Source organism: Sorghum bicolor, chromosome 3, assembly GCF_000003195.3.
Source record: "Sorghum bicolor cultivar BTx623 chromosome 3, Sorghum_bicolor_NCBIv3, whole genome shotgun sequence".
In the NCBI taxonomy this organism is placed as follows: Eukaryota; Viridiplantae; Streptophyta; class Magnoliopsida; order Poales; family Poaceae; genus Sorghum; species Sorghum bicolor.
The window spans coordinates 59,189,666-59,329,267 of NC_012872.2; the positions used below are offsets into that span (position 1 = coordinate 59,189,666).

A 139,602-nucleotide genomic window follows, 5' to 3' on the forward strand; every position below is an offset into this window, starting at 1 on the left:
TACAGATTATCTCTCAACACAATCCAATACAACCAGACGCAGGACGTAGGTATTACGCCAACTCGGCGGCCGAACCTGGATAAAAAGCTTGTCCGTGTCTTGCGTCACCATCGAGTTCGTAGTTTGCGCACCGTCTACCGATAAACTACTACCGTGGGTATACCCCAAGGTAGACTGCCGACTAGCTTTCGTCGACATTTGCCAAGTTGCCCAAATTGCAAACTTCAAATACAAAACCGTTGGATACCTCTTTTGAAGCTTTTTAGCAAATTACTTAAATGCAAACCTCAAATGCAAAACCCTTGGAGATAGTTGTGCGTTTCGTACCTGCTGGCTGCTGCTGCTCATATGTCAATATGCCGGTCTCCGTCGCATTATCCACGTACTGTTTCTACGCAAAGCAGCATATAGTAGTCTATTAGGCCGGCAGCTTACGTGGGAACAGCGAACAGGATTACGCTGATGATCAGCTAGCTGTGCCTTTCTGGCGGAGCAAGTTAGCTTGACAAGTCGATTTCCTAGTTCACCAACCCAAAAAAGGGTTTACCAGCCAAGGTATTCCATAATGGACATGGACGTACGGTTTATCATCACACGAAATTAATGTCTTGTTTAGTTTACCCTAAAAACTAAAAACTTTTTAAAATTTCTCATCATATCAAATCTTGCGGCTCATGCATGAAGCATTAAATATAGATAAAAACAAAAAACTAATTGCACAGTTTACCTGTAAATCGCTAGACGAATCTTTTAAGTTTAGTTACTCTATAATTAGATTGTGAAATAAAAATGAAAATGTCACGGTGTCAAAATTCAAAAACTTTTTGAATGTGAACAAGGCCTAAGACCAGTCTCAATGCATAGTTTCATGTCACAGTTATCAAGATTATAAACTAGGTAACCGAGCCATAGGAGTTTCATGGCGATGAAACTCCTCTCTCATCTGATGAAACTCCTTCATTTAATGACCCTGCCAAGTCAGCAATTTTGCTTATGTGGCACCCTATTTAATGTGCATGACACTCTCATTAAACATGTATTGAGACTGGCCTAAGCAGCCTGCATCTGGCGGCCCGGAATTATATATTTTTGCGTCATTTTCAGAAGACGTGCTAGTCCATGGTTTGTTGGTGCTAAGATCTAGACCCTTCCATCTTCGTGTTATAGTCCTAGCTCCTAAGAAAGTCCACCTGGTGACAAAGCAATGTTTCAAGTAAGACTGTTTGAAGCCAATCATTCTAAACTCTAGCTGTGGTAATAAGTCACTTTTTATGTACCGAGTTTTAATGATTCAAAAGTATACGAGTAGATTTTGTCTTGAAAAATATAGGTTTATACTTTCTCCATCTACAAAGAAAACAGCTCTTTCGGTTTCCAAAGAAATTTTAGTTAGAAGAATAGGACGAGGCACTGCTGCGCCTTCTTTGCCTTTCCCTCCTCAGTTCTCACCACGCATGCAAGAGAGAAAAGCTCATGGAGTGGCTAGGCAAAGAGATAACACAAATAGTTGGAGTTGATTTTAGTGGATCCCACATTATAGTTGTCCTAGGTCACAGCTGCCATCACCATATCAATTGCATTCTTTCTTAGCTAGCAACCTCCGTACTCAACAATTCTTTTCTTTTGGGGACGGAGGGTACCTCTGTTAAGAGTACATTGTATATAGAATAAAAGAAACCGGTGGACAAAGTTTAGACAACTTCAAAGTATCACTTACTAGTGATTGGAGAGTTAATACAAAAAATGACCAAGAATTAATTGTTCTCATTGATATTCACAAGAGAATTTTTCGCGGTATCATAAATATAAGTTGCTTTAGTTTTATTCTAAGTTAAATTTCTCTAACTTTAATATAACCAAGTCTATTGAAATGCATGTGTATCTACAACATCAAGTTAGTTTTGTTAAATTTAATTTGTCATGAAATATATCTTGATGGTGCATTTATTTTTTATTTAGATGTTAATATGCTTTTTTATAAGCTCAACAAAGTTTGACTTAGAGAAAATCAAACAAAACTATGCTTTGGAACTAACAGGAGTAGATTCAACTAGCAGCCGCATGGTAAAATATTGGATTAGTGTGATGATTTCAGGGGCAGAGGTACAACTTATATCATCATTACGGTTAGTTAAATCTTGACAAATTTTGAGAATTTTGATAGAAACTCAGTGCATATAGTGCTAATTTTCTGATGGCTCCACTATTTTAGACAAGACCCCGATGATCATCTGAACCAGATCCACCCCTCGGTGTTGCGATATACTCCCTTCATTTACAAAAGGATGCAATTTCATTTTTCAAGGAGTCAAACGATTAAAGTTTATCTAAAATTATATAAAACATTCTAACATTTTATGATACAAAGTAAGTGTAACTGAATTAATTATAAAATGATATTTTTTGTAAAAATCAAGCTAGTATGACTTGTAAAAATCTCATAGTTTTTTTTAATGGAGGGAGTACTCCTACATTTGTTTTTGAAAGGAGTCCTACACACACTTGAACGAGCCAACAACGCGACAAACGACAAGTTTTCGCTTTTCATAAAATGGACTAGGTCTATGCATGATCTCGGCAAAAAGGGTGTCCCTTGCTGGCAAGGTAGACACGATCGATGTTGACTTGGAAGTTGAAATACTACTAGTATATTTAAACAAAATATTAACCACCATCCCATGCTTGTTTGACAATTCCATCAAAAAATGCTTGTTTGACAAGAAGGCTCACTCACTTGGGCCTTGTTTAGTTCATCCCGAAATCCAAAAACTTTTCAAGATTCCCCGTCACATCGAATCTTGGAGCATATGCATGAAGCATTAGATATAAATGAAAATAAAAATTAATTACACAGTTTATCTGTAAATCACGAGATAAATCTTTTGAGCCTAGTTAGTCTATGATTGGATAATATTTACCACAAACAAACGAAAGTGCTACAGTACCGAAATCCGAAATCTTTTCGAAACTAAACAAGGCCCAAGGCATCATTCCGGGGCTTTGTTTAGTTCACCAAAAATAAAAAAAATTCAAGATTTCTTGTCACATCAATTTTACGACACATACATAGAGCATTAAATAAAAATAAAAATAAAAATTAATTATACAGTTTGCGTGTAAATCGTGAGACGAATTTTTTAAGCCTAGTTACTTTATAATCAGACAATGTTTGTCAAATAAAAATAAAAATGCTACCGTATCAAAATCTAAAAAAATTAGATCTAAACAAAGCCTTAGTTTATTTACTGTATGAATCGCGACGGGACCCAAAGATATTTCACGTTACGTGCTGTGATGAGAGACAAGTTCCCAAGCATGGTTGCATTGATTGGACAAGACTGCGGGGGAGCTGATGCATGCACGGCGGAAAATCAGGCTCGACCTAACTTGGACCGGCGCATCAACTCGAGGACTGGATAGCTTATATTAGGCCTTGTTTAGTTCGCAAAATTTTTGGGTTTTGTCTACTGTAGCACTTTCGTTTTTATTTGAGAAACATTGTCCAATCATGGAGTATCTAGGCTCAAAAGATTTATCTCACAAATTACAGTTAAACTATGCAATTAGTTTTTATTTTTATTTATATTTAATACTCCGTACATATGACCAAAGATTCGATGTGATAGGGAATTTTGAAAATTTTTGCGAATTAAACCAGGCCTTACATTCCAGAATCCAGATAGAGCCATACGTACGTTCGTTGCCTCACATAGTTCGTTGCATCTGTTCATGTGCTTTCGATCGGCTGTAAGAACGTCCTGTTAGAATACACATTCTTTCTCACTGATTTTTGAAGATCTTCTTGCATTGGTCACCAAGAATTATTTTTTACTATAATATGGTAAGCTTTTGGAAGGTTAGTAGTAATAAGTACTAATAACCACAGTTTGTACGAGCTTCAGATGCCTAGCTAGTAGAAATAGCCCAAGATTTGTCCTCCTCCTCTCATCTCAGTTGGAAGAGAAATAAAAAAAAACAAAGAGGATTATCTTCTGGTCGCGCTCATAGGGATCGTCCGTATCTCCGCGGCAGAGCAAATCAAGTTGGTTGTGTCTTTCCGCTTTCCGCAGCTCAGCTCAGCTCAGCACGGACGGATGAGTCACTGACACACAACGGAACTACGGAAGTCGGGAGAGAGCGACAATGTCAACGCCTAGCTAATTAAAAGATACTGTAAGAACAGGTACAATAATGGGCTTATAGCCAAGCTAATGCTGATGTGGAGGAGAGAAGAGAGGAGAGAGATGATAGCTTGGTTCTTAGTTAAGCACCAAGCTGGGCACGGATGCATAGGTAGTAGTGGGCCCAAAAAGCAAATGTTGTGAGAAAAAAGAAGAAAGAGAATGTGTTTTAGAGACAAGTAGGAGACAACTTATTATATAACTTGGCTCTAATTATTTGGCTTATAGCCAAGCACTTGGCTCTATTATTGATTTTACTCTAAGTTGAGTACTCTGTGGCACATGTCGGCCTCCGAAGAGCCGGCAGTAGTAGTAGTACCAACCAGGCAACCAGATACTAATCATCCAGTACGCACTTTTCCGTGTTGCTTAGCGACTAAACAAGGGCGCTTTATTGCCCCTGCCGCTGCCGCCGATCGACGGATCGAGCTTTGAGTCCGCCACACACAAGAATCACTCGCCACATGCGTCCAATCCGTTTTATTCAAAAAATACGCTGCGACCATGCATGAAAGTCAACCGATTATGATAACGGGAAAAAAGAAAAGAAACCCATCCATCAAGGTCAACACGACGCAAGCAGGCTCCAGGCTGCCAGCCAAAAAGTGGCATCTGGTTCTGGGCGGCGACGGGAGGGAGCCGATCTCTGGCGGGGCGAAAAGCGAAACCCTGGTGCGGCCAAATCTCCGGGCCACATGCCCGGCACGCCTCTCAGCGTTTCCGCGTGATATATATTTTTTTTTCGGCCAGTCCGTGCCATGCCATGGTCCATGCTCCAGTCCAGCCTTCAGCCAGACCTTCCATAAAATTTAAAACAAAAAAAAAAGAGAAAGAAAGCTGGGAGAGAGAGCCCATATCCGTGCATGATCCATCCGACCACATGCCTTATTACTAGTAGCGGGCGGCCGCGGGTGGTCACGCAAAGAAGTCAGGCGCATGAAGCAAAGTGAGGGAGCGGGGAAGAAGCGATGACCGTCTCCACCTCCTCGCCCTCGACATCGACCTCTCCCCGTGTATAAAACCCGGCGCCGGCCGGCGCCCCCTACCCACCCACCGGGCCCCGCCTCCGCCTCCCGCTCCGTACCCGCATCCATGGCGAGCCACCTCCCGGACGCCGACGCCGCGGGGTTCAAGCTCTTCGGCAAGGTCATCCAGCCACCCGACGCGCACCACCGCGCCGCGGACGAGGGCGGCGCCCCTCCGCAGCTTCCGCCGCCGACGACGGCCCTTCCTCCTCCTCCCCCGCCTCCTCCGTCCCCGCCGCTCCCGCCGCAGCCGCCTCTGCCCCTGCAGCAGCAGGCGACCGGGGCCACGGGGGGCACCAGCGGCGGCGGCGGCGAGCCGCTGCCGTGCCCGCGGTGCGGGAGCCGGGAGACCAAGTTCTGCTACTTCAACAACTACAACGTGCGGCAGCCGCGCCACCTCTGCCGCGCCTGCCGCCGCTACTGGACGGCCGGCGGCGCGCTCCGCCGCGTCGCCTCCGCGTCCCCGGGCCGCCGCAGGCCGCGCCCGACCACCGCCCGATCGGTCGCCGCCGCCGCCGCCGCCGCCGCTGCCGCGTCGTCCGCCGCCGCCGCAGCCGCCGAGGAGGTGGGCGGGGAGCGTTGACTGACTCGGCGGTCCTACAGGGTGCAGCGCGGCACGGCGCGGGGGGTAGGGCTCCGGCTCCGCTTCGCCCGGCGCTGCGGGCTGCCTGCCTTCCCGCGTGATGCCGTGACGTGATGCCGCGCGGCGCGCCCTGGCGGGTCCCAGGCCTCAGTGACGGGCCGGCCGGCCGGCCCGCCGGCCGGCTTGCGGTGGGGACCCGCGCCTCGTCGCCCTTTTCACACCAACTAGTCCCCTCCTTTTGGTTTATTAGATTCTGTTTTTTCTATACCATTTTAGGATTCTTTTGGTGGCCAAAAAGGATGCTGCCGGGCCGGACTGCTGCGACCGCGAGAGAGTTCCAGTTTGGTTTGGTAGGCAGTCAAAAAGTGGAATTATTACGAATGTTTTACTACTAGCACTAGAATAGTAGTACTGCTGCTGCTGTAAAATTCGGCAACGGTGAATTGTTGGTGACTCAGGTCAGGTGGCAGATTCAGCCATGATGATGATGATTTGTTGGAATGGAAGGAAGGAAATCAATCATTCTCATCTGCGCTTGTTTAATGGTTGGTTCACGTGTTGTTACCCGGCGCGGCGCAGTCAGTTATTACGAGTGGTATGTGCAGGTGACATTCAATGAATTGGATGATGGATCATGTGAAATCTGTGACAACATTCAGCTTACGTAGATCTGCATGTTTGTCACAGATTTTGCGTGGTAGTACGCAGAGTATGTAACGTAGGTCTAGCAGGCATTTTCGATCAGATGATTTTGCGTGGAGGTTTTTTTTTTTCCATTGCAACTCCTGGGAAATGCCTTTTGTTCTTCGAAGCAAGCCTGGAGTTGTGGATAGTACTGTTATTCCAAAGAAAAGCCAAACCTTGTAGCCTTGATAAAAGAGTGGTACTACAGCCCAGAAGATGTCCGCCTGGCTGATAGCTTTGTTGTCATTGCCCTCGTCAACGTTAAGCATCGCCCTTACGTTTAGTACCACATCCTCTCAGATTTCCAAAACAATTATCAAAGTTTATGGTATCAATCATAAACAATTTTTGCTCTAGCGCAAGTATGTTATGTTTTACTATTGCACTACTTCTAAGAGAGGTACTCCTTCCACACAAAAAAAAAATAATTCTAGGTTTTGGATAAATCAAACGTTTCTACGTTTGACCAATTTTGGGAGAAAAAAAAAAACATCTCCAATGAAACAAGACCCCACATGTCACAGTTTCATAGGCCTACATACTAAAATGTTGCATGGTGTTGTTATGAAATGAGATGCTCCCAATGAAGTTTCAGTTAGGTTCCAACACGTGGAATTTAAACAAAATGCTCTCGATGTAGTGTCATTTAGTTTCCAATGCATTGAAAACGGTGTGCACTATTTGTTTCATCTAGATGAAAGTGGTCTCTCACAATTTCTGCGTGCTAATAGGACACCTCATTAAATGAGGATAAAACTACAACTAAAATTAGCAAGGCACCTAGGTAAAATAAGAGCAACTACAGTAGTTGTCTTATAGCCAGGCTTTCTTATAGCAACTAAAAAAATGCTGAAATCTTCACGAAAATGTCATTAGTTTCATGAAGATTTCAGCATTCGTAAGGTGTATACTTCTGACCGACTTTCTTTAAATGAGTGTACTTGCAGCCTGCATAATTTGCATTCAGTGCTAAATGTGAATTCAATCATACAATTGTGTTAATTAATCATTGTGGTAAAAGTTTGGAGCCGTAAATTTATACATTGATGATCTGCGTGCAATATGGAATGAACGTGGTAACATCACCTTGCACCACCTTTCGTCAGAACATTTGCGCAAAACATTATAGTTAAGCACTAAAGATTTTCAAATGGCATCCTCAACGAGCATCTCATCTACTTGGTGATGACACCAGATCAAGATTCTTCTATACAGACCTATAAAATAAAGCATTTGGATCAGGATTAACAGAAAAAAGGTTGTACTTCTTTTCCATTTCTCAAGGTGCAAGGATTAAAATAAATAAAAGATCTGCTGCCTGCAACAACGCTCATTCAGGGACCCTATATGCAGAATATTTTACAATTCTTCCATGGTCAGACTCACATGCATTAGCTGGGAGTGCACTCATTGCAATTTAAAACCAGTGTCGACATCAAAAAGTAGGGCATCTGAGATTCTGAATAGGTGTCTGCTCCTTCAAGTCTAGGGTCATAGTACACTTTCAAGGGCACCATGAGGTCAGGACACAATAACGAACATCCTTAATGGTCAGAAGCACATGCATTGGCTGCTGCAACTGCAAGCATACTGGAAACACTTTCTTTAAAAAAGAAAAAACTGTTTGGTGTTTCCCCGTAGGAGTGCGTCTTGGTGGTGTTTCCCTTTTCGCGGCTAATGTATTGTCTGTCTGAGTTTAACTTCTTTTCTTTTATATATGAATAATAGATAGACATCCTGCTTGCTGTTTTCTTAAAAAATCGTAAGACAATAAAGGGAAACTACTGTTGACATATATTGCTTTTTATGATTAAGAAAAGAAGATTGGTACCTTACTATCTGGGTGACCACTGACCAGGGATCAGGGCTATCACCTTTGTTTATATACAACAAGGACACTTTTCAACCTTCACGATTTCCAACTGCAGGTATAGAATCCTGGATTGCTTGAGCGAACGTAGCAATCTTATAGGTAAAAAACCCAACAAGCATTGGTATTAACTGCAGTTGCATGAAACCATAATCCGGAACTAATATCCTGAACCACAATAGAAAGGACATAGATTCTTGTAAGAAGAGGCACTTCTTCCAAATATTCTGAATCAATTGTAAAAGTTCACAGAGAATTTCATCTGCTTACCCATTCCATCTGTTATACATCATCACAAGTACCACCGGAATAAGCAACCTTGGTTGTGCAGCAGCACTCCTGTAAGTACGCAATAACAAATTGAAGGGTTCTCTTCATCACAAACAAGTTCTACAAGCTGCCTAGCAGCTATTTTAGATCTGTCAAATCCTCATGTAGAAAACAGAAGAGTGGACATTCTATGACAAATAAGTAACTATATTTTTTTAGATAATTATTTACTAAGGGGATTGACTGAACATTATATTTAGGACCTGTTTAGGCCTTGTTTAGTTCCGAAAAAATTTCGATTTCGCTACTGTAGCATTTTCGTTTTTATTTGACAAATATTGTTCAATCATGAACTAACTAGAATCAAAAGATTCATCTCGCGATTTACAGACAAACTGTGTAATTAGTTTTTGTTTTCCTCTATATTTAGTGTTTCATGCATATGCCGCAAGATTCGATTTGACGGGGAATCTTGAAAACTTTTTGGATTTCGGGGTGAACTAAACAAGGCCTTAGATTGGAGATGAAAATTTTTTGGGTGTCACATCGGATGTGTCGGAAGGATGTCGGGAGGGATTTTTAGAAACTAATAAAAAAACAAATTACATATCACATATGGAAACTGCAAGACAAATCTATTAAGCATAATTAATCTGTCATTAGCACATGTGGGTTACTGTAGCACTTAAGTCTAATCATGGACTAACTAGGCTTAAAAGATTCGTCTCGTGATTTTCAACCAAACTATGTAATTAGTTTATTTTTTTTATCTACATTTAATGTTTCATGCACGTGTCCAAAGATTCGATGGGATGGATGAAAAATTTTTGGGTGGGGAACTAAACAGGGCCTTAAATGAGAACCAACACATTTTTGTTCTTGGTTAAACTCTACAAAATGATAGATTACAAAAGTAAAATCATACTACTCTGTTTGGTCTGCATGAAAAATAAGATGCTAAAACCTTGTACATCAACCAAAAACAGGTCTGGAAGGACACATCAACAAAAGTGTGGTGTGCTGAGTCACAAGAAGGTAATATCTTACCTTGAAATTGAAGCACAACTCTACAAAAGATCTCATACGAAAAATAGGTTTAGTTTACTGTCAAAGGTTGTCAAACATTATTTTTATTAAATGGAGCTGAACATTTCAACTTTGAAAATAGAACTGACAGTCCTGTAGAATGAGATCAGATACTAAATTTAGCACAAACTGACTGTGCCAAACTGAAAGTCTAAGTACACTTTATTCGAGAACCTATCTGCAAATGCGATTTGTGAAATAAGTAAATAACTAACTGAAGGGAGCATACTTGACAGTTTCTCCAGTTCCACCTGCTAGGGAATCTACACTGGTTCCAAGCATGCGGAGATACACCAATGATCCAATCAACCCTGCACCAAAGCTGAAGAGTAACTGCTGTCAGTTGAACTAAGTCGATCCAAGAAGTGGTAACCAAAAAAGAGATTTTCCAACTTTATCTCTACATAAACAGAAAAAACTAAAAGTTATCTATGTCACATTAGAAGGTTGCAAGAAAATAAATAAACTCATACCTGGCAGCAACTTCAGGAGAGTATGAAATATAAGCAGAGATTACACCAACGCCACCGATGCCTAAAGTGAGCCACTGTAATCTTTGTTTCAGCTGCAAATGTGAAAGTTATCAAAGACCAATAGATAATCTATGCGTACTTCATATTCAATAGCACATAATACTGGGACACATAAATTGTGCAGCATGCAACTATCTAAAGAGGTTACATGCAGAAGAAAATGAGTACCTTTAAGTAGTCTTCTCTGGACCGAGCTGCCAATAACTTAGGGTCCCCTTGCTGCACTCTTGACTTTGACTCCCTTAGTATAACATCCTAAAATGGGACCAAAAGAACGAGACAAAGTTTATGAAAAATACTACAAAGAATACTGTACAAACTGTCATATGTAAGAGTACTTCATTGTGAACATAAGTTGTAAGATTGCTACATCAGGCAGGGTTAGAGCAACTAACAAGTCAGTTAAAGGACTGTAGTTACTTACAGTTCCACCAGTAGCTGCCTTGGCCGCTCTGTCCCACTTTGCCTGCTCCCTGCGAGTTGGGACTAGCCTCCATCTAGGAGTGTTGGCTCCATTCACAGCCTACATCGGTATTCGAATAACACAACTTGTGTCACCACTCACCATCTCCATGAGGCAAAGGAGGGCCATAATTATAATTAATAAAGAAAAGGGGATTGAAATTTGAACAAAGGAAAATCTCACCTCAGCGCCAATTGCCCGTCCTTTCCAGGCGGCCTCAACCTGGGTTTGCAAGATTGGCCTGGTGGGCGCCAGAAGCTCCTGGCTCAGATCAACGTCCACACTGTAATCCATTCAAAGATCACTCAACTTTGCAGTCGGAACAACAATTGGTGAGCAGAGAGTTTGCTTGATAACCAGGTGGATTGAGATAGTGACCTGTCAAGGCTCATTGCGCGGTTGATGCTCAGAAACCCGGACTCCTCCTCATCCACCTGCTCACACGAATTTTCGCTCAGAACCTAACTACTCCTAGACTCTAAGCTCGATGAAAGGTTTGAGACAACTACGACGGAGCATGCGAGTTCGTTCGCTAAATCGAACAGGTTCTGTGAGGGAACTCGAGATACATACCGGAGACAGGCGGGTGATGGTGGGCTCTGCATCGGCGCCGCCGTTGGCGATGACGCGCTCCATGTGGGGGAGGAAGTCCTTGTTCCAGATGAAGTCGTCGGTGTTCCCCACGGGGTCGCGGTCCTCCTTCCCCCACCAGTACTTGCGCGGCTTGATGGTGGCCGGCCCGCCGCCGTACTCGCCCGGCGCCATCCCCGTCGACCATTTCTGCGGCTTCTTCTTCGGCAGGATCACCTTCACCGGCCTCCGCCCTGCGGCCTCCGTCGTCGCAGCAGTTGCCGGCGCCGGCACCGCCTCGCCCGACGAGGCCGCCGAGGCGCACAGCGGCCGCACTGCCGCGGCGCGGGTGGAGGAGGCGACGGCGAGCAGCGACATGGCCAGGAGGAGGTGGCTCCGCTCTCAGAGTCTCGGGAAATATCTCGGCGGGGGAAGAGCGGAGAGGGGAAGCCGCAGACGCGGAGGGGAAGCGGACCAGTGGCAGCCGAGAGAGTGATCCGGAACTGGGACGGCTGAACCGGAGATTGGCGTCGACGCGTCGTGGCGGGCGCTCTGTATCCGTGTAGGTGTAGGTCGTGGGGTCTCAACTCTCAAAATCAAATCTTGTTCCTGTTTTTTTTTGTGTGGCTGTAAACGTACGTACTATCTGTCGAGCCTCGCGGCAGCATACTCCACATCTGTTTTATTTACTGATTTGTAGCTCCAGTTCATTAGTTCTCTAATAAAGCGATTTTGATACTCTTTACGTTCCTATCTTTTATTGTATATTTACATCTGTTTTATTTACTGATTTGTAGCTCCAGTTCATTAGTTCTATAATAAAGTGATTTTGATACTCTTTATGTTCCTATCTTTTATTGTATATTTATCGAAGCACATAGCAAATGCAACATATCTAAAAATAATAATCAAAACATCCTATAAACTGAAATAATGAGAGTAGAAGATATGTAACCGACTCTCTAATTTGCTCTAACTATATCACTAGCAGCAACAAGTGGCCACCGACCCTTCTCTCGGTTTGATCAGCTCTTCGTCTTCGCGTTTAAGGCCAACGTTTTCCTGACAGTGCTAATGTTTACGACATGATCGGCGTTGGCGTCAAGGTGGGCAGCCAAGTGAACGAACAACTTGAAAGCAGACGGTGAGGTGTACTGTATGATCATAGGGAAGTCCCTGGAGAGCTGCTGCTGGTGCTCAACCTCAAGGACCTCGACTTCGCAGGCTGGCAGCCTCATCGCTCGCTGTGAATATCGGCGCGAGAGCACAACAGCTGTTAGAGTTTATACAGTATAGTTCTCCTAAACCTAAATGTAATAACTCTAAATTTTTAGGGAAATGCAATAATTCAAATAAATATCAAAGTCCATTATCTGTGTTCTATAATGGACTTCAATGTTTAAGCCCGCTAATAAGGGTGAAAGTTATGACATCAATTAGCACCGTATTGCTAGTTGATATGAAAGCAGAGGTCTTTCTCCCCATATATATACAGAGTACTAACCTTTGTATCATCAAATAATATATACTATATACTATATATAATATATATATGGAGAGCCTCTAGACTTTAGATTTAGAATCTCTATATATAAGATATTTTTTTTATTGCTAACCTGTATTGCACAACTATCATAGTCGACATGCACCAAAATTTTAGAGAGCAACTCGCTCTTGTGATCCTGCACTGGGAATGTGACGAGGCTAAGGTAGCTCTAGCTCGGTCGTCATCGCCATATGGCCACGACGACATCATCGACCCAAGTAGCAACACCTTTGGCATCGGTCCCGCGCCCAATGGTACAATTTCTAAACCATTATCGTCAGTGGCGGAGCCAGGAATTATTTTTAGGTGTGGCGGGTTTGTAAAGGGCAATTGGTTAACTATGCATACACACCCTAAAACATTATGTATATATACATATAGAGCAAATATAATAGAAATCCAAAAGTAAAGCATTAATACTTAAAATACCTCACTAAATGAAGATTCTTTATATTCTACCTCTTGAATATCCACCGGAACGAGCTTAATGCCTGCAACCTCTACCTCTTCTTGTTGTCCAGCAACACCATCTACTGGCATAGCTGGGTTGGAGTCTGCTAATGGTAAATGCTTTGGAAAAAAGTGTCTTTAAATCTGTATAAAAATCACAAGACAAAAAAGAAAAACCATACATGATTGTTAAATAAAATAACACTTAAAGATAGACTTTTTAGAATTCTAATTTATGAAATATAAATTACCTTGCATCACATATCTATATTTGTTGCACATGCAGAGCAACAGATGCAAGTATCTAACATGCAATTGCAATTTGCAAGCGTTCTGCTCGGCGCTCGTGCACCGCGTCTCGACTGGTTGTGTCGTTGTCGGCAATGGCGAGGATGCCGAAGCCGTACGTGGCCGCCACCGTCTGCTGTCCGCGGCGTGCCGGCGTCTACCGTCTATGCCTAAATTCGCCTGATCTGATTTAGTAGATTGGAATAGGAAGAGTCGAACCAGCCAGACTTCTACGAACTGACGTCGATCCCTATTCCCCCACCGTTCTGGCCTTCTAGCTTGTTGGCAACTAGGCTTATGGCCCATCAAGTGTAGTTAACAGGCCAGCCAGCGAGATATAGATAGCTTAATTGGCAAAGCAGGCAGGGACGAATGAGTCATGTACTCATGTAACTACTCATTACATATTTGTGTATACACGTATATATATTCGTTTTTATGTGATTTAGGTATGGCGGCTGCCAGACCACGCCATATTGGTGGCTCCGCCACTGATTATCGTTATGATTTATTCTATTGTTTGGCACGCGATTTATGTCATCCATGAATAGACTCCCTACCCTAGCGGCGGGAAGCGCCGGTGTCCTGCCGCCGTGAAGCGGCAGGAAAAGCGATTTTGCGCCTTGGCTCTCGCGAGATCTGCTCCGCAACAGACACGAACCACGAAGACGATTTTGCAGGACGGGGGCGCCTTTGCGGGCTCACCCTCATCCCACCGTCACCGTATAATCAATTAATGATGGAAGAAAGAAAAAGGAAATCAATTTATGAAAGAAAACGAAAAGAAAAGAAAATCAACTTAGGCACGACTAGGAGACCAGAGGTGAAGAAAATTGACAAACATCAAAATGGATCAAAGACAATTGTAAATCTGCAATTGAAGGTTGGAACTGAGTCCGCGACCCGGTCTGGGCGCAAGTCCAACTAAGCCCTACATACCCCCCACCCCACATGGCACCGCCCAAAACTGACGCACTCTAGGTACTTACGCATGTCAGCCTAAGGAATAGCAGAACACTTTCGTTTGTATTTGACAAATATTATCCAAGTATAGACTAACTAGGCTCAAAAGATTCGTCTCGTCAATTCCGACCAAACTGTACAATTAGTTTTTATTTTTATTTATATTTAATACTTCATGCATACGTCTAAAGATTCGATGTGACGGAAAATCTGAAAAATTTTGCAAAATTTTTGGGAACTAAACAAGGCCAGGTTTTCCATGCCTTCTCGCACAACAGTAAATTTATCCACAGCCACAGAATTTAGATGCTCCCCCGAGCAGAAGAGAGCAAAGTCACACCACAATGTTCACATCACAGCTGTACCAGCAGTACCAATGTCTCCTATTAGTCAGCTATCTATCTTCGATGCTACTCCAAAAGTATAGGAGATGCTACTCCAAAAGTATAAGAGATGCCCACGGCCTACTGGGAGAATACATTTGACTTGCAAATCGGGCAACATGTCCTCATCCCAAGCCACCTGTCAATGCACTGCAGAAGACGAGTTGAATCCAATGAACACGTTAAACTGGAACATTAGGACAGAAAGAGTTCTGAATCATTCAACTGTTGGGTGTGTACCTTTTTGTGAAACTTGTGCAAGCATGGCAAATGCCGGATGGAATCACCAGCAGCAGGGCAATCCAAGCATATGTTACAGGGTTCATCCGAACAATTTCCGCCCTTGACAAATGAAAGGATTGGAGTCAAATTATAAGGGGATGCACGATCCATCTTCAGTAAGACTGAATTCATACCTCAACTAGTGATAGCGGCAGGCTGTTTATTTGATCATCAGAAGCACCTCTGTACTGGATCTCCACATCAAATGCTATGCTGTCCTCATAATCACTACAAGTGATAAAAAGTTGATTAGTCAGAATGGATGTAACCAAGAAGTATGTACAAGCAAGGAAAGAACACGTCAACAGGATCCCATTCAAAATGGGGGCATGGGACAAGCCATTTCAGGAACCTACTAGCTACTACAGAGAACACATGGTTACATCAGCTGTTTGGAGCCTTCACGCTTCTGTATACAACTTTGCAGAATGTGTTACAAGGTAAACACACAATCAACCGAACATGATACCAGGTATGAATTTATCAAAATAAGAGAACACATGGTTGCGGAAATATCCATCCACACATTGTGTTGGAAAAAAATGCTACAGAACAGTAAATGCTTACACATCAGAATCTGGAGAAAGTGTGTCCTCGCAGTTCCTAAATGCTTCAGAAAGCGAGTCCAGTACAGCCATTCTCTACACCAAAGAACTCAGCATGGTTAGTGTGATGTGGACATTCAAATGTTTGAGAAATATCCTCTTCACATCCAGTTTGGGATCTGAAAGAATTTCCCATACTTTCTCTGTTACTATCAAAATAAGGCAAGATGTGTGAATATTTTAGTATATGCAAGTAGTTTCTACATACATTTTAGTATCATACAAGATAAGACTCTAGTCCAAGGCCCTAAAAATCCCAACATAGCATGGTCTTCTCTAGCATATAGAGTAAGTTCTAACCATTTCTAGATCCATGTCTTCTCCGAAGCATCCCTTGGTTAACTGAGAGATAAGCATCTGACAATGAACAAATGTCAGTGCACGTGACAGAGGTGGAGTTCCAGGAAATAAATTTAAAGTTTCTTACATTGCGTTGCTCCGCTTGAGGGCAGTTGGAGTTCCTTTGCAAACCTCTAAAGCTTGGCATTGGAATTGGAGGAAGATTGGATGCCCAAGCAGCAAAACTTTGAACAGGTGAGTGACGTCCATAAGAATATAGATGTGCCATTGATCTGTCCCTCTGGCTCTGAGGAAAACAAGAGTACATTTAAAAAAGAAAGGATGCTATGGAAATTCAGAAAATAGTATGGAAAACAATGGCAAATAGGAGAGAATATGGAAATGAGTCAGGAATTCAGAATGCATGGAAATGAGTCAGGAATTCAGAATGCATATTCATAAGTGAGAATGGATTCTTTTTATAACAGAATGGGCAATAGATCTGGCTACGCATAAACATATCTACATTGATTTCGCAAGCGATAAACTACCCTCACACCACGTGACAACTTACAGAACTAGACTGGCCTTCTCTTGCAGCAAATCTGGCATGCTCAGCATCTTGCTCATGTAATGTCCAGGCTATTGTTGCATCAACCTACAAGATGTCAGCAAAGAAAAAGTTATTGGTTACATCCACATCAACTAAACAGAAATTCAGAAGCATACACATTACACACAAAAGGCAAAATAAACTAAGAAACAAAAAATAGTTGGAAAAGACACCAAAAGGAAACAGAAACATTAAGAGTTGAAGTAGTCCAGGGTAACAACCGCTTCAGAATGCTGAGAGCCTGGCTGTTCCTGATTGAGCTGCTCTTGAAGTCTGCGGGCAAACGCCTCATCATCCTCAATCTGCCTGGTTCTCAACTGATGCTCGTCAGGAAGTGGGAAGTGCAGCCCTTTGATCTTCGATAGCCATGACGAGCTACTATCTTCCATAAGAAAATCATCACAGTTAGAAATTTCACGAGCAGACGCAGACCTCTGGGAGAAGGTTTCATCCACATTATCTTCCATGTCAGTATCACAGGAGCTCCACAGTGAGTTGGCATGATCAGCAGGGCTTGCACCAAGAATACCCTTCCACTTGTCACTGGATGCTGCAGAATCACTGTGAAGCTGAGGCATCCCTCGCAGTGCATATGTCTCATGAAACCCCTTCCTCTCTGACCCTAGACGCGGCATGGGGGCCGAGTTAGCAAGCTGATCGCCCCAAGTACCCCAACACCCAGCTCCATGATTCCCACCGTCCCCAGCCTTGCACTTGCTCACCAGTGCGCTCCACGGATCACTCCCAGCTCCCAGGACGCGGCCACCCCGGTCACCCCAAGTACCCCAACACCCAGCTCCATTATTCCCACCGTCCCCAGCCTTGCACTTGCTCACCACTGCGCTCCACGGATCACTCCCAGCTCCCAGGACGCGGCCAGCAGCACCGAGCAATTCTCCACTGTGCTTTGGAGGCCTCGCGCTCTCCCCCTCCACGACCTTATCCTTCCCTTTCTTCAGCGCGTCACCCCACGCCGCGCCCGCAGCCGCTTGCTCGAAGAGGATGTCCATGGCGCTGGAACCAGTGTCGCCACCCCCGCGATTGGAGTCTGGAGCCGGCTGCCAAGAGGGGCGCTTGTGATCTGGCGAGTGCGCCGACACCTCGCCCTCGGAGTCGGAAGACAAATCCACCACCTGCACCACCGGCGGAGCCAAGGCCCGGCCACCCTGGGCAGCTGGCCGGGCTCCCATGGCACAGCAGAGGCGGGAGGGGAGAGGGAGAGGTGCGTACGCAGGGTCGCCGGCCGGTGCGCGGAGGACGGAGGCGAGGGCGCGAGGCGACTGGCGAGAGGCGGGAGGGGGAGCCGCCGCCGCCGCCGCCGACGACGAGCCTGGGACTGCCCCTCCGTCGCTGGACGCCGCCGAGGGGGAGCCGCCGATGCGCGGAAGATCCGATCCCTGGGACCGAGCCTGAGCGCGCGCGAGTGGGGGAAGGAGCAGAAGATCTGCGCTGAGGGACCGAGCCTGGGCGGAGCTGCGAGGAAGATGGAGGGGTACCCAAGATGGAGCGTCGGCGCTGCGCTGGCAAGGAACCGGCGGTGCGTGGGTTTGATGGGCAACGCCTTGGTCAGATGCAAAAAGATTTTGCATTTCGTAACTGTAGTGTAGTATTTCCGTTTATTTGTGGCAAATATTGTCCAATCATAAACTAACTAGGATTAAAAGATTCGTCTCACAATTTATATGTAAACTGTGCAGTTACTTTTTATTTAGTCTATATTTAATGCTTTATGCATATGTCAAAAGATTCGATGTGACGGAAAATCTTAAAAACTTTTTGGTTTTTGGGGTGAACTAAACAAGGCCTAAATAAAAGCCTATACAATTTTTTTTCTGTTTTTTTAGCAACTTCTATTTTTTTCTTTCTAACATCTTTTGACAAATTAGCACCTATATAATCAATATCTATATATTTAGAATAATATATGTTAGAAATTGTACTGTGTCATTAGGGTCCAATGATATAACACTGTGACATAATGATTTCTCTAAAAATATTTTTAAAATACAAACCCTGTTGAGGGAAATTATGAAAAATTTCTCTCACACCTTTCCTATAAAAAGAAAAGAGGGAGATAAAGAAGACTTATATATTCATTCTTTCTCAATTGCTCTCCACTATCTTCTCTATTTATTCGATTTAAGATAAAAATTGTAAGGAACGCTTAAGCATGCTTAACCTTAGACAGCGAGTCATTGCTCCCTTAGCACTTAACCCCTCTTATATTATTAAGTTATATTTATCTTGTTAGTATTAGTATGACATTAAGCACTTGACACACATAAAAAAAAGAAAAAAACAAAGAGAAAAATGCGATGAGGATTGAGGGTGAGCTCAACACGAAAAAAAGTTGGAAATAAACTCTACCAAGCACACAAAAAAGGTGGAAAAATTACAGAAAAGAGTGAATGAATCCATCTCGCAAACAGACATGGAATAAGAGTAATTGGGTAAAGAAGAACTGAAATGAACTCTTTACCAATGTAAGCAAGTCCGCATAGATCCATGTTGACGGTACTTGTCGAGGAGGGGAGGGGAGGAGGCCAATTTGAGGTGAGGTTGTTGGGTAAGAGGAGCGCGGTGAGGCTTGGAAGGTTTGGCTGATGATCGAGGGAGTTGGGGATAGGGTCGCGAGGACCCGGCCGTCGGTGAAGCGGAGAGCAGCGAGAGGTGAATTTTGTTTCTAGAACAACGAGGGTGCTCCGAGCTCACCGTCTCGAAAAGGTTGAGGAGCAAAGGAGTAACGACGAGACCATGTGAATTCTTTCTGTTTGGTTTGCTAGGGTCATCAGAAGCAAACAGACCCTTAACTTCTTGTAACGGGACCATCTGGTTTGAAAGGGTATATTTTTTCTTGAATAAGCTATACTCTCTCTATCTGACATTAAGTCAAAGCATCTTAAATTTAACTAAATTTATATAATAAAATAAAAATATTTATGATGTCAACTAAATATTATTAAATTTCTTGTTAATTATATTTTCATATGATAATCTTCATAATTTTTTTATAATTTTGATCAAACTTGAGATTCTTTGACTTTTCAAAATTCTTAAAATGTATTATAATTTGGAACGGAGAGAGTAGAGTTAAAAAAATGCTACTCTAGTAACCCTTAGCATTGTTGGGTATTTAACATCACTGGAATTGTAAACGAGAGTTTTTTTTCCCTATATATGCTCATCTGCATATAACCTGGGCCATAACATATTGGTTCATTATCCACTCTACGCCTCTTTCTTGAGTTTAGAAGAAATGAAGACTACCATGGCAGCAGCATGTGAAGCCCATGACTGATCTTTGCTGCTGCAAATCCATCCTCGTGCATGAATGAAAGTTTGGTCTTAGGTTCAGGCAAACCTCGCTGGCCTCCAGATGCACATCATTTCAATCATCAAAATGTACTGATGGATAAGGGCTCACCTCGACTGTTGTGTGTAGAGCACAACCATCTAGAGGCTCTCCCTCGACATCATCAATTAAGAAAAAGCAAGAACATACTTTTTTAGAACTAAGCGGATCCCAACCTCGACTAGGCCTTGTTTAGATGTGAAAATTTTTTGAATTTCGCTACTGTAGCATTTTCGTTTGTTTGTGGTAAATATTGTCCAATTATGTACTAACTAGGATCAAAAGATTCGTCTCGCGATTTACAGGTAAACTGTATAATTAGTTTTTATTTTTATCTATATTTAATGCTTTATGTATACGCCGAAAGATTCGATGTGACAGTGATTTAGCCTATGTGTAGCCATGGCGGCATAATCAGTTGGACCACAGAAACCACTCGTCCTAACTCGGAGTTAATCTCCATATTGGGCCTTGTTTAGTTCTCAAAATATTTTGTAAATTTTTTAAAATTTTCCATCACATCGAATCTTGTGAGACATACATGAAGCACTAAATATAGATAAAAGAAATAACTAATTACACAGTTTAGCTGTAATTTGCGAGACAAATTTTTTAAGCCTAGTTAATCTATGATTGGATAATATTTGTCAAATACAAATGAAAGTGGTACTATTTATATTTTGTAAAATCTTTTAGAAGTAAGAGCATCCCCAACCATTTTGCATAGTTGGTTTGGCAAATGAGGGAGTTTGCCAAGTTCCAAATAAATTTGACAATGGTAAAAAGAGACAATTTCTAATGGTTTGGCATTATTCACTTGGCCAAAAATAAAATTGTGGACTCACAAAAATGTTTTTTTGCCGATGTATTCTCTGGTGGTGCGTTGGGTGAATGTTCGCGGAAAATTTTTTGCGTGAGGCACCAGGTCGCGGCGTTTGTGCTCAAATCACGGCTCTAGCTATAGCAGCATTTGTTTAGTCCCTGCGGCTCCAATTTCCTGCCGGCAAAACCAGGTGTGCCTCGTAGCCGGCGTTTAGTCTCTGCCGGCACGGAGGCGATAGGTTCCAGATTACAGGAGACAACATCTAGCCGGCTGTCACAGCAAATCGCCAAGGTTTGTGCTTCCTAGACGAATATCGTTTTGTGATAGTTCATTTTCAGCAGCGCACATATTCTCAGATATGCAATTGTTTGCGTACGCGGCAGATGAGGGCTTCCAGATCACGTCTCCGAAGGCAATTCGATGATGATTCTTCAGACGACGATGATTACTTCATATTCACAGCTGCTCGGCTTCTGCGCACGTTTTCGATTAAAAAACGAAAACCTGGTGGTTCCGTTCCTGGCCATACTGTTATTTATCGCGATAGAGAAAGCGGCCACCAGAGGATGTTTCAAGATTATTTGGCGGATAAGCTGACGTATGATCCAGAAAGATTCCGTCGGAGGTTCCACTTCTTTCTCCTCATTTTGTTTCTTATTATTATTTTTATTTTTATATGAGTTGTTCAACTTTTGTATTTTTTTCAGATTCAGAATGAATAGAGATATTTTTCTACGCATCATGAATGTTGTTGAAGCACATGATGGTTACTTTGTGCAGAAAAGAGATGCGGTAAGTGTGCTTGGTCTGAGTTGCTTCCAAAAAGTAATTGCCGCTCTCCGTATGCTCACATATGGAGTTTCTGCTGATGCTATGGATGAGTATGTTCGCATTGGCGAAAGCACTGCAATAGAGAGCCTACGTAGGTTCGTTGCTGCGGTTGTACAAATATTTGAAGCGGACTACTTGAGACATCCCAATGAGGCTGACATAGCACGATTACTTGCAGTCAATGAGAAAAGAGATTTTCCTGGAATGTTAGGATCTATCGATTGTATGCACTGGGCGTGGAAGAATTGTCCAGTTCAATCACAAGGTCAGTATAAGGGACATGTGAACAATGCTTGGTTTCGGCTGGTCACCTAGTTCAATCCTCCTTGACTTCTACTTGTCTTCATCCTTCAACACGTGCCAACAATGCATAAGAGTAAACGACTTATGGTCGTCGTCTACTCTCGTGTACGTCTCCAATGCTTGATTGATCTGCGCAAGTTAATTATTTAAAACCAAATATGAAAACAACTAAATATAGCAGAAGTAATAAAAGAACAAACTATGAAAACAAACCATGTCTTGGATAGTTGCTCCACTAGCATTTCTACGCTCAATTTTCTCGTAGCATGAACATAACTTGTTAACTTTCTTCTGAATAGTGAGCCACCTATGCATAATTGAATTCTCTGACAACATCAGTTTTCTTATGTTCATCAAAGTAGGAACGAATTCTACCCCAAAACGATAAAAGCTTTTGACTGGCCCCGTTAATAGGATCTTTGCTAACATTCAACCAAGCAGAGCATATAGTTTTATCTTCCTCTTTATCAAATTTTTTTGTCATATGTGACGCGCCCTTCCAGCACTACGGCGAGCAGCAACTTCGGCTGCCTGCACTTCGACAACATCATCTTGAGATTCATGAGGAACATCATTAGTATTTGGCTGGGTCCGGGGAGTCACTGGAAAGGTCATTTTGTCTAAGCCAAGAATATGATCAGAATTTGCCGTCAGTATGCCCGTATAGAATCTCATTCCATCCATTTGAATGAATCTACAAAATAATATGTCAAATGTTAAAAAAAATATATGAGATGAACAGCGGCAGCAGAATGTATCGAACAGCAACAGCATCTATCCAACATCAACAGCAGCAACTCGGCCTTCGTAGATACGCCCACATGGCGCCGACGGACATCAACAACAGCAGGTCGACCTTGGCATATACGCTCGCACGACGCCGTCAACGAATATCAACAATAGCCATCAATTGATTGGAAGGAGACAATACGCAATCAATTGGATGGAGACACCAACGCCCGCTAGTCCCATCCCCATACATGGCCAAAACCCTAGGCAAGATAGAGACAATACGCAACCAATTGGAAGAGTATCTATGAAGTACCTGGCCTTGAGATGAAGTTCGATGGACAGTCCTGCGACAATCTGGCGGCGGAACGTCGAAGAACACCCGCGACCACGACCGGAAGGCATGCAACCACAACCATGGACTACGCGCGATACGCGCGACTTCCCCGATGCCAACCGAGGACGGACCTGGCATATATACCAATACTTCCCCTCTTTTTGCCAAGTTAATAAAATTACAAAGCCCATATGCCAAACCATTGGATAGGTAATTTTTAGACTTTTTTTGCAAATACAAAAATGCAAAGCCCATATACAAAAACGGTTGGGGATGCTCTAAACAAGGCCTTGGTCTGTGTGCCAAAACCAAATGCGATATCTAATAAAAAAGGTAGCAATCACAGATGATCCCACCATACCTTATAGGATGCATCAAAGAACTGCCTCGAGGCACCCCAAAATCCAAGCACCACAGCGAAACATAACACGGAAACCAGCGAATCGGGCCACGTGGCTAAAAAATGCCAAGGTTTTACATTGCTTGGAGGATGGAGAGGAAGCAATGAAGAAGAAGTGTAGAGCTTGGTGAGGAGGAAGCAAATCAGGTGAGGAAGATTACCCGAGCTTGTCGACCAGCATTCACCACAAACCCATGTCCAAGCAACACAAACACGCCAAACACCAACAAACACGTCATACACCACCGTGTGTCTCCTCATCTGAAGGCCGAATGAAGACGACGACGAAGAAGCGCATGCACACACGTCACCCGGCGAGACGAAAGAGGGAGTAGCCACCTCGAGCCACGCAAGGACTGCCTACGACCCCGCTATCACCGCGCATCGCCGGAGGAAGAAGGGAGATGCATTTGCATACTGAGGAGGTGGAGAGCGAGGTGGAGTGAAGATCGGAGAACACGAGAAGATAAAGTGGTGGCGGGGGATAAAAGGGGTAGAGAAACCCTAGAAGAGATTTTGGATGCTAGTGTCTCCTATGCAATAGAGGCTGCGCCCAGGAGAAGGCTAAGGCCTTGTTTAGATGCGGAAACTTTTTAGATTTTGCTACTGTAGCACTTTCGTTTGTTTGTGGCAAACATTATCCAATCATGGACTAACTAGAGTCAAAAGATTCGTCTCATAATTTACAGATAAAATGTGTAATTAGTTTTTATTTTCGTCTATATTTAATACTTAATGTATGTGCCGTAAGATTCGATGTGATGAGAAATCTTGAAAACTTTTGGGTTTTTAGGGTGAACTAAAAATATTAAATATTAAATATGAAATATATTTTTTATAGTAAACTCATTTAGAGTCATGAATATATTAATACTATTTCTTATAAACTTAAATCTAGAATTTTATTCTTTTTATAGAGAGGTCATGGGATATATATATTTAACTGAACCATTTGAAATTTAGTTACAGAGTTAAATGAAAATTGCAAAACAAATTAACAGACAAAGGCCTTTGGGCATTGTTTACATGACTATTTCAGGAACGCGAAAACTATATGACTGTTTCAGGAACGCGAAAACTATAAAAGGTTGGGTTCTCCCATCTTTCGTCGACCATGGCACATGGGGATTGATTGGGCGACTGGCGAGAACAGGCATCGCGCATCAGCAATAGACTACTTCAGTTTCCCACTACCAACTCAGGCTGTCTATACCGAAGTGCTACTACCAGTCTGGCAGTCTACCACCGAGCCCAGATCCATCTTCATCTGAGAGCGACATCACCACGTTAGCTCCTAACAATCTGGAACATCAGATGAACAGAATCAGAGACCAATAAATATATCAGTACACAATAGTACTGCTGTGAACAAGTGGTAGAATTTTCTGAAGTTACAAATCTGATGATTAAAGTGTACAAACAATAAATCCGATGATGAAGCCCAAAACTAATGATGATCAGAAATACACAAGCATGCTGCAATGAAGTAAAAAATCAACAGTAGTCTTTAAATAACGCTTGCAAGATTGTTTCTTCTTGAACATTGCAGGAGAGCTGCATATCATCATCATCATCATTATATTAAAGCAGAAGAGAATGCAACACTGGGGTAAAACCATTAGATAATAATAGAAAGTTGGATAAAGATTGTTAACTAAAAAATTTAGATCGGTATCAGTTGAAATATGACAATGCTTAAGAGTATTTGAAATTGAAGGGGATCTAAACCCATCGATGCTATGATTTGGGGAGAAACTGTTCGCCATATCAAAACAATGTCAGTTTTGCAAATCAGAAGGTGGAGTCACTTTTGGCTACGAGGGGTATCCTGGTTGCTCCTTTCAGAAAAAGGAGTTGTGCTTGTGCCGTCTTGTCTGGGGGAGCTTAATGCCACATTATTGCAGGGGCGGATCCACAGTAGCCATTGTTGTCACATGACATCAGTGACCTTGTAGAAGTACCACTACAATATCAGTGTATTACAACACAAGATCCTGCCATTATTGTATATAAACTTTTTTCTTCTTACATGAAAGGCAGAGCCTCCTGCCATTGCGCTCCTTTTTTTTCTTTTTTTCTTTTGCAAATCAGGACAGATAGAAGCCAATTCAATAAAAAAAAAGCAAACAAGCACCAAACTTGAAATAGGAGTAAAATCTTGCATGCTACTTCTAAATATTTGCTTGGGGCATGGGCACAATGGTAAGTTGAGCACAATTTAACTCTACGGTAGAGGGTGGCTAATGAGCGTTGCAGTTCACAGATGCTCTGCTCTTGGTCTCCCCAGCACAATTGGATACCATATAAGGTATTGGCTTACAACAGAACTCAAATGCCAGGTACACACCATTAGGTGTTCTAATGAAGCACCCAGAATTATCATGCAGAGGAGCTTGCGACTCCCATAATGTGAGCACAGCAAGATCCGGATAATGTAAACTACTTCTGATGACAAATTCTACCATGGAAACAGTACGGTGCAATTAACAGGCACATAAAAATGCAGTATCACATCCCAAGCAAATTGGCATAAGCAGAGGCAATTATAACATGCATTACAATGAATCTATAAAAAAAAAACACATTCTGATTATTAGCATTGTGCACATCAATTTCATTTATATAAGGATGGCATGAGCTATTTTTTCAGAAAAGATTTGTGAGAATCCCAAATTAAGATATTTCAGGCACAAGCATAAACACATTGGGTACATTAGAAGCATACTATTCTACAACGGAAAACTATTCATCACCAGTTCAGTCAACTAAGATTTAGTTCAGAAGCAGATCTTCAAATGCCCCTCCCAGGCTCCCAGCAAGGCAGAACCCCCTCAAAACTGAAGAATCCTCAAATTCCTAAAACAGAGACTCCAAATGAAACCCAATACATCATCCACTAATGAACATGTCTTTAAGCAGTGATGGAGCCAGTAGGGGACTAGCAGGGGCCATGGACCCCTCATGACCCAATTTTTCTACTAAAGCCCATGAGGTTGAGAAGAACTTTAACATGTTAGTAATTTATTATCTTTGAATTAACTTATGCAACCCCCCCCCCCCTAATCCTAGCTCCAATCAGTTTCTAAAGATCGTAGTGCATCTCAAAAGAAAAGCTAAAACCAGAAACTAAAAATCTAACAAACACATAGTTGACGTAGCAGATGCTCACAAACACTATCCAAAAAAAAGAGAGAGAAATATTTGACTTCCCGTCCCCAGCTACTAGAAAGGTAAATAAATTACCCTATGTATCATCTAGGACAACCAAGCATCTCAAATGAGAGAAAATGGGAACACAGAATTTGATGTTGCATTATAGCAAAGGGTCACATACACTAAAAAACTGCTAGTTCCCTTCCCCAACTAGAAAGGCCGGTGACAATGAAGTAACATAACATAGTCATAAAATATTGCGGTATCATAAATAAAGCATATACTTCTCATAATGCAAAGTTGCAAACCAAATAATGTATGAACAGAATTTGCCAACACAGAACAAAGGTAGCTGACATTAAATTCGTAATACATTGACAGTTACATGTCATAAACCAATAAACTCCATCTCATCTAAGAAAAACTTGAGCACAATGCATTGCAAGGTACATTCAAATTTTAAAGACCTGCAATACCTCTGTGGTTCGTATGAAACAACGACAGTGTCTTAGCAAGCACATAAACAATCAACTAACAAGTCTATCACAGCAACCAACTGACTGTATCCTAATTTAAGGCCGAAATATTCGTTTACCTAACTCTTCCAATTTAGAGGTAAGCAGGACTGCTGAGGAATGGCAGTGCAGCGAGAGACATGAGCATCTCTGAGGAAGCATCACCCTTCCTGGCATGTTTTGCCCTCGCAAGCTGCAGCTGCATGTCCACAAAAGCCTGCATCCGCTTCAGTTCCAGATCCTTGAGGAACTTGATTCGCTGCCTCTCCATCTCCTCCGCGTGCCGCTGCTTAGCAGCTTCCATGCGCTCGTACATATCCGCGAAAGTCTCAATTGCCCTCGCTAGCTCCCCGAATCCACCGCTCCCGCTGATCATCTTCCTCTTGCTGCCAACAGCCGGAGCAGCAGCAGCAGCAGCACCGGAGCCAGAAGATACAGAACGCGACGGCGACTGCTGAGAGCCTTCGTCATCGTCGTAGTCGTTGTTATTGTAGCCATCTTCCGAGTCGGACTCGGCGGCAGCAGCGGCGGCGGCCGCAGCCGCCTTATGGATGAGGTTTGCGGAGGGGAGGTCGGAGCCACGGCGGTAATTGTGCAGCGGGAGCGCCATGGGGAGCGGCGGCGGCGATTGCGGCGACGGGGAGCGCGGCGGCGTCTGGCGCCTCCGGAAGACGGGCAGCGCGGCGCGCGGCGGGGACGGCTTCTTGCTGCCGGTGAGCGTGGGCCCGACGAGGAGGTCGAGCTGGCCGTAGAAGGCCCAGGGCGACGGCCCGCCGCGCGCGCGCTCGGCCTTGTACTTCTTCTTGAGCGTGTCGACGCGGTTCTTGCACTGGATGTCGGTGCGCGGCGGGCGGCGGCGCGCCGAGGCCCCCGGGCGGGAGTTGACGGCGTCGGCGACCTCCCGCCACTGCGGCTGGCGGAGGCTCCCGCGGTTGAGATCGAGGTAGCGCGAGCCCCAGGCGTCGACGAGCGCGGCCGTCTCGCCCTCGCTCCAGCAATCCTCCCGGTACGGCAGGTTCGGGTTCGGCGGCGGCAACTTCCCGTCCATGGCTCCTCCCAGATCTCTCTTCGCCTCACGAGTCACGACGACGACGACGACCTAGCCTTCTCTCTCTCTCGTTTGCGCGTGGAGACGGACGAACGGACGGACGGACGGGTGGATAGATGTGGGGGCGGCGGTGGAGGAGACGAGGCGGGGGTGGGGAATAAAAGAAGGGAGGGAGGAGGGCGGGCGGCGAGGGGGAGGGAGGAGCGCCGGCCCGTGGGCCGTGACGACCGCGACGCGGCACGTGGAGGAGCGGCGCAGATGCATGGGGCTGTCGTGTGGGCGAGCGGCCGCCGTTGGATCGGCCCGTCGGTCGGGGGCGCGGACGGGTTTGACCGGGACACCGAGCCGGCGAGGGATTAGCTGTTGGCGCTGGGGACGGAGTCGGAGAGAGAGAGAGAGAGAGAGAGAGAGAGAGAGAGAGAGAGAGAGAGAGAGAGCGGCCTCGGCGTGGTTCGGTTGGCCGGCCGGCCGGCACGGCGCGGGATCGGTGGGTGGAACGGACGTGCGGGTGCGGGCCGGGCGGGTCACGCCGTGCCGAGGCAGGACTCGTGGAAACCGATCGCGATTTCGCGGCGACGGTAGAGACGGCTCGCGCGACTGGCCGCCGTTGGGTCGGCGTGCGTTTCGTTGGTTCGTTCGGGGCAGGCGCCCCGCGCCGAAAGAGATGGATGGGTGCGGCTGCTGGGCCTGGGCGTGGGAGGACTCCGGCTGGCAGTTGGCGGAGCTATTTTTTCGGCGGTTCCTTTTTGGCACGCCGAGTTTCGCGGGGTGCCAGTGACCATTGAGTGAGGCCTCGTTCAGTTCGGAAAAAACATTGGCTAGGTAGTATTTTCGTTTTTATTTGACAAACATTATCCAATCACGGAATAACTAGGCTCAAAAGATCCATCTCACAAATTACAGGTAAATTGTGCAATTAATTTTTATTTTCATCTATATTTAATATTTTATGCATACGACCAAAGATTTGATGTGATGGTGAATCTTGAAAATTTTTACGAACTAGCCTGAGGCTATCATTGACCACAGTTGTGGGTGCTTCTCGCCGTAGCGCCGACGACCCATTGTATAATTTTTCTTTTTTTCTAAAAAGATTTTGAGGTGACTTGAGTATGAATAGAGATAGATTTGACTAGTAGTTAAGGGGGTGTTTAGTTCCTTAGAGCATCTCCAACAATTTGGTAAAATTCACTTGTCAAATCTTAAGTTATAGCAAGTTGCTAATTTGTTTAGCAAAAGAAAAAAGGATGTGTCTCCAATAAGTTGCTATTCTCACTTGGTAAAAATAGAGGATGACAGATGGGACCCGCTCACTTGGTAAAAGAATATGTGTCTCTAACAAGTTGCGCTCGGGATAGCAATTTGGGATAGCAACTTGACAAATCTCAGCAGTAGAAACCTCTGGATAGCAACTTGGGAAATTTAGCAAGTTGAGATAAGGAGTTGTTGGAGGAGGATTTTTATGCTTCTAGCAAATTTAGTAGGATAGCATGTTGAAATACCAAGTTGTTGGAGATGCTCTAAAATCCAAAATGCTAACTACTTTGGAATGATGAAATGCAAAATGCCAAATTTTTCAGGATTTTCATCCAAAATGCAGAATTTATTGTCCTTATGAAGCCTCTTGAGGCTTATTTTCGGTTTTTTGGCCTCTTGAGGCCAAAATCCAAAATGGATAATAACTACCTTTTTGCCAAAAAATTTGCATGGTGTTTAGTTTCATTTTGTAAAATGATGGACCAAAACCCAAATTTTTTTTGAGAAAAAATAGAAACTAAACACCCCCTAAATATATTGATGTGGCACAATTTCGAAATTTTTTAGATTTTAGATACTATAGCACTTTAATTATTGTCCAATCATAGACTAACTAAGCTTCGTGATTTACAGGTAAATTGTGCAATTAGTTTTTATTTTCGTCTATATTTAATGCTTTATACAAAATTCAATGTGATTGAAAATCTTAAAAACTCTTTGGTTTTGGGGTAAACTAAACAAGACCTGATAAAAGTGAGAGATGATGAAAGTTAGGCCACAAAAATCCACAGAATAGTCTAAAGACTTTCTATTTACGTCAATCAAGCAAACGACATCCCCAATGATTACTACATTTCTTTCATTTTATTTTCTCTCTCGCTCTTTTTAGTTTAAATATATGTAAAAAGTATTGTGATTACAAATATTTATTCTAGTCTTATTATAAATCTAGAAAAAGTATAAATAAATCACTAGTATCCTAAAAGAGTCATTAAAAGTTCATCTAACCATATACAATGCCATTAAATACAAATTATTGTTTTATTCTCTCTTATTAGTGTAGGCATAGGCTTCCAACCATACCAAACAGAGTATGACCCAAGTTGCCTGACCAGTGACCATACAACTTTCATGCATCATTTTTCAACAGGCAAATTGTTCAGGTCTCCAACCAAACATGCTATAAAGTGCGCATCTCGCACGCGAGGAGTCAACAAATCTTAAGTTTGATTAATCTATAAAAAACAGTATTAACATTTGAATCTCTAAATATATTTAGTGTGAAAATATATTATGTGATTAATCTGATGATATCTATTTTGGTATCATAAGCATTACTATTTTTATATCTATCTGTAACATTGCTTAGCTCTTCAAAGTGCGAGATATACACTTGTTTGGGATAGGAGTGGCAAAAAAAAACTAATTAGCTCGCCAAGGACTTATCTGAATAATATCTTAGGAATATTACACTTTCTATTCCTGAGTAATATGGTTCTCTTTCCCTAGTAGAAAGTTAATGCATGGAATATTTAATTCAAGTCTAAAAGATAAAAATAATTGTGCAACTCATAGAATATTTTATTTGTAAAAATAAGATAATAAAGCTCATATTTTTTTTTAATGATGCATATGTCTATGCTTACATGTATTTCTATAATGATATGTTGGATTATTCTATTTTTATATTATTTTTAAGTTCATGAACTACTACATCCATTCTGAATTATAGATATTTTTGCTTTTTAGATGCATTACTTTTACTATATATTTAGACATATATATCTAATTGTTGTTACTATATATTAGACATAGTACATAACAAACGATATGTATGTTGTAGAATCAAAATATCTTATATAATTTAAAACAGAACAAGCCATAATATTTTTAGAAAGAAGTTCAAATTACTCCCTTCAAGTTTGTTATATGTCCAGATTATCTTTTAAACTTATAATTGGTTCAATTTACTCCCTCCAACTATTTCAATTGGTCTAATTTACCCCTTAGCATGATTTGTTATTTCAGTTTTTCCACGTATTAGTTGAGTTTTAATATCAACTTTGTGATACAATAGAGAACATCATAAGTTATGTTAGAAAAAATATATGTTAACTTTTTACCCACATTTTGGTAGCTTAGGAAATTTAATAATAATTTAACAGTAGGGATACAAAATCATATAAAGTATAATGATGAAAAATTCATAATCTATTTTTCTAACACAAAATACAATGTCCTCTATTACCTCGCAAAATACGAAACTAAAATTTAATTTGTACATAGAAAAACAAAAAAGAAAAATATCTTTAAAGTGTTGAACCAACTTAAATAGTTAGAGGGAGTAAATTGAACCAAATGTTAGTTTAGAGAGCTATTTAGACATAGGCTAAATTTAGAGGGAGTAATATAGACTTTTTCCATATTTTTATTTATCGTTGAAGGTGCCCTGATCCAACCGGTCCCGAACTCCCGATATCTCGCCCCTGCTTGCTGCTCGGGCGTGGGGGACTCCGTCAACCGTCAACTGTCCCTTGCCCGCGTGCAGTGCAGAAAATGAACTCCGCACTTCTCTTTAAATTTTTTTTTATGTCGTCTGAAGTCCATGCAAATCTTTTCAGGATTTATACAAGTTAAAATCATAATGATGTCATTTGCATCGGTGACGCTAGAATTGCCTAGCGACTGAGGACAAAGAGCTTGAACCGCAGAATTGAGCTTAAGCGCTTGAAATTATCTGCTAAATCTGCCAGTCAGCTGTGTTTTTTTCTCATAACAAATCATCAAATAGTGCCATGGCTTAACAGCAAGCAAACAACAAATCAATGTTGCTTTAAAGCTAATTTCCTAAACAATGATCGAGTCAATAGATCTCAAATTTGATAAAATATATAAAAAAATTCTAAAATTTATGATATGCTGTAAATATCATTAGATAAATAATAAAATATATTTTTATAATAAACCTAATTAGAGATATAAATTTTGATAATATTTTATTCAATCAAAATCTAGGATGGCATGGCATTAGTTTTGGGCGAGAGGGAGCAGTTCGCACCATGCACTTCCTTACCATATTCCCCAGAGTACCGGCAACATTCTTCGGAACAATCACTTGTTGATTCGAGGGCATGCTACTTATCTAGAATAAGGTACAACAACCAGCTTGCCCTGCGATGCAAGGCACGTTTCTCGAACCAGACATGTTCTTCTATAACCGGGAAGAATTTTTTACATTTTTGGGAGAAAGGGTCGTCGTTGCAAAAAAAAACACAGGGCTTCAATATGTGACCTCGAGTCCGCAGAATCGGCAGCCTTTTTTTTACAGGTTTTATACAAGAAATGTTTTCACCTGTGCAGGAATTGGGTGGCTGAGCAAGCAGCTTCCATTCAGCTGACAGTGTATTCGCAGTCCAGCAAACGGGTTAGGATCTCCTGGCAGCTCGGCCGATTCTCAGGCTCTGCCCAGCAATCTGCACCAATGGAAAAACAGTAGTCGCTCAGCTGCAACAGAAGCAGGATATAAACTAACCAACTCAAAGTGAGTTGACGTTTCTAATTAATCTGATCTCCACTTAGTTAAATCACACAACAAAACTCAAAGATCTCTAATATTTACCTGCAATTAATCTGCCGAGAGGTCCTTCAGGAATCTCAAGCCGTGACCCTTCATTAGCAACTGCGTACACCACCTGTAATTGCCCAGACCATCTGTCAGCTAACAGCTTTCCCAGCCACAAGAACATTGAGGAACATGAATGCATCAGAGAGGCACTTTAAAAGTGGTCTCAGGCTCTGAGCCAGAAGAACAGCGTATTTGGGCAAAGACATAAAAATGCACCACATGCTTCAGTCAACAAACACCTTTAGGAAATGCATGCATGCTGCAACTATATCGATAAAATAGTGGATGAATAATTACTTGAACTGGGGAGATGCCTTCCCATGGGCGACTCAATGTGCACAGCTCCCACATGATAACACCAAGGCTGAATATATCACATTTCTCTGTAAAAGGTTCATTCCGTATAAGCTCAGGGGCCATCCATTCTGGGGTGCCAGCAGAGGAATTATCAGTCATAGGACTATCAATCATCACTCGAGATAGACCAAAGTCACAGATCTTGACAGTCCAATGCTTGTTCACCAGGCAGTTTGCACTTTTGAGATCCCTGTGAACTATCTTCATGCGGTGTATGCACATCAATCCCCTTTTAAGTGAACAAGATAATCTTTCAGACAATTCATAATAAAAGGCATGTGAACAGGACTAAAGTCTAAGTGACGAAAATAACTGTATCAACTTCAATTGTCTTAAAAAGGCTGATATCATAGGTCAAATTGCTCAGTAAAACTAGAGCTGTGCAAATTGGAAAATAGCATCCATCATGTCATTAACATGGCATCTTCATATTGGATGCTACTTTCCCCTTCACACATGCAGCAGTGCTACAACAGCAACATAGCCTTTTAGTCCCAAGCAAGTTGGGTAGGCTCAACAACAAAGAAAAAATATTTTTTAAAAATATTTGCTAGAAGAAAAATATAGAGCAATAGTTATTCTGCAATGGAAAAGATCATACCTGCATATATCGCGAATAATTTTCAACCTCCTACGCCAACTTAGTTTCTTTTTCTGACCACTCATATGGATGAGATAGTATAGTGATCCCATTTCCATATATTCAGTAACCATTGACAAGTGTGGAGGTGTAATGCATGCACCAAGAAACAATATAACTACAAAAACAGAAATATATACACACACACGGTTAGAAAGCGATCTTACAAGGAATAAGGTAAGGTAGTTTTAGGTATCTAGTGTGGAGCAGTTTGAGAACTGTTTCACATCAGTCAAAAGGGATGGTTACCATTTGGGTGTCGTAACCGGCTGAAAGGAAAGAATAAGTTACCAAAATTAGTGTTAATATATAATTACAAATAGAAGGAAATCGAGTAAAAAAATCAAGAGATTTTCTGGTACCTCAAGATGTATATCTCATTGCAAAAATCTTCCATGTTTTCAGTTGTCAGATCCTGCTCTAGAAACACTTTGATGGCAACATCAGTTCCATTCCAAATACCACGGAAAACTTCTCCGAAGAATCCTGATGAAACATTTCAGTAAAAAGTTATAGCTTGGTAGGCTATACCAGAAAAGAATTGTATCATTTCTAAGCAGAAGAATGAAATATGAGATAACAATGCAAACATAGTGAAGGACATAGTGGAAAGAGAGCACACCATAATAGAAGCACTGAATAGGTTTTGCAGCATATTAAAGAACATATTTGGCAATAAAAGAATATGATAGTTCCATATTGAGCATATAAGCTATAATAAGGATACCGTAGACTTTAGTGAATGTAAATGAGGAAGTTCAAGGTTACTTACCTATTCCAACCCTCGTGCCAATTGTTATCTCGGAAAAATCTATGTTCCATTCCTCAAACGGCAGCAAAGGCTTATTAAGAAATGGGGAGCTCTGGAAAACTTTGTTCCATGCCAATGCCATCTTCTCTTTACTTATAAAATCATCACTTTTTTGGGTAACTTGACCCCTATATTCATGAGGTGAAGAAGGCAATGACATGGCCTTCTGAGTAGAACCAGTTCGGTTTCTTGAGTCACTGTCAGTAGCACCAATTCTCCGAGATGCATCATCCTAAACATGAATATTAATTTTGAGCCCAAGCTGTCGAGATTCAACTAACAATTACATTTACATGCACAGGAAAATATGCAGTGGAAACCACATCTTAGGTGGAAAATGGAAACCAAATAAAAAATAGTATTTCGGTCACTAAATGAAAATTTGTAATTTGGCACATCTACAGTACATCCATAGATGTACTTTCTTTTGCAGAAGTGCAACAAAGTATATCAATCTATACAAGTGACAAATTTTTTGAGTGATCGAAATATGTTTTCTGAATTGGTTTCCATGTTTCCACCTAAGATGTGGATTCCACTACAGATTTTTCCTGTGCACAAGATACTGGACCAATATGGAGAAGAAGAAAACAATGCAATTTGTAGAGGTATACATTATTTGGGCAATCATTGGCGTTGCTTTGGTCTTCCGTAACATATGAGCATGAACCTTCGACATGATCCCTTTGGAGGCGATTTTGCTTTAGTGTTTCGTTCATAGCCCGAACTGCCCTGTTAAACAGTTTAAATTTAAAAATAAATGTTTCTTGCTCAATAACAGTATCTAGAGTACCTGCATGTGTATGTAATTATGTATCAATTAAAACATAGCAGTATGATAATCGATGAGGATAACAGATAGCCAGTATCGAGGCTCAGCCATGAGCAAAACATGCCGTGAAAAATGAGATACAGTGAAAGCAATACATGCCATAAGTGAATTATGGAAAGGAAAAATGGACATATCCACTATCATCAAATAATTCAAAACTAGAATTACCTCACAATGTCATCTCCAATCTCAGGGGTGATGCTAATGCTTCTTCGCCTTATTCTTCGAGCATTAGAGGTTGAAGTGCCCTCAAGACCATCTGATCTACAAGTGCATATGATTATGTGTTCAATAACAGAATTGCTAACCAAAATATTTCACACTTATGAGAAGAGGTTCCACATAGATTCATAAAAAAAAGAGGTTTCACATAGGGAAAGAAAAATGGGAACAACTATTTTGCCCTTAACAAGGCGGAAGTGAGTAAAGATTTCTAGACACTCCAGCCGGCCAAATCATAAGAAAACAACCCTTTTTCCGAACATGCAGAAGAGCTGCATTATGAATTATATTAAGAAGAAAAGAGATGGGTTTAACAACACCCACTCACACTGAACAGAACAGATTTTACACCCACTCTCCACTCGAAGAAAACACAAACCAACCTCGACCAGAACACTAGCCACAATTTGGCAGAAAACAACTCATTTCACATACATTTTGCCCACAACTGTGCTCAGCTATTGAAATACTCACATAATCAAGCATCCTATTTGATTGGCTATATAGGTGAGACTGGAAGTTTCATGTATTCTATGACAGGGGTTAGCCTAGTGTTAGCCCAGTTACCATTTACTTTACTGTAGTTGAGTGTTTTACTTTACCTAATAGGTTCCATGGCAACCAAGCTGAACATGGTGCCTTGAGAACCAAGTTGCTGTTAGACAGTTTTGCTTTCGGTAGTTGGAAGTGGTCAGGGTATGTTGGGGTGCTGTCTGCACTCTAGGCTATATATGCAGGGTCGGGGCGGGTGGCCGGGCCTGGCCGCCACCACGGCGGTCGGGGCGAGATCCATCTACCTCCATGCGACGAAGATCAGGAAGGTGTTGACGGCGACAGCCAACGACGAGTCCGGGGATGAGGCCACGGCGGCAGCTCGGTGATGATGTAGGGGAGATCCCGATCTGCTGTGCGGCGACGACGATGGCAACCGGATCAATAGGATCAGGCGCCTAAACAGGGGCGCTGCCCCCGGCGGAGATCAACCTCTCCCCGGGGGCGCGCAGTGCGGAAGCGGCGGCGGCTAGGGTTAGGACCTAAACCTAGGCGAATGATACCATTAAGGAAAATATAATTGGTGGAATATTTGATATATTGCATTGGGCCTCATAGGTTGATTATATAGGGTACATAGGACTAACACCTTATGTGGGTACACAATATGGTACTATTCCTATTTACTCTAACAGCACTCATAGCCACATTCATAGTTTAAAAAAAGGATGAAAGAAAATACACCAAAAACTATTCTTTTGAATATTTCATTTATCGTAAATTCTAGATCATTGTCAAATGGTTTCCATGTATTAGACATGTATACTCTAGTCCTATAGTATTTGGGCATGTTCTAACCCCAGCCCCATTGGGCTATATATATGAAAGGTCACTGCCCCCCCCCCCCCCCCCACACACACACACAAGAGGGTGTGAGGTGTTTCCCTATATATAGCCAATGGGCTGGGGTTACAACATGTCAAAATACAACATATATAGGACTAGACTATACATGTCTAATACCATACCATACCATGATTAAAACCTGACAGAGAAATTCAAAATGTAGTCCAGATAGCTCAAACTTTATTGCATCAACCATTGCAAACCAAGTTCCCTACACTTGTCAGGCTTTTAGTTCACACAATTCAGTCTTCAGATTTCTAAAATATAGGAAATACATCACATGCCTAGAGTGATCCAAACATTAGTTTAAGTTCTAACTTTAAGAGTGCCAGGTATTTTCGTACGACATATAAACTACAAAATGGATATATTTTACACTTTTTGAGTTACTTGGAGCAAGAAATACGATGAGTATGCCACATGGTTCAATCATATTCCAGTTAACAAAATAGAAAAGCCAAAGCAATTTGCCTTTACAGTGCCACAAATAACCCAAATCATGTATCCTGTATCCAGTAGTCGGTATAAAACCAGACACCACCTACTGAGAGCCATAGGAGTAAGAATATGGTAGAAATCCTAAATACTATCGCAAGGGTTTCAACTCATTGGTTGTCTCAGTGGCATGGTGGATATGGAAGCATAGAAATGGTTGTATTTTTTAGGAAACTCAGCCTAATACCATCGTGTAGGATATTAGAGATGAGGTCAAATTGTGGTGTATAGCAGGGAGCCAAAGGGCTCTGTAGCATATGGTCTTGACCATATAGCTGTTGGTCATTTTTTCCCCAGTGATTTCGGTTGTCATGGTCTTGCCCCTCTAGGAGTTGTACAAGTCGTTTAGACTCATTCTCTTCTTAACATAATGATAAAAAAAGAATGGGGTAGAAATGCAGTTTCAAATTGATCTTTGCACTATGAAGGCGAACCCAAACACTAAGTTGGTCTCAGTAAAGATGGAACAAATCTTGTATCCACTTCCTGTTAGCCCAGCACTTGCCCGAGGTGAGCAGCACCTGCTTCCCTCTCCTCTCCTTCCCCCCTGTCCCAAGGTAGAAGATGAGCAGAGCTCACTTCAGCACACACAGACAGCACACAACTGTCTTCAGCGTTGGCTGAAGACTGAACACTGCAGTTGGTGGCAATGAGCTGCCTCTCCTGATTGCATAGGTAGAATATATATACACAATACATGTACTTGCTTCTACACTACTTGGATGGTCACTACACCACTCCATATCACTACTCTACATGGCTTACATCAGCCAATAAGTACCCTAGTACATGACTATACCAGCCCTCTACTCTAGCTGGTGTACTTCTACCAACTATGGATGACACAATGGCCTATTGCCATACTTCTACAGTGGCAGCTGAAGCTGACCACTTGTTCCTGCAAACCGCAGGGCAGAGAAGAAAGGGGGACAACAGATTATCACTCACACTTCCTAGATCAATGGATATTAGGGAATAAAATGAAAATAAGCAGACTGAAGGAGCAAATGAGTGGAACTTACAACACCAGGACAACATATTAGTGACAAGAAGCAATGAAGAATCAAGAACATAAAACTTGACACCCCAAAATAGCATGATTGGCAAACCTTGAAGCAGCTCCAGATTCTGTGTATTCTTGAAATGATTGCTTCTCACCACCAAGTATAGATCTTCCCCTTGCTCTCATTAATGGATGCTCAGGACTACACCAGGGAAAGGAAAATGAAAAGAGAAGTCCAATAAGTACACAGATACTCTGGGTTCAAAGATAAAATGATCAATATTCATAACTATCATGTAAGTCACTACTCAAGTAGGTCAAAATAGGTGTAGATACTAAATGGAGAAAAACATGGAAACCATAAATCTATAATCATGAAACAAAGTCACAGGACAGAAGTGGCGTTCTGGTCCTTCCAGAAACGGACACGACCACTAGAACACAACTCTGAATATTGTTAGGGATGCAAGTGAGCCGGTGCATACCAACTTATTGACCCACTTCATTTGGTCTACAGCCACATGCACAGAATGAACTAGAAATTGCATAAAAGCGTATATGGGTGGGTTTTGAGCCGACCCACTTCATCAACCGTATTGCCGATCTTTTGCCAGGGTGGAAAGCTGATCTTATGAGTCAGGCTGGAGATTGTTTCAGGTCAAGTATGTTATGATCTCAATGGTGGTCTATCTACCTTCCTCCTTGGCACATCAAGGCAGAGACAAAATCCGCCAGAGTTTTTTTGGAGGGGAAGAAAAGAGGCAAATGGTGGATGTTATTTGATTGCACGGCCAGTTTGTCACCTGAAAGAGCTTGGAGGGTTTGATCTTAAATCCATTGGATGGACTTTGAGCATGCAATGGCTATGTCTTGCCAAAACGCAACCTGACAAACCTTGGGCTGCTTTCCCTATCCAAAGTTCATGCCTCGGTCAAGGCCTTCTGTGATTCTGACCAATTGCCATGGTTGCTAATGTAATGTGTGTAACGGTATACCACCTTATTTTGGACTGATAATTGGCTGAATGAAGATCCATCGCTGGTATGGCCCCTCAATCTTTTCGCTTTAATTCGAAAGAGAAGATAGAACAGGCGTACTGTGAGAGGTCCTAATGGATAACTGATGGATTCAGGATGGTGACTTTTCTGTTGCAACCCTCTCTGAATTTCTTGGTGCATGGGATTTGGTCACTATTCTGCAGCTGCAGCCAGATGTACAGGATGATAATCGCTGGAGATTTGTGGAATCCGGTCAGTATTCAGCAAAATTGGCTTATATGGCCTTCTTCAATGGGGCTATTTATTTTAAGCCCTGGGAGCTTATATGGAAATCTTGAGCGCATAATAGATGTTGGACTTCTGATAGAATTGCCCACAGGAGACTGCCTCATCGAAAACAGTGCCCTTTATGTGATCAAGAGTATGAGATAATTCAACATAGCTTGACAAATTGTGTATTCCTGGACAAGTTTGGTATTTACTCTTAATCCACTCTGGTTTACCAGACCTCTCAGCACGAGTCAAGAGGTATTCTGTGAATGTGGCTTAGGATTAATACTTAGATTCCAGGATACTGAAAAGGTGGAGTGAACTCGTTGATCACCTTGGAAGCAGAAATGAATGTGTTTTTAATGGTGCAGCACCATGTGTTCAGGTTGTTCTTAGAAGAATTTTCAAGAAGGAAGCATAGGTTGTTTCAAAAGGTTTGGAGTGGCTTATGTTAAGGTAAAAAGAAAAACTAGACTAGGAGATTACACTAATACCCTTGGCTATTATACCTTAACATCTTAAGGCAGCTGCCTCCTAAAGGTTGGTTTAGTTGTTCTGATCGAGTTGTTCTGTATATTAGGCGTGTGGGACACCTGAACAGGTAAGGTTGTGTGAGTTTGCATGTCTTGTAGATAGTTTTTTCTTCCTCTTTAATGCAATGATACACAGTTATCCTGTGTATTTGAGAGAGAAAAAAAGAAACTTGCAACCCTAAGTATCACGAGAAGTAATTTTCATAGCACATTTAAAATACCATTTTCAAATGGCCGACCATAAGTTGTATGAAGATAATGTGGGTCAAACTTCCAACAGTTTGAAGGCACAAGTTCTGGAGGGGCTACTAATGCTAAGTTATGATGATAGCAATATGATATCTTCATTAAGGTACATAAGAATATTTGAAGATCAACCAAAAAGAACAAAGGTTAGTCCTCCAAAAGGAATCTTGCACACCTATCATAATGTATAGCACCTAGAATTGTTTCAACCATAATTTTAAATACCATTTTGTCCTCATCTTAGCAATACAATAAGAAATTTAAGCAACTATACAAAAGATAAAGAGAACTGAACTAAAGTGATCAACGGTTAGAATTGAATGGGAATAGAAACCTGGAACTAGCACCACGGGGTTCCTCAGCAACTCCTCTCCTTTGGCTGCGCCTCCAAAAGGCATTTGCTATATTTGGTTCGCTACATGACGTGCTGGTTTACAGAATTAGCACCTTATAAGCAAATGTAAAGAACAAGGAACCAAATTATAGACGCAACTACCATAAAATTGCAGAACATTTCATCTAGTGATGATATATACAAGCTTTCCAATAAACTAGCTATGAAATCATTATTAGTGTTACCTTAATTTCCCCTCAGAAAATGTCCTTGATCTCAACATCATATTACGCAGTGATCGTCCAGACAGATTTGATGAAGATTCAATTCTGCACTGAGATGGAGACAAAATGTTCTCATCTTGCACATAATCAAAACTGAGATGAAAAGGTATGAATATATACAGCTAACAGGTGGTCACTCGTGTATCTGAGCATGTAAATTCCTCTATAGCCATGCTTTTCAAATGTCACACCTTGTGACAATAACATAGTACAATGAAATTATCCATATAATTTTGCTGTCTAACATGCTCATATATTGTATATACTTCCCATCATGCCACTAACAATCTCAGCTTCTATTGCTTCCAGTGTGAAGGTTCACTTCTGAAGGAAAATATAATTGGTGAAATATTTGATATATTGCATTGGACCTCATGGGCTGATTATATAGGGTACATAGGACTAACACCTTATGTGGATACACAATGTGGTACTATTCCTATTTACTCTAACATCCCCCCGCAGTCACAGCGGGAGCGTTACAGACGGTAAGACTAGAGAAGAAGAGCCGGCGACGGGCCCGGGGACAAGGCAGCGGCGGCAACCTGGCGATGACATAGGGGAGATCCCGATCTGCTGTGCGACGACGACGACGGCAGCCGGATCAATAGGATCGGGCGCCTAAAGAGGGGCGCTGCCCCCGGCGGAGATCGACCTCTCCCCGTGGGCGCGCAGTGCGGAAGCGGCGGCGGCTAGGGTTAGAATCTAAACCTAGGCGAATGATACCATGAAGGAAAATATAATTGGTGAAATATTTGATATATTGCATTGGGCCTCATGGGCTGATTATATAGGGTACATAGGACTAACACCTTATGTGGATACACAATGTGGTACTATTCCTATTTACTCTAACAACTTCAGTAATGTATCTACGAGCTACTGAACAGCTGTTTAAGAACCTAAGTACCTATGTCTGCCAGCTATGGAGAACACTTTTTATTCCAAAAAAAAAATGGTAGAATAATTCTCAGGGTACTCTCATTTTCTCCCATTACTATGGCTATAATTGCCTATATTAGAAATTTAGAATTTTGTGTTAGAGAATAGAATACTATTAGCCTACCCAACAATGCAAGCCATGATGACAATCACTAATCTGCCTTGGAAAATCCTATGTTACTGCTATTTATTTGAAGGTTCAAGATAGAAGTTCAACTGTATTTGACCTTTTCCTTTAAATCATTGAAATATGTGAAACACTCAATAAGTCAACAACTTAACATGCAAAATAACCATATGTGTTTTTTTCTACAACAAGTATAGATATTTACATTATACGGAGACATAGACAAGGTCTATAACTGAGAGGAAATATTTAATACATAAGCATACCCTTCAGCTTCAACTTTATCAGACAATCCATAAAGAGGGCTGTTGGGCTCAAGGGGAGAATCACAGGAGTCATTTTCAGCTGAGTCACTTTCACCCGCAGCAGATATATGCGATATAAAGATAGCCTTAGCTGAAAACGGAATCAACTGGCCTGGAAATCGCATAAGATCCACTAGCAGTTCCATAGAGTTTAGCGAAACTACCACAGACATATGTTTGTAAGAGTCCACAAATCCAACAGCACCGTCATCAGGTAGACCCTATGAAAGACATATTGTAAGCATTTTTTAACTTATATTTTAACACATATATATATAGAGAGAAGGGGTTTAAAGTAGACATACAACTACAAGTTTACTCTCAAGGCCAACGGCATCTGCAAGAACTTTAAATAGAATAGCTCGGGGTCGGCATGATCCATGTCTTATCTGCCCTAGAAGTTGTGGTCCTTTATTTCCAAAGAAATGGGTATCTTCAATCGAGCCTCTTGCTGGACTGGCATCAGGATTTTGTCGCTTGAAGCAGTCAAAAACCTATTATGGGAAAAGTAAGCTAAGTTCATATGAAGAAAACTATAAGGCAATGCTTAGTAACTCTTAACATCGTTTCAGCAAGGACACCCTTGGTGTGGTTAATGCAAGGTGTCCAAAATTTCCCATGGAAATGTTTGAACACCATTACACAAATCAGCTGTAAATGTTCTGTAGCCATAGAAAGTATATATAGATGTTGTGATGAATGCATGAAACTGAGATCCAAAGAATTGCACGTTGGAAGACAGAAAACTGTTAACTGTAAGAATTGCACATTGGAAGACAGAAAACAGTTACTTATCCAAATAACATGTAAAAACTTACCAAACCTGCTATTTTCTTTATCACTAATGCTGGGCTAGAGCTTAACCCTTTCACAAGTGCAGCACTAAGCTGCTTCAACATGAAAATCTTCTTATCCCTCTCAGTGTCTACAATAATTACATCAGCCTTAAGCCCATCTGCTTCTAGAGTTTGCAAGTCATCTAGTGATGGAACTGTTGGGAAAGTCTCCTTCAACTTTTTATCCTGCATGAATTGATCACAGGTCAGCAGCAAAAATGGAAATACCAAACTCCCAAACTCATAAAGAATTGAAACAACGAAAATTTTTCACTAAATTGTTATCTGTTTTCTTTAGAGGAACAAAATCATTGTATTGATCAAATTGTGAAGAAAGCTAACAAAAAATATTATGAAGTTCGAAATCTGTATCTAAGTTTTATCACTTTTCCATTGATGCCTAATATTTAGAAACTTATTCTTTTATCGAAAAAAGACACCAATAAATAGAAGTGATTAGCATGCTTTTGCAAACAGTTGTAAATCAATGTAGTGTGGTTTACTGAAATGTCTCCAGAAGGGGAAAAAGTACTTAGCTAAAGAGTAATCCTCACCGGGATGATTGAATAGAAACCATTAGGGATTAACCCTGAATAAGATCCTGTTGACCACAGTAATTGAGAAGCCTTCCAGGATGAGGACCTTAGATTACCCAAAACATCCTGTTTCCTTGATATGGAAGCAGACTCTATCTTCTCTAATAAGTCTGCTGGCCACCAATTAGGCTCACATGAACTAGCTTCGGATTGCCCAGAACTAGTTGGTGTTTCATCCATTTCTCAGACAATGGAGTTCCTTACTCACAACTTACAGCCACCATCATTTGCATGACAGAATATGACATATAATTGTAGCTCCGTATTCAATAGGACCATTGATAAATTTAGTTCATACCTGTGCAAAAAGAGTATGTTCATATAAAATCATAGAAAATAAGAAGCCACTCTGACAACTTTCTCATTAGGAGGTTTTTGTGGAGTCTAAAGCTTTTATTGCAACAACGCTTGCATGGAAACCTTGCATTCTCTTTCATTATAAACAATTTATAGACAAATTCTACTGCAAAAATAATAATGATTGTGCAATTCAGGTTTGAAATAATTTGAATTCTAAACTCATCCAGTAACGAAGCAAATGATTCAAAAGGCATTATTTTGTTAAAAAAAACAAAGGCTAGCAGTGTTACAGGTTGTTTGAAAGTTAAGTATAACTTGCAAACTTCATAATATAATTAAACTACCTTTAACCTTTTCCTCTCAAAAACCACAAGCCGCTTGATAGTAACATTTAACTGAAAAGCATGAGAACATGTGACTACATAAGCACTCCCAGGAGAGAGGGGAACTTTTTATCACCGACTCAGGCTTATTTAGTGATCTACGTTGGCCGGCTAGCAAGTATTAGAAGTGGATGGATCACATCCTTTCTTTATCAGCTGATGTGCATAATGATGTCAATTAGATCCTAAAAAGGGCAACCAACTTGAAATGTAATCACATGAAACTTTCCATGGGGCCTCTTTCCTTTGCTCACAACAAAATTCCAGTGTAAAGTCTACTGAAGGAATAGTAGATTTGCATCCAGTGTAAAGTCTTCTACAACTCTGTCCAGTCTCACTGTCATCGTAGATTCCTAGTACATTTCAAGAGCAGTGGGTACTGTTCATTTTGTCAAGACACGCAGTCAATTAAAGGCATCTATGACTGGGGACTATCTGTGGACCGTGTGCAGTTGGTGCATAACACCATGCATTCTGTGGTCTAGATCCAGCCTCATGTTCACCTGAATTGAGCACTACAGTAAAACCTCCAACAAACAAACAAACAAACAAAAGTCTCACGGTGACTCAGCACATCCACACAACATACATTAACCCCAATATGGTCCAGAATTCCATAAACTACTACGCAATTGAGTAAAACATAGAGGTACATCAGTAACTTCGCTTCGGAAGCTATTTCCAGCCAAAATGGGCAGAATCAGGGCGGACTTGCGTCTAGCGAGCGGAAGTTAGTTAAACACGCAAAAATTCTGCAAAACAAACTGCACCAGCACCTTGACTGTTTGGATATGATACGAACAACGAAGAGTCCTATCTCCTACGCCTACGGTGTCAACTAATTTCAACCTCCCAAACTGAAGGGGACGAAGAACCTAACCAAACCATGAGCGGGATCGGTAGGAGACTAATGGCGCAGCACGCAAATTCACGACCTACGAACCAAGCGAATGAGAGATTTGGATCCGAATTGAGAGCGGAACCTACTCCCAGAAAACAGGGCAACACGCCAAGCAAGCCAGGACCCAGGATCACTCACCGACAGAGAGGAGAAACCCTGGCTCATGTCCCCACGGATCTCCGTTCCGCTAGCTGCAGCACGAGAGTGGAGCGGCGGCGCCGCGGAAGCAGCGGACTGGCGGAGCGGCCGTGCTCGGCCGGGTCGCGTCGTGTGGTGCTCGGCGCGCGGAGGAGGTGCAGGTGGGACGTGGGAGGCCGGCTGCAGGAGCCACGCTTCTCCGGGAGAGGTGACAGAGGAGAACAGCGAGGCGAGAGCGGGCGAGGTTGGGAGAGAGGGAGGGAGGAGGCGCCGAGGCGGGTGGGAAGATTACTGCCAGTAAAGTACGGTCTCCAGCTGTGGGAGGCGTCGGTACTCGCTGGAGCGAGGGAAGGAGGGAGAGGAGGAGAGGGGAGGAGGACCAGTGAGGCGGAGGAAATCAGGAAACCGTGGGGCCATGGCTTGGTGGGGTCGCCTCTCGCTCTATGCCCGAGTGGGGTCACCTCTCGCTCTATGGCCGGTGGGGTCTTCTCCTCTAGTCTAGGTCTGTATCTCGTTGTGGTAAGTATCGACCTATCGTGATTGTGTTGTTTTTTTGCTGTGAAATCTTTTTTACAAAAGACTTGAGAGAAGTTACTGGAAATATACTTCAAATATATATAGTATTTTATACGTTAATAACACAAATGCACTCATAACAAATCATGCTTGGTAGTGACTATTAATTTGTAGAGTCAAAATAGATATGATACAAATCACTTTGCTCTTGAATATTATATAAGTATGGATAGATGTGTCATGAATATAGATATACAAATAGATGTAGATATAGAATTTAATAGGGTATTTGTATTCTTATTATATACGTGATTTAGTATCAAATAATATAGTCGATATGCATTTAAGGACTCATCTCCTAATAATATTTTGTTGATTTGTATTAGCTTGCTCCGTGGAACAGTGGAACAAATTAAAGTTGCTTAGTTGAACTTGGTGCTCATGTACTACGACTCTTAAGTGTTTGATCAAGTTGAAGAACTATACATGCAATAATTCAACCTCAGCAAGATAACTCCTCGTGTCGTATGAAGAAGCTTGGTGAGTGTTCAAAGCGGACTTGAAACTTATGCAATTAAACAAGATGAACCCAATGAGAAAAAAGATCATGGAAACAAACTATTTTAAGAAGAATTAATAAGAAGTCAACAATGCAAATGAAACACATAACTTTCAAGTAGTATTCTTCAAGTGATCCTCAAGCTTAAGTGATATTCTCTAGCCAATGGTCTCTCCCTCATCTCCAAAATGGTGCTCAAGTTCATATCCTAACCATTGTCATCAAAGTGGTATTCCAAATATCCTCTGTGGTAATTGATGACGACAAAAGGGGGAGAGAATAGTGTAAAGATAGAAATAATTGCACCAAGCAGGGATAAATCAAGCAAGGAAAAAGGTGGGGAAAAGAACATTAAACAAGACAAGTTTGAAGATTAGAAGGGGATCCAAATCCTAGACAAAGCAAACAAGTAGGGGTAATATTATGGACTTTTTGATGTTTCGTGCAATTGTTTGTGCATAACATGTGTTTGCTTGCATAGTAGTTAAATTTCAAAAATATATACTTGTGTGTGATATTTGCTAGACAATACGCTTGAATGATGCAATGAGCACTAGTTATAGATATGTGGTCTCCTTTTGTGCTTTTACGTGTGTGTTGTGTGCTTTTCAAGTAATAAATGCATGTTTCACAAGTCTAGCCAACCGTGCTGCTAGGGAGGTTTTCATCGTGGTAAATTTGCTACAAAATTATGTAGTGATAACTATCTCACATTTCATATCTATGCATATGTGCACATTTGAACCCCAACCATTTGAGGTACATTTATTTAGTGGGAGCTGTTACTACCAAGTTGAATTTTGTGATATTTTATCCAATATATATATATATATATAAGGGCAACCACAATGTATATAGACTAAGTAGTCCATATGAGCAATTTTTGTGTCAGTGGACAATAGCTATTGCTGTCTCCACAATGTTTCAGTCAACAACTAGTCCATAAAGTGGGTCCCCTATAAGATAAAAAATTATTTGTCTTTACAATCCTGTGCAAAGCCAAGAAAGAGAGAGTGAGGAGTGAGAAAAAGTAATATTTTTTATTCTCTATGGGTATTCCATAAGCTCATGGGTACTTTTTGCTATGGACTCCTCTATGAACTGGTCTCATAGTGTTCCAGTTACCTGATAGCAAATATTTTAATCCTATGGACTACCTTATGGCACACATTGTGGTTGCTCTAACATGATTAGGGATGATAGCCTCGAGCAATAATTCAGAGAGCAAAACACGCTATTCTAGCTTAGCCGACGTCCATGCATGTTGCTTGGGTGACAACCAACCTAGCTAGGGCCTTGTTTAGTTCACCCCGAAAACCAAAAAGTTTTCAAGATTCTCCGTCACATCGAATCTTGTGGCACATGCATGAAACATTAAATATAGACGAAAACAAAAACTAATTACACAGTTTAACTGTAAATCACGAGACGAAACGTTTGATCCTAGTTAGTCTATAATTGAATAATATTTATCACAAACAAACGAAAGTGCTACAGTACCGAAAAGTTTTCACTTTTCGGAACTAAACAAGGCCCTTACAAGACTAGAAAAAGAAAAAGAAAAATAAAACGCGTTTGACAAGCCTGGAAGCCTTAAGCCAAAATCGATCTACATGGTCCTATGATTCCTCTTTTGTCGGTCGCGACGGTCTTCACCTAGCTAGCTCGAATGAAGCCAGCTCAACACGAAAAGTTGGCTCGGGGTTTTGAGTTTTTTTTTTTTGGCCCGATGTGGAACGATAGCGGGAGCACCATCGTGCCTACAGCCTACTCCGCCAAGAATGCAAATAGTTCCGAAAAGATTTCGGATTTCGGTACTGTAGCACTTTCGTTTGTTTGTGACAAATATTATCCAATTATGGACTAACTAGGATCAAAAGATTCGTTTCGCGATTTCTAGCTAAACTGTGTAATTAGTTTTTGCTTTCGTCTATATTTAATGCTTCATGCATGTGCCGTAAGATTCGATGTAACGGGGAATCTTGAAAACTTTTTGCTTTTTGAGTGAACTAAACAAGGCGCATCCACCGGTACGTACCACCACGCAGCACTCTCGTCGATCGTACTCGTACCGTCTCTCAACGGTTGATAGCCACACAGCAGCGACGGAATTCATTGCTGACATCGCCCCTACGAAACGTTCGTGTCTGTAGTCTGTTGACACTTGACAAGCAAGGTGCATGGAGATGGAGGAGTAGCAAATTATAGCAATTACTTACTAGCAGCATAGCCCTCGCATGTTGACCCGACATCCCGATCCATGGCTTCAATCACAGGTACAGGTGTACGCAAGTCGGGGGAAAAATAAAGGTACAGGTGTATACTGTACAGCTGCAGCTTGCTTGATCTGCAGACGCGTCGCGCCCGTCTCACATGCGTCCTGCCATCCTCGCCCGCCATTCACGGCCGGACGGACAGGGAGACGGAGAGATCGATCGAGCTCGCCCCTCTGGCCTGGCCGCGCGTGCATCCAGACACCATCAAAATCCAGACCAAAAAAAATATAAGCCAGGGGGTCATGGCGTCGTGTCGAGCCCCCGCGTCGCCGGGGCAGTCGGCCGCCGCACGGGCCAAGCGCATGGATCGCGGGTCCCTCTCCCTCACGAACAAGGCAGAAGACGGCGGGCGCGGGCACGCGGCGTTGTTGTCAACTTTGCGCCGGCGGACGATCGACCTGTGGTGCCCGGCCGGCTGCGCGCGTGCGACGGTCTGAGCGTCTGGCTGCAGAGTGCAGACGATGATGGGCCAGAAAGCAAAGCACAGCGAGCACGGGCGGGGCATCCGGCATCCCACCCATACGCCATCCATATCCACCCTCTTCGCCTTTTGCCCTTTGTGACCAGTGGCTGGTCTTTTCGGTGGTTTCCCTCGCTTTCGTTAGGTTTAGGTCTTGTTTAGATCAAAAATTTTTTAGATTTTGACACTATATTATTTTCGTTTTTATTTGATAAATATTATTCAATCATGAAGTAACTATGTTTAAAAGATGTGTCTCGTGATTTATATGTAAACTGTATAATTAGTTATCTTTTTTATTTATACTTAATGTTCTATGTATGTGTCGCAAGATTTGATGTGATGAAGAATTTTATAAAGTTTTAGGTTTTTGAGTATATCTAACAAGGCCTTACTCACCGTTGTCACGTGCGGACTGACGCGGACGGGGGCTGGGGGGTGGAAGGCGTGGGAGCGCGGTCTCCGGTTGCGTCGGGTGGGAGTGGACGTGGAACTCAACTGTCGGTGTGAGCTGAGGACCTGAGGTGGAAAGGGTGGACGCTGCGTGCCCGGCGCGCGGCCGCCACTCGAGTTCACGTGCATGCGGTCGCAGGACTTTTATTAGTAGTATTATTATTATTACTATATATACTATCCCTAATTCCCTTTCCTTTCTGGATGAGCCAAAGGAGGGATTACCGTGGCCGCAGATAGTGCGGGTGCGGCGCTGCGACGAGCCGGATTCGGAACATGGCCCGGGTGACGATCCCGAATTCTCTCGACGACTGAAAGTGGCGTGCTGACTGAGAATTCAGATTCTCGAAGGAATTATGCCTGAGCTAAGACCAACCATAGAATCCGGCCCGGCTTGCAAGTTGCGAGAGTCCTTTGTAACACCAGCCATTGAGCCATGGCGTTGCAGATTGCGATCACAAAAGGGACCAATATATAATCCGCTCTTGGGGGCTGCCAACTGTAACGTACCTCGCCTGATCTTGAATTAATAAGGAATGATACGAAGCATGCATCGATCGAGTACGTACAGGTACAGTACTTGAGCGTACCTCACAAAGACTGTCCTCGACGAACCCCTCGTACTGGTAGTCTTTGCAGTGACTCTAATCATGCAGCTGGGATGTTGGCATCGGACCCTCGTGACTCTCGTGAGGAGGCAGAGCCAGACACCGTGTTTAAGCTGGCATTCATTCCGTTCAACGGTACCGTATACTAGGTGGGATCGGTATACGTTGGCCCTACCACTTTGTTGGAAAACAAAGTGCCGCTATCGTATCGTAACCGTGATGTATCACCTGTTAGTTTAATTTAATTAAATCCTAGTTGATGAGCAGCCGTGCCGCCCAATATATATGCCTCGTGCTGTTGGCATGCATAGAGGAAAAAAAACATATTCAAGTTCACGTATGGCTGCATTCTGTTGTCTACTTGCTCGTGGGACATTTCATCCGATCCACCTACTATCTAACTGCAAATTGCAGCATCATGTCTATTGGCTTCGGCTTGTAAATTGACGTCGCCGTAGGTAGGTAAGCAACGCGATGTTTCCCAACAAACACGGCCAGTAAAATTTCGTGCTTGGGCATGTTTGAATAGGGGTTGGGATTTGGCACCTGAAGTTCTGAACGCAGGGGTCGTTGGTTACTTGGTTCAGCAGTTTTACCTATTGATTCATCAGAAGTACTCCTACGTATAATTCAGGCTTAACTGACAGATGGCTAGCTAGTAAACTGTGTGACACAAGCCAGGCAGCGTCAGCAACCTGCAAGCTGGGGGCGTTTTCCCTATCACAGACGGAAACGTGTCCAGTGGATTTGGGGTTCCTCGTCACCGCGCTGCGCGTGCGGTGCCATCCATGTGACATCTTGCGCCACCGGGCGGGGCCTCGCGCCAAGCTGTCAGCAGCAGGATTCCCGTGTTCAGTGTTCACGCGGCAGCAACTGTGCCGTGCGCACGCGATAACGTACGGCGGCGGTGACGCGATCCGAGGCCCGTACCGTACGCCGGCATAGGTACTGTGCCGCGGTCCGCGGAGGCTAGAATTTCTCTCTGCTGCTCCTTATGCCACGGGGCCGTCGCGGTAGGCTTTGGTTGCTAGGCCTAGCCGTTCCGCGATCCACACTTGAGCTTGAGCTAAGGCCCGTTCTTTTGAGTTTATTTATCGAATTTGATAACGAAGTTAATTTATTTGTCGAATATATCAACCATTCAACAATGTTTTTGTTTTATAGTAAATCAGTGAATAGTACTTTGTTTTTCAGTAAAATAAATAGGGTTTACTAAGCGCCAGCCGCTGGCTGCTTAGCGCTTAATGTGGTAGGCGCAAGGGACGCCGCAGGCGGTGGTGCCTGCCGCTGCTCCTGCTTGATCAAGCCTTGTTTAGTTGGGGCTAAATTTTGGTTTTAGTTATTGTAGCACTTTCGTTTATATTTGATGATTATTGTCTAATTATAGACTAATTAGCATTAAAAGATCCATCTCGCAAATAAAGATAAACTATATAATTAATTTTTAATTTTATCTATATTTAATATTCTATATATGCGTCTAAAAATTTGATTTGATAGAAAATCTTAAAATTTTAGCAACTATAAATCAGGCCTCAATGTGATCTGGGGCCAATGCCCGGCGCAGACGCGACGGAATGCGACGGCCGACGGGAGTACGGGCCGGTGGCTGCTCGGGTTTCGGCTTCGGGTCCGCAGACTTCCTTGGTTGGGCTTGGGCCCACCCCTCAGCTCCTGCATCCAAGTGTGGGACATCGTTTCACTGTGCTCTCGTGTCTGGGGCCAGCGGCCCAATATGGTCCAGCTAGCGCACGGGCTTGTGACATTGTGGCCTGGCCTGTGGCTTTCCATCGGATGGCGTCCCGTCTCTTAATAAACGAAAATGAATTTCTTCTGCAAGCAACGAAGCTAGCCAGGGCTGCCCGCTGCCTGACGTATACGTGTTAGGTGTAACGTGATTTCCGTACTGCATGGAGGCCAGCACCACCTCTTGCATTTTTAGACTCTCTTTAGAACTTAGATCCATCAGTATTAATCCTTAGATGCTGAATCAAAAAAGAAATCCTTAGATGCTAGCGGAGATACGCTAACTAATACCCTTTTTTATTTATTAGTGAGGCTAGCGTGGATGCACCTGATATTAAGGTAATTTTAGTAGAGTTTATGACGTTATTTCTAACACTGCCACGTTAACTTTTTATTAGTAATTGTGACAAAAGGTTTTATCCAAATAAAACTCTATAAAATTCTTTTCTCTCTCTTTTTATAATTAATCTACCAAGTCATCAAATCTACCGATGTCTTATCATACTAAGGCCTTGTTTACTTGCACCTCAAAACCCAAATTTTTTCAAGATTCTCCATCATATCGAATCTTTAGACGCATGCACAGAGTATTAAATATAGACGAAAATAAAAAATTAATTGCACAGTTTGGTCGAAATGTACGAGACGAATCTTTTGAGCCTAGATAGTCTGTGGTTGGACAATAATTACCACAAACAAATGAAAGTGCTACAGTGTCGCGAAATTTTTCCCTCTAGAAACTAAACACGGCCTAATACTCCCTCCGTTGTAAATTATAGTTCATTTGACTTTTTTGAATATTATACAAGTACAGTTAAATTTATGTCGTTCTTGAAAAACTTTTGGTTAATAAAGCAAGTCACAACGAAGAAGTAATATCTAACACAATTTTTTGAATAAGAGTGATCAAATTTGGGTAAAAAAAAGTGAAACGAACTATGTTTGAAACAGATTTAGTACAAATGAAATTTAGAGGAATTTAATCCAAGGTCACGGAACTTCACCGTTGGCGCGAGATATATAAAAATACAATATCCGGGGTCAACGCAAACAACGCAACAGAAGCCCGTACGCAAGCAGTGACGCAACGGACCCCTCCAGTTACGTCGGACGCATGCACATCCACCTCACGGCTCACGTTAAGGGACACGACGACATTCATGTATCGCCATCTCCCAGGCCTGAACCTTTTCCTTTTTTTTTCTAAAAAAAAAACCTGCCCCTGGATCGGCATGATCGAGAGATCTCGCACAGGTAGATGTGCGAATGATGACCCATGCATGCATGTACCTACGCAGGCATGCAGCTCATCTGTGCAGGTCGATCTGCATTTAATAATTACTAATTTACATGCTCCTCGGTCCTAAAATAATTATTATTTTTGCTTTCCATTAAATATATATTAAAAAAATTTAATATTTATGTTACATAATTAATATTATTGGAAAAATCTTTGAATCTAGTTTTTTTAATAAATTTATTTTTAAAATATAAATATTACACCTATTTTCTACGAATCGAGCCAAACTTGCAACACGAAAATCGAAAACAATACTTAATTTAAGATGGAGAATTACAACTGATTCCTCGTAGGATATATATAATTCTAGAATAGTGTCTTGTACCTTAAGTTTAACTAATAAACATACTAATATTTGTCTCATGTCACAAATATTAATATTTTACCTCATTATGTGATATAAAATTTTGAATATTCGAATCGAGAATACATCTAAAGTTGTAATCTTTTCGAGACAGAGCTACTACTGCTTGTACGATGGACGTCCCTTTCGTTCGGGTGTAAAGCGAATGCACGCAGAAAGTAATAACCTCTAGCGACCCCTCTGAAATGGGTAATTACCGGTTGGTCACCAGAGGCAGAGGGAACCTTTTGATCTTTCCAGGCACCCACACACGTTAACACGTACGTGACGTGGGTCACCGATCATCAATTCATCACGACGGCCAGTGGCCTCGCTCGCTTACAGCTTGTTTAGTTCGCTCTAGAATCTATTTTTTTTAAGATTTCTCATCACATCAAATATTATAGCAAACACTAAATATAGATAAAATAAATAACTAATTGTACAATGTATTTGTAATTTACAAGACGGATCTTTAACCTTAATTAATTTATTATTAGATAATAATTGCTAACTAAAAAAAAAGTGCTACGCTACAAAAAAAAAAAAAAAATCACCTGAGGCGATGCATCGGGTCTTCCCGCGTGTCCAGGTCGCCCCCTGCCGCGTCGGACTCTTGAACGGCCAGCATGCATCGATGCGATGCATATGGCCACTCATTAACCGAGGGAGGTCAATCGATGGTTACCAGTCAGTCTCCTCTCTCAACCCCGCGCACAAGGCAATCTGAAGCCCCGATCCGCGCGAGGTCCGGCGCGGCCCAACCCAACACCTCCCCCAAGTCTCCTGTCCACGCCCGCGCCGCGCGCGCGTGTTCACGGTATAAAATGCGTCGTCCCCGCTAGCTCCAGCGGACACGTCTTCTCTTAAATAAAGCTTCCAATTCCAAACGAACTGACCACTGCTATCAGCTGTCATCATTGCCTGGGACAGGAAGCAAAGAGAAGGACGAGAATTAAGCGGGTCGGATCGGCTGAACAAGAGCCATGCTTGCGAGCGCGACGAGAGCAGGGACGACGACGTCGTCCACCAAGCCCGGCCACGCGGCGGGCGCCGTCCGCACCAGCGGCGCCGGCGGCGGCAACGGCACCCCCGCCGTCGTCGTCGTCACCGACGGCGCCGGGCAGCAGGAGGTCACCGTCTCTCAGTTCGTCGCGCAGCTAGGTTCGCTCCTTGTCTCTCTAACATAAACCCGATGATCGAACTATAGTAGTAGAGACATATCGTTCGTCGTCACAGCACTGTTATTTATTAGTTTAAAAAATTGTAGCGAGAGTGCATGATATATGATGATCAGATGAGCGATCACCCGTTCAGAATGAACGATTGGTTTGTTTCCTGAAAACAAAAAAAAAAGACGATTATTTTTCATCTGTATTTACGTTGTGTTTTGGCAGATGAGGCGGCGCGGCGGAGGCTGGACAGCATGCACCAGAGGCTGAGGCTGCTGGAGCAGCAGATGGAGACGCTGGAGGCCGAGGTCGGCAAAGCCAGCAGCACCAGCAGTAGGATGGACACCTACGCCTAGTCTTTAGTCGCCTGGAGTAGTTGCTAGCGGCCTGGCCAGATCGATCCGTCGCGTCGATCAGGGAGCAGACCACACAGATATGTCTCATGTACATGGACGATGATTATATGACGACGCATGGATGGTGCCGTCGCTAAAACTATCTCCACAGTTTTGGAGCGACTTGGAAAAATATGGCAGTTCGTTTGCAATTTGTCACTCTCATCTCCTGTGGAAATGGATGCCGTTCCAAGCATGCATGCTGGACTTTCTAAATTCTAGAAGAATAGTAGAAGCCTATCTATTCTCAGTTGATTGACTAGGAGTATTCAGCGTTCAGTTAGTAGCTGATCGAGTGGTTAGGCTTGCGATCCCCAGTTTCCCTGCAATCTTTGCAACAGCAACTTCGGAAGACAGATAGATGGAGACCAGCGAAAACACAGAAATGACAAATACGGATGACACCTGATAAACTTATGTGCAGTGCAGAGCAACCCCCGCAGTCCAGGTTGAGGTTGACAAATTGCACAAAATGATACCATAGAAGATTTCCCTAATAGACGCTCAGCACTTGAGCACTAGTAACAGTAGTATCCAAACAAAACATGATATTTATCAAGGGGAAAAAGTATCAGTTCACCATGAACATATGTACATTGGAATGTCTTTTTGCATGGAACCAGAGCAAAAGTTCATAACACAGAATTTCCTTCTTGAACAAGTCCTTTTGACGACATAACAGTACAGTACATCTCTTGTACAACAGCATGGTACAAATGGTACATCGATACTCAACTAAAAAAAAAGATGACGTAGTATAGTAACAACAACAAGCATGCAAGCAACCACAGACCATATAGCCACACGAAGAGCATCGAACTGTATCACTATTCACAGGCTAGCTTGGTCCCAAAGCTGCTGAGGCTGATGGCAAAGGCTTGGAACGCGGAGAGTGGTTGCCGGTAATCCATTGTGAACATATCTTCGTCGACCTTACCAAACTGCAGCAGAACCGTTTCATCATCCACGCTGCTAGTAGGGTCACTGGGGTCGGCAGCAGCCACAAGCTGGAAATTCTTGACTGATGCAACTGTTACCCGCCCATGGAAGTTTAAGCACCAGCACTGCAGGTGCTCATGCCAGCGGGGTGCTTTATTTCGTAAAGTCGTGGGCCCCAAGGGCCTCCTGAACTTTGTCTTGAGTGAGTTTTCCCAAGTCTCTTGGGCTGAAGGGCATTCAAGAGTGCAATACATTCTCCTGGGGCCTCTGGATTTGAGCAAGTTGTATTTGTATGAAACCTGTCCAACTTCATAGTTGCCAGCTGATACTTGGGGACTGATCCTTCTGCTTCCGAAACGACGACTAGATCGACTACTTGATGCTTTAGCACCATCATATGGTGGCTTGCTATCGTATATTTTGAAGTTTGTCCCCCAGAAATCAGATCTAAACAGGGTGCAGAAGTAGAATTGTATGTTAACTATTAAGACAGGGAAAGAGGTTCTAATACAAGTATTAAAATATAACAGGAGATCCATAATCTACTCCCTCCGTCCTGAAATATAATGGATTTTGCGGTGCCCTAGTTAAAACTGTCCAAAGTTTGACCAAGTTTATAGAGAAGAGTATTAACATCTACCATATCAAAGAGGTAAATTAAGAAAATATATTCATAGTGTATCCAACGATACCTAATTTAGTGTCATAAATATATTTTTCTGTGTAAACTTGGTCAAACTTATGACAGTACTTAGGACAACTCAAAATCCTTTATATTTCAGGAGGGAGTGAGTATGCTGTCTGCACAGAGAATTTAAAAGGGAAAGTGTCATAACCTAACCTAAGACAGTGAAGTGCTGACTTTTCCAACAATTAGATGGTCAATGAACTTTTACAATACCAAATATGTCACTATGTCAGCAGTGCAAGGACACAACTTAACCAGTCAATTGCAAAGTTGCAATGAATTCCATGTATTGCAAGCCCTAAGACCAAGTAATGTATAAGGCATGCTGGCGGGTTCAGGGAGTTTGTTCTTCAATAAGAGTACATAAACAGTGTACCATGTAAACCATCAAAACATATTACCAGGTAGTTGAAGAGCAAGGCTACCAGTTGGAACTCACAAATCCTGCAATTTTATTCATTTTGTGTATCTTAAATTATGCTTTCAAAAATCTTTTGTCAACTACATGAAATGTATGTGCCACCTAACCGCACCAGAATACGTCACTTTCAGCAACCAATTCATAGGCAGAGTTAATCCAAGAAGGTTCAGGAGAACTCTGGAATCATGTTGAACCTCACCTCAGTTTCCCCATGTATGCATTGCTCCCTTGTGATAAGTCCTCTGAATCAAGAGATATAATGTACTCAGTATGGGGACCACGCCTAAATCTTCTAGCAGCCATGAGAAACTTCCCTTTATCCACAGGTGCTGTCAGATGCCAAAACAAAAGAGAAAGAAAAGGTATTAATCATCAAGTGTATCTGATGGTGAAAATGCTGAAGAAAAAATACATGTAATGTAAAAAAGTTACAAACAGACATCTATGTAAACATAAAAGTACAAATCCACACCCAGCTTGGAATGTGTAGTTGTGCACTTCAAAAGAATTCTCCATAAAAAAAATGTAGCGTTTGATGGAATATGCACACAAGCATAAATTATAAAGAAATGATCATTATGTGTGTTATGAGACTTCTTTAACCCAAGCTTAGGTGTAGATGCACCTCAGTTGAAAAGATACAGCCAGAAAATCTAACATAATAACAGGGAGTCTCATAAGGAAATAATTAGCCTGGCCATCGGTGAGCTGTCAAGGGTAAGAGCTTGTACACACATTACCATTTTGGGCGGAACAGATGTGAAATATTTTCACTATCCATGATTCCACTATGTTCCATGACTACAAGTAATTCTAGTGTAGTGTTCATGTAAACTACTTGTCCCGTTTCACTATCCAATCTACCTTGTTTCCCCACGATCACAAATGAGCTAAACCCAAATGCATCCCATTGCCAAATTTAATCTATCATGCTGGTCCAACTATCATGCTGGTCCAATTAATAACCTGATGGCAGGAAGCATTAAGTGTGGAAGTGAAATTGCCAGAATTCCATAAGAAAGAATACATCATCAATTATTTAACAATGAAAAAAGGTGCTAGATTCTCTTAAATTGGACTTAAAATGAACATACACATCATATCTTGTACTTACAACTTGTGAAGCCAAGGTAGAGGTAGAATGTAGAGTTCTTCTTATTCCGCTTGATAAAGCACTGCATTGGGCTCTCCCTTGGCCCTGGCTGTGTTTTGAGAAATGGTGTAAGATTTCGGCACATAGGTGTCAAATAAGAAACACTATGACACTGAATTTGCAAGGAAATTTCACAAACTATGTCCTAAATATCTGAATGGCTGGTACGTATCAAAATCGCTGATGACGCCATATAAGGGAAACCATGCAATCGACCTGCCAGGTTATTTCTCTCATCAGAATCTTAAATAACCAACGTAAATGAAACTAACAAAGATATGCAAACAAGCCCTACCACAAACCCCTAGGAAATGCTAACTTCCGCATTCCATCTGCCAGGTTAATTTGTAGCAAAAACTAGACATTTCTGATTGTGGAATATTTTTGTAAACCCATGGCCAGCATCAAGCGTTGCTGAAACCATTAGATAAACTAATTGACCAAATACAGTCACCTCCAAAAGCTAACTCTGAGCACACAACTGTAGGTAATATATATGAAAAGTCTCAGACAGATTATTGGGCAAAAAATATGTCAGATTTTGGACCTTAGATCCAGCTACCTTTTTTTTCCCCATATTGCTACTTCAGTGATACCTTAACACCTGATTCAATGGGCCACATGAAGCACCATGCCTGCCGCCTCCTGCCATCTGTGTGCCGTGGTGTACTGGTGTGACTGGTGTCACCCACCACAAGCACCATGCCACTGCTTCCTGCCTTCCGTTGCCTGTCAGGCTTGCCGACCTTCCTCTGCTGACGCCAGTAAGGTCCTTTGGTCTTCCTCCTCCACTACCGCCCTCCATACGACCCCTTCCATTTCTCTCATAGTTTTCCTCCTGGCTCTGGCGCCCCCACTCTGCCCGCCTCCTCTGCATCTGTCATCACTGCCAGTCCCTCGCTAACTAGAACTAAGTGTACCTCCCCCATCATCAATTCCCCCAACCCCTGCCGACAGCACCATCATCGACCACAAATCCCTATCCACCAAAACCCCCAACCCCTAACCCTAAACTTCGCTGGAGTTCATGGAATTCTTGAGTTCTCAAGAGAGGGAGGTCAGCTTGAATCATTTTGCAAAATCGTGAGGTCGGTAATTCAACAGATTTTGCATTCTAGATTTGTTGACAGACATCTAGCAATTACTATATAAAACAATACAAATCTACTAACCCCGCCAGTACTCCAATTTCTCAAACTCGCAAGAGTAAGCAACCTCATGGTTTCATGGCCAGAACTGACGGTCCAAAAGTATGCAGACGCCAGATTCGCCCTTAAATTTCACAGAACTACCTAGTCCGATACTCCGATGCGTCAATACCATCATCCATCACGGAAGCTTCGGCAATAAGGACCAAAATCGCATATTGCATCGATCCCTCCTCAAAATAGTCGAGACGACATGGATATACACAGACCAACGCCGCCGCACGCACTGAATGGGCAGCTAAGAGCCTAAGACACTCTACTGACCTACTATGTGCGAGCGAGCAGCTCAAGCCGCAGCTTCCGTCCTCACCTGCTTGAGCGATGAGGGGAAGGTGATCTTGCCGGACTCCGCCGGCGGGCGCACGACAGCGACGGCGGCCTCCCTCCACCGGCGGCACACGCAGGCGCATGAGACGACGTCCTTCCGCGCCGGCCACCGCTCGCCGCCGGACGCCTCGACGCGCTGCACCACGTCGGAGAGCAGCTCCGGCAGAAGCCTCGCCCACCTCTCCTCCTGATCCTCCGCCTCCGCATCCGGGTCCGCCTCTACCACCTCGTCCATCTCGCCGCGCTCCGGTAGCGGCGGCGGCGCCGCCGGGGCAGCATGCCGAGACATCTCCCCACTACAGTCGCGGGCCTCTCCTTTTCTTTTCTCTCTCTCTTCCTCTTTTTTCGCTCGCTTGTGTACTCAAAACCGCGTTCGGGGCTCTCCACGCCTCCACTCCACCACCCCCCACTCTACTACTTGTCTGGACCGTGGAACTGTAGCTGACAAGTACCGGTGGTCACCGTAGAGTCCGTCGTATGTATTTTTTAGAAAAATGGTCCGTCGTATTATGCTCATATTGTTTAATGCGTTGTAGGATGCTAGTATTCTAGCTTTGTTTTAAGTTATTAACCTTTGGCCAAGTTTACCAAAACAAAATGCACTATCACATATCTGATGATGTCTCAATCTAGTTAATGTAGCAACTATTTATACATTTAAAGTTGACCAAAATTAGAGAAGTTTGCATTCTGTCCGCGCATCTGTCCGAAGATCTGCTTACAGTTTCGTTTGAGATTGCAAGTTTTAAAAATTAGACCTATTGACCCGCTCTCTTTAGGCCCTTGCTAGATTCTTCACCAACATATGTATTGGTTGAGAATAGCTATTTAAAATATAGCCAACAGATTTACAATCAAAATCACCCGCGAAACTAAGAAATTTGCTAAATTTTATGTGTCTGAAGTCTGAACTTTAGTTCTCTTTCATTTCAGGTGACGTTTATTGAATTTTTGGTTCCAAGAATAAAAAAACCAGTTACACAAAACCACAACTAGGGCTCGCGAATGAGCTCCTTTGGGGTTGAGTTTGCTTACAAAGGGACCATAAATCCATAATAGACTTTGATTTTCTAGCGAGGCATGGTATGCCTAGGGCATATTTATAACTTTGCTGTATATTTAGTGCAACCGATGTTCCTTTCTAGATCAAGATCAGTTTTCCTTTTTTTTGGGAGGAGAAACAAATATAGATCGTTAGACAGGGGCGAATCTAGTCAGGTTAGTCATCGGGTTCGGGGTTAGCATGAAAGAAGCTACCGTAATATGATGTTTTATTGAGAATTTTGATAGAACAAAAGTCTAATATATAGAGAATTAGATAAAAGTTATCGGGTCGGTGGACCCTGATAATATACTGTAGATCCGCCCCTGCCGTTACATAAGGTATTCAAGGGCCTGCAGCCTCCTGGACTAACTTTTTTGCAGGTGTTATTTTTCTCCTTTTTAGTTGAAGCTCAAGCTGCTGGCCTCGGGGTAAAATTTTAGCAAGCAGCTAAATAGACAAATACTAGTAAATTTGAAGAAATCCCTTTTTTTTAAGGCACAAGCAATACAAAACAAAATAAAAATAGCTATACACTCAAACTTAGGGTCTGCTTGATGCATTAGTACTAAAAATTAGCTAGCTAACAACAGGGACTGTTTTGATCCACCTGCTATAGGTGGTTGGATAGTGATCATATGAACTATTAGCAGCAGCCCTCTAGCTAATAACTAGCAGGTTTATTAACAAGTTTGTTTAGATTCACTAGTACTAATTTAGAGGGTGTTTGGGACTGCTCTGCTCCACGTTTTTTAGCCAAACAGTTTCAGCTCCACACACTCAGTTCGAGAAAAAAATGGTGGAGTTGTGAGAGCATGAGGTACTTCACGAACTTCAGTTTTTTGTGGAGCTGCTCCATGGTGGAATTTGTGGAGCAGAGTTCGTGGAGCGGTGCCAAATACCCCCTTAAGCTGCTAATTTTTAGTGCTTATGGATCCAAACATGTTCTTACTGTCCAACCAGATAACAGAGATTATTAGATACACTTGCAGCTTGCTGTGTTAACCGACTTGTATATCAAGTGTTGTTTATATGGTCCAGCGTGAATCAAATAATGTTATTTTACGCTCTATTTTTTAAAGTTTATAGAACGTGGAATATGCAACGCAAATTATCACAAAATGCAAGCTTTGTAACAATCTAACCCGTGGATTGTTACAGTGTTTATTTCAGTTTGTGGATAGTAACCTGCCTCCTCGATCATCAACTCATCATCAGAAAGCTTAAACAACATATCCTTAATCAGTTGTCCGTGGACAAGACTTGTGTAAAGCAGGGTTCAAACCAACCAAATTGCCTAACCCAGCGTCCCAACCTAAAAGTTTATGCTTCTTAGCTCTTTGAGATCTTTCGCTCTTCTAGCTATCCGCAATGGCCCATCTGTAAAGTATCTTTCGTCAATCCAAGGGTCAGTTTGGATTAGTTTGAGATTATAGAAATCTACATATTTCAGACATGGATTGTAGAATTTGGACCGGGAATAATAAAAATCTAGGTTGTTTGAATTTCTAGATTATAGCATAAGATATGACTTGTTAAAGGATGCATTGCCTGTAATGCCCTTAATCTTGCAGTCAATCTATAAATCAATTTATAGTAACTCAATCTACATAGACAATGCAGTTTTTGAAAATACTTCATCCATCCAAAAATATAAGTCATCCTAACTTTTAGAGAGTCAAAACTCTGCATCTCAAGCTTGATCAAATTTATATAATAAAATAGAGATTTGCTAAAATTCAAGTGCCTAAACTTTAGTTTTCTTTCATATGCATACGTTTTATACTAAAATTACAGTTCTCAATTTCTATAGGCGCAATATCTAATTTTTGGTACCGAGAATAGAAACACTTTAGACAAAAACCGCACAAAACCTAATTTGTGTTGGCATAAAGACAAATAACAATTTACAATTATTTTTATAGAAAAACAAGGACAAATTTTTAATATGCTATGACACAAAGACAAATAATAAGTTACAAAAGTAACATCTTAGTTGTAGTAGTTGGTGGTTACCTTAAAATTCAGACACATGAAGTATAAGAGAAGTGAATAAAATAATAATATTTATAATACTAACTGATTTAATTATATTTTATATTATACCATTTGTGTCATAAATATTTGTATTTTTTTTATAATTTTGGTTAAACTTGAAATATTTTGACTCTTTAAGAATATTGAAATAATTTATAATTTAAAATAAGGAGAGTAAAGTTTTGTTTAAATCTAGGGTGTAAATTTTAGGGTACCACATCGGCTATTATGTGAAGGTATCGCATCAAATGTTTAGACAGAAATAATAAAACTAATTATAGAAGTGTTTTTTTTGACAAGAATTATAGAAGTGTTCGGTACTTGACAAATTTATTAAACCAAATTAATCTATCATTAGTATATATCAAATCATAGATTAATTAGGCTTAAAAATCTGTCTTATAAAATAGTCATATAATCTATGTAATTAGTTCTTTAGTCTATATTTAACACTCAAACATCCAATGGGATAGGGGAGGAATTAAACAAGAATGATATGTAATTTGAAACGAAGAGAGATTAGAAAAAAAATCAATTTCTCAGACTTATCTCTCCCCACTCTATCCCTCCTTCCTTCTCTCTGCAGCAGCGCACGGGCGCAGTGGTGACTGGTGAGGCGCACAAGGGAGTAGCGGCGCCTGTGCAGGCGTGCAAGGGAGACGGTGGCGGCAGCGGCGCGGGGCATCGGTGCACGCGAGCGGAGCGGAGGAGGCACTGGAGCAACTCGCGGCGGCGGGGTTGAGCCAGGTGCGGCACGCGCGGGTCGGTGGCATCGGGACGCTGTCGAGAAGAAACGGTAGGAGAAGAGAAGTTGAAGGTGCGAATGTCTTTTATCGAGTAGTATCCTTGTTTATGCTGTAGGAGAGGGATTCGGAGATTTCAAGACTCTGCCTCTTATTTCTTTTTTCCTTATCTTCGCTCTCTATCTCTCCCGTTTGGAAGCGTCGTTATTGTTTTTATCTCGATTTTCAGAATCCACAGGGATTCAAACGGGGCTCAAATCTTCCCGACTTCCAGTACAGTCTTCCTCAGACGAGGCCGCAAGACAGGAGGAGATAACGCCGGAGGCAGCCAGCCAGGGCGCGGTCAACCGCAGGTACACACGCTTCTTCCGTTTGCTCGAGCCTCAGAATTCCTGCCTGATCATTCTGGCCTGCTAAGTTTCTTGGTCAGAAGTCAGAACCTTTTCTGCAATAAGCCAATAAGCAAGAACCTTTTTCTGCAGTAAGCCAATAAGCAATGCAAATGCAGTAGTGGGCGCAGCTCCGGACGAGGGGAATGGCGGCACCACCGAATGCTAGCATGGGACTGCTTAGTTTGGGTGGCTGCGGGGCTCTCCTCCCCACTCCGCAGCCTAATTCGTGCCATGGCCGCGGGTTCTTGGTTCCCGAGAGGAGCCTCTCCATGTTGCCACTGCGCTGGGGTTTGTCGAGGAAGAAAGGCCGGGTTCTTGATTCAAGAAGTGATGGTGCTGTGGCTGGTGGTGGGGTCGGCACCGGGTCATCGGAGCTACGGCACATTGAGAAGGAGCTGACGTTCAGCCCGACTTTCACTGACTATGTGAAAATCATGGAGTCGGTGAAGTTGGACAGGAGCAAGAATATACATGGCGCCGATTCGGATGGCCGGAGCTCGAGGAGAAGGTTCACGGGTGATGACCGACGGACGAATAGGAGGTCTGGTGATGCAAGGAATAAACCATTTGAAAGGAATCAGGGACCTCGGAGGGACTTGACGAAGGATGAGAATCAGAAGGATGTTACGGGATTTGTGGATAAAAGAGCAATGGGACATGTAAAAAATAGCCGCCGCGGGCAAGGAGAGGTTGAAGACTATGTACAGAGAAGAATGATTCGTGGCGACACTAGAGGAAATGGAGGCAATGGGCAGTTCTCATCACCTGTGAAGGCTAAAGATACTAGGAAAAATTTACAAGGGCGAGCAACGTATACTCCATCTGGGACTTCTACCCTTCCGAATAGCAGCATTTCATCAAAGAATGCCAAGGTTCAAATGGGAAAACATGACTATACTAGGACAAGTAGTAGTATAAACTTCAAATATCCTGGAGAGACATTTTCCAATACTGAGGTCAACGCCAACAGTAACGTTCAAAGAAACCAGCAAAGAGTGGAGAGCTTAGGGAGAAACTTTGTAGTGCGTAGGCTTGGAGAGATTGACATAGACTCTAAGAAGTCTACTGTAAGCAAAACTTATAGGAGTACACAGGCAATGTCTGAGCATGATAGCCATTCAAGTGATAATTTGGAGAGTGATGAACCTAGAACGGTTCAATTGCATAGAGGAGCAAATGTTAAAATGGGGAAATTTATTAGGAGGGATGCAGAAGCTACAGATTTTGATGATAGAGCTGCTTTCAAAACTTTTGAGGTATTTACTGATGTCAGGAACAGGCCACGGATCCTTCGAATGGAAATGGAAGAGAGAATCCAGAAGTTAGCTAGTCGGTAAGTCTTCTATATACTTGATTATTATGTTGAAATGCTCGGTTTATCTCTATTTCATGGTGCTTCAATGTAATCTTAGCATGAGCATCCAATTTACCTACAAACTGCTCATCATTCACACTAAAAATATGATCATTCTGCTCGAGTTGGAATTTTTTCTCCATCGAAATAACACCAATGAACTTACTGAGGTTCCATCAATCCTTATGGTTATTTATTTTTCGAAGGCTCAATGCTACAGATGTAAACACTCCAGAGTGGAAATTCTCCAAAATGATTCATGATGCAAAAATCAAATTCTCTGATCACTCTATCCTAAGGATCGTTCAAATGTTGGGGCGATATGGAAATTGGAAATGTGTTTTGCAAGTTGTTGAATGGCTTCAGTCACGTGAAAGGTTCAAATCCTACAAGAGCAGGTTAAGTAATTGTCTACTCATATATTGCTACACTCTTCTTAGATGTCACGCATTCTAGCGACTGCTATGTACTGTCTTATTAACCTTAAAACTGCCAGCTTTTAGTTAAATTTAAATTCTCTTGGGTACCTTCCTGTGACCTTAAAGATTTTGCACTGAATAGATATATAATTGGCATTAGCATACAAAATGCACGCTATATACATAATGTTATCTATCTGATGCAGGTATATTTACACAACAGTTCTCGATGTTCTAGGGAAGGCAAAGAGACCGCTTGAGGCATTGAATGTATTTTACAGCATGCAGGTACAACTAGTCTTGCCTTTTGGTTATGTAAACCTAATCTGACCTTATTCATATGTCATTTGCAGAACCAATTGTCATCTTATCCTGACATGGCAGCTTATCATTGTATTGCTGTTACTCTTGGGCAAGCTGGTCTTGTGAAAGAACTATTTGATGTGATTGATTGCATGCGTTCTCCTCCTAGGAAGAAGTTCAAATTGAGCCCTCTTCAGAATTGGGATCCTCGCTTGGAACCAGACCTCATTGTATACAATGCGGTGAGTAATATCTGTAGCAAATTTCATATGGAACAGCCGAACTGGATTGTATAGACCAGAAAACAAGAATCTTTAAATATTTTGGTCACTTGGTCTTCAGTAGCACATAACTACTTTTACCTCTTTGCAGGTTTTGAATGCTTGTGTGCAACAAAAGCAATGGGAAGGGGCATTTTGGGTACTGCAACAGTTGAAAGAGAAGAACATCCGTCCAACAAATTCAACATATGGTCTTGTTATGGAGGTACGTTAATCCTTCTTTTTTTTATATAAAAGGTATGTTAATCTTGATGTTGCGTGTGAGTATGTGACACAGTTCTCCTGCACTCCATCTCAGACCCAGCTATGGTGGTCCTATACTCCTATTGGTGCTCCTGCAAACCTTTCATTATCGTCTGATGATAATTGAGCAGCTCATTCCGATTGAAATGCATTGATTCATGTTATTTGTTCTCCACCTATCTCGTCTATTTTTCGCAGTAGCATTATACTTTCAATACTTTTTTTTGCATTGCTCTTTATGTGGCATAATCCCTTAGTCTATTCTAACTTTCTGGTACTGTAGGTGATGCTTGTCTGTGGAAAGTACAATTTGGTTTATGAGTTCTTCAATAAGGTGGAGAAATCATCAATACCTGGTGCTCTGAACTATAAAGGTACTTCCTACTACTTTAACTTGATTATGTTAAGTATAATGACATATCTGACCTGCTGCTGTCTGTAGTTCTTGTAAATGCACTTTGGAGAGAAGGAAAGATCAATGAAGCAGTAATGGCTGTGAAGGATATGGAAAGTCGTGGAATTGTTGGTTCTGCTAGTCTGTATTATGACCTAGCTCGATGCCTTTGCAGTGGAGGACGGTGCAAAGAAGCACTTCTCCAGGTTTGTACTTAACAAAATGTAGCTAATATGTGCAACATACATAGCTTATGTTGACACGGAATTAAATCTTGCTACGGCCATACTTAAAAATGCAAGGTTTAGGATCGACGAGCTATATTGTGTTGGCCTGAATATATTTTTCATAATTTTATAATACATTATTTTCTGCAATCGATAGATTTAAACACTTATCTTTAATCTTGGTTGTCAAGCGAGCAGAAGATATAGTGTTTCAAGGCACCTCAACCTACACAAAGGAAGACTGTTGATAGATGCATAAGCAAGATTGCAGAAACCATACTTGTACTGTAGAGGTGTTCTGAGCTATTACTTTAGATATGTGTAAGATAAGGCTGGAATTAGGCTCTGAACCTATTCTGAGCCTCCAGTTTTCATTGAAGAGCTTTTGATTTTAGAAAACTTGCAAATCCAGAGCCATCTGTCTGTTGTTGTTTCATGCCTTCAGATTGCTTGTTTTGTCTCACTAACTTCTGTCCAATGACAACTACATTGCAGGTTGAGAAGATATGCAAGGTTGCCAACAAACCACTGGTTGTTACCTATACAGGACTCATTCAGACCTGCATAGACAATGGTGGCATGGAAAACGCTAAATACATATTCAACCACATGTGCAACTACTGTTCACCTAATACTGTGACTTGCAACATCATGCTGAAGTCATACATTCAACATGGAATGCTTGAAGATGCGAAAGATCTACTCTATGATATTCTGAATTGCAGGATAAGGAGTAAAGCGGATTCTAGTCAAGTGGCAACTGCTGACAAGTTTACTTTCAATACTTTCCTGGAGGCCTGCGCTGCAGCAAAAAGGTGGAATGACTTTGAGTATGCGTTTCGCCAGATGTTATTGAATGGGTACCATTTCGATGAGCGAAGACACCTGCGTATGGTCCTTGACGCTTATAGGCATGGGAAGGTACTTACATTAGCAACTATCATTTGTAGGAGCAGGAACATTGTGTTCATGTCCAGCTACTTGGTGGAACAATTCATGTGTCTCACCCCTAGTTCTTCATCACTCTTCAGGACCAGCTGTTGGATGATCTGTGGCACTACCTGTGCCATCACAGCCGTGTCCCGCCCACCCCTGTCATAATGGAGAGATTCTGCCTAAAACTGATGCAGGGAGACACATTGGCGGCGATCTCTTGTGTCAGCAGCTTCAAGGAGGGCAAGATATGCAACATATCCTCCACGTCTTGGCTCAATCTGCTGAACCGCAACACGGCTAGGCTGAAGGAGGAGCATGTTACCAAGTTAGCTCATGAACTTAACAACCTCGTTAGCTCAAGGAGTTCCTCTAATAGCATTACTCTGTACCAAAAGATTCTTAGTAGCTGTACAGCCTTCCTTTCTGGAGCCACCATTGTAGAAAAGGCGCCTTCTGACCAATAGATGGTGTTACAGAAATCATAGTTACCACAACTAGTCCATTATAGTACTCCAAATCATAATTACCACGACTGATAGAGTATATTGCATTTAACGTTTGGTTATCGGTAGAAACAAAAAAAAAATCACGTAAGGAATAGTTCTTATTTTTGCTAGTAGTATAATACAAAGGCTGATTTGGGAGCATAAGAGAGAGCTTGGTTGGCAGGTTATTTTTAGACTGGTTATGGAAGATCGCAGAAGCAGCATTCAGATCCTGTCGTTGGCCGTCATTCTGGGTGCCTATGGTCCTGTCTCATCCTGCCATCATCACCAGGCGTGCTTCTTTTGTGATACATTGATTACGCGCGGCATGCGCAACCTTGCAGACTGTTTAGTTAATCTTCTCTCAACTGGCATTCATTCATAGGACGATTGTGTTGTTTAGTTAATCTTTTGTCAACTGACGTTCAGAGGACACGATTGCGACAAGCAGCTGCTATCACTGGAGCATTGATGGGCTAATGGCTACATGGTGGAAATGCCAGGTCAGTTTGGTTGATGCTGTTATACAATGGATGTAGTCGGTTGTAGTTGCCTTACGTGGTCAACTGATGTTGTCATGTAATGAATGTAGTCGGGTTGCAGTTATCTGGCAGTAGTACACTGGATTTACGATGAAATTCCATGAACCACTGGCCTGGCCAACTAAATCATGAGGGAACGAAAATAGTGATGCTGACATGTGGCTGGAGTAGTTCAAACAAAAAGTGGGCTAGTGAAACAATAATTAGGAATGAAAGCGAAACCATAAGTCATAAGATATTGGTTACCGAGGCGGGTTTTGTCATGTTTTTGGCTAAAACAAAAATAGTAGCGATAACAGTAAATACGTTACAGGTAGAAAAATACAAAACGATTACGAACCCTAGCTTTGCTCCCTGTGAAGTCATATGTAGGATAAATGAAAGGATTAACAATGCCAAGAGGAAGGTGTAAATGGGTATGGGGACTACTAGAACGTCTCCATACCCACGTACCCAATGGGTGAAGAGTTTGCTCCGTTTGTGTACCCATGATACTGGTTTCACTCTATATTGATACCCTAATAGAGTAAATACCCATCGGGTCGCGGATCGCGGGCCCCCATTGACATCTTTGGAAGTACTAGAGGCACGATGAAACCCTTAAAGAATCGAAAAACCCACCATTAGTGAAGAGAAAGAGATCCACCTCACCTCAATGCTAGAGCTAGAAATTGCATTGTGAATGCATTAGCATTGATGTGTAATGTGTTTAACCAAGTCTACAAGTTTACTAAAGCTAATGAGATTTGGCTAAAATTGGAAGAGCTTCACAATGGTTCTAGCAATGTTCGTAAACAAAAATATTGCTTCGTCAAATCTTTTTCTATGTTACTTAATGAGCTTGTGAAAGACATGTACAGTACTCACATCTTAATCTTATTATAAATGAGCTCAATGCAATAGGTTTAAACCAAGGTGAGCAATGCGAATGCGGTGAGGGAGATAATCTCCATGTTGCCCCATAACAAATATGCTTCCATCATCACCGCCCTTCGCATAAAATACTTGAGTATAATAACTCTCTCCTTTGCCATGTAGCTCTCGCTCATCTCTAATATTTGGGACTTGTTTAGTTCCGAAAAGATTTTGGATTTCGGTACTGTAGCAATTTCGTTTGTTTGTGACAAATATTATCCAATTATGGACTAACTAGGATCAAAAGATTCGTCTCGCGATTTCCAGTTAAACTGTGTAATTAGTTTTTGCTTTCGTCTATATTTAATGCTTCATGCATTTGCCACAAGATTCGACGTGACGGAGAATCTTGAAAATTTTTTGCTTTTTGGGGTAAACTAAACAAGGCCTTGCTTGTTCTCTGTGGGAGGTGCACCTCAGTGGCGCCAACAACGTCCTCACCAAGTGTGTTATCGATATTTGTTGTAGTTTGCTTCTCCGTTGCTGGCTTCACTATCACTCTAAAGGATGACCGCCATTCTACCTCAGCATGAACTCCACCCCCTCTTGCGTTTGCACACATCTAGGAATGGTGAAATTATTTTTTAACATGACCTTTAGTTAGAGGCTGATCCTTAGCATGTTCTACTAAAGTTGTCCGTAATATAAGGCCTTGTTTAGTTCCGAAAAATTTTGGGAAATGGACACTGTAGTACTTTCGTTTGTATTTGACAAATATTGTCCAATTATGGACTAACTAGACTCAAAAGATTCGTCTCGTCAATTTCGACCAAACTGTGCAATTAGTTTTTATTTTCGTTTATATTTAATACTCCATGCATACGTCTAAAGATTCGATGTGACGGGGAATGTGAAAAATTTTGCAAAATTTTCTGGGAAGTAAACAAGGCCTAAGAGAGTTTGCAATGTATAAGGGTGACCTTAAATACCTATCATTTCTGCACGCTACAGATGCTCTAAGAGCTCGAAGTGAATTCTTGATGATGCAACCTTATATTGATTATCCATGCCATTATGATTTGCTGAAACTTAAATATTGTTGTACATATATTTGATGAGGTTAATTAACATAAAAGATCTGAGTATACACTGCTTATTCTCAAAAGAAAAGAGTAGTGTAGCCAAATAAAGTAGGGAACAGATGCTGTTGCGAGTGCGCCTAAACTTCATGAGAATGGCGGGCACGACGGTTGGCGGCAACACGACGTGCGGCGGGCGAGGAGGTTTTCATTTCCTTTTCTCAACCGAAGAACGACGGACATAGATAAACTGAATGAATAAAATAAACAAATTTCAAAAAATAAAAAGGAAAGAAGAACGACCGACATAATAAACTGAACAAATATATTATTTCTCGAAACAGAAAAGGGATATGGGGGGACAGCTAGGCGGGCCCACACACAGCTCCAAAGGCAATCAATTAGCTAAGCAAGAAAAAACAAAAAAAACACACACTAGAAACTCCCCTCGTTTGCGCGTCCCCACCTGCCCCGCGCGGGCCCCACCGCACGTCTCTTCGAACCCCAGCCAACCAGCCGCGACTCGCGAGGCGCGCGCGCGCCCGCCGTTCCCCCGCCTCGGCAGCTCGCCGCCGGCCGCCGGCCACCGTCTCCCCCGCCACGACGGAACGCAAGCTGGTGAGGAGCTCGGAGCTCCGCGCGACTGAAGAAGGGATCCAGGCCTCCAGCCGCCGGCCGCCAGGCCGCGGCGCCGGCCGAACCACGGGTAAGGGCCCGCCCATCTCTGCAGCGCCACCGCGAGTTGCAAGGCCATCGCCGTCGGTCGACCGCATTTCCCAACACCAGCTCGTCCTGGAAACCTTAGCTCCGTTCTGTCGCATCTTCTTCCCTTAACGAACTCTTCGATTTTTATTTTATTTTCAAAAAAAGTAGCTGCAACCGATTTGGGGATTCTTGACGTGGTTTAACTATTCCCTTCCCTTGCTCAGAAATTTCCTTTTTCCCCCTCTTCAAGCACAGGCAGCATTTGGCGTGGCTGAGATGTCCGGCCGCGATTAGCACCAAAGACAGGAGGCGGAACAATGTCAATGCGGGGTGCGGGCCATATTCTATTGCCATATGTGATGATGCGCGCCAGAGGGTTTTTAAAATGCGGACCGTCGAATCCGTCGCCGGCGACGACGATGTGAGCGCGCGCGTTCTGCAGACTCGCAGAGTGGTTGTCCTGTTCCACCCTTGACAACGACCGCCCCTCGTATATTATCCAGTTTTTTTAAGCCTGCCGCTCGAATCCTGGCGTGGAATTGTCCTACAGGTGGCGGAGGAAGAATTCCACTCACGTCTGTCGATTTTTTATTAAAAAAACGCGATCTCAAACACGATTACAGCCAAGAGGATGCGCCGTGAAATCTTCTTTCTTTCAAAGTGTGTTTGTGTGTGTGTGTGTGTTTTTTTTTGGCTTGGTCGTGTCGCGCCTGCTGTTCTTGGTTTCTTCTCCAACTACTACCCGTTCCTGCAACAGCGGACGACCGCTGCTTCCCTCTCCCTGCCGTCCTCTCTCTCTCCCTCTCTTTCTCTCTCTCCCTCGTCTCCGTTCCCCAACGCGCCGCCGTGTAAGCACCCTCTCGCTCTATCCTGCGAATCCTCTTTTCGGTTTCTTGATTCGAATCGCGTGCGGTGTAAGCAAAATTCGTCAGGCAAAACAAAAAAAAAGGCGCTAAAGCTCTTTGTTTGCTCTGTGCTTTATGGTGATTGCAAGTTTCCTCTGCTCCCCCGTCGCCCTTTTTCTGGCGCCTCTGAGCTGTTTTCCCTCTCGCATGCAGGCGCGAAGCGGACGTGAGGCTTCCGTGCCTGGGTGGTGGAGCTCGCATCGTCGTCGCTGCAGCGGGCGCAATGCCTGCCCCCCGCGCCTGACCATGCATTCCAGGCTGCTCAAGAGGCTCGCGAAGACGATCATGTGACGGCGCCCTGCCGCCGTCTCGATCGTCGCGCGCCTGCGGAACCGGGAAAGGATGCGCAGGATGGATGGCTTCATTTCGTCGTCGTCGTTGGCGCTCGTCGTGCTGGCGCTTCATCTCGCCGTGGATGGCTGCTCGGCGGTCAACCTTGAAGGTACGGGCCGGCGTCTCGACACCGGTGTTTGGTTTCGGTGCTTGCATTGTCGTGCTGACTTGGCACGCGTTTCTTGTGGCTGTGGGCGTGCGCAGGGTCGGTACTGCTCAAGTTCCAGTCAAGGGTGGCGGAGGATCCGTATGGCGCCATGGTGGGCTGGAGCCCGCGCGACGGCGACCCCTGCAGTTGGAATGGCGTGCGCTGCGTCGATGGCCGAGTTGTTATGTTGTGAGTTGGATGCTCTCTCTCCCCTTCTGAATGTGCAGTGGTTTGGAATTCCATTTCACTGTCTCAGCATGGATCATCATGATTGCCAACAACCAACGTTTCATTCCCCGTTTAACGGGTCTTCCATTTGACTGTATCTTTCATAGCAGAAGAGTGTTGTGGCATTGGTTTATTGTTCAATGAATCTTGTGTTGTCACCCATACTTTTCGTTCTAAAACTTTCTCCCTTTGCAGCTACCGTGGTTTGACTTTATAATGAATACATGAAAAGAAATGTATCAGTTCTTCTGTCAAGTTTATCCCAACACAAGCGTAGTCTGCTTCTTAATTCAGACAAGTTATAAAAGAAACCTAGCTGTTCAATGGTTGACAGAGTGGATGCGGTGATCAGGCTTAAGGAGCGTTCTATATTCCAGTTGGAGAAATTTCCATGCACCCTGGAGCATCTCTAGTAACTAAAATTTGGTGTCATATGCCCTTGAACATGCTATGGTTTAAATTATTTTCTACCTTTTTAAAAGCATACAATAAAATATTTTTAACAGATTAGACAGTTACGTTTTATTATCTGTATTTGCTGTGAATACATTGTTCAGACTCCTATATAATGCACCATTCCCAATTAGTTTTCAAATGAAGCCTCGGAGCAAGCTCATTATTTGGTGTATTAGAGTGGTTTCTTGACTCGGCCAACCTGAACAAGTGGCTCCAGCTAGTTTTATATTATTGATTTCTATTCCTGGTGGCACTTTTTTTATGGTGTGGGAATGTGGGATCACCATGGGAAAAATGCTTACTCTGCCTACATTACATTTCAAGGGCTACATGACATTTCAAGGGCCATCGTTGTTGCACACATAGTTCTTCAGGAACCACCATCTCCACTAGTTATCATTGATATTCAGATGCAAATGCAGAAGTACTTATCAGTGATTCTTGGAATCACATGTTTTTAGTTTTACCAGTGAATCTTCTTGTTATTTAAGAAGATGATTCTTACACAGCTGTTGTTATTTTTTTAAAAAAAAATTCGGACAACATTTTGTACAGTGCTATGTGCCAAATAAGATTAGAACGTTACTTTTTTTTTATTGCTGCAGTTCTTTTTTACATATGCTTTGGCTATGCTATCTCATTAGCATCTGGAGTATTCTACTTATGTGAACTGTTTCTTTTTCCAGAAACCTGAAGGATCTCTCCTTAAGAGGCACCCTAGGTCCAGAGCTAGGAACTCTTAGCCATCTGAGGGCTCTGTAAGTATAGTCATAAACTTCTGTTATTATTTTTCAGTTTGTATAGACCTTTAGTTTTCCTTTTTTAATGCAATTATATTCAGTTTTCTTGCGCGTTTGAGGAAAAACTAGTGATATATTAATGCTTTCGCCAGAATATAAATTGTCATTTGTTGCACAAATTAGATTGGCAATTTGATTTGGTAGTATTTGACTAGTTGCTACACCCATGACAATGATTGACACCTAGCTATCCACTTGCAGTGTACTCTCCAATAACTTATTCAGTGGAGCAATACCTAAGGAATTGAGTGCTCTTGCAATGTTGGAGATACTGGATCTAAGCAACAACAACTTGAGTGGGGAGGTTCCACAAGAGATAGCAGAAATGCAATCACTTAGGCAGTTGTAGGTTTCTGACTGATTAATTTCGTGAAAGTTTTCATCATCAGCAAGTACAATGGCATGATATTTTCGCTTCTGCAGATTGCTTTCCAATAACTTCTTTCAGTGGCCTCTGATCCAACATTCCTATGGGAACTTTGATCAGGAAAATGATTTCAATATTTATGATAATCTCGGGAGGGGTAATATGAATCGAAGAGCTGAGAATGGGTAAGAGAAAAAAAAATAGTGCTACAAATTCCCCTCTAAGTTATCACCTGTTTTTTTCTTCCTTCTCTTTGGAAATTAGAAATTATCTGCAGATCCTGATGGTAGCAGTTCTTTAATCTGGACCGTTCTAGGTTGGAATCTGGTTCTTCTTCACAAGAGAACAAAAAGGACACTAACAACCTTTCTGGTAATCGAACTGACTATACTAGGCTCAAGTCCTTATATTTTCTTCTCTTAAAGATACACAGCTCGTTTGAGAAAAAAGAAAACAAGTCGAGTCCTAGATGCATAAGCTAGTCGGTAAATGATATCTTTGCTTCTTTTTCCCAGCTCAACTTCCTTCACAATACGCAGCAAGAAATCCAGCAGCACAGCTTAGCCAGCGCAGGTTACTTCAAGATAGCAATCTTGCTGCACCTTCTTCTGCAAATGCACTTGTTCCAGCTGCTGTTCCTGTTCCTTCCACTGGAACTGGTTCATTTTCAGCATTTAGTCCCAACAATGCACCTGTACCAGCTGTCAATCCCCCAAGTAGTCCACCAACGGTCCCCAGTACTACTGCCGAAGAAGTTCCAGAAAGAAGGTCCATCAAATGGCTTTATGTCATTGTGGTGCCACTGGTCGCAATTCTTATTGGCATCGCATGCATGCTATTCCTATGCCGCGCCAAGTCAGGGAAAACAATAGGTCCATGGAAGACAGGGCTCAGTGGTCAGCTCCAAAAGGCATTTGTAACAGGTAAAGTTTTATTGCTATCTAATCCATCTCAAGAAGTAAGCTTATCTCATGCGAGGAAAAAAAAATATTTCATAGTTGCATCTACTTTTTCGCCTTTGGAGATCATTTTAAATAAAAGTATGCACAATTGTTCCACCTCTACGTGCCAGCAGTTTGTATAAAGTGAACTAACATCTTGCATTAAGTAATATTAATATGTTATTTAGATTTATCCGAGTAACAAATTCATGTCTGTTGAAAGAGTGTCAAAGTTGCCTACTTATATTGCCTCTATTTATTTGTGATAATTTTCCCCCTTGTGTATTTTAGGAGTACCAAAGTTGCAGCGCTCTGAGCTGGAAGGTGCGTGTGAGGACTTCAGTAACATTGTGGCAACCTATCCACAGTACACTGTCTACAAGGGAACCTTATCAAGTGGTGTTGAGATTGCTGTTGTATCAACCATGATTACCTCTAGCAAAGATTGGTCAAAACATTCGGAAGGGCGATTCAGGAAAAAGGTAATGCAATATATTTTAATTTGATTAACTCAGTGCATCTAAGGCTCTAAGTTTGTAATTTTGATATGTGGCCTCTAAACAAACTTGTTTCAACCTCTCCTTATTTTTATTCCTGACAACATAGATAGACTCACTCTCGCGAGTCAACCATAAGAACTATATCAACCTGCTTGGGTACTGTGAGGAGGAAGAACCTTTCATGAGGATGATGGTGATGGAGTATGCTCCCAATGGAACACTATATGAACACCTCCATGGTATCGGCTGTTGATCTATTCCACATTTTTTTTATGTCTACCCTCTGATCTTTGTGGTTGAATTGAAATGTTTTGCTTTGTCTGTTGCAGTCGAGGGATTTGATCCTATTGATTGGAATGGTAGAATGAGGGTAATTATGGGAGTAGCATACTGCACCCTACACATGCATGAGCTTAGCCCTCCTATAACACACCCAGACATAAAGTCAAGTGCTATATTGCTATCTGAGGATGGAGCTGCAAAGGTAAAAACGTGCTTATGAGTGTCATCTTTTCTTTCTTTGAATATCTGGAGACTGGAGACTTCTACAGGGCATTTCCTAAGTCACTGCCTGCCCAGATTTGATGATAAGTAGGAAACAAACATAGTACAAGACTGAAACTTCATCATTGAAATCACTATCAGTTCTTCATGCAATTATACCCTTTGATTTAGAGTTATATTATCAATATTTGGTTAAAAGTATGAATTTGATGCACACTTAGCTACTGCACAAATTAGACGAACCATTTTCTAGTTCATTTGAACGGGGACTTTAGATAAGCACTTCACATAATGCTTTTCTCCTTACACTAGTTCCTTAATTCTTTCCACAGATAGTAGACATGAGCGTTTGGCATGAAGTATATTCCAGAGGAAACATGCCCAAGGATGACGACTTAGTTGATCACCATGAACGAGTAGCTGCCGATCCAGCTGGGAATGTCTACAGTTTTGGTCTACTCATGCTGGAGATCATCTCAGGAAAGCCTCCGTATTCCGAAGAAAAGGGTTCCCTGTCGAACTTGGTAATTATGACAAAGATACTATGGATAGTTACTAGTTACTGAAACTTCGAAAATACCACATAAGGCATCTTAACATAATATCAAATGTGTTATTTCTGTCAGGCTTTGGAGTGCATTAGGGATAACCGGAGCATGTCTTGTTTGCTTGATCCTAACTTGAAGGATCACAAAGAAAAGGACCTAGAAATCATATGTGATTTGGTCCAGGACTGCATCCAAAGCGATCCGAAGAAGAGACCAACCATGAGGGAGGTCACCACTAGATTGCGAGAAGTACTGTCAATTTCGCCTGAGGCTGCGACGCCACGGTTATCTCCACTCTGGTGGGCAGAGCTTGAGATCCTTTCAGTTGAAGCAAGCTAGCAAAAATGTTCTTTGTTTGCAGCAACACCGAGGTACTTGCATTGTGCATACTGTAATGCAACCCTGTACATCCCTGTTGTATGTTTCCATCTTGTGTTGTAACTTTGGTGTCCGAGTGTTACATTTTTCCCTCCCCAGTGAATTCAATTACCTGATTTAATTTTCTCATTTCTTCCTCGCTTTCCCTCTGTATACTAAACATACACGGTGTGAAAGTAGAATGCTTCATGCCACCCTAGGACTGATTGTAATCAGGAAATGTGTAAGGTTCTATGGTTTTACATAAAACTATATTCTTTGATTGTTGATGTGAAACAAATGACAATTAGTATGGACTAATCGAGTTGATATTCACATTTATTATTATTATTATTGCCTACACGAGCAATCTCCAGCACCATCTTGTTCTACCGTTTCTAGTTTACTTTTAAGGTATTTTGCAGGTCATTAAGTTACATTATTCCAACAAAAGATAGAAACTTGCTTGGTTTATTATGTTTTTTTCTTTCAAAGGAATGGCAAAAATCCTGGCCACTTTTTTTTTTGTTTAGAACAAGAAATATAAAACAAGTATTACCTAAGTTTTCTAAATGAAAACCGAGCTCAAAAAACACACAACACAATTCCCAACTAACAACTAGACTAAACAACTCACCACAGTTTTTAGCTAGCTAGGACAAAACGGGAAACCCTCTTCACAACTACAAACAAAATCAAGATAACAACTCATCAACAACCTTCACAAGATAATTTCATTGAGAAGGCATTGCCAGATACCCACAACAACTAGAGGGGATTCACCACGAACCACTAACTTGCATTGGTATAGAGGAAGAACCACATGGATATTTAACTATGTCACTCTTATACGAATGTCAAGTCTTCGATTGCCATTACACGGGAACCTATATTTTTGCCATTGCAGAGAGGAAATGCACATACCCTTTTTGCTAACATGGCACGCACAATCAGCCATCCAAAGATGAGGGTTGGCACAGAGTGATGTGAAAAGACTCTTTTGCCCCTGTCCCTTCCTAACAAAACAATTGTCTTCCTTCCCTCCCATTCTCTCCACACGCTTGTTGTTCACGTCTTAGATTTCAATGGTTCTTCCTCTTGCTCTTTGTTCCCTATAGCTACTACATGCTCCCTATGCTTCCTCTACACCATGTCGCGTAGGATGGAATCAAAAACTTGAAATGCTTTGACTCTGCAAGATTTTTGAAATAACTTATAATTCGGGATGGAGGGAGTACTTTTTTGGTGCTTTAGAGCAAATGCTGCCCAAGTCTCTAAATTAAGCCCTTAAATTTTTATTTACAGGCTATGATCAAAAAAAGTAGGGGCTCAAATTAAGACCCAACTCCAATGAAAAAAACAGACCAAGTCCTTATCTCACATGGGACCCACCTGTTATTGATAAATCCTACATCAACTCCATTTGTAATTCTTGTCTTGATTTATGAGTGGGGAGAGGAAAGTGGGTGGGACCTACTGGATAGAGGGTTCTGGATGTGAGGTGCTAAAACTATAATTTGGGAGGGCATAGAAAATGGGAGCCCAAGTAGGAGGTGGGTTGGAGTTGATTTTTTTATCAAGTCTCTAGATTTAGAATAGGGACTTGTTTAGGAGGTGGGCTGGAGTTGCTCTTAACATTGGTGTAACTTTTTTTAAAAAGAACCACCGAAACAAAACTCTAAATTTTGACGTGAATGTGGAAGCATACATGCAAACGCAAACAACAGGCTGCTTAAATTTGGCCGCAACAAGGGCGCGTTCCCTGCTTGGCTTTTGGTTTTTCCAACTTTGGCTTGGTCTCCCCAAGCATGACCACGTCCCTTCTCTCCTCGACGCTGCCAGCCAATCGTGCGCGCGCCTGTGCCGGCCGGGGGAGGGGCTGGCCATGCACGCGCGCACAAGGCACGCAGCAACACAAAACTTCCAAGGCGCGCGGCCTCCCCTTCCTCCGCTCTCTAGCAGTCGCGAGGCGGAACCGCGGAAGGCAGGCCGGCCGGTGTGTCCTGCCCTGCCTGCCTTGCGCGCCCGGCCTCACGACCCATCATCCCGTCGTCCGTCGAGCTAGCTCCGGCGGGCAGCAGCCCATGCACGCGCCCAGCTGCTACGTCGTCTCGATCTCGACCTGCTGCTCTCGCCTCGATCGCCTGCTCCTCCCGGCCCGGCCGCGCGCGCGCGTCCACATGCGCGCCCGTCGTGAGCGGGCGCGCGCGTGCACGGTTTCTCTTCGCATGACCCTGTGATGGTCGGTGGGTTCCTGCGGCGCGGCCACAGCCTCGACAGGTTCCTGTCGAGGAGGAGGAGGCGGCGGGCCGTCTCGTCCAGCCCCTCGTTCTCGTTCTCGTCGTCGTCGTCCTCGTCCTCCTCCTCCTCCTCCTCCTCCTCGCCGTCGTCTCCGCGTGGCAGCAGCGTCAGGAGCAGCGGGACGATGGCGGACGACGACGACGACGCGCCGCCGCCGCCGCCGCTGCTGCAGAAACGGGTGCTGTCCAGGAGCCACGGCTCGCGCGCCGCCACTCCCGGCCGGTCCGGCCAGGACCTGCCGCCGGTGCCATCGAGAACCGTCCGCGACAGTGGACCGCCTTCAGGTGACGTGATGACGTGATCACCGTTACTAGCTTGCATGCTAAACCATCTTGTGTTGTTCAAAATTCTCTTTGCGATGCATGCAGAGTTGGATATGATGAAGGAGAAATTCGCCAAGCTGCTGCTTGGGGAGGACATGTCCGGCACGGGCAAAGGGGTGTCCTCCGCTCTCGCGCTCTCCAATGCCATCACGAACCTCGCAGCCTCCGTGTTCGGGGAGCAGCGCCGCCTGGAGCCCATGTCCGCGGAGCGGAGAGCGCGATGGAACAGGGAGATCGACTGGCTCCTCTCCGTCGCCGACCACATCGTCGAGTTCGCCCCCTCGCAACAGGTATCCGAGGATGGAACAAACTTCGAGGTCAGCAACGAAATTTCACCCTGCGATTATATATATTGCACTTGTGGACATGTACACGGCCTGGCATTTCGTCCTTACCGGATCTCCATTCAGGTGATGGGCACTCAGCAGCGCGGGGATCTCCTTGTCAACATCCCGGCCTTGCGAAAACTCGACGCCATGCTCCTCGTAAGCATGGCCGTTTCTTTTTTTTTAGAGCTCATTCAATCAAATATACAGATGCAATGCAACGGCGCTGTTTGTTTGTTGTTCCTGAAATTCATCTGGGCGCTGTTTTTTTTTTTTGGCCCCCCTTTTCTGCCGTGGACGAATGGAACAGGAGTATCTTGACAGTTTCGGCGAGGCCCAGGAGTTCTGGTACGTGGCGAAAGACGCGGACGGTGGCGAGGACGACGACGACACGTGCACGTGCGACAAATGGTGGATCCCGACGGTGAGGGTCCCCGCCGAGGGCCTGTCGGAGGCGTCCAGGAAGTGGCTTCAGCACCAGAAGGACCTTGTAGGGCAAGTGCTCAAGGCGGCCATGGCCATCAACGCCGATGTCCTCGGAGAGATGGAGATCCCCGAAGAGTACATGGAGTCCCTGCCAAAGGTGATGACTTCATCAGTTCATCATGCATAAGATCATTTTCCTTTCAAATGACACTGCTAAAATCTCACTAGATTTTTTTTTTAAAAAAAAAACTCAGACTACTAGTCTCCTCGTCGTTGAAAATTTGCAGAATGGAAGGTCCATTCTCGGAGACTCGATATACAAGATCATAACCGACGACATCTTCGACCCCAACGAGCTCCTGCAGTCGGTAGACCTGTCGACAGAGCACAAGATCGTGGATCTCAAGGACCGGATCGAGGCCTCCGTCGTCATCTGGCACAGGAAGATCTGTCACAAGCTATCGTGGGCCCCCGCTGGCGTCAGCTTGGAGAAGCGAGAGGAGTTCGAGGAGCGGGCACAGACCGCCCTGCTCATCCTCAAGCACAGGTTCCCCGGCATCCCTCAGTCGTCGCTCGACATCAGCAAGATCCAGTACAACACGGTACCAAGAGCCTCAATTTCCCAGCTCCGATCCTTTCCAGGTTTCTGTCGTCCATGACGACGAACTGAATCGATCGATGTGCTGGGGTTCTTGTTTCGTTTCGTTTCAGGATGTTGGGTATGCCCTCTTGGAGAGCTACTCCAGGACACTGGAGAGCCTAGCTTTCGCGGTTTTGTCTCGGATCGAAGACGTTCTCCACGCCGACGCCGTCGCCTGCGATCCCAACAAGCGGACCAAGTCTAGGAGACGGCCTAGTCTAGAGTTTCCGGTTCCTGATGCCGCCGCCGCCGCCGCCGAAGCGGAAGCCGAAGCCGAGACAGCGGCGGCGCATCACAGCAGTTGCGTGCATTGGCAAGAAGAGGACGGCGAGAAGCATCCGGGGGCCGCCCCGGATGGTAACAACGGTAGAAAGCTGAGGAAGATTCACAGGGTGGTGACGAAGAAGTTCCTTCACACACAGCAGATCGACAGTGTGACGAGTGGGTTTAAGAGCTTCACACACAGATAGCAGCGCTGCTGTACGTGAGCGAGGCTTGAGATGACCAGTTTTGCGTGCATGGACGGTGCCCATGCTATTCGGAAACGGACATGTAAATAGTTCAAGTTTATATAAATACAAAAATAGGACCACGGGATGTGGGGCTTGGCCGAGGGATCACAGCATGCGTTCCTGTCCAAACTCCAAATTGGCTAATCGCATCTGAACACGGCTGCTGCTACCAGAAATCGTTGCACGGCGAGCATTGAGAGTGCGTAAAGCTGCACTGCATAATGACAGCAAATGGCAGTAAAATACTTGTCGATTTCTCAGCATCAACTTTGTGTAACGACGAATCGAAAGTTACTCGAACCGGCGAATATAACATATGAAAATACCAAATTGTGCATGACTCAACGACGACCGTTTCATATACATCATGGAACTGATCTTGTCCGACGGCAAGTTATTCAAAGATGAGTTCAAAGTTCAAATTAGACTGGTGTCCACAACATTGCCGAGCTTTTTGATAGAAGAGATCAAACTCCTAAAGCGCTTTCAGGATCTCCTCAGCACCAGAGATTGTGAACTGTCCACCTTCCTCGATGTTTGCGACAGTGACCTTGAGGTCGTCTGCCAGAAGAGCAAACCTTTTGGAGCGGACACCCAGTCCTTTCTCTGTAAGATCAAGCTCAAGATCGAGTGCCTTGGTGTATGCTCCAGACCCGTCAGCAAGGAACTTCACATGTTTGTTCTCAGGGTAAGTCTTTGCCCATGCCTTCATGACAAATGGGTCGTTTACTGCGTATCACAATGCAGCAAATTATGTCATAGTCTGGCCAAGCTACTTTTGATCAAAGTCATAATCACAACATGGCAAACTGATGACATTCAGCAGGTAGCCAAGGGGTAGAACAGATTTACAGTTACTAATAAATATGACCAATGCTCTAGCTTCCTGACAGCAATTATTTACAGATGCACCATAATGCTTATGGAACATAGCATACTATCACTTAGCATTTTGCTGTTTTACGATAAAAAATCAATGTTCAATGATGAAGTACGATAAAAAATATAACATCGAATGCTTATGGAACATAGCATACCATCAATGTTCAACGATGAAGTACGATAAGAAACATTAACATTGTGTATCAAAACAACTATGCAAAAACATAACATTGTGTATCAAAACATTTTGCAGAGCTACCATACAGCTATGCAAAGAACATTAAGAAAATCACAGTATCTGAATGAACAATATAAGTTTGACCACACTGCTTCTTATTCAACTCTGGTATTTGCAATGAAAAAATTATCAAAACAACTGTCTTCACAAATACAGATAGATAGGCAAGCATACCGCTGATAAGCAGGATCTCGTCTACACCCTTGGCTTTGAGCTGCTCAGCCTGTGTAATGAAGCCTGGCACATGCTGGTTGCTGTGAACATAGAAGAAATGCACAGAAAGAGACAGCCTGAGTACTTCAGCATTTCACGAAACAATTGAAGGATTTCAGAGATACAAGAGCAAGAAAACTCTTGGCTTCAGTTAGTGGAATTACCTTCAAATTTTTAAAATTTTAAGTAATTTGGAATTTTCCATTGAACTTATAGACTAAAGCAGCTAATCAACTTTATGTCAGTATTCCCTCGATTCCAAATTGTAAGTAGTTCTTAGTTCTTACTATTTTAGATACATAGATTTTACTATGTATAGACAGAAAAGGCCCGAACCGCTTACAATTTGGAATGAAAGGAGCAATAAGCACTAGATAATACCTTTGTTCACACTAAACTGAAAATCATGGGTTGTAGGTAGACTAGATAAAATCCAGTAGTTAAAGAGGGAAGCTACGATTCATGAAAAATACACTGGCGTGTAGTTACACTATCACAATCCATTCACTGGGAAGGGAGCAGGGGGCCATAGTTGAACTGCAGTTGCTTATCTTTCTTAACAACCCGTACCTACACGACACATTCATTATCTTCCCAAAGTTGTGGGATGGGTGCTGCTTGAAGGCCCAAATCTCAACAACATAGTCCTTATCAAGCGGCATGCACCGTTGGGGTGAACTCAATAGGCCCCTCCTTCCCCTTGAAGACCGTGGTTTTCTTGCTGACCCAACATTGACAGGTTCAGACCCTACTCCTTACTGCCAGCAATGCACCTGACGCTAACTAGGAGGTGGAACCGGTTGTGCTACACTTCAAGGCCTGGTTATTTCACGATCCTCTCAGCGCGCAAGCATGGTTGGTTGCTCTCCTCTGCCGGATACCGCGTGCAGCAGATGTGCTGTCGATCTGGCATGGCTAAGATCGGGGGTATATATATCCCTAATAAAACTCTAAAAAAATAGTCTACTGTCGATCTATTGCTCAAAACTAACTAGTATTTCATTCCGAATACGAAATAGAACTAGTTCCAAAAGATCCCAGATAATCCCCCTCCGCCCCGACGAGACCTAGAAAGACATCTCTCTCCCCCAGAAACACAAACACAGGTCCAAAAAGCTCGGAGATCTCCGAGAAAGCGGGAGGAGAAGAGACGGGCACGGGAAAAGGGGGGGGGGGGGGGGGGGTGGGTATAGGGACCTGCAGGTCGGGGTGAAGGCGCCGGGGACGCCGAAGAGGATGACCTTCTTGCCGGCGGCGAGCGCGTGGACGGAGACCTGCTGCAGCTGGTCGTTCTCGTCGAACCACCCGAGCTGGCCGTCGGGGAGGGAGTCGCCGACAGCGATCGGAGCCATGGCCTTGCGTGCAGGAGGGGTGGGGTGGGGGGCAGCCGGGCGGCGCGGCGAGGAGAGGAAGCGCAGGCGAGTGAATGGGGACTTGATTGCGGGTAGTGGTGGGTGGCCGTCTGGCCGGGCCTTGCTTGGGGGTATTTGCTGGAGAGCTGAGCAGGGCTGGGGTGGTGTGGGGTCGTGGGTGGCTGCGTGGCGGACTCCCGTGTGAACGCAATGATTTTGGCGGATATGCCGGTATGCCACATACGGTGGTTCGGGCTAGCCGCCGGCTGAACTTCCGAATAAAAATACTGCTACATTGATTTTTTCTATCGAATTTATTAATTGTTTAATAATATCTTTTTTCTAACAGTTTTTTTAATCATGGTTTTTTTACTTAGTGAACAAGCTCAGTTTTGTTCCTAGATTACATCGCCTGATCATCGTTGGCTCATACACAAAGTATGCAGAAAACAGGGTTCAGAAAAGAAACAAAAGGTCTCGCTGCGCTGTTGTCAAACGGCTAGACACCCATGCCTCCGTGGTCAACGCCTTCAAGGCTAGCATGTACTCCCTCCGTTCAAAAAAGAGTGTCGTTTTAGGTTTTGTGCCACAAGTTTGACTCGATTTGTAGAAAATACGTTCAATATTGATATCTCTAAATAAATTTGTTAAAAAACTAGACTTAAAGATCTTTCCAATGATATTAATTATGTATTATAAATATTAATATTTTTTACTATATATTTAGTTAAAGTTATTTCTCGGGAAGCGAAAACGACACTTATTTTGGGACGGAGGGAGTAGGTACTCTTCTTTCTACGTGGGGGTGGTTCGGTTCTGCCCACAGGTTCGTTGACCCGATCCGGAGAAACGATCCACATAGGCTCCATTTTTTATCCATAACATCAGATAGAGTTACCGTGCGTTTGGTTGGAGAGCGGGGCGAGCCGGGTTGGAGCGAACCCATTCCTGTGGCTGTTTGGTTGGAGGATGGGAGGGTTGGGTTAGCTCCAGGGTGGAATATTCCTCTCACATGCGGGTTGGACTCGTCCGTCAAAATCTGGCGGACGGAGCCGCTCCAGCCGGGTTGGCTCCCACCAAACACTGAATTCCTTCAACCAAACACTGAACGGAGCCGCTCTGTCCCCAATTCTTCAACCAAACACTAAAATGGGTTGGCTCCGTCCTCAAAAACAGAAGTGCAACCAAACACTGGACGGGTTGGCTCCGACCCCAAAAACTGGGTTGGATCCAACCCAACTCACCCAACCCCCAACCAAACACACGGTTAATGGTTCGGAAGCACTCGAACCCTTGGATCGAGTGATTCCACCCGCTCCATACTCCGGTACGTGCAGTTTCGGCGTGTTGCTGAAATGCAATGCCGGCTATCAGCGACCCACTCAGACGTTGGCTGCTTTTTTATGTATAACCCACATGCATGCAGGCTTTTGGCAGTGAGGGATCAGCTCAGTTTGATTGGGGCCTTGTGTAGGCCAATTTTTTGCTTTGGCTATTATGGCCTTGTTTAGTTTCAAAAAATTTTTGCAAAATAGAAATAATACCAATTTCGTTTGTATTTGACAAATATTATCCAATCATGGACTAACTAGACTTAAAAGATTTGTCTCGTCAATTCCGACCAAACTGTGCAATTAGTTTTTATTTTCATCTATATTTAATACTTCATACATATGTCTAAAGATTTGATGTGACGGGGAATCTAGAAAATTTTGCAAAATTTTTTGGGAACTAAACAAGGCCTATACCACTTTCGTTTGTATATGATAATTATTATTCAATTACAGACTAATTAAGCTTAAAAGATTTATCTCGCAAATTATAGATAAACTATGCAATTAATTTTTGTTTTTGTATATATTTAATGCTCCATGCATGTGTACAAAAATTGATGTGACGAGGAATCTTAAAATTTTTGAAAACTAAACAAGGTCTTAGATCCTACAAAGAATCAAAAACTTTTTAAGATTCTTCGTCACATCGAATCTTATGACACATGCATGAAGTATTAAATATAAATAAAAAAGATAACTAATTACACAGTTCGTCTGTATTTTGCAAAACAAATGTTTTGAGTCTAGTTAGTCTATAATTAAATAATAATTACGTATACAAGCGAAAGTGGTTTAGATCCGAAAAGATTTTGAATTTTGACACGGTAGCAATTTCGTTTTTATTTGACAAACATTGTCCAATCATGAAGTAACTAGACTTAAAATATTTGTCTCATGATTTATAGTCAAACTATACAATTATTTTTTGTTTTCATCTATATTTAATGTTTTATGCAAATACCGTAAGATTTAATGTGATGAAAAATTTTGAAAAGTTTTTTGTTTTTTTGGGTAACAAGGCCTTAAGCCGCTGTGTCTCCCTGTCCCCCCACCGTACCACTCAAAAAGCCAGGCCATGCCAGTGCTCTAGGGTCATGTTTAGGCCTTGTTTAGATCAAAAAGTTTTTGAATTTTAATACCGTACTATTTTTGTTTTTATTTGACAAACATTGTTCAATCATAGAGTAACTAGACTTAAAATATTCGTCTAACGATTTATAGGCAAACGTGCAATTAGTTTTTGTTTTCATCTATATTTATTGTTCCATGCATGTGCCGTAAAATTCGATGTGACAGGAAATCTTGAAAAGTTTTTTGGTTTTTTGGGTGAACTAAACAAGGCCTTACTTCAACCAAGAAAACTAAAAACTTTTCAAGATTTTCTGTCACATCGAATCTTGCGGCATATGCATAGAGCATTATATATAGATAAAAATAAAAAAATAATTGTACAATTTACCTATAAATCGTGAGATCCTAATTACTCTATAATTGAATAATATTTATCAAATAAAAACGAAAGTGATACAATATCAAAATCTAAAAAAAATTTAAATGAAAATAAGGCCTAGTCTCTTTCCTCCTCGGCTCTCTCTCTTCCCACTCTGTCCTTGCAGATATAAACAATTCAAAATGCAGTAGACGTTGTCACATGAGACATGACTACAGCTGACCAAACGGAGTCGTGCGTCGAATATGGCCTCGTAGTTCAAAAAAAGTTTTATATTTTTTTTAGATTTTCACTCACATCAAATCTTTCGACATATGTATAGAATATTAAATAAAGATAAAAATTAATTAATTATATAGTTTATCTGTAATTGTAACATAAATCTTTTAAACATAGTTAGTTCATGATTAAATAATATTTATCAAATATAAATGAAAATGTTACGGTATCTATTTGTAAAATAGTTGGAACTAAACTCCCGTCACGACCAGCAGACCACGAGGAGGAAGTCGTCACCCAGCGGGCCTCCTTCGCTGCCTATCTGTTACGAAGCCGAGGGATATTATGCAGCTGTGTGCGCGCTGCTCTGATCGAGAAGGAAGCATGGGTCGATCCACAGTATCCATCGGGGCAGCGGGTCAAGCAGGCAATTTAAAATGGATTAACCGCAGCTCCTGTGTATACTAAATGGGTCGCTGGATTGGCACCGGTTCAATCCATGGTTGAACCATCCCCATCTTGACTCTTCTTGCTTTGAAAAACCCCATGTGTACTGCGCTTGTACTCCATTCTCTTGAATGGTGGAGTTTGAGATTGCATGCTATTCCTTGAACCCTGGTGTCATATCTAGACCCTGGCTACCATAAGTGTTTACTGTAGTGTGTCGGACGAAGAAAGGATTCATGGCTGCTAAGGGCTGTATTAACGAGAGTTTTATCTGAATTTTTTTCATATTTAATAAGTTGTTATGGAAGCATTTTTTTGATAATATAACATTATATTTAATAAAAATAGAAGAAATTAGTTTTATAGAGATAAAGCTCTTTTGGTGGTTTCATTTAAGTTTCATTGCACTTTATTTGATGTGGCATTCTTAAAAACAACACTATCAATACACCTTTTTTAATTACTAGAGCAGTTTTTTTTTTCCGATAACCAATAACATATGGGCCTCACTTAATAGGTAAATTTATGTTTTCTCCCGATACAATTAGGAGATAAAAAAATACTACCCTACGGCGAATGCTAGCCCATTAACAGGTGCATTGAAGAAAAACAAAATGATAATATCGGGGGAGTTATGGTTGTTTTTTTTTTTTTTTTTTTGGCTTCAACACTAGTTGGAACGATAATTTTTCTTAGTGAAAAACAAAAAGATCTACTGGAGTCACAGAGCATCTCCTACTGCTAGTACATTGGGGAAAACAAAATGATAATGGGAAAAAGGATCTATAGAGCCAGAACATCAAAATCGTCGACAGCAGGATTCAGACGAAGAGGAAGAAAACAAAATTCATAGCCTGAAAATGACAAAATCGTCGACAGCAGGATTCGAACCTGCGCAGGCAAAGCCCAACAGATTTCGAGTCTGTCTCCTTAACCACTCGGACATATCGACTACTGATGCTGAGATAAAGGATCATGTACCATATAACTTAAATATGATAGATCATTAATAGTGTGTTTGGTTTGAGGAATGATATGGCCCATCCTCTTCACACTGTTTTTTTTTATTTGGTTTATGTAATGGAATGAGTTGATACATCGTCGTCTCATTTCTCACAAACTAATAATTAGTATATGCATGAAAAATATGTTGATTTCACCAAAACTTATATAATTAACTCATGATGCATCATCATAAAAGCATAAGGTGACTTTTTTCTTGAACCAAACATACCGTAAATCACTTATCACACGGACGACTCCAACATCCAGTCACCTATGTATTTGCTAAGGCCTTGTTTACTTGAGAATTTTTTCGCAAAATTGCTACAGTAACTCTTTTGTTTGTACTCCGTATTTGATAAATATTGTTCAACCATAGACTAACTAGGCTCAAAAGATTCGTCTCGTAAATTTCGACTAAACTGTGTAATTAGTTTTTATTTTCGTCTATATTTAATACTTCATACATACGTCTAAAGATTCGATGTAACGGGAAATCTAAAAAATTTTGCAAAATTTTTTGGAACTAAACAAAGCCTAAGGTACACCAGCTTCGCAGAAACCACACACATATTGTATTTGCTTAACGTACACCAACTTCGTGGAAACCACACATGCATTCCATCTATACTCAGAAAAATAGTTTCGTATGAATGAAATCACACCCAGAAAAGTTCATCGAGAAAATTAGAGAGGGAGATAAATTGAAGTTGCTACTTATCACCCAGAAAAGTTCATTGAGAAAATTAGAGAGGGAGATAAATTGAAGTTGCTACTTATGTTATTAACTTGCTAAAATTATTAGTTTTTACAAGTAAATTATACAACGTTTCTGGACATGCTCTAAAGTTATGAAACACATTTACACCTTCAGGAAACAATTGAAGCTCGCGAGGCTGATGCTTCAAGGCCTGAATCTAACCTTACAGACCCTCATTCAAATGAAATTTGTGACCCACTTGATTTCACTTTGAATTGCCTAAGGAAATCATAAAAAGCCAACCATCACGGCAACTGCCAAAAGGATACATTTGGTTACAATTCCTGGACATTAGTAGCGCGTAGTGACATTCTACCACTACTTTTTTTTTTGTGTGTGTGTGTGTGTGTGTGATTCAAGACATTCTACTAATACTAGCAGTACTACATATGCTTAGTCCGCCAAAAATCGTGTTCAAGAAGAAAAAAAACTAGATCGGGTCCTCCTGCCTACTCTCCACCATGACGAATTCCAATGGATGCATTCAACTGCCGGGCGTGGGAGCCAGGAGGAGCCTGAGACTGGGACTTGGACTGGGAGGTGGCACATGCGCAGGGGCACGGCAGAGACAGCACCGGGGTTCTTCTTGCTTCTTGACGACGAGTAGGTGCAGGAGGCTGTCATCGCACACGTCGGCGCCGAAGAGGTGGAACCGGCGCTGCACGAAGGCCCAGATCTCGACGTTGTCCCTCTCCTTGAGCCCGCACCGCCGGATGAAGTGGAGGTACCCTTCCCCCTTGACGATCGTGCCGTGGCTGCTCTGCCACCGCGACATCAGCAGCTCCTTGGCGCCGGCGTCGAGGGACACGAGCTTCACGCGCAGCCCGCCGTGCACCTTCCCCTTCTTCTTGGGCCTCTTCACCTTCTTCCCCTCAGCGGCGGCGGCGCCATCCTGCTGCGGCTCTGACGACGGCCCAGGCTGCTGCAGCTCCTGCTCCTGCTCCGGCTCCTGCCTCGGCCGCTTCTTCCTCGGCTCCGGGGTTGTGTCGTCCTCGAGGAGGTTGGCGGCGTCGAGCTCCTCGAGTGTCAGGATCGGCCGAAGGCGGCTCTCCACACCCTCGCGCGGGATGCGGAACCGGTTCTGGTGCGGCTCCAGGTCGGTGCTCGTCACGCACTTGTCGCCGATGAAGTGCACGGGCAGGTCGGCGCGGAGCCCCAGCGCCACGAGGAAATGCCTGCGCAGGCACGGCGGCTCTTCTCTGCCAGCCGCAGCGGGGGGCGGCCGCGGCGGCCGTAGCCGCAGGGGCGGGGCGCAACTGATGGGTGCGACGTCAAGGACGGTCATCCCCGCGTACGGAACCATCGCACCTGACGCTGACTCCACCGCCGCCGACGACGACGATGACGACTTGGCGGCGGCGGCAGCGGCAGCCTCGTCCTGCCGCGCCCGCTTGTTGGCGCGCTGCTGGGACTGGGACGCAGCGGCAGCGGCAGCGGCGGCGGCAGGGTCGTAGAGGACCATCTCGAAAGGGCGCTTGGAGTCGGCGAAACACATCTTCCGGTGCTTTGTTTCGCGGCGGAACGGAATCGAATGTGGATTGTGGAATGTGGAGAACTGGAGATACGGCGTCGCTGCCCGGGCGCCGCGATATATATGGAGCGGGCAACTGGCCATCCTCACGAACACGGATCGGAGGCGGAGTCCGACTCGGCATGGGAGTTGCGCGCCGGCCGGTTCGAAACCGATCTCCATCTGGGACTGCTGCCGTGCCGTCGTCACCGACTTGATGGCCGCCGGCTCTCGCTCGCCACTCTCCGACTTCGACTCTCATTCGAATTGCGCGGGGGCAGCACCGACTCAAACTCCCCCGCCACGTCACGTCTTCACGCCATCCAGTCATTCACCGAGCGGGGAGGCAAGTTGACCCCTGGCCTGTGGACCTGCTAGTGCTGTACTAGCTTCGAGGTTGAGATTGAGAGGATGCCGATAAGAGCTCTTTGTAATAATGCAGAAACTTACCCAAACAATATAGGAAACTCAGTTTATTTTAATAAAAAACATAGGAAACGAACAAAAAATGTTCTAAGTCCTAAAACTCAAGGCACTAGGTAGAGAGGATTAGATTGGCGATTCATAAGAACTAAAGTGATGGTATTAAAAGTTTATTTGGTAAACTTTTCATTACTAGGAGAGGGGGAGGCAGGGGCGGACCCACAGGATATGCCAGGCTGTGGGTCAGGCTCCTACTTAACTATTAGTGTATTATAATCTACATATATAAATTTGCAACATAAATTATTGATATATCTTGCTAGTCCAATGGTATGTTTTTTGGTCTTTAACCAGGAGGTCGCAAGTACAAACCTTTGTGTTCATTTTTCGTTTTGCATTTCTCTATTCTCTGTTTTTTCTCTTTAAAAAATAACTATATATAATATATTTCTTTCTTTAGTTTTTATATTTGTTCCATCTTGTTATGTCCAGTAAAACCTCACCTGTGAACTGTTTTTAATTTCTGGTCTTTTATCCTCTCTCGATATTAATAACTAATATAATATATTTTATCCTTTACTTTCTAGTTTTATTTATCCAAAGTTGTTGTTTTCTATGAGACACGTCATGAAATAAAAATAATAAATAAAAATAATATAACTTCGGCTTTGTTTTATTATCACTTATCAATAGCTATGTACGATGACATTTTAATTTTCTATTTTCTTTTGTAACTTTTAAAATTAAGTATGGATTAGTTATATGTACTGTAAATAATATTTTATTGTATATATTTAGTCAAAGTTGAGTATGTTCAACTTCTCGGGAAGTAAGAATGGCAGATAAAAAGGGACAGAGGGAGTAAGTGATAGTTGTATGATACCTACATAGAATGGGATACTAATGGACTTTTGTGGTGTGGTACATTCATGAGCTGGAATAATGGGGCAAAATAAAACCAACATATAACTCAAAGGTGGAAAAGCAATCATGGAATATGTATCATGCATGCCAAATTGTGGTAAAAAAATTGCTGCCACAAATAGAGAACATCAACTTAAATGGACATAGAAGGATTCTACTGTCTAGAGAACAGATAACTCCATTTATTTTCTATAAACTGCAATATATGGCCCCCCCTAAATGATCTCAAATAAAAAAATTCATTAACTATGAAATTTTAGATATCATTGAGATCAATAAATTTAATATAATTTTTTGTCTTTATCCAACTTGTGAGATCAACAATTTTGATATAAAATTTTGTTTTCATCCGATTTTATGTGAAAAGTTATGAATTTATTTATGTTGCATCTAATTTAAAGGTGGTTGACTAAGTCTGTTGTCCTTGAAATCGATTTCTAGGACAAGCACCAAGAAATCACCTATTTTCGGGAATGGTTCTTTTAAATCAAACACCACTAAAAATAAATATAGAAGTTCATGTGGGGGGCTCGATTGGCCTGCCACCATGGCACATTCGAGTCCAGCAAGGATTGTATGTGGTTTAGGACGGTGAGGAAGGTCAAGCCACCGGAAGTGATCTTGCCGTCTAGTTGCTTTCGGTCGGTGGCGGCGGCGATTGTGCCGAGGCCCATCTGAAACATAACAAATCTCCTACAACTAAAGGCCCTTATTTAGAGCAACTCCAACAGCCTGGCTAAAATTAGTAGCCAAATTCTATTATTTAGTTATTTTATAAAGTAGAAAACTTTTTAAAAAATAAGAGATCCATAACATTCTTGTTATTTTACAAAATCATATAGCTTGTGTCAGTGGTTGGCTATATATGGTCAGCGAAAATCAAGGAATAACCAACTTTCTATTTTACAAAACTACATAGCACATCTGTTGGAGTCTACATTTTGTTATGTAAATTTTAAAATAGCCTCCACAACAAGAATAGCTAAGCTATTGGAGTTGCTCTTAACAAGGCAACTGTCAGAAGAATCTACTCCGGCAATATCAGTTAGTGTTTTCGCGTATAAGTAATCAGATGGATAGCGCACGGGATACATGGTTTATATAAAGATGGAGACGATGCTCTAAATAGGTATTGTGATTTTTCTCTAGTCTAATTAATTGAATTAAATAGACAATTTCTTTCCTTATTTTTTTTTATTTAGTTCATTTAGTTAAACTACAGGAGAACCGTGGGTATCCATTTGGAGGACTATCCTCATCCTTAAGTTTATACTGGTCTAGACTTGTGGTGCCCTACGTCCAGTTTTAAGTTGCTCTCCATGTATTCATATGCTCGGTTACAGGGGTTACTTGTAGCTATGTGTTAGAATGTAAAGGGTTGGATTCCAATAGGGGGTCTCTACCCCTCCTTATATTTTCTGGGAATAGAGTTACACCAGATCCCATCGACTAACAGTGCCAAATATCTGAGAGATTACTTAGATCTCCAAGCATGATGATATGCATCCAACATACACTTCCTCATCGCCTTAAGCCTAATAGCCAGACATGGGTCAGATATACGAGCCGTGAGGTATTCTGGTTTCATATATCCGACACTTCCTTCGTCTATCCGACACTTTCTCCGTCTAAAATAAGTGTCATTCTCACTTCTTAGGATAACAATTTACTATGACCAAATATATATACAAAAAGATATTGATATTTGTAGTATATAATTAATATTAATAGATAGATCATTTAATCTAATTTATAATAAATCTATTTGGAAATACAAATGTTGCTCATATTACTATAAATCTAGTCAAATTTAAATTTGATCGGTATGAATACCAAAGTAACACTTATTTTGGGACAGATGGGTACTATTTCGAGCCATTTGCATTTTGTTCTGTACGGTGCAACACGTATATCGGTCATTCTCATCGATGCTGAACCGAACTAATAATAAGCATTTTAACATAAATGTGTGGCAACGAAGAAAAGTACTATATTTTTCTGTAATTTTGCATTGAATTCAAGATCGGAATGATATATACTCGCAGATAAACACGACAAAAGCTGGAGTAATAAGATATATACATCTGCCGAACATTATTCTGCATTGCTTCTAGACCTTCGATATCCAGTTTCTTCCTGTGTTATATTATTAGCTCACAGAAATAACCTATTGTATTAAAAGGAAACCAAACCAACGGTATCGAGAACCGGATCCTGCCTAGTACGCTATGACGAGCTCATGATCGAAGGATTGACGGCGGGTGCAGGTGGGTGGCGGCAGTAGCGGCACCGTTGCGGCTGCTCGTCGTCTTTCTTGACGATGAGCACATGGAGGAGGCTGTCGCCGAAGATGTCCTTGCCGAAGATGCGGAACCGGCGCTGTACGAAGGCCCAGACCTCGACGGCGTCCTTGGCCTTGAAGCCGCACTGATCGCGGATGAAGTCTAGGTACCCTTCCCCCTTGACGATCGTGCCGCGGCTGCTCTGCCACCGCGACAGCAGCAGGTCCTTGGCGCCGGCGTCGAGGTTCACCAGCCTCACGCGCAGCCCGCCGTGCACTTTCCCCTTGGCCTTGGGTTTCTTGATCTTCTTGGTCTCAGCGGCGTCGTTCTTGGAGGAGGCCGCGGCGGCGCCGTCGTTCTGCGGTTCTGGCGCCGCCGGCTGCTGCTGCTGCTTCTTCTTCTGCTTGCCTGACCTCCGTTTCGGTTTCGGGGCTGGGTCTGGGAGGAAGAAGAGGTTGGCGTCGTGGAGCTCGGCGGGGGTCAGGAGCGGGCGGAGGCGCTGGATGGCGCCGTCTCTCGGGATCCGCAGCCGGTTCTGGTGAGGGTCCAGGTCGGTGGCCGTCAAGCGCTTTGCGTCGATGAAGTGCACGGGCAGGTCGGCGCGCAGGCCCAACGCCACGAGGAAATGGTTGCGCAGGCACGGCGGCGGCTCTTCTCTGCCGGCAACGGACGACCGCGTCCGCGTCCGCGGGTGAGGCTGAGGCTGAGGCGGAAGCTGAGGCGGGACGGCGGAAATCGGCACGGCGCTGATGGGCTCCAAGAAGTCGCCGAATGGCGGCGGTGGCGATGCCGCGAGCAGGAACACAGCGGTGGCGTTGGGGGACGTGGACGCTGACGACGTGGAGGCAGAGGTCTCTCCGTCGTCGTCGTCGTCCCGCGCACGCTTGTTGGCGGCAGCGGCAGCGGCGGCGTCGTAGACGACCATCTCGAGAGGGCGCTTCTTGGAGCCCGAGAAGGACGGCGCCATCGTTTGTTTCGCCAAGTCGTTGCAATTGCAATGCGGAATCGAATGAGGTGAGGCGTAGGCGTAGCCGCCCCGGCACCGCGCGGTATATATGGAGCGGCAGCTGCAACTGGCCATGCATGTGTTCGTTCCCCTTGCCTGCCTGACGGAGTTGGAGTCGGGTTCCGTCCAGGAAACGCGCCGGCCTCAAATTTGATCTCCACCGCCGTGTCCTACTCGATTTCATTCCCACTTCCCAAAATGGGACTCCGACTCGAAGTCAAACGCCTTCTATCCTGCGAATGGAACACGGCTATGACACGAGTTCAGGCCCACTTCCTTGCACGGAGGGCATGTTTGATGGAATTGCTTGGGTCTCCTTAAAAAAAAATGCTTGGATAAGCATCCCGTCAGTAACTTAAGAGTACTCGACTTTGATTAAATATATAAAAAAATTAATATTTGTAATATATAATTAGTATTATTAGATAGATCATTCAATTAATTTTTATAATTCAGAGATATAAATATTACTAATATTTTCTATAAATCTTTTCAAATTTAAGAAATTTTGACCATTGTGTATACCATATAAGGACAAATGAAAAGGGACATAGTGTGTTTGGTTGTGAGATTTTAGCATATACGGTGCAAGATTTTAGCATGTACTTCCTCCATATCATAATTAGAAGACGTTTTGGACATGATTGTAATTACCAATGAGTCATTAATTAGGACGAATTTTTCCTTGTCTACCCCTATTAAAGAAGACTGCGGGTGCATTGTATCCAACATTCTTTCGCAGTTAAGATGGCTAATGCAGTGAGTCTGTAGATGTGTGAGCTGAGTTCGAGACTTAGCTTACACATATTTTTTAGCTACTACTTTTTGAGCGGCATCGAACCTAGCGCTAATTACTTCTCATACGAGCGCAACGCATGTGTCGCAGCGCAGGAGCCCAAACGCCAGGGGCAGCGACGTCCAAAACATACGTTCAGCCGGAGAACGACTTCCTTTCTTCAACTTGATTCAAAGCACAGAACGACTTCTAAATATGATATAGAGGGAGTATGGAGTTGTTTATGTAAGGCCATCTCTAACCCAAAGTACTCTTCCCATAGAAAGAGTCGCTATAGGATTTTGACAGTCAAATTTTCTTAAGTTTTACTAGGTATGAAGAGAATATTAGTAATACTTATATCTCTAAATAAGATTATTATAAAAACATATTCAAGAGTCTATCTAATTATACGAATTATGCACTAAAAATATTAATTTTCTTATATATTTGGTTAAAATTAAAATATTTAACTTTTGGACAAAACACCTTTTATGGGACGAATAAAATCTGTTAGCATGACATGTACGCCTGAACTCGATGTAAAAGATAGATCGAGCATGGGATGGTAATTTGGCAATATGTTAGTGTAACCTGCACTACAGAAGTACATGGGACTTTGATGTAATGGCTAATGGCTTAGGAAAAGAGAAAGCTTGTGAGAAAAAAGGGTGGTCATAGTTCGAGTATTGTTTTGTGTTTGTTAGACAAAGTAGCACCCTTTCTGCTGCATGTGTTGCATGTGTAGTGGGTAGTTTTAGCTGCTCAAAGCCTAAATGAAAGCAGATTTGGTCAAACCACTAGCCGATATTGGTCGCTATTAGTCCTGCTCTAAGGGTATGTTTGGTTGAAAAACAATGTGAGATGGGATGGCTGATTTTAGAGGTGAAATGGTTTGTTTTGTGTTTGGTTGAGGAGGACAGAATTACATGTCTAGTTCGAGGACACTATAAAGGTAAGAGATTAAACATTAATACTAGGAGCTAGATCTATAAGTTTTTTTTTGTTTTTTTCTTCCTCCTTTCTTTATCCCTTCATCCCCAATATCCTAGGCCCCACCACGATGGCAAGTTGCATCCCCACACTTAAGCCTCTGTCGCTTGGAGGCGAGGTCAGCCACACGCGAGCTTGGTCAAACGTCGCTCCTCTTACCTTCCTCCTCTAGCAACCTTGGTCGAGTGTCACTCCTCCACATGTGAGCTCATTCGTGTGCGCTCCTCTTTCTCCCATCCTCTGCCATCGAGCTCGGCTGCGGCTGCGTAGCCTTGCCTCATGTTTCTTAGAGCACCGCCTTGTCCCCCAATGACCGGCCCTTCGATCTTGCCTTCTTCATCAACACCCACCCATGTCTAATCTATGCTCCTCTTCTTCCTCACGCTCCTCATGTGCGCGCGTGCAACTCTCGTCTCACTTGAGATGACTCCATCCACAAGATTTTTGGTAGCAAGTTAAGTTCGAATCTAGAGTGTATATTCCATAGTAGGACTGTCATGTCTTTAGCTGATTTTGAGCTAAACATCAAGCAAAGATAGGATACCCACCTGAGACCATTCAATCACTGCAACCAAACACTGCCTAAACTACGTGGGTGTTAGGCTAGAAAATCGACCGACTAGATGCTTTTATGAGATACTAGTAGGTCATGTGGATGCTAGATTCTTATGTTTGGCACTTGGGTTGGGCACGTTTAACCCAAAAATTGAGAAACAAATCGAAATGTTGATTTTTTGGTTTCACGGTTTGGCTTCAACTTTGATATCTAGGAGCTTCGATTGTGGGCTTAGTCTTCATTTTTGCCCAAAACCGAGCCAAAATCCGTTAAAACCGAGGAGCAACGCTCATCCGCCTATACTGGCTAAAAATCATTATGCCTATGTCCCTTCCTATGTCCCTACCCGTGGCCCAACAATCCACCAAGCCTAGTAGGCGGAAGCCCACCACATTCCCTCCCATCCACTCCTCTCCCATTGGCCATTCCAAACCCTAACATGCGTGATGCGACAGCGGCGGTGGTGCTAGTGCGACTGTCGACTACAAGGTGTGAGTGGCGAGCGAGGCACCATAGCCGCACAACTATGTAAGCGAGTGGGTTCGTATGGTCGCGTGTGCGAGTGGGGCAGCTCGAATGTGAGAGCGAGCAGTGGTTGAGCGTTCAGCGGGACAACACAACACCTGGCCCCGCTCCATGATGAACGAGCCATGAGCTGCGACAAAGGATGGCACAAGATCTTTCGAATCTCGGTTGAAACCAAACAGTGAACCGTTAAACATAAAATTAAAATCGTCTATTTTTCTTTCTCTAGAATAATCGACTGCAAGCTTTCTCAGGAAGCAAAGTTCTTCAAAACCAATAAGACTAGTCTTAATGGGAGTTTTATAGAATTTTTATTTATATTGAATAAATTATCACATAATCATTTTTGGTTGTGTGGTAATATTTTTAAAAAGGGATACAGAAGAAGTGAGTTTTATAGTGACGAAACTCTCTTGACACGACTATCAACTCTCAGTGAATCATAAAATTAAAATTTTGTAAAACCATAGAATAAAACTTATCATTGAAACTAGATGTTTTATTTGATTTTTTGTGAAATACAGTCTTATAAGCAACACTATAAAATTTGTCGTTGAAAACCTAACCAAACTGAATTGTCTATTTCGCAGAACCACGCAGCCGAGCACAGGCAGCATAGAAAAGAAGCTTTTATTAAGGGAAAAGCGAAAAAACAGCTACTGCTGCTGCTGCGCGTGCGAAGCTCTACACTGGAGTCTGGCCTCACTTCGCCCAAATTCATTTTTCTAAAGATTTTGAATAGAAAAGAAATTAAGAAAAAGGGAAAGGGAAAGATTATCCTCTCCCTCCTCTCCCTGTACACAGCTTTCTGTTACGGAAAAGCGGGCAGCGGCGGCCGGCCGGCCGGCAGGCAAATGCAATGATAGTAGCTGCTGCCCCTGCGCCTCCAGTTCCAGCACCACCAGCCAAACCGCCCCTTCCTATCCTCTCCTCCTCCCTCCGCCGCGGCTCCTCCAGCTGGTGGTTCTCCAACGGCAACGCCCATGGAAGAGACAGCACCACGAGCAGCAGGGCGACGAGGAGGAGGTGGTGGTCCGACCCCGACGGCAGCGAAGAAGACTATGGGTCCTCTTCTCTAGAGGACGAGGAGTACGATTACGATTACGATTACGACGATGAGGCTGCGTTCCCCGGATTTGGAGGGGCCGGGGAGCTGTTCGACGAGCCCTGGTTCTCCAAGGTACTGATTGTGTAGAATTTCTGTTCCTGTATTTTTTTTCCTACCTTTCTGGTACGTTCTCTCAATATGGCATCAATAATTTCTGTTTTCTTGCGTGCTTGAACCTTGATAGATACTAATGTTACCTAGCTGGACAGTGAGCGTATAATGGGATTGAGATCATAGATCCTTTGCCAGTCATTCTGAGTTACAATTAATTCAGCCTGTTCAACGAATCAGCCAGCAGTGCTTTCAGCTATGACTTTTCAGCCAAGCAAACAAGAATAAAACCAAATCCTCCTTCATTTTTTTTTGGTACTAAATCAAGCAACTATATAGTATGTATTTTACCTAGTTTATCTAATTAAACCAAATCTCTACTTATAATTCTCTAATTGGGATCTTAACTGATCACTACAATCAAATACCCAGACTTATCAGCTTCCGTTCCTGCTGCTTTTCATTTCACCAGTAATTTAGCATGCAATGCATCAGATCAGATGAACGAATAATTGTGCCTCGCTGTTGTAGTGACTGATCAATGGCCTTCTGCTTTCTAATGGCCTAGGTATTTAAGATGTACGGATTCCTGCTACCGGTGATGCTTGTGTCCATGTTTGCTGCAACGGGAACAAAGGCCTTTCTAATGGCCATGGTGTTCCCGCTTGGTCAGTCGGCCATATCATTTCTTCTTGACGCTGTATGGGGAAGGAGTAGGAAAGGCAACCGCGACGATAGGCGGTGGAGGAGACCAGTCCAAGAGGAAGATTACCCTGAGGACACCACCGACTTTGCGACAGGTGGTCGAGGCAATAGATACAGCGGCGGCACCAGCAGCTATTATGAGGGGAGGAGAGGGAGGCGCAGCTACCAGTCAAGGGTTTCTAACGATTTTGTTGATGCTGCCTCAACTGCTGTTGGAGCTGATGATAACACCAGCAGCAGCAGCAGTGGAGATGGCTGGGGAGGCAGCAAAAGCAGTGGCGGATATGGAGGATGGGATGAGATTCTGGACAACAACACTGCTGCTGCCCAGGAGGCGAAGAGGAGCAGCAACTCATTCTCAGCTGGCAACAATGGTTACGGCACGAAATCACGGCCTCCAACGACTGGGGAGGAAGATGCGGATTATACTGCCGCTGCTGGCGGTGGTGGAAGAGTGGAGCAGGGAGTAGGAGCTCCTCCAGAAAGAATGAGAATGAGACGACGGCGGATGCCAAGAACGATGGGGCTGGGCAGTACCAGGTACAAGCAGGCACCACTCTTGATGCGCTTGTTGGTGGCAGTCTTCCCGTTCATGGGATCATGGTTCAGGTTGTAGCATTGGTAACGCAAATGTAAATGAATTAACGCTGTGGACGCAAATGTAAAGGAATTAAAGCTGTGGACATTACGGCAACACGTACGATTTGAACTGATTTCATTTCCATTTGTGTTACTGTTCTACGAACCAAACAGCACGGTTGTGATATATATTAGCTCATGGTGGTTCATTCATGAATTCACAAAAAAAGTAGAAGTGACCAGTGGCAGTGAGCAAAGGATTACGATTGTGAAATTGCCTTCGCCCGGTCTTCAGGCAGTCACTGAAGTTTGATTCAGTCGTAGGCACTCCATTGATTCAGGCAATGTGCCTGCAGAGGGGGAAAAAAACACAGGATCTGCCTATCTATCACTTTAAAGGAAGGAGGGCTTTCGTTTTGACTGGCGCAGGGCAAAATTGAAACTGAAATTGTTTTTTTCTCACTTGGATGCATTCTTGGTATCATCCACGAGGATGATCGCTGCGTTGCTTCTTGCTTGTGTTACAGCAGGAGCCCCTTCTCATGTAGGAGCATAATCCTGCAATGGAGAGATGTTTTCAGGTGAAAACGGAGACGATTGAGATCGATTTATGTGGACGCTTCCCTTTCTAATCGATTTATGTGGATGCTTTCCTTTATTTCATATTTGATGGCGATTGTTACGATGAGTATGAAGAGTTTTTTTTTTTGGTTGAAACTGGGCAGTATTTATTTCATGAGCTGACAAATCATCAGCGATAATTATCTGAAACGTTGCACGTAATGTGCTCCTCTCCATCAACGCTACCCACACCCAACACCAGCTAACTCATGAGCAGCCCTATTACAAGCTCGAGGTTTAAACACACTCAAAACTTAAGCTATGAAGAGTTGTTACTTGGCCCTTGCTGCAATACTATTTGGCGAGCAATTCGTAAGTGAGGTAAGAGACGCAAGTTTAAAGTTTATAACCAGTACTTCCTCCGTCTACAAAAGAATACAATTATGATATTAATGTCAGTTAACTGAGCTCAAGTTTGATAAAATTTATAGTAAATAGTATTAGCATTTATGTCTCTAAATAAATTTATTATGAAAATATATTCTATAACTAATCTAATGGTACATATTTTGTATCATACATATTTATATATTTTTATATAAATTTAGTAAAACTTTAAACTATTTGACTCCTGAAATCAAAGAACTGCATTCTTTTACGGTTGAGGTACTACTCTACTACCACAGTACGCTGCAACCTTGTCCAATACGGACATCGGTTGCCTAACACCACCATTGCACAAGCACAACGCAACATATGCCATCATCTCATCAGCGTCGCGAGATAGCTTTAGTTAACATCTGTAAAGTACTGTAAGATGTATATATGTATGTATGTACTTATGAATGAATGAATATGAGTATGTATGTTTGTATGTATGCATTGTGTATGTAATGAACGGGAAAAAGAGAAAAATGAAAGGAAAAGAAATATACAAGCCTATCTAGGTTGAAGAGCATTGAGAAAATGCAGCGCAACGGGGGAGAAAGAATTTTTCCTTTTGTCAGGCAGGCTTGTTTGCTTTCAGCTGTTGTTACTAGTATCACATTATTCGAACCAGATCTTGGCAGAGCAGCTTCGCATGATCCTGGACGCTACCAAGTTCAGGAAGGCATAGGCATCGTCATCATTCCACACTAGGAGGAGCGACCAAAAAGAGCAGCAACATCGCGGTTAGGTTATAGGCACGATTATGTCTAGGTTCTTCTGCAGCAGCCAGCCAGTAGGGTAATTCAGCTGTGGAGGTTCCAAGTCGAAATTCCAGACCATAACCCGAGTGCAGTTGTCTGTGAGGCCTTCCATTTGAGTCTCGTCCTCGACAAGCTTCTCAATGAATCTTGACTCCTGCAGTGCCACAATTTGCATCAGAATACAGATTTTTCCTTGTGTGCTTTAGTAAGTGTTCCCTCTTTGGTAGGTTTTATTTCAGTGCTGCATACTGCCCATAACAAATATTCTGTGGCACTTTTACATTTTAACAACACTGGTTTCATGTAGCTCTAATGTATGGATGGTACTTCGGTTACATTTGGTTCATATTCCTCTCAATAGGTTGTATCTTAATCTTAAGTTCAGTAATTCACCGAATCTAGTGAATCTTCATATTGCAGTTTTATGCAACAAAGGAGACATTGGTGTTCATTTATAGAATGCTCTGCTGGATTAAATTTAGTCAGGCAGATTACCAGTAAGATCAAACATCAACACGGTAGATTTCTACTTTTCTTTTTAATAAAAACAGTGATAAAAAATACTAACCTGCAAGCCACCTCTGCCACCTGAATGGAGTATAATAGACTCTAAAGTGGGGCTGTTCCATCTCTGGGGATCCCAAAGTATAGTGCTGTTAAAAGCAAACCCAGAAAAACCAATTGGAAATCGTCGAGGTACACCCCTTCTCTGGTTTGTATGCCATCCAATGACTTGATTACCCCTACAAACGGGTCCTTCCAAAATCACCTTGTACCTGGCTCCAACATGTGTTGCTACTGGCCACGTACCAAAGCGCCTGGAGGACATTGAACAAAATCATGAGGAACATTTTCGACTGTCACTTTGAGAAGATAAGTGCTCACAGAAGATTGGTAATGGTGAATATTACTGTGTTATAAATAACATACATTCCCACATAAATATTGAAGAAAGTACTACAGGAGCATTCATGGTTGGACTATAGTGATTAAATCCTAGGCTGTTCTCAGATGTGAAAAGCAGCCAGCTATATACAGAATAGGGAGGTCATAATCCCCTTGTTGTGTCAGGAATCTCGAGGAAATATCATTGCTCTGTAATCTAATGCAACGGTTATTGCATACCTATTATAATTCAGTAATAATTGGACTTGGACACACTGATACGAACTGCAGCGGGAGAGGTTTCACTATGGATCGCAGCCAGGGCCAAGGATCTTGGGAGTTGAATAGCTGAATAATGTTGCTAACATGGCAATAGTCGTTGATTGCTTCTTGGTTTTGTTTGTGGCGTGAGTGAACTAATATCTTGTGGCCTGTGGATGTGTGGGTGTGGCAACTTTTATTCCTTCTTGAATGACATGGCATGCATCTCCCATTCGAGAGAAGAAAAAGTCGGAGCAGGACGTTCTACTACATTGCATTTGCATCCACACCAGAAGGCGGTTAGTTAAATGACTAAAAAAAGTGATACGCTTAGTAGGATATCCTTTAAAGGCATCTAAAGTAATCATCAAGCAAGCTTTTATTTAGTGGAGGAAAGAAATGACAAAAGCTCTGCTTCCTATTAAAATTTTGAAAATGAAAAATGTTTTAGTATGGTGGGGCCATTCTACAGCTCTAGCAAGCACAGGAGCACACATAAAAATGAAATTATAGCTACAAGAAAGGAAGACTGATAAAGTGGGGGGAAAGGCAAAAAGGAAGAACTGGATTCTTGCATCAAGCTCCACCTAAAATGCATAGCTCCATCCAACCAAATAGACTGCAAACCTTTAGTTTCTAGAAAAGTATCGTTTTAGCATAGAGGATTTTAGAAGCAAAAAATTATTTAATACTAACTAGCAATCACAGGCATACAGTCTCAATATGGAACAAGCAGTTAAAGATTTTACAACATTGACAAGCAAAATGCATGGCAAAAGGTAGCACAAGCAAGCAAATGATGGGTCAAAAGTATTTTGATGATTAAAAGTACATCAGTAAACCATGTATATCCATGCTATGTTAGGATCATCCGTCATTTCAAAATTTGACCATGAATAAATTTACGATAAACAGAACTACTATAAAGTGTCAGCACAGAAAGGTCACCTGATTTTTCGCATGTCTTCAAATAAATCAACTGAGTACACTCGCTCCTCATCAGCAAAATGTACTATACCATCTAAACGGTGCTTCTTTATATGAAAAATCGCATTGTTCTTCTGGCAGACAATAATCTTCCTTATGTTTGTGCTGTTCCGATTGCAGATAAGATGTCTGTACATAACCCCAGAAGACCTCAGGATCTCCGCTGTTTCACGGGACTGATATGGCCACTCCGCCACAATCCACAGTAGAGGCGGCGGCACATTTTTTAACACATGAGCCAGACGATTCAAGTAATATGCCTGGTGTGGTCGAACAGAGGTTGTCGTCACAATTATCAGCTGCTTCCTCGCAACAAAGTCAGAGTCATTAGCAGAAGGTTGGACATGCGACGCTTCGATGAAGTCCGCCTCATCATCCAACATCGCAGGAACTGGAGGACTCTCATCAACCAGTTGTTCTTCGGTGGCTTCACTCTCTGCCGCAGCCACAAACGGCTCCAACTTTGTACTTTTAAGCTCCAGCATTTGTCTGTCAACCACATCTCCATCGAACGGAAGCGTCTCGTTTTCAGAATCTATGTTGTTGGATAAATCGAGAGAGAAGAGTGGTGTGAATCCAATGAAAACTCCCACCAAGAAGCACACAAGCAGATGGAACATGGGCCTCTTCCAGTTCACCCCCTTGTACTTTGGCCTCTCCAAGGACCGAGCGTGCCTGTGCGATGACAGTGCCGCCCACAGAGACTTGAGGCTGCTGGACATCAGGACAGGGTCCAGAGAAGCCACCGACGTCAACAGCCCTCTCATGGCGACGTAGGACTGCGAGTACGCCAGCTTGGGGGACGGCGAGGGGTCGAATTCCGACCAGTCCTTAACCGACCCCGCCGAACCCTCCCGCTGCATTGCGCCGGCATTTCTTCGGGCCATTGCAGGAGCTCAGCACCGTCGCCAAGCATGTACAGCACTAGAGTCCAGCGGCGCACCTAACGCGGGATCAAAATTATTAAAGAAAATTACCAGCTATTAGCACTCCGCCACGCAGCACACCAATCCATCCACAGCGAAAATGGACCGATTGGTATCCGTCACTGAAGTAGAATATCGAATTATGCATAGCGAAATGAACTTCGATTCAAGCGGGGAGTCCTTACCGGACAAAAGGAGAAGCAAGCAATCCCAAGCGGGTCGGATCTTTACTCCGCGGCCGCCCAGGGAAGACGATGACGGAAGGGCGAGAGGTGGAGTCGATGGCGCGAGGGCGCCTGATCCGGGTGGCGGCAGCGCACCCAGCCGGCCGGCGCGGAGGGGATTGAAACTAGAATCCCAGCACAGGGAGAGCAATTACCTATGGTTCTTTCCCTTTTCTTGTGTCGGCCTCAGAATTTGTCTCGGGAGGTAGGAGTTGGTGAGGGTAGAGAGCGAAAGAGAGGAGATGGAGAAGAGGAGAGAGTAGGAGAGGAGGATGGCTGCGCAGTCGCCGTCGGGAAGGTGAGGGAGACGAGAGCCCCCGTTGCATTTAAGCCCCTCAGATCGCGGCATTTTTTAAGATACTCAGGCCTTGTTTAGTTCGCAAAAATTTTCAAAATTCCCCGTCACATCGAATCTTTGGTCACATGTATAGAGCATTAAATAAAGATAAAAATAAAAACTAATTACGTAGTTTACCTGAAATTCGTGAGATAAATCTTTTGAGCCTAGTTACTCCATGATTAGACAATGTTTGTCAAATAAAAACGAAAGTGCTACAGTAGCCAAAAAGCCAAAATTTTGCCAACTAAACAAGGCCTCATCATTGATAGCCATAGCCATGCGGCCATTGTCTAGTCTAGTTCTTGTGGGCTGTGACGCATTCAACATGACAAAGGAGAATGCTTTTGTAATTTATTCATTGATTTTTTTAAAATGTACGTACATAGTATATGAAGTCTTGAAACGAAGCAATAATTATTTTCTTTTAGAAAAAAATAGAAGCTTATATATCTATATAGATGAAGTTAGCTCGCAACCAAAGCACGTGACAGTCATCTTCCTCCGTCTTCTTCATGGAGCTCGGTCACACGACTCTTCTCGTGTCACTCTCACCCTTGCCAAGACGCTGACTCTCTCTGTTGGCGCTCTTGCAGCTCTCTGTCGCAACGCCCCTCCTCTCCTCTTCCTATTATGCTCGAGGGGTAGGACACGATTGTCCTAGCTGGTTCTGCTAGTGGCCACCACGCGCTGCCGCTGCCAGCCCTAGCTAGGCGGATGAGCTAGCTAGCCTTAGCTGAGTGGGCGAGCTAGCTGCCGCTGCAGTGGCCTGGGCGATAAATTCTTCTATTATTTGTAATTTTGTCATTAACTAAATATAGTTGCATAAGTAAATGTATAGCATAATAGAAGAATTTTCATTTGAGGTCAATAAGTTCATAACTAAATATAGTTCTATAAGTGAATGTACGCAATAACAAAAGAATTTTCAATTGGGATCAATAAGTTCAACCCCTTTGGCTCTCCTTGTAAAGTTACAACCTTGGGAAATTCACCATGGGCAAGTTACCCTTTTCAATGATTAATGGGCAAGTATTATGGGTCATTCTTCTCCATGCCCATACCTTGCACAACCCCTACTCTTAGTCTTGGTACATGATGAGACGAAAAGGCATCCTTCATCTTTGTGAGATACACCAGCATATATAATACGGGTCATTCTTCTCCATGCCCATATCTTGCACAACCCCTATTCTTAGTCTTGGTACATGATGAGAAGAAAAGGCATCCTTCATCTTTGTGAGATACACCAGCATATATAATACTGTATGTAGCACCTTTAAATATCTAATTAAAAACTTGTTCACACGACAACAACCACCATCCATCCGTGTCATGTGGTGCACGCATCCAATGCGAGAATCTTAAAGATACCCAAAATTAGTGTCCCTCTCACCACCAATAACCTTGCTTTAAGTGCGTTCTAAGAAATAACAGAAAGGCTTCCTGTCAAAGTCTTTATTTAATCTCTCCTCATCATACAGAAAAAACATAACTGCAGGGGGCTACGTGCAAAAAGTAGTGTAAGCTTTGAAACCAGACGGTGGTGGGGTGGAGTCGCGAGGAAGCCACCCACGACACGAGCGACGCGGCACCCGCCGTCGATTTGTGCGACGTGGCCGCGCATCGGAGCCTCCGCCGCGCCGATCCTACGGCCCGTATTCCCCTGGCCGGTGCTCTGGCACTTGGGGCCCGGAGAGCGTCCCAGCTGGCGGACGCGCATGGCGCCGGCGCGGGCCTGCGGCTGCCATGTCAACTCGTTTACGCCTTGTTTAGTTCGGAAAAAAAAATAAATACGGTAACATATGTATAACTATAATAATTAGTATATAATTATAAATTAATTAGATTCAAAAAATTCATCTAGTTAAATATTATATAAGCTGTATAATTAATTATTTTTTATTTACATTTAAAGTTTTATGTATATGTACAAATATTTGATGAATGAGACAAAATATTTTTATGTATGAACTAAACAAGGCCATTTTGTTCTTGTGGGTTCGGTCGCTATAGCCGTAGTGAGCTGTACCTAGTGACGTAAGGTTGAGGTCATGTCACAGGACGGTATGAGTGGTCAACGAGGATTGTTGGGGGCTGGTGTGTTAATGTGTTTTGTGTTTTTTTTATCTCGTTATTAATGTGTTGATGGATGAAGCACGTGGGGAGAGATGGTGCAAAGCGCAAACAAACTCATTCTTCGGGTACGCGGCAAACTCAGATCTCCTGTACAAGTCCTTGTCTCGAAGGTTTACATGAATTCCTTAAGCATTTTGTTGTTTCTAGTCTCTTGTCTCTTGGTTCCAAAAAGAGAATATAAATCCCGTTTATCAAAGAGTCAAAGAATTTAAGTTTGACTAAGTTTATAAAACTATCAACATTTATACTTTTAAATGTAATTATAAAAATATATTTCATGCTTAATGTAATAATACTTATTATGATGCATCATAGGTATTTTTAAATTTAAGAAGTCAAACTATTTTAAAATTTGACTAAATACATAGAAAATAATATCAATATTTATATCCTTAAAGAAATTTATTATAGTAGAGATTATTCTTAACTAATCTAATGATACTTATTATAAATCATAAGTATTAATATCTTTTAATAGATATTTGGTTAAATTTAGAGAAGTTTGACTCGTTGATAAGCGAGACATGCATCTATTTTAGGATGGAGGGAAAAAAATTTATATATTTGTTCAAACTTGATATTGTTACTAAACAGAAAGTGAGAGTTACATTATTTTGGGGGATAGAGGGAGTATATTATATGGCATCCTCATAAGTTTCATGGTAGATATTGCCATCGCTACATTCATGACAAAAGATATTACCAAGAAATCTGTTTCATGGTAGGAGATGCTGTCATTGCTATTTTCATAATATATATAGATATTTTTATCAAAACATTTTATTGTTACATATACATATTGCCAGCCAAAATGTGTTATATTGGAGAGGACTATATCCTAGTGGACATATATCTTTAATTTAATTAAACATAATTAAACTAAATGTAATGGAGTTAGATATTACAGCGGTCATGTTTATTCGGGCCTTCTTTAGTTCCCCACCTAAAAAAATTCACTCATCCCATCAAATCTTTCAATACATACATGGAGCATTAAATGTAGACAAAAAACTAATTGCAGAGTTTAGTTGTAAATCATGAGACAAATCTTTTAAGTCTAATTAGTCCATATTTAGTTATAATTGCTACAGTAACCAAAATGTGCTAATGATAGATTAACTAGATTTATTAAATTTGTCTCGCAGTTTTCAGGCGAGCCATGTTTTTTTTCTTTGATTAATTTATGTTTAATACTTTAAATATATGCCGACATATCTGATGTGATATCTGAAAATTTTCTTTTTCATGAACTAAATAAGGCCTGATATGAGAACTACCAGTTCCTCTACAGTTGATTCATTGACAAGTAGGCGGCCTGAGGATCTATATATAGTGAAGCCTCGTCCATGGACATGACCTGCATTCACCAAAAATATAAACTGTACATATGCCCTGTCCCTAAAATTGCTTTGCACCTGCTGATTTGCGTAGCATCGAGGATATGATCTGAACACATGACATAACATACAGACAATACGCCGCTATGCGTAGTGTCGCCCTCCCAACCTCTACAAGTCCAGACCAGACGTCGGCTGAGCCTGAGCGGAGGGAGCTAGTAAGCTACAGTAGTAGCTAGGCTTGGAAGGCTGGAAGCAGCGTAGAAAGTCCATGCATTGCATGAGTGAGAAGGAAACAACAACCTTGACAAAAGCTAATATAAAGCCGATTTGGTCCTATGTCTCTGTTGGAGTTTGGTATTTCGCAACTCGCGTGAAGATTGTGGCGTTGCGGGGTCCCTTTTTGGATCTGGGTACCGATCCAGTACCAAACCTGCTGCGCGCGCTGCTTTATCGACAACAACATGCGGCACCGATGAGAACCGGCCGATGAGATCGCTTTGTTTCCCTTGAACAACTTCTAGTGTATTTGTCACTACCTAACCGTAAACCTAGCCGCGCTGCAAAGCAACACTGCTAGCTACGCACTCCTAGGCCTTGTTTAGTTTCCTTAAAAAATTTCGTAACACTGTAGCATTTTCGTTTGTTTGTGGTAATTATTGTCTAACCATGGACTAACTAGGCTCAAAAGATTCGTCTCGTCAATTTCGACCAAACTGTGCAATTAATTTTTATTTTTGTCTATATTTAATACTCCATGCATGCATCTAAAGATTCGATGTGACAGCTTAAAATTTTTTGAGTTTTTGGATGGAAGTAAACAAGACCCTACTTTCCAATGGCAACGAGTCCACTGTGCAGATGTAGAGTGGCGGTGCTTTGGTTTTGGACACATTTTTCTTCGCTTAACAGTGTTTTTCTCATATAATAAATTACCGAACAATATTTTTAGTCATGTTTTATGAACCAAGCAAACAAACCGTGGGCCGTCGACGACGTTTGTTTGCTGTGTTCTCCAGCATGCAAGCACTTGCTACGTTGTGGAAACGTTTCCGACCTTTAATTTTGGTGCAGGTCTGATCCTTCCCTCAACAATCTGCCGGCCGGTCCCGGAACCGTGCTTTTTCAGGCAAAAAAAAAAAAGCTCAAACGTGCAAGATAAATAAACCTGAAGAAAAGAAAAAGGACCCGTGCGTGTCGAAACGTAAAGCCTTGCTTGGTTGCTTATTATAGAACGTGCATGGTCACTTTCAAGAGTACCCCCTGCAGAACGGAAAAACCATCTTTTCAAATGAAGGCAGATCCTCCTCAAACTCAAAAGTCGTTGGGCGTGCGTGGTCGAACAACAACAACATGGGCCTTTGCGGCCTGCACCGCGCTCTCGCTTCCGCTTGGACTCCTGCCAGTCTAGCTTGCAGTGCCCACCGTGCACAGCCTTGCGGCCCTTATCTGCCAACGTCCCAAAAATACAACATGGCATGGCATGCGATGCGAGTGCTTGCGGTAGTGAGGACTCGGGCCTTGTTTAGTTCTTAAAAAGTTTTATCAACAAATTTAGATTCTCCGTTACATTAAATCTTGTGACACATGTATAGATTATTAAATATAGACGAAATAAAAACTAATTATATAGTTACCTATAATTTGTAAGACGAATCTTTTAAACTTAGTTAGTTTATAATTAGACAATATTTATCAAATACAAACGAAAATACTACGATATCCAAAATCTTAAAATTTTACCAACAAGGCCTCAACCATTACAGACGTCCCCGTACGTTCTCGCTAGCTAGCAGGAGTATCTTTTTTTTTTCCCCGAGCGGCGAGAGGCGTTTTCCCTTCCGAAAAGTGAAAACGATGTTGCACAAAGAATTCAGAGTAGGTTTGCAGTCTGCACGGTTGTACCCTCTCGCGATAAGCGTCGTCTCACCTAGCGAGAGGCTCGTGTTACAGTCCCGCTCCCAACAGCGAGATGATGTCTCTCATCGCTGTCGAGGAGCAGCAGAACGGGAGAAACATGATCAATTACCAGCATATTCCAGGGCCGACGTGCAAGCAAATGCGCCTCTAGCAGCTCTAGGATATGACTAAGGCATTGTTTAGTTCGCAAAAACTACTAAAAATTTTCAAGATTTCCCGTCACATCGAATCTTAGGACGCATGCATAAAGCATTAAATATAGATAAAAATAAAAACTAATTACACAGTTTACCTGTAAATCGCGAGAAGAATCTTTTGACCCTAGTTAGTCTATGATTGGAGAAAATTTGCCACAAACAAACGAAAGTGCTACAGTACCCGAAGCTAATTTTTTTTGCAAACTGAACAAGGCCTAACGATACCCCTTAAGATATATATAAGAGCATCGTCTCCACAAGATTGATTCAATATACTGCGTAGCAGATTGAGAAAAACAAGATTAAAGAAGATAGAAAATATGTATGCAATACAAGATTGACAAGAGCTTCATCTCTTTTCGACCTTTCCATCCACTAACCAGTGGGACCCATGTGTCAACCATGGATGCGAAACGACGTGGAGAAACATTGTGCGGAAATAACTGTTACGGGAAAGGGAAAGGAAAAGGGGATGAAGCATTGTTCCTTTTGTTTGAGGGATCCAATATGGAGATTTTTTGAGGGATTGAAGAAAGAAAAGAAAAATGCAATGACAAAGGGGAGTTGGAGGATGTTTCTTTTCACCTCATTCCTCTCTATCTTAGGTTTTAGAAAATAAAGGGTTGTTTTTGTCAATTTGGTGAAGATGATCTAAAGAGTTTTGTTTTCTCTCTGTTTTTATTCTTATTATTCCTTCCTTCCTTTCGTTCTCTCTCCTCTTCTTCTTCTTCCAAAAAAATAGAAGGGTGGCTTGAGGGCTCCATTGCGTGGGAGGTGTCATCCTTGAATTTGTCCTTGATATGGCGCACTCTCTTCGGTCTAAAATAAATGTACATATCACATCTTGAGAATCTAAACTTTTTAAAATTTAACTAAACATACAAATAATATTGACATTTGTATCACCAAATAAGTTTATTATAAAAATATATTCTATGCTCAATCTAACGGCACTTATTATCATTAAGTTTACTTATTGGCAATAAGATGTTTTTTATTTCGGGACCGATGAAATACTCAAGGCTGACTATTTGTTTAAAAGAAAATTGTTGCTGCAGTGAATCACAACCAACAAACAAAAAATAGAAAAAGTCTCATAACCCCCAAACTATTTAGGGTGGACTACATCACCCCCGCACTATAAAACCGGATATTCTACCCTCTAAACTTTTAATCGGTCAAATAACCCCCCAGTGGTTTTGGAGGGTGGTTTTGTTTTTTTTCTTTTTTATTATTTCCGTTGAATCTTTAAAAAATTATAATAAATCATAGGAAAATCATAAAATGAAAAATTCCATTTTGTTGGACTCCAGATGAGTAGATCTCTACAGAATGAACATATAATATGATATACTTTAGTACAAAGTTTTTGCTATAGTTTTAGATATATATTTTTTGTAATTAATTAGAATAATTCATATATGTAGTTTCTATGGTTCAATTGTGGTAAATTTTTATGGTACACTCATATTGTATGCTTAAATTATGATAAAAGTTTCATACGCATTAGATCACGTATAACTTAGTTATAGATATATTTAACTTTATTTAGTTTTATTCTTGTTAAATCAAATGCCTGAGCACGTTGTACTTTTCTTTTAGTAGAGACTGGAGAGCACGTAGTACATGCTAGCCGAGACAGGCTTAGGGTGGGCCTGTAAGAAGGGGCCCAATCCGGGGAAAAAGAGGGAAATGGGTCAGGAATGCCGCGTCGCGTGGCCTACATTGCAACAGAAGAGGGAACTCATTTCACAAGATAATTCCATGTGAAATTCGACTAAAACTCCATGTTCTATCTAACTCCCCAAAAGAATGCTATTCTCACTTTTTAAGGAGTCAAACAATTTTAGATTTAACTAAATCAATAGAAAAATGCAAACATAATATTTATGATTCCAAATAATAAGTACCATTAGATTAATTATGAGATATATTTTGATAGTAAACCTATTTGAAGATACAAATGTTGATACTACTTTTTATAAATTTGGTCAAACTTTACTTTTAGAGACTGGAATTATATTCTTTTTAGGCTGAGAGAGTACATCGCAGAAATAAATCTTTATTTTGTTATAAGAAAAAATTGTCTAGCATATTGTCATTTGACCAAGGAGATAGTCAAATTGACCTTGCTCATAAAGCTAGTCTTATTAAGAGAAATACCAATGCTAGAAATTAGATGTAGTTTTTATACCTATTAATTTTCATAGACACTATATATAGAAACTATGGTCGCAATGAATAATTTCTACATAATAATTTTTTATCCAATCACATCCATTCTCTCTATTTTCAACCAATCACATCACTTTATATATTGGTTCTTGTATAGACATGGTTTTAACTTAGATCCATTTTATAGTATGATTTTTGCTCTCTCTCTCTCTCTTTAATAATTACCTTGCCATATCAGCAAAACACTTAGGGCACTCCCAATGGTAGAAACTACATATAGTTTCTATACTCATTAGTTTTTATGGACACTATATATAGAAACTATGGTCTCAATGAATAGTTTCTATAGAATATTTTTATAACCAATCACATTCATTCTCTCTCCATTCTTAGCCAATCATATCACTTCATGTCTTGATTTTGTGTAGACATAGTTTCTAACTTAGACCTAGTTTCTATAATTTTTACTCTCTCCCTTCAATAACTACATTGCCACATCAGCAAAATGCTTAGGTGGCACTGCAATTAATGTCTATAGAAACCACGATGGTTTCTGCATTGGGAGTGGCCTTAGGTGGCAGTATTGCATTGAGAGTACCTTAAGGTTTGATGTTCCATATTCTAAAGCTCACACGTGTTAGAAATATTAGGGAGTGGTTTTAACACCATAAAACTTTGATACTCTTTCTCTCTTCGTTAATATGTATGTGTCATGTCATCATATTTTCTAGTTTGGTAAATTATTAATACTCATCAAACTCAAAATTTGACAATAGCCTAAACCTAAACGAAGGGTGTATTGATTACTTATGAATTGGAGTAATGATTATAAGTTTCTTGCGCAACTGCCCATTGTTCAACTTTCCCATGCAAATGATGACATTAAGGGCCAATCTAGGTTCGATCTGCTCTATTTTTTCTAAATTTGCTCCTAGCTTCTCTAGCCAAACTAGGAGTGAAGCTACAACATACCACCAGGGTCTGCTAACCTCAACGAACCTGTTGATATGGTTGAAATTTGGCTAATACTGATGCTGATTTATTAAGAGAGAAAAATATTGTTCCTTTACTAAAAGGTAAGTGTTGAATGACATGGCGAATAGTACTAATAGTTTGTAATGACTATCCATTTTCATAAAGACCCTGATGGCCATCTGGTCTAGATTTGCCAAACGGACCAGCTCTTCAGACTTCACTCCAAGAGAAAACGTGGTTGAGAGCCAACTCAGGTGTTGTTTGGTTCACGCCGACACTTTTCGGTGAGTCACGGAGCGGAGGCAGCTGTGGTGGCCAGGCCTTTCTTTCTTGTTCTTTGCTACTTGTGGTTGTTGTGTAGCGCATGCTGATTGTGGCGAGGCCGTGGCGAGCGCGGCGCGTGTTTTCTCCGCCACCGCCACACCATGCTGCGGCTGCCATCATTGTGGCGTGGCGCAGTGTGGCCGTGAACCAAACAACCCCTAGAAACTTAAGTTTCCAATCTTCTCATAGAGTTCCACTCTTGACTTATGTTGTTTTGTTATGAAAGAAAAAGCACTATACCGAAACTGACAAGTTTAAGCAAACAAGGTTGAAATCATTAACAATTTCTTGTGGATATAGTTAAATTAAAAGAAAAACTTACCGAAAAATGAGACGTGCAGTTATGCGCACGCTCGAAAGCAGTTACGAATTACGATGCTCAGGCCGGCGAGACAAAGGAACACGCTGAACGCAGAGGAACAGGCAACGCAGTTTGGAGAAACAGAACAGCGCTGCTGCTGACCTGCCGGCTGCCCGTATCCTGCTCCTGCTCCTGCTACTCCTACTTGCGACCAAACCAACTTGGCCCATACCATACCCCATTACCCCGTAGCAGCAGATGGACACGAAGTTGACTTCAGTTGAGCCATGCTCTCTCTCGCTTGCACCGACCCCGCGGGCCGCAGCACGCACGCTTGCACGGCCTTGTGTGCATGCATGGAAGAAGAGAGCCACAGCGGCGGCAGTGCTCTGAAGAGGCAGCGATGCACCATGCATGGGGGTGCCTTTTCGTCGTACTCGCAGGCACGCACGCACGCACGCACGTAGTACGGGCGTGGCTGGGCGCCTGAGCCAGTTCACGGCTTTGCAGTCGGCTGCCCCCACTGGGAGGAACAGACAAGCAATGGCTTCTGCTGTTCTTCTGCCCTTTTTCGTGTGTTTGGTGGTTGTGCGCTGCTCCGGCCAGTGGTGCTGGCGGACGGGACGGACTGGTGGTGGTGGAGCCAGTGCCCAGTGCGCAGCGGGCACGGGCAGGCGGACGAGAGGGCCGAGGGGAGACAGGAGGCGACACGCGCGGGCGTTTGGAGAAGGGACAAGGGGAAACCAGCTCTCATCATAGCCGGCCATGCCCGTGCTAGCTAATGGCTTGTTGTAAACCTCAGACTTAGCAACGTGTCTTATCTTGCCACGAAACATAGTACACCTTGCGCGATCACTTCAATGGCTCGCAAGGTGTTGTTCATTGTCAATTGGCAAGAGAGCAGTCGGTGGCAATGGTTTGATTATTTGAGGAACCTATTCGGTGGCAAAAGAGCAGTGTCTTCTGTAGTATACTTAACAACCATGGATGGTTTGATTAACGAGGAACCTTATTCGGTGGCGAGCAAAGTGAGCAGCCGGCCGGCCACTTTGGCCACTGTCTTGTGCTGGACATGAGGAATTTCTGTGGCGGTGTGAGCAGAGAGCTGGCAGGCAGGTGCGCACGGTGGGAGCTGGAAACGGCCTGCCGGAGACCCGAAGTCACGGGCGCGCGCGCTCTACTGCTGGAGCACCACGGGAGGCATGATGGCCGGTGCTGTGCTGTGCGACCTGTGACTGTGAGGCTGAGGCGATGATGAGCGCATGGCCGGGGGACACTGAACTGAACACACGAGTACTAGCAGGCAACCAAGGCAGCAGCCTACTTGTAGGTTAGATAGCCTCATTAAAGGCGTGCGCGCCTCGCCTCGCCTCGCCTCGCATCGGCAAGCGGCAGCCTGCAGCCACCTAGGCCTTGTTTAGTTTCGAAAAGTGAAAAGATTTCGGTACTGTAGCACTTTCGTTTGTTTGTGACAAATATTATCCAATTATAGACTAACTAGAATCAAAAGATTTGTCTCGTGATTTACAGCTAAACTGTGTAATTAGTTTTTGTTTTCGTCTATATTTAATGTTTCATGTGTCACAAGATTCGATGTGACGGGGAATCTTGAAAATTTTTTGTTTTTCGGAGTGAAGTAAACAAGGCCCTACTCCTGCGCTGCTGCCCCCGCGCATGTGGCCGGCCGGGCTCTGCCCGCGCGCGTATTGTTGTGGCAGAGGGAAGGAACTACTCCTACAACAGTACAACTGGTAGGCTAGCAAAAGCAGCGGCAGCAGCAGGGGACGTGCAGGTGCAGTAGAGCCGAGACTCGAGAGACCGAGACACGAGAGCAATGCATCCATCCAACATCCAAATCCAAGGGGGGCAAGGCCGCAAGGGGCAGCAGCAAGGGACATCATCAGTCGCCAACTTGCCGTCGAGCGTCGACAGTCCACACCGACGTCCTGCTAGGCTGCTACTGCTATGTTGACTTCCTTTAGTGCATCCGTAGGTAATCAATCCACATTTTAAGGGTTCCTTTGGATGCTATAGTATTGTTTCTCTTGAAACAAATCAATATCAACATTAGTATCAGCCGTTTTTCTAGCCAACTAAGCAAGGCCATTGTCATTAGCACAACAATGCCAGAAAGAGAAAAACTTTCAAAGGCCATTGTCATTACCACAACAATACCAACATAGCTCGTCTGTAAACTACGAGATTAATTTATTAAGTCTAATTAATCCGTCATTAGTACATATGGGTTATTATAACAATTATAGTTAATCATGGACTAAGAGCAAGGTCAATAATAGAGCCAAGTGCTAAGCTATAAGCCAAGTGATTAAGGCCTTGTTTACTTCCAAATTTTTTTGCAAAATAGGAATAGTAGGACTTTCGTTTGTATTTGACAAATATTGTCCAATTATGAACTAACTAGGCTCAAAAGATTCGTCTCGTCAATTCTGATCAAACTGTGCAATTAGTTTTTATTTTCAACTATATTTAATACTCCATGCATACGTCTAAAGATTTGATGTGACGGGGAATCTGAAAAATTCTGCAAAATTTTTGGGAAACTAAACAAGGCCTAAAGCCAAGTTATACAATAAGTTGTCTCATACTTGTCTCTAAAACACTTTTTCTCTTTCCTATTTTTTTCACAACACTTGTTATTTGGGTCCACCACTACCTATGCATCCGTGCCCAGCTTGGTGTTTGCATGAGAGCCAAGCTATCGTCTCTCTCCTCTCTTCTCTTCTCCACATCAGCATTAGCTTGGCTATAAGACCATTATTGTACCTGCTCTACAACCAAACGGTGTAATTAGTTCTTTTTCTTCGTCTATATTTAATGATCTGTAAATGTGTGTAAAAATTCGATAAGATAGGTGAAAAGTTTTTAGATAAGGAACTAAACAGGGCCTTTTGTACTCAACTGTGCAAAGGCTTGCCTTAAATCCACCACACACAACAAATAATCTAACAAGTAATAACATCTAAAAATGTCCATGTAGCCCGAGACACGAAGGCTCGGTATAAAGCCCGTATTTTGGGCCAGGCACGAGCATAGCACGGCCCGATGGCAAGAGGGCTCGGGTTGGCCTGGCCCAAAAGAACAGACTGTGCCTTAGCCTTACCCTAGGCACGTGGGCTGGTAGCCTGGCATGGCCCGACCCGGTCCATAGAGCGCGGCCCGGCCAGCGAAGCTAAGAGCCCCATCCACCACCCCCAATTTCCCCAGTGCTCGACCAGCCCACGTCTGAACCCTAACTCCCTCTCTTTCCCTCCCCCCACATAGTGCCGCACTTGCTCCTCGTCCTCCTCTCTTCTGCATTGTCGCCGTTGACGCCCACTCCTCTTCCCCTGCTTCGAGCGAGGCGAGCGTGGACCTAGGACCAGGAGTACAGGACGCCTCCCAAGCAAGAATCAAAACAAAACTAAAATTGAATTGTTCTTTACAACAAATTGATTAATTTTAGATTGCATCACTCCATGTGCATGATATACATGATGCTTGTGTATGTTATACATGTATAACATCCTGTAATGTTCTTTAGGTATCTCACGTAACACCTGAAAGAGTTATGGCTATAGATATTTTTCTATTGTTTTCTTGTGTTGTAAATTACTACAAGGTTTGTTAGGATGGTAACAAATCAAGAGCCAACGTCTCAGGTTGTTATGTTCGAGATTATGGTCTTATTTAGTTTTAAATCTATAAACTTTTTATCCATCACATCGAGTTTCTGGACACATGTATAAAATATTAAAATATAGACGGTCATGGGCCGTGTCCGTGCGCGCAGGGGAGCAGCGCCAGGCACGGGCACGGCAGGTAGCACGGGAACGGGTTGCGTGGCGTGTGGTGCGGGGTGGGGTTGGTGCGCGAGGGCCCGAGACCGGGAGGAGAGGGACGTGTCCGTGGCGCTGTCGGGCTACCTCGCGTGTCGGCGGGTTCCGTCCCTGCGCTGCGCTGCGCCCCAACCGCCCGACCGTGTGTACTACGCCTTGCTCATCATGCTTGGAGTTGGAGCACCCGGGCACTGTCGATTTTCCTCATGAGAAAAACGCCGGAGACGCGCCACACCAAAGTCCAAACACCCCAACAACCTGCACCAACTCTTTTCTTCATCACCACCTAATCGCGACTCCATGTTGCTACCAGGAGTTAGCCATCGGACAGGGAAACCAAGTAACGTACAGTATTTGCTGTACTTGTACCCGGAAACGTCGTGCACAGGACTTATGCATGTTTCAGTCTCAAAAAAAGATCAGTTTTATAATAATTTGGTCTGATGTAATCCTCGTAACAGAATGACTGAAGCTGTCCTTTATTAAAAAAAATTAGGTATGCCGCACATGCGCCAAAACTGCAGAACCGAAGAATACAACTTGAGTGGTAAAAACAGTAACTAGCATTTGGGCTACCGCGTTATTAGCTTGCCTACTTAAAGCCAAACTCCCACGTTTGACTATCTCCAACCATCATCACCCAAAATACAAGACTTATTTGTCCTTTGGGTAGCGCTACAGGTAAAAGGTTAAATATCTATTTTTAGTCTTCTCCAACAATAAGATCTAAAAGACAACACTCTCTGCAAATGGGTCTCGAGGAGAGAGGATACCCAAATTTAGATTATGCCTCTTCTGATATCCAAAATGGATCTTCTGTATGGGTACTCTGTTAGAGGTTATAGGTATTATGTTGAAGACCCATTTTAGATTTAACTTCACAAATTAGTCTCCCGTTGGAGACAGCCTTACGTCCTCAGCTCTGGATGTAGTAGTAGTCCCAGGCGGCCTTTTCCATTTTACGTTCTCCCTAGCTGTTTTCTCCAACAATACCGTACGTAGTATTACACTAGCCGTCGTATTTGCTGGTCAATGTTCATGGATGCCATGCCAGCTTCTCGTAGCTGGAAAAGGTAGTTAAGGCCCTGTTTAGTTTCGTACCCAAAATTTTTTCATACATCTCATCGAATCTTTAGACATATGCATAGAACATTAAATATACATAAAAAAATAAACTAATTACACAGTTTGGTTTAAAATCGCGAGACGAATCATTTAAGCCTAATTACTCCATGATTAGCCTTAAATGCTACAGTAACCCATATGTGTTAATGACAGATTAATTATGCTTCATAGATTTGTCTTGCAATTTCCTGACGAGCTATGTAATTTGTTTTTTTATTAGTATCTAAAAACCTCTCCCGACATCTTTCCGACATATCCGATGTGACACCCAAAAAGTTTTCATCTCTAATCTAAATAGGACCTAAATACGATGTGATTAGCTCGCGGACGGCCAATTTGTCCCGCGGATGTGATTGCTCGGGTGCGAAGTTTTTGCATGGAGTTCCGTGGAAGCGCAATTGCTATTAGGGCCTTGTTTAGTTCCGAAAAATTTTGGAAAATCGACACTGTAGCAATTTCGTTTGTATTTGACAAATATTGTCCAATTATAGACTAACTAGGCTTAAAAGATTCGTCTCGTCAATTCGGACCAAACTGTGCAATTAGTTTTTATTTTCGTTTATGTTTAATACTTCATGCATGCGTCTAAAGATTTGATGTGACGGGGAATGTGAAAAATTTTGCAAAATTTTTTGGGAACTAAACAAGGCCTAGAAACAGGACGTGCACTTCCCAAAACTAGCATGATCGCCGACCTGGCTATTGGCTAGCACTAGCAGTAGCCGAGCGGTCCGGTCCGACCGTATTTAAGACCGAATTCGTTTATAGGAGTTTAGATTTGTACGTATTCGAGTTCGAATATTCAACATCCGATACCGTATCCGTATTCGAATACTTTAATCGTATATTTATGATGCCGACATCTAATTCTATCTTATCCGACATAGTTGATATTATCCGTATTTGAATTCGAATCCGACTAGAAATATGTAAACAAATATAATATCGATGAAATCCGTTTTTATATTACTACAGCTACAGCTGAGAGCTGACTCGGCGTCGTCCACCTGTGACCTGGTGAGGACGCTGCCCAAGCCGACCCCACAGAGCAGACTCCCACCCACACATCGAGACTACAGACCCCCACCAGCGGCAGCAGCGACCCACAAAACACCGCGCGACAAGACGACAAGCGGACAAGGCCCCCGCCGGAAAAAGAAAAAAAAAGGCGAGAGAAATTCGTTAAAAATCCTCCCGGTCGGCCACTTTTATTACCACCACCACCACCACCACCACTTCAGCAAGTCGTCGCTCCCCCCTCCTCCCCCCACCTCCTCCCCTCTCTCTAGACTCTCTATCCCCAACCAGGCCCCAGCTCCCCCTGTCTCTTCTCTTGCCCACCCGCCCCAGCCCCCAATGTCGCCGCCCCTCGAGCCCCACGACTACATCGGCCTCTCCGCCGCCGCCGCGCCGCCGACGCCGACCTCCTCCTCGTCCTCCTCGTCCTCGCCGGCGCCCCGCCTCACCCTCCGCCTCGGCCTGCCGGGCTCCGAGTCCCCCGACCGCGGCGACCGGGACTGCTGCGAGGACGACGTCGCCGCCGCGCTCTCCCTCGGCCCGCTGCCGGCTGCCCCCAAGGCGGCCGCCGCATCCGCTGGCGTCTCCGCCAAGCGCGCCTTCCCGGACCCCGCCCAGCGCCCCGGCGGCGCTGCCAAGGCTAGCGACGACAAGCAGCACCAGCAGGCTTCCCCCGCCGCGCCGCCGGCCGCCAAGTAAGGCCCCGCTTCGATTCGTCGCAGGCGTTACTGTCTTGAACGCCGCCGGGGCTGACCGATGCGGTGCTGTCTGTCGATCCGTGCAGAGCGCAGGTGGTGGGATGGCCGCCCGTGCGGAACTACCGGAAGAACACCCTCGCCGCCAGCGCCTCCAAGAGCAAGGCGCCCGCGGAGGAGGCCGCGTCTGGAGGCGGCGGGCCTATGTACGTCAAGGTCAGCATGGATGGCGCGCCCTACCTCAGGAAGGTGGACATCAAGATGTACTCCAGCTACGAGGACCTCTCCATGGCGCTTGAGAAGATGTTCAGCTGCTTCATCACTGGTGAGTTGAGTGGTGTTCGGTTCTATGCTTCTGTTTCATGCGTTCCCCTTCCTCTTGTAATTTCACAAAGCACTGCGCCCTTCACTGCCAGTTTTGGAAGCTTATTGATTGGATCCGTTGCTATAAGTCCTTTGTTGATGTACTCCTAGATTTACTCCAAAGGAGTAGGAGGAGCTTGAGTAGTTATTGTCGAATAAAAGTTGCTTTCTTGAAGCAAAGGTTCATAAGGCTTCCATTAAGATAGCACTCATACAGGGATGTGTTATGCATATTTGATCCTAAACAAGCACCAAGCACAATTACAGTCATTTTGTGTGCACAGGGAGAAATTTATGCTTATCATGCCACGATCTAAGTGCCATCGGCCTTGGCTCCACTGCTCAATTTTCATCAGAGTTCCATGTAGCTTTGCTAATGGACGAATAATTGGGACACGTGCGTACATTTTCATGGCCTAACAAGTAACGATTAATGTGTGAACCGAAAGTAAATACCATACAAATCACTGAACAGTTTTTGCATAGAATGTCTTTTTTTTTTTCACAAGGATATTTACTTAGCCTGTGATTTTAAAGGTCAAAGTGGTCTGCATAAATCATCGAGCAAAGACAGGCTGACTAATGGCTCAAAGGTGGATGCCCTCAAAGACCAGGAGTATGTCCTTACATATGAGGATAAGGATGCAGACTGGATGCTTGTTGGTGATCTTCCCTGGGAGTAAGTACCTTAGAGCATCTCCAAGAGACTTTGTATATTCTTCCTAAATGCTAGGAATAGCAATTTTGGTGAAAAACTATCCTCCAACAGCTTCTCTAAATGGTCATCCAAATATAGCCATTGTCTATTCCGGGTTTTTCGCTAGCCAAATATAGAAGACGAGAATGACTCTCTAGAGTACGCATGAGATTTAGCAAAACTGTTGGAAAGTAAAAAATATAGAAAGCGATTTTTATGCAAATGGCTCTCCAAATGATGATTTAGAGAGTGAGATTTCGAAAGGCTATTGGAGATGCTCTTACATTGTCATATATTACTTTCAGTGGTGCTAGCAAAGACTATAGTTGGGTAAGTTTGGTTCATCTGTTGCTCATTTTATTGGCAATTATTAAGAAGGAACATACTATATGACTATGGAAATAATACCATTCACATTATTTCTCCCCTTGTGAATGCATTACATCATACCATCAGTAGCTCACTGTCTCAGTAGTGTTAATTTTTCCTCAACCAGCTGCGGTGACATGCAAATAACAGAAGGATGAAAAGAAAAATGTAAAATGTACTTGTCGTGTAGGTATTGAACAAATTTGTTCTATAATTTGGTAAACTGATAACCCTGTATAAGTTTCATATCTGTAGTATAAGCTTCATATCTGTACAAGATATCACTCAAGATGCAAGTTCTGACCTTATTTGTTCCTTTCCAGTTATTTTACCTCTATCTGTCGGAAGCTCAAAATCATGAGGGGCTCTGATGCTGTTGGAATAGGTATGTATAATGTGTAACAACAATAGATCTAGAAATGCTGCATGTATTATGTGCATATGTTACAGCCTTGCCGGATGAACTTGTTAAACCCCAAACACTAACATTTGCAATTAACTTCTAGTAATGCAGTGGCTATATTTCTCATTTTTGCATGAGGTAGTCTTGCCAGCCTTTGAAAATAAGTTATGCCAAAGTATTCCAGTATTAGCTGCAACTGTATCCTGGCCGCCAATGGATTGTAGCTTATATGCATAGATCATTTCTCATGGCTGATAACAGAGCACACACCTAAGGGAATAATGAGATGATTAAATATTAATTGGAACAAATGTTTTGGTGCCTGAATCTGAAACTTCAGTTTGGGAGGTGCCTTTTCCTATTGTCTGCAACTAAGACCACTAACTATCGCAGGTCCTTCATTCTGAAATTTGGTGCACTGTTTTATTTAGCTACAATGTTTCTTGTATGATTCTGAACTATGTCCATTTGCCTGCAGCTCCAAGAACCATAGAGCAGACAGGTCAGAACAAATAAGCTTGTCTGCATCCACGGAAGACATATGAGCTAGCTGGGAGACTGTGTGTCTATGTTGAAGGCTGAAATAGTTGCTGGGAATTATCAAAACTCGTCAAAAATGTTTAGTGTAGTTTTCACGTGTTCTTGAGACATGTGCATTTGTATGTCTGTGATGTGATCTGTCAGATCGTGCAATCGTAGGTTGCTGTTCTTGTGCCGTTTAAAGGCCAAATCAGGGAGCTCTCTGCTTCCTGCGTGATTGCTTTCCAGCATTCCCTATTAACCTACTCTGAAATCTCATCCATCATGCCATAAGAACTGATGGTTCGTGATGTCAAGAAATCTGTCCTAATTGTTCAATTGTAACCCTGTAATTGTGTTCTTTGACAGCAGAAATTGGTGCTGCAATCAGCTTCCTACCACATTAGCACTAGTACTAAACAGCGCATTTTACAGAGAACAGGAGTATGCCTTTGGGGTTTGTCATGGCTCACCAGTCACTGTTTCTCCCCGGTCGTGGCCGCATCAGCGCCCTCGCCGTCGGCCTTCTTCTGGCGTGCGGGCGACGACGCCACCGTCTCCGTACCAGAGTCCGTGTCGCCCGCCTTCCTCTTACGCCCTGGCCCCGCCGCCGTCGTCTCCCATTGGGTCCAGGCGCCACCACCGCAGACGCAGCGGGGGCCTCGGCGTCCGCTTTCGCCACCGCCATAGAACTCTCGTTCCCGGCCTCGGCATTCGGGAAGTGGTACACCTTGCACAAGGCAAGAAGGTCCGAGGAGCCCTCTTCTTGGCCTCCTTCATTGGTGTCGAGGCGGAGCTCCCTCATGCGCCATGCCGATTTCACAAGGTCGCCCCCCGCCTTCTCGTGGAAGGCGAAGTACCGACGCTGCCCGATCCGCTGGCCGTTGGAGAGCACGTCGTTCGGGCTCCCGACGCCGGGCCAGCCTCCCTTCCTTCCGGTGTCCACGTCGCGCTTCATTTGGGTCTTGGTGGAGCCCTTGGGGCGCAGGTTCGTGAAGAAGTACTACGCCTCCTCCCCACTCTTCGCAGTAGCCGGCAAGAGATTTCCGGTGAGCTGGTTGGGGTCAGCGCCGTAGAGGTCGGTCTCGTGGATGAAGTCCACCTTGGTGCCGGAGACGACCCGGGGGCGCAGGTAGGAGTTCATGAGCTCCACGTAAGAGGGGTGGCTGTCGAAGGTTGGAGGCGGCGGCTTGGGCGAGGAGGAGCCGGCGGCGAAGATCGGAGGCGGTGGCTTGGGCGGGCTGCCAGCCATGGCGAAGATGGAAGATGGAATGGTTTCGGGAGCCGTTGAGAGTTTCGATCACGAGTAGAGGAGGCGCGGTTTTTAGGCGCGGCGGCGGTTTATATAGCCTGCGGAACGGCCCACACGTCGGTTTGTGTAGTTCTAGTTCTTTGTAAAATAATTTCTCGTTCATTTATTTCTTATTAATAAGAACAAAGATTTTCCCTCCATCTAAATTGTATCCAAAAATCTTGGAGGATTAAAACATCTCAAGTTTGACCAAATTTATATGATAGGATAATAAAATTTATGATATGAACTAAGTATCATTAGATTATTCATTAATTATATTTTTATAATATATCTATGAGCTTGATGCCGCAACTTTATAATTTTTTCTATAATTTTGGTCAAATTTGACATATTTTGAATTTTCAAGATTCTTAGAATTACTGATAATTTAGGATAAAGGGAGTATCTGATAATCTGAACTTTAGTTTCTGTTCACGTTTAATGGAAAGAAATTGAGGGAAAAAAAACAGATGGAGATTTGTGAACATTAATTTATGCTGTATTTTTTGATTAACTAAGCCAAAGTAATTTCTGAATGTTGGGTGAGTTTTATCGTCGTGCTGCATCTTTTCCTTGGGAAGCAGGTACGAGAACGGGCAAAGCCGTGGCACAAAATATTGTTGGCTGATTTATTGTGAGAGAAAAACACTGTTGAATGACTGACAGATTAGGCTGATAAACCTAAACGAACAAGGTAACGGCGCTGACTGCTTATGCTACATCCCTTAAGCCAAAGTACATTGTCCTCGCAAACAAAAAAAAGTTTCAAGGAATGGATCATAAATCTCTGTATTGATTGCGTATGGTACATTGATGCTTCAGGCGTTCTCTTCTCAAGAGTTGCAAAGAACAATACAGCAGAAATGCAAATCTTCCCAAATACGGAACTGTTTTGAAGCAAGCATCTCGAAATTTTCAAGTTTATCAGTGTGGTTTCATGAGTTTCTGAGACGTGCATTCCTACTCTGTCCGGATCGTTCAGATCGTAGAATCGTGCGTTGAATTCGCTCTGAACATTTGGTGCACTATATTTGTCTGCTGCATCATCTTTGCCCTGTGAAGTTCCGGTCAGGTAGCTGTATCACACTCTGCTTCCTGCATTCCCTTTCAAAGAGCTGTAGGTTAAAAAAAAACCCTTCCTAAACTAAACCATCATCCTACAGTTACAAACTTACAACTAGTAGTGCCCTCACGAAACTACGCTAATTATTAACCCTGGACCTCGTAAAGCGTTCGAGAAATGGGTTCTGTATTCAGATTACTCAACAGTACCCATCCATGGCTCTGATTTCAGGATTTGTCGGGAGAGGAGCCCTGGATCTCACAGGAACTGCTGCAACCGAACATTCTTCTGTGAAGAACCTCGCAGGGTGAATTTATTAATTCCCAACCACTAATATTTGCAGTTAACTTTAGTGGCTATATTTCTCATTTTTGCATGAGGTTGTCTTGCCAGCCCTTTGTAAATATTTTAGGCCAAAGTATTCAAGTATTAGCTGCAACTGTATCCTGGCCGCCAACGGATTGTAGCTTGTATGCAGATCACTTCTCTTGACTGATAGCAGAGCACAAACTCAAGGGAATAATAAGATGATTAAATATTAATTGGAAGAAACAGATGCTGTTTTGGTGCCTGAATATGAAACTTCAGTTCGGAAGGTGCCTTTTCTTCTTGTCTGCAATTAAGACCACTGACTATCTTATCGCATTCGGTCCTTCATTCTGAAATTTGGTGCATTGTTTCATTTTAGCTAAAATATTTCTTGCATGATTATGAACTATATATGTCCATTTTCCTGCAGCTCCAAGAACCATAGAGCAGACAGGTCAGAACAAATAAGCATAGTGTTTGTCTGCTGGGAGACTATGTTGAAGGCTGAAATAATTGCTGGGAATTATCAAAACTCGTCAAATGTTTAGTGTAGTTTTCTTGAGACATGTGCATTTGTATGCCTGTGATGTGATCATCAGATGCAATCGTAGGTTGCTGTTCTTGTGCCCTTTAAAGACCAAATCAGGGAGCTCTCTGCTTCCTATGTTTGATTGGATCATTGCTTTCCAGCATTCCCTGTTATTCTACTTTGAAATCATCCATCATGCCACAAGAACTGATGGTTCGTGATGTCAAGAAATCTGTCCTAATTGTTCAATTGTAACCTCGTAATTGTGTTCTTTTACAGGAGAAATTGGTGCAGCACTCAGCTTCCTACCGCATTAACACTAGCACTAACAGCGTCTGGGGTTTGTTATGGCTCACCAGTCACTGTTTCTTTGGGTTCTGAGATGGGGGGGGGGGGGGGGGGTCCCCGGATCTCCAATTCTGCTTCGTCCAGAGCATCAAGAGGGGCACTGCTGTCACCGAAGATGCGAAGAAATGGTAGAATCAGCTGTCCCTGGGAACGTTCGACTCCTTCTGTTCTGCTTTCTCCGCAGCATCAAGAGGGTCGTTGCTGTCGACGAAGATTTCCCCGGTCGTCGCCGCATCAGCGCTCTCGCCGTCGGCCTTCTTCTAGCGTCCGTGCGATGACGCCACCGTCTCTGCACCAGAGTCCTTGTCGCCCGCCTACCTCTTACGCCCAGGCCCCGCCGCCGTGTCCGCACCAATCTCCTCGTCCGCCCCCTCGCGTCGAGGCGTCACCGCTGCAGACGCAGCGGGGCCCTCGGCGTCCTCTTCCGCTACCGCCATAGAACTCTCGTCGTCCACGTCGGCATTCGGCTTGCTTTACACCTTGCACATGACAAGAAGGTCCGAGGAGCCCGCTTCTTGGCCGCCTTCATCGGAGTCGAGGCTGAGCTCCCACCATGCGCCATGTCGAACGCACATGATTGCCGTCCACTTCTCCAAGGCAAAAGGCCGATGCTGCCCTATCCGCTGCCGGCGGCCGCCGCGGTCGGAGAACACGGCGGTCACGGCCTCGTGGTTGGATCTTCCTTCCCTCCCGGTGTCCACTGTGCGCTTCTTGCGCTTGTCCACTTTGCGCTTGTGCTTCTTGGAGGGGGCCTTGGGGCGCAGCGTGGTGAAGAAGTACCACGTCCTCTCCGCATCGTCCGCAGGCCCCCTCCAAGAATTCGGTGGCGTAGGTACGAGTCGATGAGCTCCTCGTAAGTGGGGCGGCCGGTGAAGGTCGCAGGAGGCGGCTTGGGCCAGGAGGAACCGACGGCGAAGGTAGGAGGCGGTAGATTGGGCGGGCTGCCAGCCGTGGCGAAGATGGAATGGTTTCGGCCTTTTGGGAACCGTTGTGAGTTGCGATCACGAGGAGGCGAGGCGAGGCGAGGCGCGGCGGCGGTTTATACAGCCAGCCGGACGGTCCACTCGTTGGTTTCTGTAGTTCCACTTGTTTGTAAATTAATTTCTCTTTCATTGTTTATTATTATTATTAGGACCTATATGGATGCATGAAAAATTTTCCAGTTCATGTGTTTTTCTATGAAATTGGATTGTTTCATGTGAAATTAGCACATGATTCATGTGAAATGCCAGCGTTCCAAGCAAGTCTTTTTTTTTCAGAATTACACAATGCAGATACTCATAACGCACGTACACTTACCCCTATGTACACACGTACATAAATACTATCCATATGAATACCTCTCAAGGACTGAGCCGACAGATCACCAGATTCACGAAGTCACCACGGGCGTCTTGAACTTTAGTTTCTGTTTGCGTTTAATAGAAAGAAATTGGGGGAAAATATATGAAGATTTGTGAACATTAATTTCTGCTGCATTTGCGAATTGAACTAAGGATGCATAATCCTCCATATAAAGTTTAGCTCGAGTCAGATCGGTTGTTTGGAATCAGGACTAAATATGAGTCAATTATGAAACTACGCGTGATGAAGCCTAATTAACTCATGATCAGCATATGTTAGTTGTGTTTTATTGTTGTGCGGCATCTCATGATAGGAACGAGAAAAGCTTTATGGTACGTTGTTCTCGCAAACCAAAAAATGTTTTAAGGGATGGATCATAAATCTCTAGTATTGACTGCTTATGGTACATTGATGCTTCAGGCGTTCTCTTCTCAAGAGTTGCAATGAACAACACGGTACTTCACAAATACGGAACTGTTTTGAAGGCTGAAGCAAGCATCTCGGAATTTTCAAGTTTCAGCGTCGTTTCATGGGTTTCTGAGACGTGCATTTCTACATGTCCGCAATGGGATCGTTCAGATCGTGTAGAATCGTTGCTCTGAACATTTGGTGCACTATATTCTGACGAAGGTCCGGTCAGGTAGCAAGCAGTATCACACTCTGCTTCCTGCATTCCTTTTCAAAGATGAAGAGAGAACCACTCCTAAACTAAACCACGAAACTACCCTAATTATTAACCCCCAAACCTCGTAATGCCTTCTTCCGACAAATACACAAGAAATGAGTTCTTTACCCCTGCCATCAGATTACTCCAAATCCATGGCTCTGTTTCCAGGATTTGTCGGGGGAGAAGCCCTGGAACTCACAGGAACTGAAGGAACCGAACATTCTTCTGTGAAGAACCACGCGTCTGGCCTCGCGGCGGAGTACCGGACGCCGACTCGTCCTTGGCGATCGCGGTCTCCGATTTGGACTCGGCCTTTTTCAGAGTGACCACCAGATGGGTGCCGCACTGAGGGCACTGCATTTCCGTCGCAGAAACTGGAGCAGCGCCAGGGGAGCTGCTGCCGTCGGCCTTTTTCTTGCGCGCCCGCGCCGCGTCGGAGCTCTCGTCGTCCAAGGCCTTCCTCTTGCGTGGAGGCGCCGCCGCGGACGTCTCGACGGAGTCCTCGTTGATCTCCTCCTTCTCCTTGCGTCCGGGCGCCGCCGCGGCCCCGCCGGAGATCTCGTCGTTCGCTTTGCTATGGCGACTCGGCGCCGCCACCGTCCCTTCGCTGGATTCCACGTCGTCGGCTCTCCTCTTCTTGGGTCCAGACGCCGCGTCTAGCGACGCGTTGGAGCTGTCGTCGTCGTAGTAGTAGTCGTTGTCATCCAACGTGGCGTCGCTAGATTCGTCGTCGTCGTCGTCGGCCTCCGCCTTGTGCCCGGGCGCCGCCGCCGCCGCCGCCGAAGCCGAAGCCGTGGCCCCGCTGCCGCTTGGCTCTGGGTTGCGCGGGCTGCGGTACACCTTGCACAGGACGCGATTTCCGAGGGCGCTATCCTCCGCCTCCGGTTTCTCGCCGTCTTTGAGGAGGCGGAGCTCTATCATGAGCCACCCCGTGCGGACCCGCACGCCGGTGTCCTTCTTGACGAAGGAGAAGCTCTGGCGGTGCCCAATCTGGTGCTGGTTGCCGTTGGTGACCATGTACACGGGCTTCGATTTCGCCTCGTTGTGCCAGCACCCGCTGCCGGTGGCCACGGTGCGCGTCTTCCGCTTCCCGTGGAGGCTCTTGTGGCGCAGCGGCGTGTAGAAGTACCACGCCCGCTCACCGTCGCAGGCCACCGCCGGCGGAAACTGCCGTGTGAGGTCGGCGGGGTCGGCGGCGTACACGTCGGCGTCGTGGATGAACGCGCCGGTCTTGGCGCCCGTCTCGACCCAGGTGCGGAGGTAGGAGTCGACGAGCTCCAGATCGCTGGGGTGGGACTGGAACGCCGCCGACGGAGAGCGTAGCATCATGGCGAGGGTGCGGCGCGGTGGCGGTGGCGGTGGCGGCGGGGTTGGAGGGCGAGGGGAGGGGGAGGGGGAGGGGGAAGGGGACGAGACGACTCGGAATTTGAGATGGAATGGAACCGGGCTGAGGCATCGGGCACGGGGAACCGCCGCTTTATATGGCCGCCATCGATTCACGCGGTTGCCTTTTGCCGATCCCCTGTTCGAGTCGGACTCCGACTTCGAGTTCGACTCGAAGTCGAACAAGAGAAGGCGTACGAGACACGGAAAGGCAGAGTCGGTTCCGGCCGGAATCGGACTCGGAGTTGGGGCGACCGACCCGGGCTCGAACGGAGGCCCACTGGACTCAGTGTTTCCTCAGACACTTGATTGAAGCCCACTGTACTGTATGTTGCTCAGACACCTCTGATTGAAGCCCATTGGATTGTTCTATTCCTTTTCCTTTTTTTTTTCTTTTCATTCATTCAGGTCCAAGCCCATTACACAATAGAACAAATTATATGGCAGGAGTGGATTCTAGAATATCCTCAAATTACAAGAGCAAAGTATAATCCATGATTGTGTGATTTCATAATCATTGTACTTTGCAAGGCAAATTTGTATTGCATTGCTGCCTTTTGCCTAGTATAACTACTAATGCCACGACCTCAGGAGTTGAGGACCGGAGAATGGCCGCAGCCAAAGTCAGTGTAATGGTGTTTCAGCAGCCGCAGGTACTCATCGAGCCCGTAGGTTTTCTGGATCTCCTCGTCTGTCCGGTCCACGATGCTGTACTCCTCCATGAACCGATCCTTATTCCTCATCCACCAGGAGAAAAACGAGTCGTCCGTCCAGAGCGCGCCGGGGTCGTCGGTCGCAGGAGAGTCCTCATCAGCGAGCCCGCGGCTCTGGGTGCTGTCTTTCTCGTCGGCATTGGGTGTGGGCGTGCCTGGGCCGCGGCGTCGCTGGCGCGCCGAATTAGCCGGGTTCTTGTCGTCCGCGGCAGCGGCGGCCTTCCTCTTGCGCCCGGCCGACGCCGCTGACGCCGACGCCGACGCCGACGCCGAGGCGCGCGCGCGCGGGCTGAAGTAGATCTTGCAGAGGACCACGTCGTCGGCGTCGGCGCCGTCGAGGCTGAGCTCCACCATCAGCCACCCCGACCGGACGCGCCGCCCGTCCACCTTCGTCACGAACGAGAACCCCTGGCGGTGCCCTACTAGGACCCGTCCGTGTCCGTCGCCCTCCAGCACGGGCTTGGCGCCGGCCTCCGAGTGCCAGCACCCTTCCCCTGTGTCCACCGTGCGCGCCTTGCGCTGCCCGTCTCGGGTCTTGGCCCTCACGGCGGAGAAGAAGTACCACGCGCTGTCGCCGTTGCTCGCGACCGCCGGAGCGTGGCCGCCCGTGAGCTCGCGGGGGCCGGCGGCGTAGACGTCCGCGTCATGGATGAACGACGCGCTGCACGGCCTGCTGTCTCTGTCGCCGTGGCCAGAGACGACGCGGGGGCGGAGGAAGGATGTGACGAGCTCTTCCTCGGACGGGTGGGCCGCCAAGTCGGCCCGCGGCCGTGAGGGTGGTTGTGGGCCTGGCGCTGTCTTGGAACGGGTCGCGACCATGGCCCAACGGAGAATGCGAGCATATACTACAGTGTGAGCCGAGGAACACGGTAAAGCATATAGATATAGGGGGGGTAATCGAATCGGACGAAAATTGGGAGTCTACAGTAAAATGGGGTCGATCTGAGGATAGCTTCGCCGCCGTGTCGGCGTCTTATATGGAGCGGCATATATATGATGGCGGGTGTGCGAAGGCCGAAACCGACTCGAGTTCCCGGTCGTTCATGACACGGGAAGGGAGCACAATTCCAAACTCGGTTTGCGCGGCCCGTTGTGGATCGTCCGACCCGTATGGTTGGTTGAGGGGGCAGTGGGACGAAACCAATACAGAGGGGAAGCTGGGTTTTGCCGCAACCTCTATGTTTTAGTGAATCAATCAAGGATTAAATAGGAGGAGGTTTAAGTTCAAAGTGTGGCGCCAACATCTAGATGCATATACCATGTATACGGTTTTCTACTGGAACAACGACTATCCATATGTATATATGCCACATTTTATACTCTCTTATAAACTTTAGTCCCTATAATATTAAATGCTTGGACATATATATTAAGTACTAAATATAGACTATTTATACGAAACTAAAAACATAGTTAGAGAATAATTTATGAGACGATTTTTAAGTCTAATTAGTTTATTATTGGATATTAATTGATATAGTTACAAATGTATATGTAAAATTTTAGTCCCTCCAACCAAACACCACCTTAGGAGCACTGGAAACATTATTAAATGCTTGAATTGAAAGTTACCAAAGTGTGTAGAACGGATCAGTTTCGTTGGTATTTTGACGAGTAGCATGTCACAAGAGGTACGATTTCATGGAGTAAGATCGTAGCTTCATCTTGGACAGCTGGAGTTGTTTCCAACTTTTAGCCATTGTAGTCTTGTTTAATTCATGCATAAATCTTCATTTCAAAATAACTATTATAACATCGTCAATTGATTTTGATTCGATTTCACAGAACAAGCAAGTAGAAGAACTGCAGAAGTGCGCACGAACAGATTATTCTATAAGGTTTATGAATAATGACATTTGCGAAATACAAGTAAGTTAAGCTACATTCAAATTTTTTGACGTGAGTATGGTTTTACCATAGGGTTGGGGAGGGGCGGTGCGACATGTGTCATGTGTGTATGGTGTTACCGGCAGCTCGGCGCGTGCGTGCGGTATTGCAAGGAGTGCCACAATGAAAAGCAACGAAGAGGGTAACATGCCTAGAGAAGACAACTTTGTTACTTCAAATGGGCTTTCTTTTATCCAATTCAATTGCAATGATTTGGCCCAATCTTTTGCTGCCCTAATTTAGTGAATTCTCATTGTCTTGTGTGTACGTCCAAAACTTATTGACGTCGTATTGAGATCTGCATCACACACCAGCAACAGCTAGCAAAGTTCAAGGTTGCAAACAACTCATCACACGCAACAAGCAACTCTAAGATCAGCTAAACCGATTTAGAGATAGAGTAGGCCAATTTAGAGTTCGTCCTTCACAACCAAAACCCGGGAACACCTCCCGAGAAGAGCCACCAAGGAGGAACACACCTAGGGTTGTTCTAGGATATCAGCTAGGCCACCTCAGACACCAATGAATCTCGCGAAGAGATGCAACGAATAGCCGTAATGTCACAACAAGAGCAAAAGTTGGGTAATAGATGTAAAAAAGACGATTGAGTATTGGATACTTCATCGGTCGTGATCCTATGACATATATACTAGAAAACAAGTCCAAACCATGTTCGTGTTTTCTGTACTAAAATAGGTCCAAAAACCGATTAACAAGCAAATCGGTTCGGACTACAACAAGGACTAGCCTAGCTAGGTCCAAAATCAGCTAGGATGGTTCGTCAAGGCCTAGTCGGCCTAGGTAGTAGCTAGCATAGGGGAGCGAGTCTGGCAAAGGCATCACATGGTAGTCGCCTAGGCCAGGTCCTAAATTGGCCATGTCAATTTTGTCATGGACGATGCGGGAGGCCTAGCAGGGCATGTAGGCGGCGTAGGAAGCCGACCTAGCTGGTTAGGGAGACTGACCAGGGTAGTTTGACAGAGTTGGACACCTATTTTTCCTTCTCTTGCCCCTAGAAGCTCAATGTGATGATCCAAAGACATGTTTTAGGCCCTGTTTGGTTGAGGTGTGGCTTTTAGAAAAGCAACACTAAGCTATGACTTTTGAAAAAGCAGCTGTGAGATGTGGGCTGTGTGAGAGCCAAAAGCCCATTTGGCTGAGCAATTGTGGCTTTTAAGAAAATTGTTAAGTAGATCCACATGTCATCCATAGCCCTCCCCACTCAACTCCCTCCATCTCTCACTGACGAGTGGACCCCGCTCGTTAACCCCTTGTTCATCCTTCTACTGGAGTTGTGAAGGAGACACAGTCTGGCCTCCACAACTCTCCTTCCACCCGCGTGGCAGGGGCGTGGCGGCCGGAGCCTTGTCGGCCAGGGCGTGATGGTGGTCAGGCTTGTTGGCCTGAGGAGTCGTGCCTAGGTCTTCCTCCCGCAACTCTTCCTCCTTCCATTGATTAGGGCCATGACATCCAGGCCTCGTCTTTCTTCCTCCCATGGGGTAAGGTGTGACAGTCGGGGTCTCGCTAGCTAGGGTTCGTCGTACGTGGCGGCGACGAAGCTTAGGCTCGCAGCCTTTCATTTCCATGGCGAAGGATCGAAAAGAACGCGAATAGAACCGAAGAAAAACAAACCGATATGATTGTAACCAGTGGGACATGGATAATTTTTTTACCCTAAAAGCAGGTGAAAACAACGGGAGAGTTACTTTCATTTTTGTACTAAGGCAAAAGTTGGTTTTGACCTAAAGTGGCGGTAGCTTTTGAGCCCTTTGGTTGAGCTTTTGGCTTTTGGGGGCAAAAGCCACAGCTACAAGCCCAGCTAAATAGGGCCTTATAATTCCTTTCTACTTTCTTATCATTGTTGGAATGTCCTTCGATCATTCTTGGTCGTCAACAACTTCTATGACTGAATTTCTAAAGGTAGCTTAGAGAGGCTCCATTTCTAAGGTTGCGTGAGAGGGGTTCCATGGCCTCGATGACAATAGGAAGGAGGGGGAGGGGCTCATGCCCCTCCCTTTCCTAGCACTAGGTCAGGCCTTGCTCAGGTTCTCTCAAGGTTTAGACTTCTCCGACACTTCTTTAGTTTTTTACATTTGAAAAAAAAGAAGGTCTAAAAGACTGCTTGTCTCTTATATACTAAGCGCCACATAAACATTTTCACCTTGTTTTGGGACCTCAATGCTCCAAATATATCGCACCTGAACAAGGAGTCCCCATTTGGGACACACTGAGAACTTGCAACATTTTTTCCAAACTCATTTTCTCTTCTTTGTCCCGCCAATTTATATGCTAAGAACAACCCCGTTTTATCAACTACTCTCCATATGAGAATCACCTCAGCATTAAACTCTTACTCTCTCTGTCACTGAATGCTTCAATTCCTAGAATCCGTGTCAGTCAAACTTTTTATGACATAAAAATAGTATCTTATAAAAATATATTTTATGATAAATCTAATTGTACTAATTTGGTATCATAAATTTTAGTATTTTTTTAGAATTTTGATTAAAGTTTAAAAATTTAACTTTAAATAACTATAGAAATTGAAACTTTTAGATACAAAGGTATCCCACACATAATCCTGAACCAGGGTCCATTAAGTCTGCCACCCTTGTCAACATCGTTGCCCCTCGTTACGGGTTGTTTGTAGTACCAATCCATGGCCATGGGGCCTGTCCAGATATTCACCGGTTCACCATTGCCTATTCGCCGTATGATCCCTCTTTTAGCAATTCCACCCCTTTCAATATGCTCCTCCGTGTTGTCACACACGAAAAAAAAAGAGCTCCTCCAAGTATATGAGATCCTGTCATGTGGCACACACTGTACGATGGTACCATTGGGATAACATTAAGCACTTGACCACACAAGAGTATCTGAAAAAACTAGGAGCCTCCATGCTTGTGTTGCAGCCTTGCACGCGTAGCTAGATTAAGGCCTTGTTTAGTTCCTTTTGCAAAATTTTTCAGATTCTCCATCACATTAAATCTTCCGGCACATGCATGGAACATTAAATATAGATAAAAAGAATAATTAACTGCATAATTTAACTAACAAATCATTTAAACCTAATTAATCTATGATTAGATAATATTTATCAAATACAAACAAAAATACTATAGTATTTATTTTATAAAAAAATTTGAAACTAAACAAGACCTAAACACAAGTAGAGGTCCCAAAAGCCCAAACCTCCCTTGTTCTTCGGATCGGGGTCAGCATTTTACACGCCAGGTCGCTACCCAATGGATTCTTGTCATTTAGGCTCCACCAGTACTTGCCGATCGTCGGATCGTGGAGTTCATCTCATAACACATAACAGCCCTTTGATCCGGCAAAATGGTTTGATTTGAGACAACGATTACAGGTAATATCTGACAAGATAGAAATATCCGGTCACGCGGCTGCGTTAGATATCTAGCAGCACGCAAAAAGGCTATGGACGTCTCTTTCCGCGCGGCGACACAGCCCATTTGTTTGTAAGCTTATCTCCAAATCGCACAGCCTCATCCGCTCGTGTCGTCCGAGCAGACCACTCATCATCCCGTCATCCGTCATGGCGGCCTCCTCCTTCCTCAGGCCACTCCTCCCTCCCCAACCCCTCCTCTCCGCCCGCAGACCCCACCTCCCCGCTGCTCCCACCACGAGCACCACCACCGTACGCTGCACTGCCGCGCCCAAACCGGCCACCTCGACGCCGAAACCCAGCCAGGAAGAGGCCAACAGCCGAGCACTACAGCAAGTAGAACCCACT

General features: G+C 43.5%; 16 protein-coding genes and 1 non-coding gene across 20 annotated transcripts in view; 8 read left to right on the plus strand and 9 right to left on the minus strand.

The window, feature by feature from the left end:
- Window positions 3,850-5,898, plus strand: LOC8068002 (dof zinc finger protein DOF2.4). The gene has a single exon (XM_021456964.1). The coding sequence runs from the start codon at window positions 5,274-5,276 to the stop codon at window positions 5,787-5,789; it is 516 nt and encodes a 171-aa protein (XP_021312639.1). The 5' UTR covers window positions 3,850-5,273; the 3' UTR covers window positions 5,790-5,898.
- On the minus strand, window positions 7,396-11,810 carry LOC110433906. The gene is made up of 10 exons (XM_021456963.1): window positions 11,269-11,810; window positions 11,074-11,129; window positions 10,879-10,978; window positions 10,657-10,755; window positions 10,401-10,487; window positions 10,173-10,264; window positions 9,929-10,021; window positions 8,614-8,682; window positions 8,305-8,511; window positions 7,396-7,690 (listed from the first exon to the last, which is right to left on the minus strand). Exons 1-9 carry the CDS (start codon window positions 11,641-11,643, stop codon window positions 8,376-8,378), a joined length of 1,107 nt encoding a protein of 368 aa, XP_021312638.1. The 5' UTR covers window positions 11,644-11,810; the 3' UTR covers window positions 7,396-7,690; window positions 8,305-8,375.
- On the minus strand, window positions 14,727-18,278 carry LOC8061845. The gene is made up of 8 exons (XM_002458257.2): window positions 16,896-18,278; window positions 16,636-16,719; window positions 16,210-16,368; window positions 16,083-16,139; window positions 15,745-15,818; window positions 15,312-15,405; window positions 15,136-15,237; window positions 14,727-15,045 (listed from the first exon to the last, which is right to left on the minus strand). The coding sequence occupies exons 1-8, from the start codon at window positions 18,261-18,263 to the stop codon at window positions 14,977-14,979; spliced, it is 2,007 nt and encodes a 668-aa protein (XP_002458302.2). The 5' UTR covers window positions 18,264-18,278; the 3' UTR covers window positions 14,727-14,976.
- LOC8068003 (trihelix transcription factor ASIL2) lies at window positions 24,358-28,402 on the minus strand. Its single transcript, XM_002458258.2, has 2 exons — window positions 27,198-28,402; window positions 24,358-24,751 (listed from the first exon to the last, which is right to left on the minus strand). Exon 1 carries the CDS (start codon window positions 28,163-28,165, stop codon window positions 27,212-27,214), a length of 954 nt encoding a protein of 317 aa, XP_002458303.1. The 5' UTR covers window positions 28,166-28,402; the 3' UTR covers window positions 24,358-24,751; window positions 27,198-27,211.
- LOC8068004 (serine/threonine-protein kinase EDR1) lies at window positions 32,402-46,359 on the minus strand. The gene is made up of 17 exons (XM_002458259.2): window positions 45,999-46,359; window positions 44,235-44,574; window positions 43,663-43,866; window positions 43,150-43,338; window positions 42,806-43,065; window positions 41,432-41,515; window positions 41,187-41,279; window positions 38,912-39,007; window positions 35,856-35,951; window positions 35,470-35,587; window positions 34,817-35,087; window positions 34,407-34,530; window positions 34,294-34,313; window positions 34,006-34,162; window positions 33,345-33,633; window positions 33,042-33,114; window positions 32,402-32,895 (listed from the first exon to the last, which is right to left on the minus strand). Exons 2-17 carry the CDS (start codon window positions 44,454-44,456, stop codon window positions 32,813-32,815), a joined length of 2,379 nt encoding a protein of 792 aa, XP_002458304.1. The 5' UTR covers window positions 44,457-44,574; window positions 45,999-46,359; the 3' UTR covers window positions 32,402-32,812.
- LOC8068005 lies at window positions 55,083-56,022 on the plus strand. The gene is made up of 2 exons (XM_002456076.2): window positions 55,083-55,423; window positions 55,657-56,022. The coding sequence occupies exons 1-2, from the start codon at window positions 55,246-55,248 to the stop codon at window positions 55,785-55,787; spliced, it is 309 nt and encodes a 102-aa protein (XP_002456121.1). The 5' UTR covers window positions 55,083-55,245; the 3' UTR covers window positions 55,788-56,022.
- LOC8061846 (tubby-like F-box protein 1) lies at window positions 56,358-60,965 on the minus strand. Its single transcript, XM_002458260.2, has 4 exons — window positions 60,546-60,965; window positions 58,989-59,076; window positions 58,074-58,203; window positions 56,358-57,212 (listed from the first exon to the last, which is right to left on the minus strand). The coding sequence occupies exons 1-4, from the start codon at window positions 60,849-60,851 to the stop codon at window positions 56,654-56,656; spliced, it is 1,083 nt and encodes a 360-aa protein (XP_002458305.1). The 5' UTR covers window positions 60,852-60,965; the 3' UTR covers window positions 56,358-56,653.
- LOC8068006 (pentatricopeptide repeat-containing protein At1g30610, chloroplastic) lies at window positions 64,172-69,775 on the plus strand. Its single transcript, XM_002456077.2, has 11 exons — window positions 64,172-64,458; window positions 64,614-64,737; window positions 64,867-66,109; window positions 66,337-66,528; window positions 66,756-66,837; window positions 66,903-67,094; window positions 67,225-67,338; window positions 67,660-67,750; window positions 67,819-67,976; window positions 68,493-68,918; window positions 69,029-69,775. Exons 3-11 carry the CDS (start codon window positions 64,920-64,922, stop codon window positions 69,395-69,397), a joined length of 2,814 nt encoding a protein of 937 aa, XP_002456122.1. The 5' UTR covers window positions 64,172-64,458; window positions 64,614-64,737; window positions 64,867-64,919; the 3' UTR covers window positions 69,398-69,775.
- LOC8061848 (protein MALE DISCOVERER 1) lies at window positions 72,369-79,018 on the plus strand. Of its 2 annotated transcripts, none has more exons than XM_002456079.2 (13): window positions 72,369-72,600; window positions 73,658-73,946; window positions 74,042-74,174; window positions 75,356-75,427; window positions 75,671-75,814; window positions 75,893-76,021; window positions 76,153-76,208; window positions 76,352-76,759; window positions 77,069-77,259; window positions 77,384-77,516; window positions 77,607-77,761; window positions 78,114-78,305; window positions 78,408-78,668. In XM_002456079.2, the coding sequence occupies exons 2-13, from the start codon at window positions 73,847-73,849 to the stop codon at window positions 78,666-78,668; spliced, it is 1,974 nt and encodes a 657-aa protein (XP_002456124.2). In that variant the 5' UTR covers window positions 72,369-72,600; window positions 73,658-73,846. The 2 variants fall into 2 exon arrangements, with proteins under 2 accessions (XP_002456124.2, XP_021310736.1); XM_021455061.1 differs by lacking the exon at window positions 72,369-72,600 and adding an exon at window positions 72,948-73,447 and having other exon boundaries at window positions 78,408-79,018.
- On the plus strand, window positions 80,533-83,324 carry LOC8061849 (rop guanine nucleotide exchange factor 12). Of its 2 annotated transcripts, none has more exons than XM_021456521.1 (6): window positions 80,533-81,271; window positions 81,356-81,627; window positions 81,721-81,795; window positions 81,947-82,219; window positions 82,317-82,664; window positions 82,774-83,324. In XM_021456521.1, exons 1-6 carry the CDS (start codon window positions 80,926-80,928, stop codon window positions 83,170-83,172), a joined length of 1,713 nt encoding a protein of 570 aa, XP_021312196.1. In that variant the 5' UTR covers window positions 80,533-80,925; the 3' UTR covers window positions 83,173-83,324. The 2 variants fall into 2 exon arrangements, with proteins under 2 accessions (XP_021312196.1, XP_002456125.2); XM_002456080.2 differs by having other exon boundaries at window positions 82,350-82,664.
- Window positions 83,483-86,027, minus strand: LOC8061850 (peroxiredoxin-2C). Its single transcript, XM_002458261.2, has 3 exons — window positions 85,745-86,027; window positions 84,509-84,588; window positions 83,483-83,943 (listed from the first exon to the last, which is right to left on the minus strand). The coding sequence occupies exons 1-3, from the start codon at window positions 85,897-85,899 to the stop codon at window positions 83,690-83,692; spliced, it is 489 nt and encodes a 162-aa protein (XP_002458306.1). The 5' UTR covers window positions 85,900-86,027; the 3' UTR covers window positions 83,483-83,689.
- On the minus strand, window positions 90,220-90,301 carry TRNAS-CGA. The gene has a single exon. It is a non-coding gene; the product is annotated as a tRNA-Ser (tRNA).
- LOC8068009 lies at window positions 100,824-102,719 on the plus strand. 2 transcript variants are annotated; one of them, XM_002456081.2, is made up of 2 exons: window positions 100,824-101,285; window positions 101,833-102,719. In XM_002456081.2, the coding sequence occupies exons 1-2, from the start codon at window positions 100,965-100,967 to the stop codon at window positions 102,583-102,585; spliced, it is 1,074 nt and encodes a 357-aa protein (XP_002456126.1). In that variant the 5' UTR covers window positions 100,824-100,964; the 3' UTR covers window positions 102,586-102,719. The 2 variants fall into 2 exon arrangements, with proteins under 2 accessions (XP_002456126.1, XP_021312228.1); XM_021456553.1 differs by having other exon boundaries at window positions 100,872-101,285; window positions 101,842-102,719.
- Window positions 103,885-107,880, minus strand: LOC8061851 (probable glucuronosyltransferase Os01g0675500). The gene is made up of 4 exons (XM_002458264.2): window positions 107,544-107,880; window positions 106,394-107,375; window positions 104,868-105,117; window positions 103,885-104,453 (listed from the first exon to the last, which is right to left on the minus strand). Exons 2-4 carry the CDS (start codon window positions 107,317-107,319, stop codon window positions 104,283-104,285), a joined length of 1,347 nt encoding a protein of 448 aa, XP_002458309.1. The 5' UTR covers window positions 107,320-107,375; window positions 107,544-107,880; the 3' UTR covers window positions 103,885-104,282.
- On the plus strand, window positions 123,574-126,712 carry LOC8068010 (auxin-responsive protein IAA5). The gene is made up of 5 exons (XM_002456082.2): window positions 123,574-123,960; window positions 124,050-124,285; window positions 124,861-125,002; window positions 125,713-125,774; window positions 126,271-126,712. The coding sequence occupies exons 1-5, from the start codon at window positions 123,605-123,607 to the stop codon at window positions 126,306-126,308; spliced, it is 834 nt and encodes a 277-aa protein (XP_002456127.2). The 5' UTR covers window positions 123,574-123,604; the 3' UTR covers window positions 126,309-126,712.
- Window positions 131,576-133,307, minus strand: LOC8061852 (NAC domain-containing protein 71). Its single transcript, XM_002458265.2, has one exon. The coding sequence runs from the start codon at window positions 133,192-133,194 to the stop codon at window positions 132,061-132,063; it is 1,134 nt and encodes a 377-aa protein (XP_002458310.2). The 5' UTR covers window positions 133,195-133,307; the 3' UTR covers window positions 131,576-132,060.
- The window catches only part of LOC8068012, a 1,192-nt gene continuing 898 nt past the window's right edge, over window positions 139,309-139,602 (plus strand). The window contains exon 1 of the mRNA XM_002456083.2: window positions 139,309-139,602. This exon is cut by the window's right edge and continues 898 nt beyond it. Coding sequence (XP_002456128.1) covers window positions 139,405-139,602 — 198 coding nt within the window. The 5' untranslated portion in view covers window positions 139,309-139,404.

Excerpts from the sequence above, each read along its gene's own strand:
- LOC8061845 (XM_002458257.2), bottom strand. The coding sequence starts at position 18,263 with ATGCAAAATCTTTTTGCATCTGACCAAGGCGTTGCCCATCAAACCCAC. Across the intron at positions 16,720-16,895 it reads GCTCTCAGCATTCTGAAGCG|GTTGATGCAACAATAGCCTG; the intron begins GTTGTTACCCTG and ends GACATCTTGTAG. Across the intron at positions 16,140-16,209 it reads CTCAAGCGGAGCAACGCAAT|ATGCTTATCTCTCAGTTAAC; the intron begins GTAAGAAACTTT and ends GTTCATTGTCAG.
- LOC8061848 (XM_002456079.2), top strand. The coding sequence starts at position 73,847 with ATGCGCAGGATGGATGGCTTCATTTCGTCGTCGTCGTTGGCGCTCGTC. Across the intron at positions 75,815-75,892 it reads ATGCAATCACTTAGGCAGTT|ATTGCTTTCCAATAACTTCT; the intron begins GTAGGTTTCTGA and ends TCGCTTCTGCAG. Across the intron at positions 76,209-76,351 it reads GGACACTAACAACCTTTCTG|CTCAACTTCCTTCACAATAC; the intron begins GTAATCGAACTG and ends TCTTTTTCCCAG.
- LOC8068004 (XM_002458259.2), bottom strand. The coding sequence starts at position 44,456 with ATGGATGAAACACCAACTAGTTCTGGGCAATCCGAAGCTAGTTCATGT. Across the intron at positions 43,066-43,149 it reads TTGAGAGTAAACTTGTAGTT|GGTCTACCTGATGACGGTGC; the intron begins GTATGTCTACTT and ends TGTCTTTCATAG. Across the intron at positions 33,634-34,005 it reads ATTATTCGCGATATATGCAG|GGGATTGATGTGCATACACC; the intron begins GTATGATCTTTT and ends TTCACTTAAAAG.
- LOC110433906 (XM_021456963.1), bottom strand. The coding sequence starts at position 11,643 with ATGTCGCTGCTCGCCGTCGCCTCCTCCACCCGCGCCGCGGCAGTGCGG. Across the intron at positions 10,979-11,073 it reads CGCGCAATGAGCCTTGACAG|TGTGGACGTTGATCTGAGCC; the intron begins GTCACTATCTCA and ends AATGGATTACAG. Across the intron at positions 10,488-10,656 it reads AGGCAGCTACTGGTGGAACT|GATGTTATACTAAGGGAGTC; the intron begins GTAAGTAACTAC and ends GTCCCATTTTAG.
- LOC8068003 (XM_002458258.2), bottom strand. The coding sequence starts at position 28,165 with ATGGACGGGAAGTTGCCGCCGCCGAACCCGAACCTGCCGTACCGGGAG.
- LOC8068006 (XM_002456077.2), top strand. The coding sequence starts at position 64,920 with ATGGCGGCACCACCGAATGCTAGCATGGGACTGCTTAGTTTGGGTGGC. Across the intron at positions 66,529-66,755 it reads TTCAAATCCTACAAGAGCAG|GTATATTTACACAACAGTTC; the intron begins GTTAAGTAATTG and ends TATCTGATGCAG. Across the intron at positions 67,977-68,492 it reads GCAAAGAAGCACTTCTCCAG|GTTGAGAAGATATGCAAGGT; the intron begins GTTTGTACTTAA and ends ACTACATTGCAG.
- LOC8061852 (XM_002458265.2), bottom strand. The coding sequence starts at position 133,194 with ATGATGCTACGCTCTCCGTCGGCGGCGTTCCAGTCCCACCCCAGCGAT.
- LOC8061851 (XM_002458264.2), bottom strand. The coding sequence starts at position 107,319 with ATGGCCCGAAGAAATGCCGGCGCAATGCAGCGGGAGGGTTCGGCGGGG. Across the intron at positions 105,118-106,393 it reads GAAGACATGCGAAAAATCAG|GCGCTTTGGTACGTGGCCAG; the intron begins GTGACCTTTCTG and ends AATGTCCTCCAG. Across the intron at positions 104,454-104,867 it reads GTGGCAGAGGTGGCTTGCAG|GAGTCAAGATTCATTGAGAA; the intron begins GTTAGTATTTTT and ends GTGGCACTGCAG.
- LOC8068002 (XM_021456964.1), top strand. The coding sequence starts at position 5,274 with ATGGCGAGCCACCTCCCGGACGCCGACGCCGCGGGGTTCAAGCTCTTC.
- LOC8061850 (XM_002458261.2), bottom strand. The coding sequence starts at position 85,899 with ATGGCTCCGATCGCTGTCGGCGACTCCCTCCCCGACGGCCAGCTCGGG. Across the intron at positions 84,589-85,744 it reads GCCTTCACCCCGACCTGCAG|CAACCAGCATGTGCCAGGCT; the intron begins GTCCCTATACCC and ends CTATGTTCACAG. Across the intron at positions 83,944-84,508 it reads CGAGATCCTGCTTATCAGCG|TAAACGACCCATTTGTCATG; the intron begins GTATGCTTGCCT and ends TGTGATACGCAG.
- LOC8068005 (XM_002456076.2), top strand. The coding sequence starts at position 55,246 with ATGCTTGCGAGCGCGACGAGAGCAGGGACGACGACGTCGTCCACCAAG. Across the intron at positions 55,424-55,656 it reads TCAGTTCGTCGCGCAGCTAG|ATGAGGCGGCGCGGCGGAGG; the intron begins GTTCGCTCCTTG and ends GTGTTTTGGCAG.
- LOC8061846 (XM_002458260.2), bottom strand. The coding sequence starts at position 60,851 with ATGTCTCGGCATGCTGCCCCGGCGGCGCCGCCGCCGCTACCGGAGCGC. Across the intron at positions 58,204-58,988 it reads CTACCTTGGCTTCACAAGTT|CACCTGTGGATAAAGGGAAG; the intron begins GTAAGTACAAGA and ends GGCATCTGACAG. Across the intron at positions 57,213-58,073 it reads GCATACATGGGGAAACTGAG|ATCTGATTTCTGGGGGACAA; the intron begins GTGAGGTTCAAC and ends CACCCTGTTTAG.
- LOC8068009 (XM_002456081.2), top strand. The coding sequence starts at position 100,965 with ATGATAGTAGCTGCTGCCCCTGCGCCTCCAGTTCCAGCACCACCAGCC. Across the intron at positions 101,286-101,832 it reads ACGAGCCCTGGTTCTCCAAG|GTATTTAAGATGTACGGATT; the intron begins GTACTGATTGTG and ends CTAATGGCCTAG.
- LOC8068010 (XM_002456082.2), top strand. The coding sequence starts at position 123,605 with ATGTCGCCGCCCCTCGAGCCCCACGACTACATCGGCCTCTCCGCCGCC. Across the intron at positions 124,286-124,860 it reads GTTCAGCTGCTTCATCACTG|GTCAAAGTGGTCTGCATAAA; the intron begins GTGAGTTGAGTG and ends GTGATTTTAAAG. Across the intron at positions 125,775-126,270 it reads CTCTGATGCTGTTGGAATAG|CTCCAAGAACCATAGAGCAG; the intron begins GTATGTATAATG and ends ATTTGCCTGCAG.
- LOC8061849 (XM_021456521.1), top strand. The coding sequence starts at position 80,926 with ATGGTCGGTGGGTTCCTGCGGCGCGGCCACAGCCTCGACAGGTTCCTG. Across the intron at positions 81,272-81,355 it reads CGACAGTGGACCGCCTTCAG|AGTTGGATATGATGAAGGAG; the intron begins GTGACGTGATGA and ends CGATGCATGCAG. Across the intron at positions 81,796-81,946 it reads AACTCGACGCCATGCTCCTC|GAGTATCTTGACAGTTTCGG; the intron begins GTAAGCATGGCC and ends CGAATGGAACAG.